General features: G+C 35.0%; 4 protein-coding genes across 4 annotated transcripts in view; 2 read left to right on the top strand and 2 right to left on the bottom strand.

The window, feature by feature from the left end:
• The first annotated feature begins 14,530 nt into the window (after window positions 1-14,530).
• On the top strand, window positions 14,531-15,323 carry LOC136799041 (C-type lectin domain family 4 member F-like). Its single transcript, XM_067055720.1, has 2 exons — window positions 14,531-15,145; window positions 15,318-15,323. Exons 1-2 carry the CDS (start codon window positions 14,531-14,533, stop codon window positions 15,321-15,323), a joined length of 621 nt encoding a protein of 206 aa, XP_066911821.1.
• Window positions 15,324-28,558: 13,235 nt separating this feature from the next.
• LOC136799089 (uncharacterized) lies at window positions 28,559-69,696 on the bottom strand. The gene is made up of 15 exons (XM_067055773.1): window positions 69,624-69,696; window positions 67,383-67,411; window positions 66,433-66,527; window positions 62,004-62,076; window positions 57,168-57,708; window positions 56,656-56,754; window positions 55,749-55,897; window positions 54,701-54,769; window positions 48,209-48,242; window positions 47,782-47,871; window positions 44,532-44,654; window positions 31,106-31,190; window positions 30,412-30,605; window positions 29,971-30,107; window positions 28,559-29,204 (listed from the first exon to the last, which is right to left on the bottom strand). Exons 1-15 carry the CDS (start codon window positions 69,662-69,664, stop codon window positions 28,579-28,581), a joined length of 2,385 nt encoding a protein of 794 aa, XP_066911874.1. The 5' UTR covers window positions 69,665-69,696; the 3' UTR covers window positions 28,559-28,578.
• A 2,697-nt stretch (window positions 69,697-72,393) lies between these two features.
• LOC136799042 (uncharacterized) lies at window positions 72,394-103,455 on the bottom strand. Its single transcript, XM_067055721.1, has 10 exons — window positions 103,388-103,455; window positions 94,695-94,745; window positions 92,718-92,768; window positions 89,509-89,559; window positions 87,970-88,029; window positions 87,254-87,322; window positions 86,675-86,740; window positions 75,151-75,281; window positions 73,818-73,863; window positions 72,394-72,405 (listed from the first exon to the last, which is right to left on the bottom strand). The coding sequence occupies exons 2-10, from the start codon at window positions 94,719-94,721 to the stop codon at window positions 72,394-72,396; spliced, it is 513 nt and encodes a 170-aa protein (XP_066911822.1). The 5' UTR covers window positions 94,722-94,745; window positions 103,388-103,455.
• A 2,289-nt stretch (window positions 103,456-105,744) lies between these two features.
• The window catches only part of LOC136799105 (uncharacterized), a 25,157-nt gene continuing 12,292 nt past the window's right edge, over window positions 105,745-118,609 (top strand). Inside the window, exon 1 of the mRNA XM_067055791.1 lies at window positions 105,745-105,914. Coding sequence (XP_066911892.1) covers window positions 105,858-105,914 — 57 coding nt within the window. The 5' untranslated portion in view covers window positions 105,745-105,857. The remainder of the gene's footprint in view (window positions 105,915-118,609) is intronic.

The following is a 118,609-nucleotide window of genomic DNA, read 5'->3' on the forward strand; positions in this document are numbered from 1 at the left end:
TCTAGGGAGACCAAGCTCTATAATTTTAGAACTTTGTATGTTGAGGTAAATTTTGTTTTTTCTAAAATTTTGAGCTTGGATATCCAGGCTATATTCTTTATAGCTTTTCCACTTTTTCCTAAAGAATTGTTATTTCTACATTTCATTCCTCTTTACCGTGACATTTTCTCAAATTGTCGAAAACTGGACGGCGTATTTAATGCGAGCAAAGCGAGTAAAAGATCTTCAGGGAAGGGTTAGAGTCAAACTTAGGCTGTTGGCATCCACTAACGGATTCGTGCTCCTTATAGAAGATGCTCAATAAGCGATATTTCCTTTGTCCAGACATTTGCCGCCTTTAGCCGATATACGGCTAAAGACATTTTTAGCTGGCAAGTGTCTACAAATATAACATTACGTAATGTTTAAATTTTCTGTGAGGCATCAAATCATAGATTGGAAAATATATTTGGATTTCGAAAAAAAAGTAAGCGGAAGGAAGTTTGCTTCTTCTTCTTCCTCCTTTCTTGTTTAATGTGGAGAAATAAGATTTATTGAATTTAAGTGCCCTGATGTATCTTCTGTGTAAACCAACAAAATTTTCCTTCATAACTACACTTTGATGCTTGAATTTGGACTTGTATGAGTGTATAATATTTTACCACACTGGATTCGTTGATCACTTTGGCTCCAGATATTTTTTTGTCAGTTCTACAGATATGTTGCAGATTATTTCAAGGTATTTTAGTTATGTAAAAGGGAGTGTTGTTATTCCCTTGTTAAATGTTAAAACAAACAAAACTTTTCTTCTGCTTTGGCACTTCACTTTACGGTACTGTGTGGCCTTTGTGTTTATCTTTTTCATGTACTTAGCTTCATATTCTTTTGAAGAGATTGGAGTGTTTTTAATTGTTTTCTTTCACTTTTTTGTTCATATTTGTATTTTTGAGTTTCAACCAAAGAGCTGAAAAAAAAGTTTTGATAAATTTACAGACCAGATATTTAATAAAAGTAAAAGTCAAAAATAAATTTACAGACTGTAGAAAATGCGCGCATTAGATTGTTTCTTATCTTTCTTTCTGTTTTGTCTTTCTGGTCTGGGATTAGAATTTCGAATGCATACATTCTATTGAAAACGTTCGAAACGATCGATTTTGCGCGCACATCAGTGTCAATCAAATTATTTACTCGCCAAGATTCTGTAAAATACATCGAATTAAAAAAGACCGAACCGGAAAGCGGTTGGTAGATCATTAAGCCTATACTACCTGGGGTTTTGTAGAGGTCTGCGATTCAGACTAAGTCAAACTTTGAAGATATCTTTTTATTTATTTGATCGTTTTTTTAAGCCAGCTTCAATATCCGAAGTCCAGATACAGCTTAACCGGCGTGCGACGCCGGGTACCGGCTAGTCAAAAATAATTAAACACTGTAGGGAAAAAATGAAATCATCAAAATCTACACACACTGTAGTTAGCAAATTGGCAAACAAGCCAAGAGAACGACATGCTAAAGCCTGGGAAAGTACCTTGAGAGGTTGTGGGGGGTTATAACAGAGGGTTTGGAGGGGTTTCTAAAGATGTGTGAGTTCTTAGACAACTTCAGTGTGCATGGTTTCAAATTACCATTGTATTCCTTCTTTCAGACCGCACAGGAAATACAATCACTAACGGAATGGGAAGTTTTGTTGCGGAAACATGTAGACTTAAAGGTGAAGGTGTGTCATTGATGCAACAACGGATCCATTCCTAATGATTGCTAATCAGGGGCGGATACAGGGTATGTGAACGTGGTGAATTCACACACTCAATTTTCTGAGATTTGAAAAAATAAAAACACTAAAATTGTTTTCTATAAATTTCTTGTAGAAAAAATATTTTGTTCTTTAAAGAAACATAAATGCTTTCTGTACACAATGTTCAAAAGGCACATCTGTTGATACGTTTCACTTTCTGTGTTCAAAATGACGTCAAAGAAGCTTTTGTTTGTGTGAGAGAAACTCTCCAGGATAATTACATAGTTTTGCATACTTTTCACGAATTTTCATTCCTTCAGACTGTGTGAAACCACTTTTCATACCCTTCACATTATCGCGATTTTCGTGTAAACAAATCACGAAGTTTTCTCTCTGATCCAAAGTTTTTTACAAGAACATAAACTAACATAAGGACATTTTGAAACTATGATTCTGTGCTCTTAAGTAGAGTGAATCAAAGATATTATATACATGTGTGTGGCATGTAGTGATGGGGTAGAGTATTCCTTCAATTATCGGATTCAAAAATCGGGATTATATTGGAAAATCGGGGTAAACCGGAATTTTCACACAGTGATAAAAATTCTTGTATCCGCCCCTGCTAATGAACCACTTCGTCCACCGCACGATATTTGAATCGGACGTAAAGAAAAGAGGAGGAAGTCTGGTGCAAATGCAAGCTTAACCAACTTAAATCCCTTTGTTCTGACAAATGTACATTATCACGCTAGACGCTCCTGCAATCATGTAAATCCAACTTCCTTAAAAATGTCGAAGGCTATAAAACTTGACCAGACCTATGAAACTCTTTTTGAAGGAAAATGATATTTTTGGCTAGTGTAGTTGTTAAATTGTTATCCAATCTCCTACATAATCAACGACCGACTCAAGAATTATTGCTTACTTTCTGGAGATTTAATCCCCAATTATTTCTGCGAACTATCATTTGATATTCTATCGCTCAGGACAATCTTATATCCACTGCGTATATTTTCTATGTGTGCTTTTAAAGAGGTTTACATATTTTTTAAAGTTTATATTATTATAGCTCGAGACAATATATTTTTTACGTGTGCTTTTTAAAGAGATTTACAGATTTTACTTTACTATTTTACTTTTATATATACCATGCTTAATATTTACAATGTATTTTTCTATGTAAGCTTTTGAACTTCCAGTTAAAAAATTTCTTTTGAATTTTAGATAGGCCATGCTTCATATATATCAAAGCATCTTTCTTTATTTACGGCGTTTTTTCAAAGCTCCTAAATACAACCAGAATTGGGGAACCATCTAAAAGAAATTTCGAAATATGGTGTCTTATAAACAAGAGGTGGCTTATTTCTAGGGGTTGGAAATTATACTCCTACAAAGTAAGCTTACATGCATTAACTAACTAAGAAAATTAACCAGTGTATGGCGCCTGTAGGCATCTGAGAGTAGGCTGACACGTGCACTTATCACCTCAGATTTATTTGCAGCGCAACATTACCCTCCTACGGGATTGATGCACTCCCTTACAAACTGTACTGTATTCTAAGCGTGGTTAAGGACTAGTTCAAATGTAATTCCCCAATTGATATAGTTAAAATGTGATCCAAAATATGATTTTCAAATTAGGATCATTTTTGGACCACATACCTCAAATTTTGATACAAGTCAAATGTAATCCAGAAACTGGATTACATTTGAACTACAAAATATCAGGAATTGGACAGAATATGTAATCTAATAGTAAAAACACTTTGAGCATGCCCAGTAGTGTCATCATGAATGACATCTGAATGGTATAAGATTCGATTTTCAAACACTTTAACAAATTTCTTGTGAAAGTAGGTCATGTTAGAAGGAAAATCTTAAGGCAATTTTGGATAAAGAAATGTTATCAATAATTTAATGGGGCCCCAGCGGTTTGCGTGATTGCGTGAATAGGCATTTTCGGTTGCGTGAATGCGTGAAAATTGAAAAAAAAATGCGTGAATGCGTGAATTAAAAAAACTTGCGTGAACGTGAAAATGTACTTTTTGATTGCGTGAATGCGTGAATCTGGGCTATTTTGTGCGTGAATACGTGAATATTCCCTTTTTTTCCACCGATTATGTGCAGTTTTCCCGATTTTCCAATGTTTCCCCGATTTTTCCCAAAAAAAATTCCGATTTCTGAGCAATCGGGTTATTGCGTGAAACTCGAGGAAAATTTGCGTGAATGCGTGAATTTCGAAAAAAAATTGCGTGATTGCGTGAATCGAGGGTCCGCTGGGGGGGGGGCCTCTTTAATGAAATGAGGGTACAGTTACTTCAAGAATAAATAAGAGTGAAGTTGCTCTTTCATTTCAATTTGGTGTTGCTTCAATTTTCTTCAAAGATTTTCCCCAGGAAAAGTGTAAGTTTCTCTAATTTAATGTGTGTTTGACTCTCGGTGGTTTCTTTAAACAACCAAAAACACAAGCATATGCTTCAAAATTTATGACTCTTCGGACATTAGAATTAACTGAAAAACTTTAGACCTATACTGCCCCTCATGATAGAATATATTTGTTGCGCACTGCTTTTTTCTGTTAATCAATGCATTTTAAGAAATAAAATATACCTGTAACTGCGTGAGCCGCTACTGTGAAAGTTTAGTATCATCTAGTTCTAAACTTAGAAGGAAACTAAGCAAATTACGCTTTAATAGGGTTGCTGTTCTGTAATGTGTATCCACTGTAGATTCAGAGCAGTCAGAAAATACCGAGTTCTTGGAGAAGGAGTCTGTGTTTACAAATCTGCCATTATGTTGTCCAGATATTGCATTCTGGGATTGTTTCTATTGTTTAATATTTTGTATTTCAAAGATAATCCAAGAACTGTAATCTAGATGTGATCAGAATAAGATCCAGGATTTCATTTGAATTACATATTCTAACTTACATTTGAATCATACATTGTGTTTTCTGAAAATGCAATCCAGATGTGATTCGAAAAGTGTAGTCCAAATGTGGGTAGTGGCCTACATTTGAATTACACGTCTGATTACAGTTGGATTATGGGTTATTACAGATTCTGACTTGCATTTGAACTACACATTGAGTTTTCTAAAAATGCAATCCAGATGTGATTCAAAAAGTGTAGTCCAAATGTAGGTAGTGACCTAAATTTAAATTACACATCTGATTACAGTTGGATTATGATGTGAATCACAGTTAGACTTTCCTTATTTGTATTCTAGCTTTATAAGGGCTAAGGACACTCTTTTCTATATATGTATTACGGCCTTAAAATCTTTGACTTTAAACAGTTTATTTGGGTTATTCTGCTTCTTTGTTTTTTGTGTCTCTTACGTCACAGTTGTTATTAAAAGTTTTTAAGTTGCAATACAAAATTCTACATTTACTGCAGCAGGTAAATATGTTGTCTTTTTACTTTTGAAAAGGTCTCAAGTCTCTGCCTCTCACACAAGTAGAATTTTTTAACAGTGTCTAATGTTTTGGAATGTTTAAAAGCCTGGGGCGGATTTAGGATATTTTCGGACCATGTGAAAGATCCTATTTTCCCAACTTGGATAACGAAAACCTCACGGGTCCAGGGCTAGCCCTGGAAGGGGTTAAACTAATATCTAAACTGTAATAAACACAGACTAAAAGGCTATAGATAATACCAATCTCAAATGCAAGATTTCTCACTTGAAAACTAATTAAATAATAAAGCATGATTAGATTAGAATCACCGAGTAGATTAATTTTGAAAACAAATCTTAAGAAAATAGGTTAAGTCGAAATGGATAAAGACGAGTAGCAACGAGTGAGTGATTCTCAACTAACTTTTATAGTTCATTAGATTACTTGTCTTGAGAAACGTTTAAAGCAAATCAAATTATTTTTCCAAGTTTCAACAGTTCAATCATAAGAAAAATCAAACTAGAGTTTTCGGAGCAAAACTCTAAATAGCAAAAAAATGTAAATCTTCAGCGTCAACAAGAATATCACGGAATTCCATCCAATGTCGATTGTTTTTTGCGAATTCAGCGACCACTTCCTCAGGGTCGAGTTCAATTCCACGATGAATTTACACAAGTGCAAGGGACGTTAATCTACCCTGTAGCATTCTAGAATGTAAGTAAGTTTTCAACAGTCTTAAGCGGGAAATCGAACGCTCACACGAGTTTGACTTCGCTGGAAAGCGACAGCTATCAAACAGAGAATGCGATAGATATTTGTAAACTTTTTGACAGGATCTATACTCTTTAACGTTGATACGATTGTGTCAGGGAGGCGTGTTTGTTAATTTCGCATAGCGAAAGTATTACAATCGTCTTTCGCGGTGTAATGAAAAATTTAGAAAACGAAAGTACTTGATACGGTGGACGAATTCACTAAATTCAATTTACAAATTACACGCTCGTATAACCACGAACAATAACTTTTGATAGCACGGTGATATACCTTTCGGTAATTAGTTTTTACAAAGTAAACAAGGGTTGGCGCACAATATGAGCATATTTATTTTTCTTATACGCATATACTTCATAAGAATCAAATCAATAACTCTTGATAGACGGTGATATACCTTTCGGTAACCAGTTCTTACAAAGTAAACAAGGAATGGCGCACAATATAAGCGTATTCATTTTCTTATAAGCATTTACTTTAAAAGAATCAAATCAATAACTCTCGATAGACGGTGACATACTTTTCGGTAATCAGTTCTTACAAAGTAAACAAGGGATGGCGCACAATATGAGCATATTCATTTTCTTATAAGCATTTACTTTATAAGAATAAAATCAATAACTCTCGATAGACGGTGATATACCTTTCGGTAATTAGTTGTTACAAAATAAACAAGAGATGGCGTGCAATATGAGCATATTCATTTTCTTATAAGCATTTACTTTATAAGAATCAAATCAATAACTCTTGATAGACGGTGATATACCTTTCGGTAATTAGTTGTTACAAAATAAACAAGGGATGGCGTGAAATATGAGCATATTTATCTTTTATAAATATATAAGAGTTCTTAAAAATTAAATAACAATTCTTCTTAAATCGGTTTTAATTTTTTAGCGATCTTAAGCCTCGTTGTTCTTGTAAAATTGTTTTATCAAGGCTCGATGTAAAGTAGATCTCAGATTAACTTCAATCTCTACTTCTTGTTTTTCCCATGTAGTTCAAATTCTAGGCGAAATTTTCGACTTCAAGTCGTCTTGTTCCTTTTTGTTCTGTTGCCAATAATGCTCCCATTGCTCCATTTCCAATTCAATGTTCATTTGTTCTGGTAGATCTTTTCGATATTTCATGGCGAAAGCACAAATCTTGGTTTTCCAAATATCACCTTTGAGATCCATCGTTGGGAGAATGTAATGACCTTCATAATGAATGTGATGCTCCTGACTGAAGCGGGATTCGAGCTCGGTGGAGACACGATCCAAGAGTGGGATTGTCAAGGAATTTCTGTAATATGTTTTGATATCATCGGTAGAGTAAGTTTCACGGAAAGTCGATTGTCCAGCCACTCTCTTCACAGAGGGGTGAACATCAAACTTAGCAGCAAATTCTACAGCTTCGTCATACCATTCAGAGTGCTTTTCCTGGACATTTTTTCGACAGTTTTTTAATATACCCAGAACAGTTTCTACAGCCTTGTAAACTTTGACAACATCCAGCTTTTTGTTTTGCAGCTCGTGCGTTAATGAATGAGTGTATGACATAACATATCTAACAACAATTAAGAAAAGAATAAAGTGAAATGATTTGAAAGTCAAGTATATATCTTGTGCGATGCTCCTGGCTTCTTTATTATAAGATCCATCATGATTGCCTGCAATCAGATCGATGGTTTCCAAAATCGGCACCATGATTTCATGAACACGTTCTAGTCCCATAGTGTGCACCCCCCACTCTGCAGGGGGGGTTTTGGATTTTTGGGTCCAAAACAGCCAGGTGGGAGTCTGAAATTTTGGACTTTCAGGTGGGGGAAATAGGTTGAGGTGGGACTAGAAATCTTTAGGTGGGACTCTTATGGAAATCTTGAAAGAAAAATTTTTACATATTTGTCTTTGAATCCTGTAATCTGTTTTTCATTGAAATTCCCCTAACTTTTTATTGGAATTTTCATTCTAAACTGCCCGAAGTGCCAACTGTTTGCCAATCAAATATGCAAAGAAATTTAGGTTGGACTTGGAAAGTCAACTATCAGGTGGGAGTTTCTCAAGTGCTGGGACCTGAAATTTTAGGTGGGACCTTGACCCCCCCCCTGCACACTATGAGTCCATCTATCCGCCTCAGCCATATGGTTTTGCAGACATCTATGAGAGTGTCTCTCTGATCTTCTGGCATCAACTCTTGTATTTTTTCCTTCAGCAATTCCGTCTTCTTGGGTGAGAAATGAGATACCTCACTACACTTTCTGATCGAATCCATCATATTCCTGACTCCACGAATATTAGTTGACGCAGCCACAGCGAGATTGAGCCTGTGAGAGGCGCAATGAAAGTATAACGCTAATGGATAGAGCGATTTAATTCTTGCACTGAAGCCAGACTTTGCAACAGACATGTTGCCAGCACCATCATATGCTTGACCACGTAAGCTGTTCATGTCGACATTTAGTCCTTTCAACGCTTCTGTAATTCGATCAGCAAGATACTCTGCTTTAGTGGAGGTGCAATCAAGAAAATCTATGAAGTCTTCCCTCACTTCACTTTGTTTATCAATGAAGCGAATTATGAGTGCCATTTGTTCTGTGTTGCTCGTGTCAGACGCTTCGTCTGACATCACTGCAAAGAAGGGGCATCCTTGATTTCTTCTGCGAGAGGTCTCCGGACAATGTTGCCTGCAGCCACAATAATTTGGTTTTGTATAGTTTTCGAGCGATTAGTTACATTTTTACGACAGATTTGAAAATGTGATTCAAGAACTTTATCCCCCTATCAATTCTGAACTTAAGAAGTTCTTGAAAGTTACCAGAATTTTTAGTTTTAACGTCTAGATGTTTTCCATCATCTCTGTGTCCTCTAAATGGTATATTTTGCCGAGCACATAACAATGCTGTTTTCACGATTGGAATTAACTTTTCCCTGTTTTCGGCGACTTGCTTAGAAACTTGCTGATTAAGGATGGATTCGATCGGTTGCTGTTGCTTTGACTGCTGGTTCAAGAGGTTCTGCATGACAGAGATAGCCGTTTTATGCACTGGGCTTTTTGATTGATGATCTCGGAACTTTGCAGCCATAGCATTCCACCGAGTAAGTGGCTCAGTAAGCAGTAATTTCATTTTTCTTTGGTCCATTCTTCCAAATAAAATACACGGTAAACAGTAAACACCATCATGATGAGCGGAATATGCAACCCAATTGAAATACTTTGAGGGAGGACTGAACTGGTTTGGAATCAGAGCTGGTAGGAGTGTGGGTTGTCGAAAGTGTGGACTGAACTGGTTTGGTAGCAGAGCTGGTTGGAGGGTGGGTTGTCAAAAGAGTGGTCTGAACTGGTTTGGTAGCAGAGCTGGTTGGAGTGTGGGTTGACGAAAGGGTGGATTGAACTGGTTTGGTAGAAGAGCTGGTTGGCAAAAGAGTGGACTGGACTGGTTTGGTGGCAGAGTTGGTCAAATGGCTGGATGATACTGGAAGCATCTTTTGCTTTTTCTCAGGAACAGAAAAGCTAATTGTTGATTGCTTTCTCCTTTTACGACATTCCATAGTATCAAACTTAATTGACTGACTAAGAGCGCTGATTGATGTCAGTGAGGTTAAGTAATTGATATCAGTAGTACAAAAGACAAAATGGTTTGGTTTTGTATATTCAGGTTTTGTGTTAGACCACAATAGTTGTATATTTTGTTAGGATGATGAGTGCCAACAACACGTGTATAGAGCGAAAATAAATTTGAATTTCTTGGAGTGTATACAGTTTTTATTTGACATCCTATCACATTACTGAGGGCAAATATAGCAGCCATGGAAGACAAGGCACCAGGTTTGGTGATAATTATTGCTTCTGCAGCAAATAAATTGATCATTTCGGTATCAATGTCTGCATCCTTAACAACAGAAAAGTGTAGCATCATGGCAATGAAATCAATATCGGTCTTAAATCTTTCTTTGAAATTGTTTGCCAAGGAACGAAAGGTTTTCAAGTATTCCTCAAAGTTAAAGAATATCTCAATTGCTGTGAGAAGACGCAAAACAAGATTCAAGGCTTCATCTCTATGCAAGCTCAGTGAAATTGCGTTGAATAAACAATTACCATCAGCAGTTGTCCTGAATTAAGAGAGAATAAAATTAGTAAATTAATGGTTAAAAATAGGAAAATCTTTCAAATAACAATTCCCTTTTGTTATGAATTTATAGAAAATAAAAGCTTAAAATAGAGCTGTTGAAATACTGTAAGATGCTCTAATGCTGCTGGATGAAAGCTTGTTGATAATTATTTTCTTATCATTATTTTGTAATTGCTCATATTTTGAAATTTCTACTTCATGCTTCGAATTTCAAAATATATATTATTTGTAAAAATTTACAAAAAATTATCATTCCATTCGTACCTTCAAGGTACTTTTAGGTCCCTTTTGAGGTATGAAAATAATACTTCCAAAAGAATTTCTAAGTCATCCAAAAGGTATATTTAACTCACTAACTAGCCGTATTGTATAAGGGTTGCGAAGCGATCCAGACTCCACCTCAATTCGCAAGTTGCTAGCAAAATAAGAAACACTCTAAAAATCCCTCTAATTAATAAAGCCGCTATAGAGACAGGGTCGTAAGAGCCTTAATGCCTCAAACACACCACATAATCCACGGCGGCACAACACCCGCCGCCGCCCGCCGCGCATCGTTCTTTTTTTTCCCTTCTAGTTATTCTAGTGTAAATGGTGCCTTAATAAAATCGAACGATATTCGTCGAACGATCGAACATTTTTATTCGAATCACGAATCGTCTGTCGAAATCATCAAAACATAAAAATAAAACAAAAACAAAAATGTACAAAGATATGGCTTGTTGGTTCTTGGGCAGTTTTGATTTATTTCTTGACAAATTCGACAAATTTGATTATCTCCGTACTTCTTTATCATAGAATATCCACTTGGTTTTGCAAGGTAAGTTTCGTTCACTACAAGAGCACTCCTCCCGCCCGCCCGTGCGAATTGCAAAAACCTCTCATTAATTTGACCTTATTTGATACTTGATACTTGCTGTTAAAAGACAAGGGATGACGAGGATCCTTTCTGTCACCGTTCAAACTATTTTTTTTTTCCATTTAAAAGCAAAATAAACATTTAAAACCGAGGAACCACTGCTTAGATTGTAGACTAGTAAACTAGTCGGTTGTTACTTATAATAAAACTGTCGATCAAATAATGTAAACACTAATTAAATATTCAGCGCGCGTGAGAGAAAAGGAAAATAACCGACTAGAAGCTACTTCCAACGCCTTTTTTTCTTCACCTAAAATCGTAAGGAGAGACATACAGATTTCTGTATGTCTGACCCGTGCGGGATTGCATTTATTTTTCTTTCTGTTTATCGCGTTCTTAGAAATGCTCATTTATTTATATGTTCCCATGTTCAATGTTACTATGAAATATCATTTAGTCAAAAAAATTAGATGGATTCTCAAAAACCTAAAAAAAGTTGTAAAATTAAACAACGTTTTTTGAGGGAAGTAGCTTCTAGTCGTTGAAATTCAGAAAAGAGACGCAACTTCACCCCTTCGATTCTTTTTATTTGGAGCTTGATTTTTTGTATATAGGTCTGTTTTCAACGACTAGTTTACTAGTCTACTTAGATGCATGCCGCCCGCGCGGCAATTTGATCAACTTCAGATTTTAAGTCCGTGTTTCGGCTTCCGGTAATTTTGTTACTGTTCACTGTTAGGGTACACCATTTTAAAACGGCATTTTTCGCAGTCCTAGCTACCAAACCGAGAAAGTTTTCGTGGCTTCAAGCCAAACTATTCAAGGTCATTTTGATAAAAACATCGGTTTGAAGATGAGATTTATATAGCAAATTTTATAGCAAATTTTTGCTTGGGATAGAAGTTAAAGGTACGTGCACAATATAGCAAAACTGCTTCGCTCATAAATTGGCTTCGCAAAAAGGTATATTTAAGTCACAAAAAAGGTAGTTTTCAAACAATACCGCAAAACGCCTCTTTTAGGGTAAAATTAGTCTGATATACCATTAACGTGCTTTAAAAACACCACCAAAAGGATTCAAAAGTGCCGAAAGTTTTTTTAGTTTTTACCCTCGGGGTTGTTTTTTATCACTTAGATGTGATGGTGCGAAAAAGGTATTCCTTTTACCCCCTAGGTATTTTAGATTTCCTATCATTTCTTCACTAGAATATAAGCGAATAATTATCGAAGGAAAAACTCAAAAAGTTGATTTGGGAGATCAAAGCTCCTATTTTTATTTTTGCAGATTGAATTTTACATAGAAGAAAGTTAAATAATTCAATAAATATTGACAAGGTTTGACAAAAACCGATTCTATATTACGTAATAACTATACACTATTTACTATTCAGTAAGATTATTCAATCTAAAAGCAGATTTTTTCTGTATAAAACTATTTCATAGGGCAATTAAATTCAACAAATTCCAAAAATTACAACTAGGAGCATTTGAAACAAAAACCTCAAGGAGTGCAGTTTTAGCGTTTCTAATTTTCATTTGGCAAAAGAACATTGACAAGAAAATATAGTGCTTTCAACATGGAAGGTACAATGCGGCCAGAGCTGACATCGAGAATTCCCATTTCCCGTTTCCGGTTTTTGGATAAGCGAGGCATTTAAAATCTTATTTTTGAGTTTTAAAAATTCGAAATTGGATGTTTTTTTCTCGGCTTTCTTTTTCCACAATCTGATGTGATTTCCCAGAATCTAAACATTGCATCATTTCAATCCAATAGGATCGTATTATGTTATGCGCAGGTGCAAACCAAGGCAGAAATTGAGGATCGACTCACATGTCAATTCTTTTTTGGATGGCAGCGGTTCAAAGCAACACAATGGAATTCGTCACAATTAAATATAATACCATGTCAGCGATGCTTCCTCGTTCATCTGTCACCATCCAAGACATGACTGGTCTTTTTTCAGTCAAGACTTCGGGTCAACATTTAAAAATCTCTACAGGAGATGGCACATCGACGTGGAAGAACATATGGCCATCTACGGATGGCTCATTCGGATTGCCTCAGAATGTCAAATATGCCTTTTTGGTATGCATTTTCATATCTTCCTCCTTTTTCTAGGGACAAAAACTTATCATCTATCCAAACAAGTGTCTTTTCAACTAATGGCAGTTTTCCAGGGGTACAAGTTTTGTAGAATAACAAAAGGTGGGTACGGTGACATGCTGCTGGACTTCTCAATCTTTTATAGATATCCTTCCAAAATACGAAACCAAACCCTTTAAGTGCCAGGGTTTACTTTTCAGGTTTCGGAATGACGAGTTATTAAGTCATCGGCACTTAAAGGGTTAAAGGGATAACCAGATAAAAAATGAAACTTGGCTAAAAGTTTCCTTCCATTGTCCCTAGTAAGACCTCAATATTTTTGCTGACAAACATTCCGAAGTTCAATATTACGAGCTGAAATCTCAAATCTCTGTACCTCACATTTACCTCACGTTGAAATTCTTTTGTTTTCGAGCAGAAATTGAAAATTACAAATCTAAATATCTCAGCTTTGAAAAATAACTAGCCTGTAAAAATTGGAGGTTTTAAATGGAAGGGATCTTTAGGCTGGGTTTCAATTTTCATATCTGGTTATCCCTTTAAGCTCTACAACTGGGTCAATTTTTCACTACACCCCATCATGTATCCCAGGGGATGTCAATCAAAAAATTCGATTGTCGAATCGATCAAAGTGATCGTTCGAATCAATCGAAGTCGATCGAAGTGATTGTCAAATCGATCCAAGTCGATCGAAGATTTACATTTTTTTCCTCTTTATGATTGATTTCGATCGACTTCAATTGACGTTATACCGTCGTAACCTGCTTGCGGCAAATAATTTCACCCTCCTTGTGTCTCCTTTGGTCGGTCTCCACTCACGCGCGTTGCGATAGCTCTTCTTTGAGCAAAGCTTCCACGCTATTGGTCATAAGAAAAATGAAGCAATTTCATTGGCGTGATCTGACGTAAAACGATCACTCGCTTGAAAAGCAAGCGCGCGCTGCAATTTTCTCAAAGCGAAAAATTGCGATTACAGCGCGCGCTAGTGGAGACCGACCTATAATATAAATGGAAGTCGATCAAAGTCAATCAAAGTCGATCGAAGATTTACATTTTTTTAAAGGTTTGATCAACTTCAATCGATTCAACAATCACTTCGATTGACTTCGATTGATTCGACCAATCTCTTCAATCGACTTCCATCGACTTCAATTGCTTCGGTCGCTTTGATTGACATCCCCTGGTGTATCTTAATTATTATTAAGGCCACATGTATACCTCACTTCATAGTGAACCCTCCTTCCTTCTGAATCACCGATAATGACTGGGGAAATATAACTTTAAGAGTCCCCTGTTAATATTGCTATGCGGAAACTCTATGGAATGTGGAAACCACTAAAATATTCATGGTGTGATCAAATTAAATAAATAGAGCTATTGATGCGTTAAATAAACATGATCGTCTGATACTTTTTTTTCCCTGTTCTCTCTGTCTTTTTAAATGCGTATGGTTTGAGCTCTTTTCACACGTGTACTTTATCTTTCTAATTCGAGTCCGAATGATTCTTAGTATCTATGCTCTCTCTCTAATTCGAATGAAGGTTTCCGCATTACAAAATAGTACACCAACATTTAAAATGAAGGTTTCTACGTTACAAAATAGCGTACAAGCACTTGGAAAGAAGGTTTCCGCATCACAAAATAGCGTACAAGCACTTGGAATGAGGGTTTCCGCGTTACAAAATAGCGTACAAGCACTTGGAAAGAAGGTTTCCACATTACAAAATAGCGTACAAGTACTTGGAAAGAAGGTTTCCGCATTACAAAATAGCGTACAAGCACTTGGAAAGAAGGTTTCCACATTACAAAATAGCGTACAAGCACTTGGAATGAGGGTTTCCGCATTACAAAATAGCGTACAAGCACTTGGAAAGAAGGTTTCCGCATCACAAAATAGCGTACAAGCACTTTTAATGAGGGTTTCCGCGTTACAAAATAGCGTACAAGCACTTGGAAAGAAGGTTTCCGCATTACAAAATAGCGTACAAGCACTTGGAAAGAAGGTTTCCGCATTAAAAAATAGCGTACAAGCACTTGGAATGAGGGTTTCCGCATTACAGAATAGCGTACAAGCACTTGGAATGAGGGTTTCCGCGTTACATAATAGCGTACAAGCACTTTTAATGAGGGTTTCCGCATTACAGAATAGCGTACAAGCACTTGGAAAGAGGGTTTCCGCATTACAGAATAGCGTACGAACACGACGCAAAATAGATTATATCCTTCTGATCAGTGGCGTTGTGGGAAAATTTTTCTGGAGGGGCCAAAGTCATTTTTTTTTAAATGGCGCCCCCCTTCCGCCAATTTTCCAAAGTGGTGCCAACACCCAGCAGTTTTTAAACTTTTACTAATTCATTTGCCTAGGCATAATGAGGAAGGAAATATTTTGTGGAGAAGAGTAGATATATCTTTGTTGAATGGAAAAAGGAAAAAAATAGAAAATTTTGAAAATCAACTGCTAAGATACTCTAAATCACTACTTAAAAAAAGATAATTTTGACACTTGCTAGAGTGAAAAGAAAGTTATAGAAACAATGTGTAATGCGAGCGAAGCGAGCGAAAAATTTGATGTTTCATGATTTCAATATTGTTGTCAGCAAATTGGCCTTGGGCGCCGTTAGATTTTCATTTATTAATACTATATTGTACACAAAAAAACTTGTAAATTAGCTAGATTGCAAAAAAGTTACCAATTAAACTGTATTGCGAGCGAAACGAGCGAAAAAAATTGCAAGTATTTTATAACTATCTCAGTAAAATTGATACTGGGGCGCAATTTAAGGTGCATAAAGTACGGTTTTTAAGATTAGGGCGTTAAAAATCCCCTTTGGCGCCCCTTGCTCTTCGGCGCCCCTTCAAAAAAGCTCCATGGAATTACACAAATGGCATATTTCTTGGTACATATTTCTGACCAGACGAGACTAATTGAACCGGTAACCAAAAATACAATTTTCCATCAATTTAGTAGAGTCCGATAAAAAATAATCCAATCATAACTGACACAGGTCACAGGTCATACAAACTACAAACCAGAAAACACTCTTGTACATACAATTTATAACGCAACATTAGTTCATAAAATTTGAAATTTTTAATGCAATGGAAATGTTACATTAAAAAAATGCAATTTAAAACAACTCAAAAAATATTGACAAAGTGACTCTTTAATTACGAAAATAATCAGACCATCACAAAATATGAGGTGAACACCATTACAACAAAATGTTTTTTCATGCTTAATAGGATGCTGACAGTGCAAGTGGATATAGATTGATATGTTTTGAAAATAATAAGTGCTCTAAGAGAGCTGTTTTAGAGACGAGAAGATAGTTACGTCATTTTTATAAAAAATACAAAGAAAGGGATAAAAATAGTCCAATATTTATAAAATATAATCCTTTAGTGCTATTTTGGTATATACGTCGTGGTAAGCAGATGGATATATTTTGATTTTAAAGTTCTAGAGCAATATATAAAACTAGCCGGTACCCGGCGTCGCACGCCGGTTTAGGTGTTTGCTGAACGCATTTAGAGTCCTTTGAGATGTTGGGAAGGTGGCTTAAACACGATGAAATCAAAATTAAAGGGAAGAATTCTCTTCAAAGTTTGACTCTATCCCTCCCGGGTGACGTATCTTTTAACCATATTTTGAAAAAGATTTTTGTGGCAAAAATGATCAGAAAACAGAAAGGGTGTCATTCCCAAATTACACCATACCGGCGACCAGCGACGTCCGAGACGGCTCTGCAATTAGATTTTTTTCTCGCTTCGCTCGCGTTATATTTGCCGTAGTTCTTGATGTTTAGGAAAACTTTGATGTCAAGATAAGCGGTGTGAAATAATAGACATGACACGCGATTCGTCGAAAAAAGGCAGCCCGGGGGAGGGGGTACTTAGGCAAGAGAAGGGTATGGGTATGGGTATGTGCCGGCCTTAAGGGTGCCTTTCTTGAAACATGGCAGTTTGAAAAATCGGAAAATCAAACTTCAGTCCCACTAAGAATTGGAAAAATAGGAAAATTTCAACTTTTTGCCCCCAGAAAGATAGAAATTTGGTCAAATTAGTTCCAAAAAGTGAATTAAAATTCACACAATTTCCCTTGTTTCTTCTCCTCTTTATTCTGCTAAGGGTCCGAGGGGCAGGGCCGAAAGTCAGCTCGCAACCATAGCCCCCCCCGGAAGGCAGCTAGGACACGCAGACAAAAAAGTGTGATAGATAGCGCAATTTTATGTTTCTTTTTATAAAATAACTTCGTCATAACTTCAATAATTTTTCAAATTCAACAATGACATAGATTTACAGCAAAATAATTATTGACATACATGTTTAAAGGTCCCTTTTTACGAAGAAAGAATTCTAGTTTTTACCGCATTTTGAATGTATTTTTAATGTTGCTGCGTTGTTCTAACAAACTTGTTACGTGATTCTTTTGTTTTATTTTATATTTGTTCTTTTCTTTAACAGATTCTGTTTAAAAGATTTCTTTTGTTTTGAAAAGAATTTGAATGTCTCAAATCAAATAAGGTCGTTAATTACATTCGAAAACATAAAACAAAAGAAAAGAAAGAAAAAAGAAAGAAAAAGTCTAATCTATCAATCAAAACAAAGTCTTTATAAAACGGCGCGAATCTGATTCAACACATTTGTGGAGCAAGAACTAAAAGTTATCTTTTGGAAGAACAAAAACATTGGGTGCGAAAACGAAATTATAACAGACATACAAACAAACAAACAAAACGACATACAGACTACGGCTATTAATATATAGATATACCTTCAGTATGATATTTTGACATTAAGATAAGTGTTTTTCAAACCATTTCTTTCATATTTTATAGCTGACCTGTGACCTGTGTTTTCTCTATAATTTGCGAATGTGTGCAAATAAATATAGAAATAGAATTGAACTATCCAATCAATTTTGTTTTTTTCCCATGTGTATTATACCTTATCGGAATTTCCACCTCCTTGCGATGTTGCCATGTAACACTTTTCAGGGGGTAATCAAAGCAAAAAATTAGTGGTTTTCAGTCAAAAGGCCTTACAAAACAGCCTTTGAAGACAACAGTGCCTTCAATTCACCTGATGATATAACTATCTTTCGCTGGTTAAAATTTTCACAGTTAGCTCCATTAGGTATAAATTATTTGTATAAAATGTTTAGAATGTATTATTTCAAATAAGAAGACATTTTTCTTTTTAAATAGATTGCTTTGGCCAGATGTCAGTGCCCCAGTTGCAGACCCATTGTCAGATATGCCATCATCGTCTTCAGGTTATTGACAAGAGCCATCGTCATCAAGTTATAGACAAGAGCCTTTGTCATCAGGTTATAGACAAGAGCCATCGTCCTCAGGTTATAGACAAGAGCCACCGTCCTCAGGTTATAGACAAGAGCCATCATCCTCAGGTTATAGACAAGAGCCATCATCCTCAGGTTACAGACAAGACAAAGACATTTTTAAGTTCGGTAAACTTGCTGGTAAAAGAGGAAATGCAGCCCTCAGTTCTCAGATTTCAGGATTGTATGGTGCCCGGCCAGTGCCTGGGGCTAAAAAACCTAAGAAACAAACAGAAGAAAGAAAGGGTAAGGTAAGAAAGGTTTTTTACTATCAGTATTATCAGTAAATCAAGTCTTTAATTTGTTGATGTTAGGGGAGCCTTTAGATGTTGAGATTATCAGTTAAATTCTTAAGATTTAGTTATGTTTCGGAGGTTATAAAATTTTAAATTATCAAACATGATATTGTTCCAAATTCATCCAAACTCTAAAACATGTCTAGAATATAATGGTCCAAAATTTTTTGTAATTAATAAATGCCATGTTTTTTAATGTTCCCTTTAAATTGATTTTTTACACTGTTAGTGCTCATAATATTCACAAAATGCCTGATAAATGTGACCCCAAGCGATTTGGAGTACATTAAAAATGAGACCGATCTAAGTGCAGACAGATCGATAAAATGTGTGGCCGAAAAGCGGTGAAACGATCTAATCAAAATAAAAAGTAATAATTTGGCATTTGCATTTCTTAAAAGCCACATTGAAGTCATATAATACCAGTCTTTAATCGAAATCGAGAAGCATTTGTCACTTTTGAACTATTTTCATTTTCCTCATTTTCGCGAAAGTAAATTTTGTGAATTTTCGACCTAGCGAAAGTTTCTGCTCACAAAAATTTGTACACCTAAAGTAATAGATGTATTGAATTTTTTTCTTTTTCCTTAGAGCAACTCCAATTCTCAAAACTTTTAGCGTGAGCGAAATTGGAGATGGAGGAAAATTGGAGACCATTGTCGAAATCAAAATTGATCTGGTCAAACTACAGAGACTAGACAGAGATTTTGACAACTACCATGTTCAATCAGAAGTTGCATATCAGCTAGGACACACAGGAACTTTTGTTATAACTTACAAAAATGGTACTCCAGTGAAGAACTCACCAAACACCAGAGGTAAAGTGGCTAGTTTGAAACGCATTTCACAACAAATGACAGCTTTAATTACTTTTTTAAAGGTCGAAATCTATACATGTGCTTTCGTATTCTGGATCGTGTAATACTTGTATTATATATTACACCTATATCACTCATGGTGTAAGAGTTTCTCTTAAACAGGATAAAATTAGGCTTAAGGCTATAATATACCTCACAATTACAGATTCTTTTGTACAAGATCTTTCTGAGGGTGATGAAAATTATCCTCGGATTATGAAAAGTTACCTCGAAGGAAGCAGTTAATATTTAAAAAAACTTCACATGGATCAAACTTCGCCAATGGCGCCATCCACATAGTACGTACGCACAAGGGGGGTGAAGCAGTTAGTACAAGACATCATGCCTAGTAACTGCTTTCTCGGAAGAAGTTAGTAACACCACCACCTTGGTACACTTAGTAGTACAGTTAGTACTAACTGAATTTAGCCTTGAAAAAGGCTTTTGACCTTCATAAATTCAATAAAATCAAATAAAATAAAATTTAATATCTTAAAAATGATTCAATTTTCCATAGCTTTCAATAGGAAAAAATATGGAAGCCGAGAAGAGACAACCCGAATTTTTGTAAGAAACCCAAAATCTTTTTAAAAAACCCGACATCTTTTTATAAAAAAACCCGAAATCTTTTTTTTTTAAACTCGAAATCTTTTTTTAAAAAATCGAAATCTTTTTATAAAAAAACCCGAAATCTTTTTATAAAAAAACCCGAAATGTTTTAAAAAAAAATCGAAATCTTTTTATAAATATTGAAATATTAAATAAAATTGATTTTTTATTCAAACCGCGTTGTCGTGACCTTATCAATGGGAGTGTCAAAATGGTTTATTGCACTCAGTGCGGGACTGCTGCTGAGGAAGATTCCTTCTTGTGTACTAATTGTGGAGTGACCTTCGCCACTGAAAACACCCCTGTTGTACCTGAATTGACTGATGAGCGGGCTATTATAGAACATTATTTTAATAAGCATTACAAATATGACTACATAGTTGTTTTTTTGAGAATTTATCATGGAATTGACATGAGTCTGAGAACATTGAAAAGACGTTTGAAAATCTATGGCTTGAAAAAACGAACAAGAAACATTTCAGTTGAGGCATTGTGCCGAATTATTGAAAATGAAATAAGGGGTCCTGGCTGTATAAAGGGTTATCGTGCACTTTGGAATAGACTAAAAGTCAGTTATGGGATAAGAGTTAAGAGGGATCTAGTCATGACACTGTTGAGAGATATTGACCCAGAGGGTACTGAACAACGGAGGGCAAGAAGACTTAATAGACGAAATTATTCATCGCTTGGTCCGAATCATTGTTGGCATGTAGATGGATACGATAAATTAAAGCCCTATGGTTTACCAATCCATGGATGTATTGATGGGTTTTCAAGAAGAATCCTCTGGATAAAAGTCGTGAAATCTAACAATGATCCCCTTGTTCCGGGAAGTCTTTTTTTACAAACTGTAATCAAATTAGGAGTTACTCCGGCGAAACTAAGAACTGATCTTGGAAATGAAAATGGTATCATGGCAGATTGCCAATGTTTTCTTACACATAATGTAAAATCTCATTCATACGGTTCTTCAGTGGCTAATCAACGAATTGAAAATTATTGGTCACACCTCAAGAGAATGTACATGGCATGGGTCATCGACTTTTTTAAAGAATTGGTCGAAAGAGAGTCGTTGGTTTTGGCAAATTACGTACATAAAGAGTGTGTTTGGTTTGTTTTTTCAGAATTTTTACAGATCGAATTGGACAGGCTGACGTTAGAGTGGAATTCACATTACATAAGGGGACAAACTAGAAATGATACCGTGCCAGGGATACCAGATATTTTATTTCATGCTCCAACCATTTCAGGATACGAAAATCAGGGGAATGAATTGATAAATGAAAGGGTGGAAAATTTGTTAGCCCAAAGGGATATTATTTCAGAAGGAAGAGAGATAATGAATACCATGGATGTAGAACTTGAAGATTATTTTAACTATGTAATCGAGACAGAAAATTTACCCTATCCACCTGCAAATTGGCAAGATGCTAAACAGATGTATTTGACAATAATAAACGCTTTCTAACACTTTCTGTATAAAGTATGCATATATTTTACACTAAAGGATTTCTTTAAAGTTCGGAATAAAAGTAAATCGAATGTTACCAAGAAAAGTTTGAATTATTATTCAGCTACAATTAAAATTTGATTCCTCTAATAGTGCTTTCAGATTTAGATACCTATCTTAAAAATAGACTGACAAAAAGATACTGATACAAGCTCTTCTTATTTCGATAAATTGATTCCTGGTGAAAATTAAACAAAAAGACGTTTCTATGGATTAGATCTAAAAGCTAATGACCATATATCAACAAAACTGTAAAGCAATATGAAATACCTGCAGAGTGTCCTATAAAAATTACCTTCTTCGCATCTTGGAGAAATATAATTTTGTTTGTATAAAAAGTGACAAAGACAGTCGTTCGTTTTACAAAAGCTTCTCTCTACCTCATACAATCCAATTAAGCGGTCGTTTATGAATAACAAAAATGTTTTTGATCATCACTTAAAATGCATTTGTTCAGATTGTTGTTCACTAATATTTCCTATCAAAAGATTAATTGTTTGTATGACAAATTCTGGATTTATATAAAAAAGAGGGAAGAGATGACACTTTCTAAAAAGAGTCGAAGGTGGTATTTTTTATGGGATACTTCGGCCAAAACAGAAATAAAACAGCTCCCATGTAAAACTTTCGTTTCTAGGAAATATCCAAACCAAGTATAAAACATAATGAAGCAAAAAGTAAATCTAGTATATACAAAGGTATACTAATTTCAAGCAAATTGAGGATGATAAAAAAATGCAACCTTAAATTTGTAAAAGTTTTCCAAAATTTGGAATAAGCTCAACAGGTGCCAACTTATAAGCATTCGAGTGAAGTTGTATGTAGAATATTGATAATGAAAATTCATATAGACTGTAGTACAATCATAACAAAGCCTTCATTTACTTGGCTATTCTAAAGTCTGTTCCAAAAAGATTGGCAGTCTGTACGTTTTCAAACATTCCTCTTGAGGGGGAAAGGTATAGATAAAAGTAATACCTTGTTGGAAAGATAACTTTATTTGCGGCTTTATGTAAGCTTTTCAAAATTCTCTAAAAATTTGTACAAATGAAGATGAAAAACTGAAGATCTCGAAAATCTCTTTTGGATCAAAAGCTCTCGAAAAATTCTAAAAATTCTCGAAATGGACCTAAAGCAAGGGGCTATAACTATGAATTTTCTGGAATTTCTAAAAATCTTGTATCAAGTTGCTCAAAATTATCTTTCCAACAAAGAATTACTTTTTTACTTTATATATTTTTCCCCTTAAGAGCAATGTTTAAAAAAGTACGGACTGCCATTTTTTTGGAACAGACTTTATAAAACAATTACCCTATTCATTTTCTGAACTAGAGAAATAAAAAACTATAAGTTTTAACTAATCAGCAGCTAGCAATAAATCAAAAGAAAATTTCCAACAAAAATGTCTACGTATATTTTTTAAATGAAGCCTAGAAAATAAAAAAAAGTTATCGTTTACCAAAGCCTGGAGAAGATAAAATATCCTCGCAGAAGCTCTCTATAAATGTTTGACTGTCAATATATATCTCTGATTGACTGGAATAACAATCATCAGGGCACATGTATATGCCTCGATGTGTCTCGCTTTTATCCTTTTCACTTGAAGGATAAACAAATTTAATGGTTCCTTTCCCTTTCATTGAGTCAAGAACAAATTTGGATCCTGAACAGAATCTAAAGACATCTGGAAATGTGATGATTTTATCTACTTCTTTGGCATCCTCAATCGAATAAACTTTTCTTTTGTACTGTTTAACATGATGAAAACTCTCAACAAAAATTTGTGAAATTATAAACAATGTCTTCCTCCACAGTTTTTCCTTTCAATGTCTTCACTGTATTTCTTCTCCTTGTATACCTCGAGTAAGTCTTCAGTGGACTGTTTTACTGGGCGAATAAGCTCATTGAAGCTATTTTCAAGATGCTGCTGCATTACTGTTCTGAATCCAAAGATTTGCATACCATCAGCTACTTGCTCTGTTTCTTCACTACATGTAGACATACAAAAATGAAAAGATATGTCCTTTATGAAATCATTCTTCTCAGCAAATTGAACTTTCGGTTTTGTAACTCCAGCAGCAAACCTTTCTGTGAAATTTTCAATTAGATTCTGAAAAGCTTCTTCGTTCTCACAATTTACTAAGGCTTCCAGTTTTGCTGCCACTTCAAAGTAAGGAATATCCGTGTAGTTTGGTAGTATAAACTCAACATTTAACAATCTACATGCTATTCCAGGCAAAAAGTATCTTGGACCAGCAAAACCATTTATCAAAGCCAAGCTTATCAAATTTCCAAAATAATGATATTCCTTCGACTTCATCTTCTCTGTAATGTGAAGGAAGGTGTGCAATTATCGGAACTACCAGTAGCAAGAATGTGGTTTCTTGCGTCATCAAAAAACAAGGAAAAAAACTCTCTCAAAACACCACTTCCATCAGCTTCTTCAGAATCACCAATAAACTTAACTTTAAAAGGCTTGATGTTTTCTGCCCAGTGTATTTTGAGTTTTTGCATTGTGTCAAGATATATCTTTCTCCTCCTGATAGTTAAAGTAAACAACTCTTCTGATGATTTGAGCAAATTCAAAATTGTTTCTCTTTTACTTTCGTAAGAGTCGACATATGGCAGAGTTTCTTCAAGATTGATAATTGTCGGTAAAGCTTGTGTTTCTGCTGTTGTGTTGTTAGCTGTAGAACGTTTGTCTGTAGTTGTTTTGATTTCCACATTTGGCATCAATCGAGATACATCTCCACTGGTATCAGGAGGATTAGCATCATCATCAGGGACATAGTAATGATGTTCCTCCACATTTGGCAAAAGTTCTTGATAAATTGGTTCAGGAGGTGGTACGTAATGATCATTATTGTTTATTTTATCATTTTTGCAAGGTTGATTTTCTGAATCACTTTCGGAGGATCTCTCACTTGAGGTATTATCCTTTTTCAAATTGTTAAATACATGATCAAAATCAGTTTTAAGACAAAGCAAAAAGATACACTTTGAATAAGGTTGGTTTAGCTCTACTTTGTAGTCTTTTACGGTAAAAGGCTTCCTGGACCCTCGCAACGAAAAAACACGGGTGAAATCAGGGTAGAGCAAGACATAATCCTCTAATCCACAAAAGTTCTGATCATGTTTACTGTATTTGTCGATGGCTGCATATTTTAAGTCAATTGCATTACATGAATCTTTGATTGTAACAGACATTCTTCCTCTACGTGGTTTTAATGTGCCAATAGATTCTTCATAACTAGCAAATCCAACGTTTACTGAAACATCCTTTGAGGAAGTCAATGTACTAGTCCAGACGGTAGTAATCGAAGTTCCGAACGTTCGATTGTAATCGATAATAATCGAATATAATGAACGTCACGATGATGACTTTCGTTCGCCGTTTGAATAATCGAATACTCCGTCAGAATATCTCTCTCTTCGATTACCGTTCGATTGTTGATGACCCCATGACTCTTCGTAATCGATTACTCTTCGATTAATTCGGATACTATGGTTTGTAAGATTTATTAGATTACTTCGATTACCATTCGATTACTTCGACTAGTCATCGAAGGCTTCGATCTCTTTATTCCCTCGTTTATTTCAACAGCAAAGTTTAATCGAACCAGGCCGTACATTGTACTGTGCACACGGAGAAGAGCCTGCTGGGTTAGGGTTAATAATTTTCGAAGCTCGTTTTTTTAACTACCCGGAGTTCTGGTCTTTCACCGGATCTTCTTCTTAGTGTGGGAACTGAAAGGAATATGCAACACGACGGTTTACGTATTATTCGAATAAACGCCCCCTTTGAATAAACGCTCCTCCTAAAATCGAAAAAGTTAAATAGACGCCGCGGGCGTTTGTTCGAAGTAATACGGTACAGTTGAATGTAGCATAAAAAAGATTGTCGAAGGGTCGTCAAACAGTCAGGCAAATATCCTTGCATTTGCACGGAGTCCGCTACGTTGCATTTGCAACGGGTCGAAATCGAAAGTCGCGCTAAAACCCGGTGCAAATACACTGGGTTTTTGGAACTTGTGCATTGCACGGGGTGGAAAAATTATAAAATTTAAGATTTNTATGTATGTTAATTTAGTCTCTTCTAGGGACAGTCTTGGAAAGATATTTCCAATTGAAAATTTCGTGTCACTATGAGCATTTTGCCTGAATTTCTTGTCTAATAATGTTTTTTCTCACATTACATTTCACAAATGTATCCAGCTCGGAATGCTAGCCTTACTTTAAAACTTTTTTTCTGCAAATGTACAAAAATAAAGAGCTAGAGAACTTTTAAAAAAAAAAGACTGATAAACATTTTTAAAAATTAGACATCTTCGAGCCGGCATGACAGTTGTCCTTTGCGGACAAAGCTAGAACATCAATTGTCTTCTGAAACAATGAAAATACAATGAAAGCTCTCCATCGTTTTAAGGAGTCGTTTATCCAGTGTATAATAAATCTTTGCTGCTACACACTTGGAGTGAGTACACTCTTTTGAGGGAATCGAATTTCAAAGATATTTCAAGTCTCGGAAAAATTGATAAAAATTAGATAGATGTTGATATAATCTGCTTAAGCTCAACATAAGGATACATACTCTCCATATTCATTTCTTTGGATATTAATGTGATTGAGACATGGGCGATAAAATTCTTACAGTCCGTCTCCACAGTTTAAATTTCAGAGAAAGCTAAGCTGTCGTGCTCACGGTAAATGATTCCAGGATAAAAAAATCTTCAAATAATCACCAAAGAACAAATTTCATCCAGTCTTACAACTGTTTTGTTCCATGGGAGTATCTTGTTTATAAGTATTTCAAATTTTAGCGTGGGGTTTTCTTTATGGCTCCTAGCACCGGTTTTCAGGGGTCTAATTCAGGCCTAGCCTGGAGATCCATATGCTATGATTTCTTATTCTATATACTGATGGTGAAATATATAGCATGGTATGGGCTGAGAGTTTGAATTTCTCAGATCCTAATTACGGTTGAAAACTTAGCCAATCAAATTTTGTTATTCTTTTACTGGTCACACTTTCTTAGAGAAAGCGCAACTTCCGAAATTTGGTTTTTATTTTAGGAAGTGAGGACAACGCTAAATTCGAATTTCCCACTGTAAATTTTTTGAGACAGTATCTGCCTCACAGGTCATACCCGTCCTGTATACATCAGATTATAAAAATACAGGACGGGTCTCCTATCTAATTTAGGCCTAGCCAGTACCTTCCCACAAACCAAATTTTTTCTTTGTTTTATTTTTTTATGTTCGGTTCGCCGCTTCAATTACATAATCACGCTGGGCTTGCTAAGAATTCTCCAGAGTTAATTTTTCATTCGCCAGGTTACCTAGGTTACCGACTACCTTTTGTTCTCACTTCTTTGTACTTTGAAATTCATTCTCTTAGTACTCTTAAAAATACGAATTTAACCTTAATTCATTTTTCCATTAATGACTGCGGATAATTCTTAAGGGCTCTGACCATAGTGAATTTTTCATAATTGCCATGTTTAAAATGTGTTTTCTGACTGATGTAACCAACAAAACTACGGTTATCATTTCTGTAACTATTCCTGAATCTTCAAAAATTCATTTTTGACGAAGAAGAAATGAAGACTTTTAATATTTCAACAAAGTTCGTTTTCGGCGAAGATTTTATTTTCGCACTAGATGGTGTATTTTACACACAATAAAAATTTTTGCGGAAAATTTTTGTATTTCTTTGGAACTCGAAATATTTTTGATCATTTTTTCACTGCTAAATAAACAGTCAAACTAAATCAGAAAAAACCTTCCGCAAATTTTCAAATGATTTTGCGGACAAAAGAATTGAAAAAAACGGTTTACCCATTAAACACTTAGCTATTAAAAATATGACTTATTCTTCAATTGTGCAAAAGGTTTTAAACATTTTAGATTAAACTATAATTTCTTAATGGATCATTGCATAAATTAATTTTATGATCATGAAGTAATAAATGATTCATTCTATTAGGGATTTACTTTTTTAATGGGAACACTGTTTTAACATTGAAATACAATTTGTAGCGATGAGCTATTTATAAACATTTTGCGTCTTGGCTTGGCTTGGCTTGTAATTATTCTGCCGTAATTAGCTTGATGCATACTTTATAGAGAGTTTTGATTTTAAAAGATGAGGTTTTAGATACACAAAGTTTGATACTAAATATCTGGCGAAGGAATTAATATTTCACAATTCTGTAAACGCAGTTTTTTGCTAGTTCCTAAAAGGAACCTTCAGCCAAAATATCGACATTAAACTGAAATACTAATTTTTGACTATGGTCAGATCCCTTAAATTGTTCTTATTTTCCGACATTTTTGAGCCTCTGAGTGAATGAAAGTATGAAAAATAAATGAATCAAAGGTTTGATGATTTGGCATCTATTTCATTTGCTCATTTACAAAAAATATACAATCGATATTTATTCTTTCTATCTATATAGTTTTGTTGACCTTCCTTTCAAAAAAATCGGAAAGATCCAGCAAAATTCAACAAAAAATTCAAAATTATTTAAAAATATTTTGTGAAAAATACAGAAATTTAATAATATAGAATATGTAAGTAAAGTCAACCCATTTAATTCGAGACATTTTCGTTTATAGCAAAAACTGGTCAGAATTATATAGAGATTCTACAGCTGTAGGTCTGTGGGGTCCTAAAAAAATACCTCTACCTCTACACGCAATCGAACTTAAAGGCTGCATTCAGATCATTTAAACAAAGCTGAAATTTATACAATTTGGAATGGAGTTTTTGACAATATTATATCATAAAGTAGAGAGCTTATCACTTCCTCCCAATTCTATGACATAATGCAAAGCACGGCAAAGTTCGTTTCCACACCCCTCTGAATCGGGCAAAAAATACAGAAAAAAGTCATTGGCTAAAAAAAAAAATCGAAAAAATAGCACAAAAAATAATATAAAAAATAGAAGACAATTACTGTATTAAGAAAACTAAACCAAAAAACAAAGGGCGTTATAAAAAGGGCGATTTATTACAGCTCCGCCACATCACCCTCTAAATGTTTCAAAGAGTGCATTGCCATTTTGTACGATTTCGGTCGATTCCGTCTGGGAGCTCGATCGAGGTTTTGAAAAACGGTTCCTCCGATGCTGGATCGAGAAGACGAACAATCGTCACTCGATTCACCGTCATCAAAATCGAATGAATCGAATTGTTCGTTCGAATAATCGAGTGCATATTCTCGAGTATAATTTGATATACTTTCCGATGAAGTGTCTACAATTCGTTTACGAGGTAAAGAACGATATTTATGTGCTGGCATACTGTCGCCACGTTTTAAGTTTTTAGGACAAACTCTTGGTAAGCTATTATGGTAGTCCATTTTGTCACAGTATAAACTTAACAATTCATCATCAGTCGTTTTAGAAACATTATTCCAATCTGATATTGAATAACCTGAAACATTATCGTTACAATTGAGTTCTTTTATTGAATCCAATACGCGAGATGAACGTTTATTGAATTTGCTTGTTCGGACGGTCAGTTCGTCCGATTGTGTCGATGAAATGGATGAGATTTCGGATTCTGTTGAAGTATGGAGAGATATTTCATCACCCTCCTCTGACTTAGGTGAGCCGCAAGGTTCGTATGTTATTACTGGAAGTAGAAAGATACGAATAATTTGTTTAAATATGTTGCTTTATAAGTAACTTTATTGAGAGCTTTTTAACGCTAAATAGTACACTACATTTATTCATGATATTCTAATACAATAATGACCGGTTGGCGAGGTCTGTACTGAGAATTACATTTATTACATCATTATGCTGACATTAAATCAGTCAATAACGTCACTTTCAACCCCGGGGGGGGGGGGGGGGTACTAGGTTTGCAAGACGGGTATGTCCGAGCCGAAAATCGAAAATCGACCCTTTGAGAGACAAAATTTTGGTGATTTTGAGACCCTTTGAGAGACTTTCCTAAATTTTGGTCAAATTTTTTCCAAATTTTGGTTTCATTTTTCACCAATTTTTGGTCAAAATTTTTGGAAATCGTGACCCTTTGAGAGAGAAATTTTTGATTTTCGTGATTTTGGGACCCTTTCAGAGACTAACTTTTGTATTTGTACCCCTTTGAGAGACTTTTGAGGAATGAGAAAAGGTACCCTTATGGCTCGCACATACCTGACACCCATTTTGCCCCCCCGGGCTTTCAACCAATCAGCGTGAAAGATATTGCAATGGTGCATATCATCATGAACTAGAAGCAACTTCACAAAAATCAAAGGGGATATAAAGAGAATGTAAGCATTTGCTAAGTGCCTATTCTAACCTTAAAAACATATCTCCCTGCCATACCAATTTTCATTTAAGAAAATTCAGCATGAGTTGAAGAGGACAGTGAAATGAGAAGGGTGACTTACTTCCGTTCAACAAATCGTACTCTTGTTGTTTAATGCGAATTAACTCTTCTTCTTTTGTCTTTAATTTTGTCTGCTTTTTCTTCAATCGGACAGCAAGCTCCACACGTCGGACAGCATCGATAAATTTCACCACCAATCTAAAAGGGCCAAACAAATCGTTACCGTAACCATGTCAACATAGATGTAGAAACGTTAAATTTAATTTTTCAGATAAGGATCACAGTGGATCCGCCAAAAATTATATTTTATGTGAAACATCCAAACATCAAAGTAGGTTAGAAAGTAAGTTGTCGTGAGGAATCTCATTTCACCAATATCAAGTCGTTTATAATTTACTTGTGGTGACAGATTACAGTACATTGGGAATTTCCCCAAGAACAAAAAAGTAAAACAAAAAGTGTTATAAAGTTTTAGAACTTTAGTTTTAATCCAACGAAGTACCTTAATTCAGTCTTCTCTTCAGTGATCAATTGAACGATTTTTATATGATCCATTTGTTCCACGTTTTGTTCTCCCACCTCCACGATGATGTCTCCTTCACGAAGACCTGCCATATAAGCTGCTCCCTCGTCTTCCACGTAGCGAACAAAAGTCCGTTTTTGAGCTTCTCCTCCATTCTTGGGGAAAGCATAAGTCTGAAAAGGGAAAATATCGAAATATAAAAAACGATTACTTGAAGTATTGGTCGGGGTACGGAGAACAATAGTAATAACACTTTTCTTATTAGCAGGATTTTTGACGCAGTTTCATTAGCACTAGGTGACTTCTTATTAAGATCAATATGAGAGTATTAAGAACTTAAAAATTAATGACATTATCCAGTCTTTTTTGCACATCCAATTAATAAGAACGGATTGAGAAAGACAGGCTAAACACAGCTTTATGTCATTGCTTTATCACCATAACAACAAAACAAAAAACACAGACTCAACATTGAAGTAAAACAAAAGTAAATTCATTCAAATCGATGAATGGAGCATCTATCGGCGCCTGTTGAAAATTCCGTTTCACATTCACGCAATTTATTAATATTCATGACCGAATTCATGCGTTAAAACAATCATGCAATGATTCATAAATTCATAATGGCCACCAAAAGATAAACATAAACATGGGTTGTCATGGGGACACTTACCTGTAACCAGAATCCAAATCCTTCATCTTCTGTTTTCTGAAGTTTCAACGTTCGACGTTCGTTACGCGGTGGTTTGACGTCCGGTCTGTAGAATACACGAAAATCGAAACTTAGTTAGATCAGGGTTTGTGTATGAAATGAGGGAAACTGACCAGGGAACCTTCAAATCGCGTTAGAACATTTAAAGAGCATAACATATTGTTAGATTGTTGAGAAATGATATAAGTGAAGCCTGAAAATTAGGAATAAAAGAAGTGAACCATTTTTTTTTTGAAATCATTACGCAAAATTCTTTCACGGTTTACAAATAGAGACAGACAAAAGAGATTGCGGTAACGCGGTTGTTTGATTATTTCATTGATCAATTAATGAACAGATCATAAATGTCTGATTTTCATTCTCTTTTTCGAACTAAAATCAATATATTCATGATGAGGCTAAAATAGTACGGTGATACTTTAGGCTCGTGTAATCCGATTTTTACAACAGATCCTTTTCTGCTTCAAATCCGGATTACGTAATTGAATACTATGAAGAATTTCTATTGGAGGAAAATGAAGAAAATTTTTTGATCAAAATTGCGTGTAAACGGTGTCTTTATGTTTGTCCTGCGCTGCGATTTTCGGAATAAGAACTGTTTTATTGCGTAAAAATTCTTCTTCTTACTCACAGTTTAATTAATGAAAATCTCGAAGCTCGGAAAAAAAAGAGCTAGAAACCCTTTGTTGAAAGAAACCCAACGCATGCGAAAAAGGAATGAAAAATCTTTCTAATTGAGCGAATATAAATATTTGAGAGTTCCCAACAGCGATTTCAAGCCATGACCTTTAGAGCGGCGCTTTTTGAACACGACATGAACAAAGTCTCGGCCTTCGAACGAGAAAGAGGGGTAAAAAGAAAAAAAGAAATCTTAGGTAATCTATGTTTCCTATTGCAAAGTAAAATAAAATATTCGGTTAAGATTTTGTTTCTTTTATAAAGAATCCTTCACTGATTTTGGCAGTGCTTTACACGCTTTTTTTTTTATAAGAAAGGTGTTTTTTCATTTCATCATGGATATTCTTAACTTTTTGGCGAAAATCATCCAAAAATATTCTTACGGTATTCTTAGGTTAAGATCGAAATTGGCAATCTACAGGTGACAATGCATTAAAAATGGCATTCTTAGGTTTAGTTGCTAAATTCCATGATGGTGATATTCTTACCATGTTCTTAATTTTTTGGCCATTTTCATCATGGACATTCTTATAAAGTGTATTCTTATAAAAAAAAAAGCGTGTATTGATTGTATGATTGATTATCAAAAACCAAGAACATGTCCCAGGCCATAATCTAGAAGGCCAAGGCGGCGTTCGCTGGCAGGCAAAATTTTTTCCATAAACAAGCCTTTAAAAGTTTTCACCATTGTAAAAACTAGGGGCAGCATCCAATAAGCAGACGTTTAAAAAGCATGAAAAATGACCTGTTTCTAGTAGGACCGAAAAACACAAAAAGCTTGCTCCTTAGTAACAAGTCAGTGTTCAATTAGCTCTACCATTTTGATTATTCTCCTGCATCACATATGCGCATGACGAGTGAGCTTCCACTCCCCTGGTCAATTGGTAAACAAATTTACAAAGCCAACCAATCAATCAAAACTCATAGCAAGGGGTAACGTCTTACTTACCCTCTAATGAACGGGAAATAAATATCCAATTTTCTAGAAGGTGTTCGTTTGAACGTGAACCCATGGTTAGATGATGAATTATTCCTCGTTGATGATTTACTGTTTCCATGTGTTGATTGATGGAAAATATTCCTCAATGAAAAAGTCCTTTTAAAATTGCTGACTCGGCTTCTCTCCATTACATTATTACAAACTGTGATTGCAGAGTTTGAAAATTTCCGACTCAAATTTTTCATTGATGTTGAAGTACTCCTCTGTTTTTCACCGATCATTTTTTGTTTTGTCTCGTTGATTCAAAATTTTTTAATACTTTTTTGATGTCTTATCTTGAAAATAATCGAGACAACTCAAATATATAAAATTATAAGGCGATGATGGAAAAATAAAACAAAACGCGAAAAAGGGATTTGTCCAGTCAATATTATGAGATAATTTCGTGTTCCCTATTTCTCTCAGTTTTCTCTTCTTTACTTTATCCCACATATATTTTCCAACTTTATTTTTGTATATAGAAGAATTTTTCACGATAAAATAACAACAAAATAACCTTCTTAGAAGAAACTAAACACGAAAAACCATTTATCAAACAAAAAACAGATGAAAGGGAAAATAAACGGGGACACGAAAAATGATTAAGATGGTCACACAAAGATTAAAATATACATTAAATCTTCTTAACGAGACGTCTATCCTAGTTCGTGTGAACAGGGACTTAATATATTTGAAAGAAAAGTAAATTTAACAGATGGATGTGTGTGTGGTCTACATACGGCAAAGAAGAACAATATTGAAAAAAGATGAAAAACTGAAGGGGAAAAATGAAAACAAGGAAAAAATGAAGATCAATGAATTGCAAAACTAATATTGAAAATTTCCAAGCAAACACATTTTTCACAAAAAAATCCGCATTTGAAACGATTTTTATCCAGCAATTCTTTAATATCTTCAAAATCTGATGACGTACATACATAATTCTCTTATCAAATCCGCCATGTTTTTTTTATCGGATGACCCAGGTAAAAAATACTACAACATCCAAATTCCTTAGTACATTTATCATCAACTCAAAAACTTGTTTTATAAACACCAAAGCTTTCGTTAGCACCCTTTCAAAACCTAACATTAACTTGTTACACAGCCCTAGCCAAAATTCTAAAATATAGTAAAATAAAATGAAAAAGAACGAAAAAAACATAGTGAACCTCAGAACGAAAAGAACCACACTTGAAATTAAATATGAAAAGATTTTTAAAAATTTAAATCAAAATCTTATAAATATGGAATAGACTCAAAAAATAACTTTTTCCCTTGATTGAATATTCTTGAATAACGAATCAATCAGATATTGAAATAATTAGCGGTTAATTATTCATGAAAATCAGCATAAATTAACATTTGATATTCCCCTACTATCCATGAGTCTCTTTGTTCAAATTTTCAGAAAAACGTTGCCACCCTTGCAACTCTATTCACCCAAACGCAAAAATATTATGATTTCAAAATTTTTTGAGCGAAATTTGAAAAGAAAAATAATCAAAAATTACTCTAAAATGTCGTTTCCCCACGCCAGGGGTTTATTTAAGATAAAAGATTTAATGAAAAGATTTTTGAATCTAAATAATAAAACTTTGGGTAGGGAACCAGCCTTTATCTTCAACCAAACAGCTGCCTGGAGACTTGAAATTCAACACTTGGTGGACCGTTATTAAGGGGAAATTTAAAATCTCTTAAAGCTCTCTTCTGATTTGTGAATCATAAACAACCCGAACAATAGATTCTTATTTAACAGCCAATCAGAAGTGAGGTGTAGACAAACTTCAACTCGAATGAAAATCGATTAAAAGTCGCTTAGAATCGGATTTCAATCCATTCCAAATAATCAAATAATAAAGAACACATGTCCATGAAGAAATGAAATCTTTTGTTAATCGACTACACTTTTCCTCTTCATTTTTTTATCTTCATTTTTGTTCTTCGTTTACTAGCCTCATCCTGCTCTTTCCAAACTCCCAAAAAACTAAGGAAACTGTTACAGGAGACAAAGAGGAAAAAATTTGAAGAGTTTTATACTTACACGTTTTTTTTTTTATAAGGAACCTTAACTTTGCTCTGAGCCTGGAGTTCCTTATTTTTACAGAGAATTTAAGCCTCAAAGTTCCTTATCGAGTTCCTTATTTACATAGCTGCTAAGTTTGGATAACCATCTCTTACTGTTCCTTAAAACTTGTTTTCTTATTCTCAGCCTGAGCAGTTCATAAACAATTCCTTATTTTTTGGACCATTTTCAGCCTCGAGTTCCTTATAAACGTGTTCCTTATATAAAAAAAACGTGTATTCACCTGAACAATTAAAAAGGTACAGATTCTTACTACTGTTCTTGATTAAGGAGTTATGTCGTGGCTTATCTGGAAAGCAATGTATGAAAAACCCAACCAGTATTTCACCAAAAACCGTGGTTTTCACTGCGTAAAAAAAGCCATAACGACTAGTATAGGCTAAAAAATACCAAACAAATCGAAAAATAATATTTTCCCAAATGAGGAGCCGACAGTAAGACTCGCTGACAAACTAGAACCATTTACCAGAACTTAGTGGTCAAAATTTCAAGTAAATTTACACAAACGACCCAGGAAACAACCCTAAAAATCCACAACAACCAAAACCTTTCAACGGTCGTGAAATAAACAACACTGTTTTAGTGTCTTTACAACGAATAGAATGTTGAGAATTTTTCGCCACGACCTCCTGCTGTGGTAAAATGTTCAAATTTCACACAAACTTCGCGTGTATTTATGAAATTTATAACAAAATGCTGAATGAGAGAAACGAAAATTCGCGTGTGAACAGAAAACCCGATTCCGTGTCTCACGAGAAAGACAAACGGGAGATTTTATCTATACCAAACACAGACATTAATTATATTAAAATCATTAGATACGACCTGAAGTTAATTAAATTAATTACCAGAAAACGTAGCTTGCTATATAAATGAGTCTGCTATATAAATATTAGCAGACTCAAAATTAGCGTCATTGATTGAAGTTTAAAGTTTATTCGATAACGAACGTCGTATTTTTATCGTACTCCGTGCAATGCATGTTGCAAAGAACTTGTCTATTGAACTCTAACCAGGAAACGAAACTATAAAATTGAAATGTTGGATTCTGAACTAAAATTCTTTTGAAATCAAAACAGATATTGTACAATTCAAACCACTCAAAGAATTTCGAGGAAAACAAACGACAAAGCAACATAGAAACAAACCATTCTTTTGACACCACACATGCATGTAGCAGCAACCAAGAACTTGTATTTTATAGTACATGCATCAATCAGGTTCTAAATATGATGTAATGATAAATCTACTGCAAAAGTGAAATCTTAGATATTGTGAACTAAAGTTCATTGGAATTCAAACGGCAGTTAGAGCTTCTGAGGGAAATCTATTCACAGAAGCAGCAAAAAAACGGACTAAAAACAGACCATATGCCCCTCAAGAAATGTCATAACAAAATCTTTAAACAGCGATATTTACCTTATGCATGGCAAACACGCACCTAAAAAATTCACACGAAGAAAGATTATCAATCCATGGTTTCATATCAGGTAGTGGAGATCCAGAAAAGACGAAACTGTATATATCTTTCTACAACACTTGAAAATATTCAACTCTTAGCTCCTAAGTATCCTGCGCCTGCACTGTACTTCTAAGGCACAAGACTATTCAAAGCCCGTTCGAAGCCCTTTAGAATCAATACAGTACTCCTGCCACAAACTTTCCTCGAAACAGAAGAACTAATGAATAAGAGCTTTTCCACTGTCAATATATTAAAGATCCTCTTTCCACACAGAGCGAAGCAGAAAACCGTTATCTCAACATGAAGTAAAATCAGTACCTTTATACAGTTTAGTACACATTTTTAAGTATTTAAAATGGATATACAGCCGAGAAAAAGGAAGGAAACAAAAAATTAAATGCATGATTCATTTAACTAGGATAAAAGAGAAGGCGCAAACACAAGTCATAAAAAGCGGAATCAAATTTCTGTTCTGTTAATTACACCAATATCCCCTCTTTCATTGAGATACAGAAGGAATGACTATAAATAAGTATGTACTAAATACTAAAGTCCTGTTTAGTGTTCCTTGTCAACAGCTTAGTGATGACAAATACAAATTCAGTTTGCCTAACAGTTTTTTTTGTAAGAACCACAAGATTTCTAATGAAAAAAAACTTTACAGAAGTTGTGTTCAGACCCCTAGATTTTCGCAAGAGCTTACATTATACAAAAGTTGTATTGTATAACATAAAGCTGGATCTGCACTCTAGAATCCCCCAATTTATATCTGAGACACTTCACATGGTCCCCTTTCCCCCACTGTCAGCGTTGAGTTCTTCTCATTTTCGGACTCAACACTGACAGTGGGGTCCGGGGGACGGATTTTTATCTTGCAAAAATGTTTAGAAATCTTCTGTCTCGAGATACTTGTTGGGGGATTATAGATTCTCCCAAAAACAAAAGTCTCCATCAAATCAAGGACACTGATACACCAACAAAATAATCTCGATAGTTTTCTTCAGATGCATTACAGCCTCGTTCCACACAACATCCAAACACTTAACCACCCAATTTAGTGGTATGACGAGATGGGACCCACGTGATCAAGAACAACCATCTCCACTTAACCAAAATTCTTCCATGTTCATTTCCATATTACAGATTCCAGCAAATGACCAAAACCTCTGAGTAACAACAAGAATGGGAACAGAAAAGCCCACAAAGACCGTCAAACTGACTTGACTAGGTCCACTAGACCTCTTTTTAACTTCAAATTGCTTTATAAAAGACTCTTAAAAACATTTTAAGAGACAAATTAATGAAGCAAATTAGGATTTCTTTTTAAAGCAAAAGATGGATTAAGATGGATTAATTTTCCATTTAACCCTCGTGTTAGAAGAGAATTCAAATTAAAAGTTTGGATGACGTAATGATTGAAAATTAAGAACCTAAAGCTCATTACATACACCTTTTTTCATTCATAAGAACAATCTTATAAGAAAAATGAGGCTCAAAATCGCCAAAAAGAAGAACAATTTAAGAACAATGCTGACACTGGAATTACTCAATTTCAGGGATCAAAGTAGTAAAAATTGGGTATCAAAACCTAAAATACCTCGATTTTACCCTGTAAATTAGAACAGGATAAGAACAATTTGAGGCTCAAAGTGCCAAGCCTAAGCCTCATCAAAAACCTTTTATATTAAGCTAAGGTACACGTTTTTTAAATAAGAACAAACTCTAAGAACATAAGGATTCGATGGTCTTAGATTAGGATCCGAATTCAATCGAAAATTAACACGTATATAATACGTTTAGTAGTGAAGCAAAAAAGAAATTGCATTTTTGTGAAAGCCTCGAGACTTACTGCGGGATAATTGCATAGGCGGTTTTAGACCATGTCGAACTTAACAAAGGAAGAAATTTATAAGGATAATCGTTGTAATTTCATTGTCTTTCAAAGTACTTGCTCTATTGTCTTAAACCCGCCAGTGATTGGCAATCTACATAAAAAATGGCATATCCAAGTTCTTCTATGGCCGAATTGCATGATGGTGATGTTCTTAGTATTTTCTTAATTTGTTGGACAATTTCATCCTGAACATTCTTATAGAGTATATTCTTATAAAAAACACGCGTTTCTCAGTCATAATTATTCGATTTTAATTTCTTTACAGTGGACCTTATAGAAGATCCGTCAAAAATTGCAAGACACATTATTTGGAGGTTAATCAAAACAGAATCACTTTACTTGTGGTTTAACATTTGAACAATGTGAGGGAACTGTTTAGATGATTTCAAAAAAAGTAAAAAAAGAAAAACTATTACACAGAAAGTAAAAGAAGAAAAAACCACTTCGTTTGAGTAACAAGACAAATTTAGCATACATATGTAACAATTCATCCATGTCAAGTGTTTTCTAAAACAATTTCCCAATCATAATCCTGTAATTATATAGATGCTTTTACTTCTGCCAAATTCATGGATGAAAGGAAGAAAGAGAAGAAGAAGTAGCTACCCTAGCTATATTATGATCATTCAAATTAAAATGCATAAACAGGTTGCTATTTGGACCAATATACATATCGTCGCATTACAACAATACGACAACCACAGTTCTTTTAAAAAAGGGGGAAATTTTTTTCAGAAAATGGGAAAAGGGTGGGCAAAATCGTTTTCATAATTCTAGTGGGGGGCAATCAAAAGGAGGGGGAGAAAAAATAGCTCCAAAAAGTCAAGGGTGGGGAGAAATAATCTGAGGAAAAAAATTTTCTGTTCTCTGGTGCCAAACATAAAACATAAAATATATCTGTTCAACTTCAAGCTAAAAACATGTAATAGTGTTTTATATTCGAGGTGGTGAACATTTTTTCTTTGTATATAGGGCGAGATAGGTAACATGAATAGAAGCAGTATTATGTTATGAGCAAAAAATCAAAAACATTTTCAAGGGGGGGGGGGTATTATTTTAAAAACCTTAGGGAGGGAAACTAAAAGGGGGGGGGGGCAGAGGGATTTTTTTCAATTTTCAAGGGAGGGGAACCAACCTACTAGGACACTATGGGCCAATATGGGGGGGGGGCAATATAACTTATCAAGTTTGCACTAATAAGTGAAAGGGTTTGGAATCGAGTTTACCAAGGTGAAGATGGTCAGATAGTCCAATGTTAAAAAGCCCAATCTCTATTTAGGTATGAAAGTATAAGAATGGTTTATACAACCTAAGAAGAAATCAGAAAATTTCCAAGATAAATACGCTACCATGCATGAACACGAATTTAGCTAGCCAAGTTTGCCAGCCTACTGTAGTCAAAAACAAAAACAACTATAGAATATCTTTACAACAACAACAACAACAAGATCTTCAAAAATATTAGATATCTCCAACAGCGAAAATTCTTCTTTCTCATAGAAACATAAGAGGAGAAACACAAAAATGACGTCATAAACAAGAAATTTTTCTCTTCGAAAAAATTTTGAAAAATTCTTCAAAAAAAAGAAGAACATAAAAGTTAGTTCACACGGCCATGTTAGAACAATTTTGAAGAAGAAGAAGAAGAATGCGCAAAAGAATGAAAAATCTTTGAATGAAAAGGCGCGAAATAATAAAAGAAAGAAAATATATGTTTAGTAAAATAATAGAGATAAGAAAGAAGAATAAAGAATCAAAATGATTTCATTTATTGTTTGCTATGTTTTGAACATCGGAGTTTTCTTTTCTTCACTTCAACTTCAAAAGAAAATGAAATCATCAGGGGGTTGGGAAATATTCAGGAAGAAAAACAAAACATTCCAGGCGTCTTTTGATGTTACTGAGAGTTCTGATTGGATAAATCTGTAGGTGGTCTTTATTGCTTTATTTTCAATCAATAATAGTTATTGACTGGAGAAATGGCTCCATGTCTACTCGGCTATACTCTACTAGCTATGTTTTGCAGATGAGATGGAGTTTTTGTAAGATACTTTAATAATTAGTCCTGTTTGAAGTAATAAAAATTACGCGTTCTTTAGAAAAAGTAACAAATTGTTTTATTACTGGTTAATGACCAACCAAATCAAATAAGAGCTTGTAAAAACTCCATCTCGTCCATGTTTTGCAGCTATAAAAGCAATCTATGTATTCCCAGTACCTTTTTTTCCATGATATGAACTTTCTTTTAACTTAAACATGCGTCTTGGCTTGGATCCCCCCCCAAAAAAAAGTTCTGTGCATGGACTGATTGATTGATTGATAGTCTTCCAGGTACAAGTAATGGATGGCTTCAAAGATTACAGAAAGTTGGTCCCAAGTCTACCACTAGCTGTCTGGTTACCAACGAGATTTCGATATAGATATGCAATGGCTTGACCGCCAATTTAGTGGAAGAGCTTGATTATGTCCACTCCTTTTAAAAAGTTAATACATTAAACGATTATCTCCATTTAATGTATAGTGAAAATAAAGCAATCCCTATATATCGCATTTTCTGGTCATGAATCTATCTACACATAGATTCCTCCCTTTTTTTACAAAGAATCTCATCTCTCCAATACACATTGCAGTCAAGTTGCATTGGTTTGCTGTATAAATTAAAACAAAAAGTCAAAGCTCCCAAAAGTGCCTCAAAAGAAGACAACAGTAAGCTCCCACACACAAACATCAATATTTTCCAAGTATGAAAAACCACACATCATTCCAAACAACGATGATGCATTGTTGTTACGGCAAACAGTAACAAATTCGATATAAAAAAAAAGATGAAAAGAAAAGTGTTTGCAAACAAATGAAAAGAAACAAATGCGTTTAAGCCACAAAAATGTGATTGCGGTAATTGCACTTAATGGGATCCGGCTAATGATATGTCTCCGGTTCGAATCTTTTAAAGAATTAAACCCGCATTCCAATACAAAGATGCACAGCTGAGCTCCTCTTGAAAACAACTAAAATACTTCACAGGCCAGCCAATGAGTATTTATAGCATAAACACAGTTTTGGCAAAAGGAGGTTTGCCGGTTATATTGTTACTTTTAAAAATAAGGCGAGACCAATTTAATTTGTTGTTCCACGGACAGATCGTTAGAAAAATATGGGTCGGTCGGTCGGCAAATAAGAATAAATTTTTCATTTATCAGGGTTGGTAAGGTACCGAGAAAATTTTCCAAAAGGTATCTGGATCAAAAATTCACTTTGTTTTTTTATCTTCGATTAAGATCATAGTAAAATTTTAGTGTATGGAATGTTTTTATGATTTTTCAATTTCTTGAATTAATTTTCAGCTTTATTCAAGTTTAATTCTTACAAATAACTAGTGTGTAAAATATATTGTAGTGGAAATTCGATATTATTATTTTTTTGATTTTAGCAAAAATAGGGTCGGTCGGGCCCTTAGAACAACAAATTAAATTGGTCTCGCCTAAGTTACTTAGTAAAAAATAGCTCACAATCAATCAATCAATCAATCAATCAATCAATCAATCAATCAATCAATCAATCAATCAATCAATCAATCAATCAATCAATCAATCAATCAATCAATCAATCAATCAATCAATCAATCAATCAATCAATCAATCAATCAATCAATCAATCAATCAATCAATCAATCAATCAATCAATCAATCAATCAATCAATCAATCAATCGTTTACATCTGGCCCAACATAAGGGTAGCGATAATAAGTTCAAAGCCAACAAAACACATACAGAAAACATCGACTTATGTATTCTATAATATTTGTAACAAACTCAAAAAAAAAAGCAACAAACCATCCAATCCAGACCACAAGAATTTTATCGGTGCAAACCATGTATAACATCGACAAAAAACTTTTTCCCGCACATTTTAATAGCTTAGTGAGTCAAGCTGTTACTCAAAACCACTCATTCGAATATATAAAACATCAAAATTTTCGAGAAAAAAAAATCTCGAATAGCATAGGAGGTCAAGCGCCCAGTAGATCAGGTGATAGATTTTAGAACTTGATCAAGTGATAAGATTCATAGTCTTGAACCTTTTGTAAAAAGGAAATTATAAACATCGCAGTCACTTTCCCAAGTTATTGTATTTGGCAAAAAGGATAACTCGGATACATCTTCATAAAGCAGTCATTTGCTATGCCTAACTAAGGTTTCATCCAGAGATTCGATTCAAAGTTATATTCAAAATAAGTTATGCATTCTTCATCCGGACATTGTAACAATGTGGCTCTCTTCGGGGAATTAAGAGTTGTTCGCTATTATGCAGAGAGAGAATCCCGAATTCTCCATACTCTACGATCGGCATCAAAATCTATTTCCCACAATGCATCACTGTATTGCACGTGCATTTCAAAACTCCTCAAATTATCACCAGTTATCAGCAGGAAACAACAACACAAGTGTGAGCGAACGAACGAGCAAAAAGTATGAGAAAAATGCAATGAAATCTCAACATAATACCCTAAATGATATTACAGCTTACGAATTTCCGTGATGAATGGCCTTATTTTCAATTTTTGTGAGATGATTAAAATATTATCAAGCTCCTTAGCGGGGTTTCATGCATAGAGCTCATTTTGTTATTGCAGCCATAGTATTTTGAGGTTTTTAATTTACGTGCGTTAGACCCTTTTTCTTATTTTTGTATCTTGGCACAGTTTCAAGTCTATTCAAAAAGAGTAAGTCAAAACAACAAAGCACTTATCTAAGTCAAAGAAGCATAGGTTGAGAGAATAAGTGACATTTCTGTAGGTCGATAAAAAGCACTGGAAAACTTGCATCCTACTCAGAAAGTCGCGAGAAAACAGACAAAAAGTTAGACAGGCACTATTCATTCGGTTTTCAAAATCGCTAGTAGAAAAAATTTTTTTTTATAAAAGCGTCAAATAATTATACCTTCTTAATACCAGAAGAACTATAAGAAAAAAAACTGTAAGAAAGTAAAAGACCACTCTATGGGGGAGCTCCCCTATCTTTACTTGATTCGTTTGTTATATATGATAGTAAGAAAGGATTAACGAAAGTTTATATTCATTATGAAATATTTTCGCACAAGCTGAGTGAGATGAGATGACCTACATTTGATAGTAAAAGTCATATATAACAATATTACAAAACATGGAAATAATACCATACAACAAAACCTTTCTTATGTTATCGTTGATATAATGTCAGCAGAAGTTATGAAATTAAGCCGTTTAAAAAGCTTTTAATTTAAAATGCAAATGACTGAAAATGACCAAAAAGAACGTGATCAAAGATCCGTAATTTGCTTGAAAACATCTAGAGATTGTCTTCGACACAACTTTCTACTGTAAGTATCCAAAGGTTACAAGAAAACAACCCTACAAATAAAAGTCAAACTTCAGAAAACGAAAAAATAGCAATACATATAATCACGAATCACTAAACAGCCGTCTGGTTTATTATACTCTCAACAACTAGTTATGATACCCCTAAAACATTCCATTCCAAAACACTATTTTCACCTTCTTTAGTTTTCACAAGATGTGACTTTTGTTTTTCAAGAGTGTTTGAGTAAGTAAACAAAAGGGAGCACTAACCACAAAAATTTCCTGCGTGCTTAGCAAAAGTGGTCAACTTTCTTGACGGATAATTTTACAAGTACATGACAGGCATAATGTTCAAGTTTATTACTGCTGGCATAAGCCTTTTCCTGAATCAGATTATAAAATATCCGTTAGGACCGTTACTACCTGTTTCTTAAACGTTGTAAATGATGAGATCTTATCCACCACCAGATTTCGTATTTTAAATTTGATTGATTAGTGAACTGGAGTTTCACAATCAAAACTGGAGAAAGTTGGTTTAGTGCATCAAGCCTCCTATCATGTTGTGTTCATAAATCGCGCTAGTCTAATCGCACGCACGACTTTTAGATACATAGTATGTATCTAAGGTTTCTATGAGATCATTCATAGATGATATTAGCCAGTACCTTTCCACAAACCAAATGTTTTCTTTGTTTTAAAACGCGATAGAAAAAAGCGGTTTTCGTTTAACAGGCTACCAACATATCGGCTTCAGTTCAATTCATTTCACTGTCGCAATGAACTATGGGAAATCAGGACCAATTCCATCCTTCTATTAGTCAAAGGTTTTCAAGATTCTGTTTCTGAACAACGAGTAGTTGGTATTAGAGCGTAACCATGATTACCTAAATTTCATTTCGACCGTGAAATGACCTTAAGACTGAAATAATGATAAGATATTCTTTTCTTACCCTTTTTCTGTTTCAAATAATTGGAGAACAGCTTTCGCTAGATCTTTATCGTGTTTCAAGTGGATTGACTTTTGACCGAACTGTCTCAATTTGTCTGTGTTCGTTGAAAAACTCCCGTCGTCACTGAAAAGAAGAAAATGTACAGCGTTCAGTTATCATGGCATCTTTAGTACACGTGTTTTTTATAAGAACATCCAAAATTTTGAAGCCTTGGAATGTTAACTTTTTGAGTTTTAAGCCTAAAAATGTTCTTAACATGTTCTTATCTTCGTTTTTTTTTCTTCGAGTATTTTTGTCCATTTACCTAAGAAATTGGGTGTTTTAAAGTCCGCGAAGCCACAAAATGTTCTTTAACTTGTTCTTAACATTTTAGTAAACGAAGCCTTGTGTTCTTATATAGTTTGTCCTTGTAAAAAAACGTGTAGTAGGATACTGTTATCTAATGAACCCATTAAATGTCCTTGGTATCATATGAAATGGCTCGATTTTTTCAGTCATGTACAGGTGGGTATGAACCCTAGGAGGAGCGGAGAGATTGGCATTTTTTATTAGATGGGGTGTGTACGCCCATTTGAATTCAAAAAAATATTTGAAAATTTGAAGTTACTATATTTTAGTAGTTAGCAAAAATGACGCTAGACTTAGATCAGTTTTTGGTTTTTGCAAAGCCTTAATTGTTGACTGCAGTCTGTTTTAGGCACTGACCTTTATAATCCCTGGACCAAGTTATATCCGCCAAGTTTTTTTTGAATTGGTACCCGTAAAGAATCCATTGCAGTGTTAAAAAAATTAACGTCTAACGGCGCTACATCATCAAAAGTTTTCGAGGTAAAGTAGATCTAGCGCCCTCGATGCATTTACACCGCTATTGAGAAGTGCCGCCATTAGGGTACCACTTTTCAAAAAACTCCGATCAAAGATTTTGCTTGGCCGAGATTGAGAAACTTGGTCCAGGGTATATAAAGGTCAGTGGTTTAAGGATTAGGATTTCATAGAATCAAAGGTGGTTATTTTTGGGAAGAAATTTACATTATAGAGAGGGAGAGAGAGTTCGTTTATCCAACATGTAAATATGACACCAAAGGAAGACTAACGTTTATTTTGTGGTTATGAGTGTGATTTTAATGAAGTTTTTACAGTTTGTCAAATACAAACGAGAGAGTCTTTAAAACCGTGAGAGAAAAGGTACTTTAAAAATGTTATCAGAGTGGTTTTAAGAGTAGGCGTTTTGACATTCTGACAGTCATATAAAATGACACGAAAAGTAAAATCACTTAAACTCGTTGAGAAATAGAGGATATTAGATTAGATTACCGTTACAGGCGCCAAGAAAAAATAAGCGTCAAATTTACTTCAGGAAAAAGAACCCTTCGAAGTAAAAAGATAATTTATCTAGCGAAGGTATAGCCTGTACCAAACACTTTTTCACTGACTGAAAAAAACGTCCGTGGGCAGGGTGGTACAGGCTAGCAAAGGTAAGTTTTATCTTAAAAAGTCAATCGCTAATCCAATAATTCAATTTAGGGAAATATCCTAGGGCTAGACTTAGGCAACCTTCATGGCGAGAAGGGGGTGGCCCGCCAAGACCGCCAGCAAAGTATCAGATAACAGGAAACTATGATGAATAGAGTACACTGTAAGCTCGTTAAATAAAACGAATAGCATGAAATAACACATAAAATTTGATATGCGACGAGAACGTGTTTATCTAAGCCCATGACTCAATGTTGACAATATGGTGTTTTTAGAACGTATCGGTGAAATTCAAACATTTCTTTTGCTACAGCTGAGTCTCTTTGTAAATGATTCATCAACGAGAAAACGAAAGTGAAATAAATTAAGTAAAACGTTTGAAGTTCAGAATTTTAAAATTTTGTGATTTTAAGATTTTTGTTGCAAACGAGGCTTCATTTGAAAAATATTTTTCACAGCGTTCTTCCAACCTTTGATCACGTAGGTAAAATCGAAGACTGAAACTTTGATAAACCTCCGAGGACCTCCTTCTAACACGCTAAACTCTACCATGTTTTAAGCTTGTGAAATCATGTTTAAGTTCAAGGGGTTTTAATCTATAAAGTCAACTTTAACTCCTTTTACACGTCACAATGACGTCTTCTGTGTGTACTCAATCAAAGAAAAAGCATAGTAATCCTTAAGTCAGTCGAGCTTGAAAATGAAACTCAAAATTCAAAAGCGACGAAAGGCACATAGAGGTATAAAGAAAACAGGAGTTGAATGTGTCGGTAATTGGTCGTTAAAGTCTTTTGATTTCTTTTATAAAATGAATCAAAAGAAATTCTAAGCTCGCCCGATGAAATAAGACTTTTTAGTAGAACTCAAGTTTGCTCTGAACATTCTAATAATCAGTATTGAAGATTCTAGCCTTTTAATATACGAAAATTAGATAAAACTTCGTCCACAAAACAAATTTATGTTCCATTTCGCTATCCGTTCAATTTTGTTTTGAAAAGATATTTTCTCAAGCCAGAAAATGAAAAGTTCTTTATAAGCACACACGATTTCAGACTCAATTTGTAGACATAAAGTCGCTGGAGAATTTTGGAGGAAAGTATCAATCAATAGAGTTCACCTGAAAGAAAACATTGATCGAAAAATCTTATCATTTGATGAAGGATTGCCAAGTTTACAGGCCTTTTTTTAGTCCAAATATTTTCTTACACTGATGTCAGAAACAATGAATCTCGTCTCATCTAATTTCTAAAGCTTAAAAATGAGCCAATAAGATTTAACCTATGGATAAAAGAGCTCATTAAAAATGCACGATATATGAGATTATGAGCATGCATACATCGTAACTTTTTTAATCGTAGAGCGAGCTTGGTTACAATAGCATACTTCTCCTGTCTTTCTTTATACCTCCATGGAAAGGCAATATTAAGAGATTTTAAAGGTCCAAGAAATGTGACGATTTCGCAATATGTTTGCAGGGGATAATTTAAAGTCTTGTTCCTGTGTACAAGTATGTTAACTGGCGAAGCCCTTTGAAAAGTCTAAAAAGGGACAAACAGTAATCATGAAAGACAAACGTCGTTGAAAGACGACCGCATGCATAATTTTTCGCACGCATTCTTTCACTGTCTCTCTTCATTACAATGGCAATGAACGGTAAACTGCTCTTGATTCCGTCGTGGTTAACTTTTACACATGGTAAGGGCGTCTACAAGAGATGGCTACCCGATCCGCAACAGTTCAAGAAACTGAAAAATCCCACAAATTAAACTCATGATACCTCTTTGATTGCTTGGTGTCTTTTCGTTTTCGGAATCGCATAAACGTTGATGAATCTTGCCGACCCCATACTTCGCCTTCTTTGGATGAGCTGAAAGGATAAATCGATCAAATTTTGTGTTTAGAGTTTGCACAACATGATCATAAGCAGCTTTTTTGAAGGTTAGTGAAACAAGAAGAATACTTTTAGTGAAAAAGCCATCATCAACGCGATGTCCTACACATTGAGAGAGCAACAGTTTTTTTGCAGTATTTTGGGATGCTAATGTAAGGAGCATTTCGTAAATCGAAAAAATGTTAGTAGTTGACGGGGATGTATTAGATGAATTGTGGTGGGGATGATTGTGGCGGGATGATCGAGGCGGGGATGATTTTGCGACGGGGAAACATGGGGATTAAAATTTCATAAAAGGAAGCGACTATAATACCTGGTGGACGAATGAAGCTTTCGGTAAACTGAATCTGAATAAAAAGGAAAACAGAATATGATTAGATAGCTGAAGGAGCGATTTGTCCAGAGAAAGTCTGGTGGATATTAAAATCACGTTTTCCTTTATCAAAGGTTTTCAAATTTCTAACTGCATTTTCTAAAACACTAGTAATATGCAAATCTGGCTTAGTTTCTATCATGGTTTCTATGCAATTCAAACTCTTAAACAGTTGTAGAAAGGTAACATCCAATGAGATTGATTCCCAATTTCCCAATAAATTTCTGAATCTAAATTACCAGCTCGTTCAATTATTCTCTCTTTCATCGAAACAGACCGTTGAACTGGTTTACGAGATTTGCGCGGTTTCTCGTCCCAATCCCCTCCTCGTTCGTAAAACGAAATTCTCGATTGGATACCATCTCCTAATTCGATCATCGATTTACATCGCCGATTGCGCGCCGATTCTTCAAAAACTTCATCATCCTCAATATCATTATTATTGTTTTTCGCCACATTTTTACGGAAACGGCGCTTTATACTACGCTCTTTTGTGACATGTTTTCGAGCCATTCGCTCGTCTTGTAATCGATGATTTTTCGATTTATCTCGATATTTAATATCAGCCGATGTTTGAAAATCCAATTCTTCTCGCGGAATGCATTCACTCGATTTTGCAGATTTGGGTGACGAAGTCCGAGATTTCACACGCCGTTTAACTTTATATTTCCACTCATGTAGCTGGTTGTAATAAGCGAATAAGTCAAGTACTGTCTTGTTTTCGGCTCCCATCGAATAACTCATTTCTTCCTTATCGCTTGATCTGACATCAAAACAATCCGAGGATTTCAAAATTCAGAATCAATTTTGATCCTCGAGAGACGAAAAAACAACGCGAAAATTGAAAAATAACAAATTCTACACACACACAGACGTATCTTTGAAGTCGAACAAGCTTTAAAGAACAAAAAAAATAGATTTTCTTTTTAACTTTTTTTTTGTGTCAGAAGGTTTAGTTATTGAAAATTCATTCTATTTTCTCGACTCCCAGTTGTTTATAACTCAAATAAGTGACAGTGTATGTTTGTAAAGATAATTTTGTAATTCGCTTGATTATCCGAATCACCATGTTTTTAAACCCTCGCGCGTTCACTGATAAACACGACGCGGCCCTGATACTACAAAGAATCAATAGTTCAATTCCATTACGTAATCTTTGAGCAGAGTATAAAAGATTTGATGGTTCGCCGAGTGCCAAGTATTTTTCACAAAGTACTTCTTCCGAGTGCCTTTTAGACAGCTATCCAAACCAAAAGATCTCACTAAGCTAGTGAAGTGCAATATCTGAGCTTCACATTTTTCTCTTATAAGATCAAACTATAAAAGTCCATAAGGCTTCGTTTGCCAAAAATTATGAACAAGTTAAGAACATTTTTAGACTTTGAACTCCAAAGAATTGAGAAAATTCTATCAGGTACGCGTGTGTGCGTGAGCAGCAAGAATAACCAACTTTAGGATAATAGATGGTAACACACAGTGAAAAGATTACATCATGGAGACTATGCTATGGTTTACAATATTATCAATAACATCAAATGTGTTATAAAAGCCCTCACTTTCTTTTTATAACATCATTTCGCATCTCTCAGAGGTCCGACATTGTATAACAAACAGACCGAATAGAAACTACGATAGAAAAAGGGTATAGCGGCTTGTGAATTTGAGAAGGCTAAGTGATAGTGGTTTTGATAGGCAATTTCATCCCCGGAGCAATTAAAAAAACCAAGTTTTTCAGATATTCTGTTTTTGGTTTTCAAATGATCTGATTGAGGAAGCACTGAAGTTTCAACCAATCAGCGCTTGGCACCGCGTTTGTAAAGTCGAATATTATTGGGCAGCGTTGTTTCCAATTTTATTTTATTTTGTAAAGCCTGGTATCTAGAGACAATTACACCAACAATTTTAAAGTACATTTAAGAGTCTGGTACCTAAGATCTACCAATTCTTAGTTGAATGTAATTTTTGAGTTACCCAAGTGCGCATGTGCTGAATCTTGCATTTTTGATGTGGAAGATCAAGGAATATCAGATTATACCACCGTCGTTTTGTATAAGATTCCCATGTCCGCACTAAGATTCTTGTAACTTTTCCGGAATCTTTTCACTATTTTTCTGGAATAACCGGCTTGAGATTGGAAAGGATTTGTTACTAAAGGTACGGAAAATGTTGTGTTTACTCACGAAACTGCCTAACTTTCCGAAGCTCATTATTAAACTCCCCGAAATCCTGGTTATTTTCCGCTAGAAAAGTTATGCAAAACGACGGTAAAGAAAATTATTTGAGGTCTGGATATCTATGGTAGATTTGGCCAGCAGTATGGAATAGTCCATCATGCAGTGCTCAGTGCTTTTGAAAAGAAAAAATGTATTTGAACCTGATAATTTTCTTCGTTTGTTATGACATGGTATCAAACATTCGATAAGATCCATATCTATCATACAACCAAAACAAAACACAAAAAAAAATTTCAAACACAAATTGAAAGATGTTAGTTGAAACGATGTTGTAAATCACTGTAAATTTCTACAAAAGGTGTTGGAATGTAGAACTGTGTGTTGCAAAAGCATTCAATAGTGTTTTTCTAATGACCCAAATTATTGTAAATTATTCATCCGTGCATATTTTATGACATTTAAGATTTCCTTTTGAAATTCCGATTCCCAAGGGAATTATGAGATCAGTATAACTTATTCCTTCAACTAGAAAGTTAAATCTTCAAAATATTGAAAAACAACTATATATTTGCTACAAATTGTTGAATCCCAATCGGGAGTTCTCGACTCTCAATACAACCGAGATCGAACAGTAACCATTATTTGTTCGGATTACAGACAGAGAGATTGGAATTACAATAGAAAACTTAATTTCTCCTTGACGAGGACATAATTTTATGGAAGAATTCGAATTAGAAAGATTATATCATATTGTCCAAAGACGAATCCGACTTTCGTGATACGCAGGAAAGATAAAAGCCTTTAGTTTGTAGCTTACTTTTCAGGTTCAATGATTTTGCCCGAAACAAGTTGACTTCACTTTTGACTCTTCGCATTAAGCCTTCGTCCAAAAGAGCAGAATCACTTTGCACTGAGCTGATTCGTCCACGACCTTTGCTTCTTGGTGTTGGTCGACCATTCATAGTTATTGATGATATGTTTTGCAAGCTTTTTATATTCGAGTGTATTTTCAAAAAAAAATCATTACAGCCAGGTTGAAATTTGGTTAAAATTTGAAGAGCAAATTCCAAGCAAACATCCGAGCCTTAGATTTCAAAATTCACAATGCGTTTAGAATATTCAAGCCCTGAAACTTTCGAGGATTTAAAATATGCCAAAACTCAGCAGGTTCTCCTCGTAAAAAGCGTTATATCTAAAAAAGCCTTTCCCTTAAAAACCGTCGACAACCAAAAGGATCTCCTCTACAGAAAAATTCACCAGTTCAAATAAAAAGAATCAATCAAAGACATCTAGTAGTCGAACAAATCTTTAAAATCTGCAACGATCGAAAATATGTTGGATGAAATGAAATTCAGATAACGAAAGCAATCATTCCATCAAATTACATTTCCACATTTATAAATCTCTGGACTTTTTCCAACATTAGCGATAATACCCTTGATCCAATTACCGATTAAGTTAAATTTCCTTGAACCAGACCTTACACCCATGTAGTAAAACTACCATAGACATAAAAAAAATCGATCAAAAATTTCTTTGAGAAAGTTCTATGATTTATTTCAAAAAGTTTTTTTTTAATTGAACCTTAAACTAAAACTTTTAAAAAGTTGTCAAGAGTGACAGTAGTTAAGGATCTTAATAAGGCTTATACTGATTGATTTCTCAAAAATGCTCTATTTTAAAGATCATTATAATACCCTTCCTTATACTTTGCACAGATTTTATTTTGTACACAAATTCAGAATAATATTATGGAAACACATATTGATTTGACAAGGCTTAATAAACACAATTTCTATTGAAAGTCAGATATAAAGAAGGTCTGATATGATTTCAATGAGGGTGGGTTTTTCAATACTATATTTCATTGTAAATGATTGCAATGCATTTTACCGTGATGCATTATATAGGGTAGCAATTAATAACCTAAAGACAACCAAAAGATAACCCCAACAACACGAACAAGATAAAGTGAAGTGAAGAAATTCGGCAAATGAGCACGTGAATGGTCTCAAAGGATACACAACTCTACTGTTCGGTACGCTCTATTATTCGATATTATTGAAAGTCACCGTCAACAAGAAACTCTCATAAACGATGCTCTACTATTCGAAACGCTCCCTTATTTGATGAAAATTCAACTCCCCTTTAAGATTGAATTAGAGAGAGACAACTGTATACACATATCAGACAGAATTTAACTGGCATTGGACGTCCAACGATCGTTATAGTGAGGTCAAGGACGTTAGATGGACGTGGCTTTAACGTTTTGCACCACATAAATACCTTACGTTTTTTAGGGGATGGTACCTCTATGTAAAAAAAAACTCTAAATTTCCTTTCCTACTTTCGTTTTACAATAAACGAGGTAAGGTTCTCAACCCTCTAAGGAATAATCTTGTTGATTCATAGGGACCGAAATGAGCTTTGATGATTTCAATTACGTAATCATTTCAGAATGTGACAAGATAACGACTACAAATCGCATTATCAGAAAAAAGTTGACAATTACGTAATCATTAACAAACTAAGTGATTTCAAAAAAAGCACTTCAAATGTCAGCTTAAAACGAAGAATTAAATGAAAAATGCTTTACATACAGTATAGCCTAAAACTGACAAACTTCTGAGGTTTTCAAGGTTTTGTCACAGTTATGTAACTTAAGGAAAATCCGCCATTATAGAATTAAACATTCGAATTCCTAGAGCTGATTACTGATCGAAAGTTTACTACTAAAATGGTGGTAATAACTAAGATAATTTTAAGAAACCTCTGTGACTATACTGTGAAATACATAGTGTGTAAGCGTGTAGAAAATCATCCTAGATCTACTCACATAAGAAGTAAGTGACAAGGTCAACTTTGGCTTCGTCAAAAACTTTCTTCAGTACAAAATTCTTTTTCGGGTTGGTGTATAGCAATCTCATATCCATTGTTCACAAAATCAATTCCCAAAATCCAATTTCAATGCAATGAAATAAAAACTCTAGGGTAATACAAGTACATAAGTTGTAGTTAAGTAAATATAACATAAAATCTCCCAAAGCTTGCAATAACCTCAGCTCACAATAACTCTTGAACTACCTTCCATTTTTTCAAACTCTCGACAAACAACATATTTGGAAATGTTTTGAATTTTAAGACGTGAACATAACAATACATCACTCCCAACAACTAAAATACCATGCCGTTGACAAAAGAAACACTGTCTAACAACTGTGTCATGACGTCACCAAACTGCTGCTAATAAATTATAATCTGATTGAACTTTAATGGTTTTAAACTGTTAATTTAATTACTCTGTATTGGTACTTAGACTTTCCCATCACAGTTAGTTGAAGTAGACAGGTGAGTTTGTGGGGACAGATTGAGAAATTTGTTGTTTTCTTTACTAACCAGGTAGGGTGATAAAAATGGTGTAGAAATAAATTTTGGCCTAAGTAATGTAACGATTAAAGTTTCCTTCCTTTGGTTACTATTTTATGCATGAAACCGGTAGGTTCAGTGGGGCACTATTTTAAACTATTTTAATCTAAAACAATCATAGCTCATCTTTTTCATCTATTCTTACTGTGTTTTTTTGATTGATTTTATGAACAATAACTTTTTTTTCTTCTTTCATATAGCCTTGTGCCTCTGGCGATATCCCTTATGGTGCCTAGAGGGTTTTCTTTATATTATTGAAGACCTTGGAAAACAAATCTTCGAACATTCCTGAAATTTCATCGTTTTTGAGCTGTAAAAAAGTTACTACATTAAGTTCAGCATCTCGAGTTTTCATTGGTAGACAGAACACTCATAGCTACCAGGCCGGGAATTGTGTTCTGGGAACTCACTTGAAGAACCAAGTGAAAATTTGAGGGATTCAAAATGCACAGTTTAAATAAGAATTGAATTCACGTCGCTAACTTTTAGCAAGAAAACCTATTTCGAGTTTTTTTTCTATCAATTCTTCATTCGTAGAAAAGTAACTCAAAATAGGTTCCCTTGATAAAGGTAAGCGGCGTGAATACCCTGTCACGGAAGGGTCACGCAGAAACGTAAAGATTATCACAAACATTTCCTCCAAGAAAACTCAAGGTGCTGCATTTTAGGGCGAAGTTACTTTTTCAGTTCAAAAACGATAGAATTTATGGAATGTTCGAGGATTTTTTTTCCAAGATCTTAAATAATGTTATAAAGAAAACTTTATTTGTTACCAAAATTTCTTTTCACACCTGAAAATATCATCAACTATCACAAAAACATGAATTCTTACCATTCGATGAGTTATTGTTGTTGTCATTGTTCAAATTATCCTCAATATCCGCCAAATCATCCCCTTCGTCTATTGGTTGAAAATACAATGGATTAAATACATGCATTGTTTTTCAATACAATGGCTATTGTTCTTTCTTTTGTTTGACTTGACACCTTTTTTAAATGGTTTTTATTACTAGAACGTTTGAAAGAGAAGGTATCAAAATTATAACACCCTTTGAAAAAAGGTGATATGGTGTATTTTTCTTGGTGATTATTTAAGGTCCTTTCTTTTGTCCGCAATGTGTGAAGAAGAGGAAATCTGAAAAGCATAAAGTGACGAGAAGCTACTCAAAAAACATCAATAAAAGTGAAAGCTTAATAATAAACATCGATGAAAAATGAGAAATATTTGGTGTCAGAAAAAAAAAAAGAAAATGAAGATCAGAAAAATAATTTATCAAACGCAGATGTTTTAAAAAAAATGTTTGCCCAGTTTCAAATTATTCCTTTTCCCTCTGTTTCACTCGGTTCATTTTTTCAAAATACAAAAATTATGGATGTTTTTCTTTGACTTTGTAAGACTTCTCTATGTCTACATAATAAATTCTTTTCCATGTCGAATCATTGCTGAGGGGGTTTTACTTTCTATTAAAACCTCTTTTAAATATGCTAATTGAGTCAACACAAAGGGATTTAAAAGTAATTTAGCCTCATACAATGCCCTAATCCGAAAGCTGAGACAAATAAGAATATATTCAAAGAAAGTAAAGACGATATTAGACTAAATTAATTAATGAGAGGGTTTTCAAGATGAGCAGATAGAAATCTTTAAAAAATAGAAATAGGGGAAAAACTGTTTCAATCAATCAATCAATCAATCAATCAATCAATCAATCAATCAATCAATCAATCAATCAATCAATCAATCAATCAATCAATCAATCATCAATCAATCAATCAATCAATCAATCAATCAATCAATCAATCAATCAATCAATCAATCAATCAATCAATCAATCAATCAATCAATCAATCAATCAATCAATCAATCAATCAATCAATACCTTCTGAACTCGATGATCCAACGATGATACTGATTCCCTTTTGTCTTAATTTCTTTCGAATAACGATCCCATCTCCGGAGTTTCCCCGCAAGAAATTGCGTCTCTCCACAACACCACTTTCGTTTTCTTCTGGTGCGACGTTATCATATCTAGAATGTGAAAAAGGGGGTACATGTTTTTCTTATAGCAACATCCAACATTTTTTGAAGCCTTCGGATGTTCTTAACCTTTTTGAATTTTAAGCCTAAGAATACTCTTAAAATATTCTTATTTTCGCCATTTTGTGAGTGAAGCCTTAAAATGTTCTCAACTTATTCCTAATGTTTTGGCCATCAAAACTTTATGTTCTTATATTTTCAGTTCTTATAACAAAAAGACGTATTGGATTGAAATGATAACCTGGTGCCTCTCTGGTAAAATTATAGCTTTTTAGTTTAGAATGAGCGGTAGTAAACTAACCAAACAGCTCTAAAGGGACGAGAGACAATAAATATATATCAAGCAGATCAGAAAAACGGTGTGGTCAAGCAACAATTATAAATCTGTATCGCAGTCCCAAGCTCCTACTCTAAGTTACATAGCGCTAGACGCAATAGAAATACCATGCACTTAGAGAGAAAGACTTTCTTAGACGTTTTAAAGGAAATGGTGTCCTCCGCGAATCAACTAGCGTATCCTCGTGGTTGAAAGCGGCGCATGTATGACTGACCTGCCTTTGTTGAGATTTCAGGACTGACGTAAAAACTACTTTATTTTCTAAGCTACATTTTCCAGTAAGGTAAATTTCACATAACTAAAATACATGACACCCAAGTCAAGAAAAAGTTTGTAGACTGGGCTCGTGTCAAGTCATCATAAAGATCTTACTTCTAAGCTTCGGACTCAACCCTAAACAAATGAAACTTACAAGCTTTCATTATCAGACTCCTCTTCATCTTCAGCATCACCCATTGTGGCAACGTCTTCGAAATTACTTTCTTCCGTTATGCTTGATGAATCTCTTGATCTGTATGTGAGAAGTTAAGGAATCGTATTCATTTCAAAGATTTGAGAAAGATATAGGCTGATACTAGCTAGCATGAAAAAAAAGACAATTATGATAAGATTATCAAACTCATTTTCCTTGAGATCAAGACACGTCAAAACAGGGAAATGTTGCAAATATTTTCATCATAAAGGCTTCACTTGTCCATGTAGAAATACCATTGTATTGGAAAATTAGAGACAATTATGTCGGGCTTTCGCTATTTGCGTTTTTGAGACTGATTTTTAATTTTAGAAAATTGTTAAAAATGGTACCCTAAGTAATAACTCTATTAGTTTCATCTTAGCTACATTCAACCTCGCAACATAAACAAAGCGTTGTCAGAATTTTTCAGCGAAAACAAAAATTTTGATTTTAGAACAAAAAGTAAATACCTGGTTTGAACCTGGTCATCCATATCATCTAATTCAAGATCAATGATCTTTATATCGTCATCAAAGATGGGTTTCAGAGGCGTCCGTCTGTTTTCTCTTTTGTGGGAAGAATAAGGGGACTGGACACTAACGGAAGGCTCCTCATCAACAAAAGGATCATCTGTTCCCTGTGTCTCCTCTACAGGGGTGTGCTCTAAGATGCTGGTAGGTAGGCTGCCTATCAGTGGATAGGAGGGTGTATTATTCCTACGTTGCTCTAAAGATGATTTAGTTCTAGACACAATAAATTTCGTGTTATCATTTGGAGGTGTTGATAAATTCAACGTGTTTCGTTTCTGTGTTTGATTATCAAGGTCCTCAACAAGAGAGTTCATTTTCGCAATCAATTCGTCCATTTCAATTAAACATCTCCAACGACGATTTGGCAGCTGTCCGAAAATAGTGACTTCAGTTCCGGACGGTATGTAAGTTTCCATTCTTGTTGGTACTAAGTAATAATCTTGTGTTGTATGCGTTTTGAACTCCTTTTTAATGAAATCACCTAGAAAGTATAAAAATGAAATTCATTCAAAGTTTTATACAACAGATTGAGACTTATCAACTTCATCATCAAAATCAAGATATATTTAAGGGGAAAATTACTCAGGGAAAGTGACGAAGTTTTCTCTGGATAACTTCAATGGAGTTATGGAAAAGATTTCCCCTTTTAATGGACCATAAATTGCACATCTCGAAGAACCAAACAATCTTCGACCGGAGATGCTACCCATTGTATTGAGAGAAAAATTCTTTTTATCGATAGATTAAAAATCCACACAAAAATATTGCTATTTGAGCTCAAAAATAAGTCCGACAGTTATAAAACAGCAAAGCTATGATAATTATGATAGATTTTATGTATTCGAGATTGGTTCGTAAGACCAAAAGCATCAATAGCAAAGATATAACAAAAAGCAGGCAGTACAGATCCTTAATCTTGTCATTAAAGGATATCAAAGATCTCAATGAGGTCATCAAAACCCGATTACATTATGCCTATAGATACAAAAGCACGTGTTTAACGAGGACAATGTGAATAGTTTACTAATTAATCATTAATACGTGATAAACGAGAAATTGATGATTAAAACTGCCGTTAGAAAAAATGGAGGAAAAACGCGGGGAAAGAAATCGTAACAGCAGTCTGTGTGCCACAGTTCCCTTCTTCCCAGTAGCGTAGCCAAGAGGGGCGCAAGGTATATGTAGGAGAGCAGATTTTTATGACACTGTAATTATCTATTTATAATATAAAAAGATAATTACAGTGTAATAAAAATCTGCTCTCCTGCACAAATTTTACGCCTCTCCTGTCTACGCTACTTAGTGATCAAGAAAGATTTTACAGTATGGTATGGAAAAATGTTGAATTACAAAATCGCACGAAAACTGAGCCAAGAGAGGGAGGTATACTGAGCTCACGTCAGGTCATGCTGTGTTTACTTCTATGAAGTTAAAGAGAATCTTTTGAGAGGTTGTTTTTAAAGAATAGACTGTGAGCATAATACAGAAATTAATCCTATTATGGGGATAAACTCAACTGTTACTAATGGTATGCAATCTCAGGTATTTTTCTAGCTCTAGATGGGTTGAACAAGAAAGTCGCGCAATTATTTTTTTCAATTATTCCAGTAAAAGAAATGTGATCTGTTGGTTTAGTTTCTAAAAGCATCACTCCATTAAATGGCTTAACACTTTTTTGCATGCACTGGATCTCAGAGAAGATTCAAAATTCCATTCAAGAAAGTCCAACTGCGCTAACATGATTTCATATCAAAATGTACAACAGCAAAACCACACTACCAATGCGATATCACGAGACCTTTGAGACACGGTATTTGGGAAAGAATTTTGGATTTCTCAGATAGGTCAAATTTCTGCCAATCATCAATTAATTTCTCTTAAAACATTTCTTTCGCATACCAAAAAAGTAATTTAAACCGAGAATACTACGGTGGCCGAGAAAGCTCAACCAAGATTTAAATTTTCAAAATACGAATTTAAATATTCAAAATACAGATTTAAATATTAGAATATGAATTTAAATATCAAAATACAGATTTAAATATTAGAATATGAATTTAAATATCAAAATACAGATTTAAATATTAGAATATGAATTTAAATATCAAAATACAGATTTAAATATTAGAATACGAATTTAAATATTAGAATATGAATTTAAATATCAAAACACGAATTTAAATACTAGAATATGAATTTAAATATTAAAAATACAGATTTAAATATTAAAAATACAGATTTAAATATTCAAAATACAGATTTAAATATTCGAATATTAATTTAAATATCCAAAATACGAATTTAAGTATTCAAAATACAGATTTAAATATTAGAGTATGAATTTAAATATCGGAATACGAATTTAAATATTAGAGTACGAATTTAGATATTAGAATACGAATTTAAATCTTCTAAACACGGATTTAAATATTCAAATATGAATTTAAATATTTTCTATCAGACTTTAATATTGGAATCCGATTTTAGCGGACCTTAATATTTTAATCCGGGTTTCAACAAAAGCTGGCTCGGGCCATTTGGCCTACTATATGGCCCACCTTTTGGCTCGCTGATTTTGCTGAATAATCAGTTTTTAAAAAAGCGAGTAAGAGTCGACCGTTGATATGAGGGGAAATTACGAAATTTATAGACCCGTGCGGCCCGGCAATCGTCCTTACGCGAAGGTCTTGCGCTGTACTAATTGTACCGATTTAAGGCAAAATCTAATCGGGCGCTGTGTCTTCAATTTTGGTACTGCGTCTTAGATATTTTGCAGGCTTGTTTTCCATTCGGTAGAGATGCCTCACGGAAAGTTTGATCGACTAAAAACACCGTACGGCCCGGCAATCGTCCTTACGGGGACGTCCTGCAGCGTACCTTTCGCGACCCGTAGCCTTGTGACCGGTGACGGTGGAGTGATGAAATTTGGGATGCTTTCCCCCTTCGATATGCTTGACGTCTCCAGAAAGTTTCAAGTCGTGAGCCCGCCCAGTCCGGCGCTAGGAGAGGGGGTCATTTACGGTCCCGTACGGGTCCTGGTCCTTTACGGTCCCGTAGCGCCCTTCTGTTAACTTTTCAGGACTTTGGACCTATTTTTTCGGAATCTACACTCAAAAAAACATGAAATAAAAGATTTTAAAGATGCCCCTGTCACGCTCCGAACTGGGGATTGCTAGTGTGTGAACCGAACGCCTTATGCCACTGGGCCAACTTCAAGCCGTTTCAACTTTTCAGGGATGTCATTCGTTCGCTAGCTTGACTTGGCCCAGAGCTCAATAGGGACCCCTCAAACTATTTTTTAGACCTGGCTGAATGGTAATTTTCCCCTTACATCGACGATCGACTCTTACTCGTTTTTTTTTAAACTGCTGTACGCCAAATGGCCTGGGCCAACTAGGCGAGCCAGCTTTTGTTGAAACCCGGATTACAATATTAAGGTCCGCTAAAATCAGATTCCAATATTTAAGTCCGATAGAAAATATTTAAATTAATATTTGAATATTTAAATCCGTGTTTAGAAGATTTAAATTCGTATTCTAATATCTAAATTCGTACTCTAATATTTAAATTCGTATTCCAATATTTAAATTCATATTCTAATATATAAATCTGTATTTTGAATACTTAAATTCGTATTTTGGATATTTAAATTCATATTCGAATATTTAAATCTGTATTTTGAATATTTAAATTCGTATTTTGGATATTTAAATTCATGTTCGAATATTTAAATCTGTATTTTTAATATTTAAATTCATATTCTAGTATTTAAATTCGTGTTTTGATATTTAAATTCATATTCTAATATTTAAATTCGTATTCTAATATTTAAATCTGTATTTTGATATTTAAATTCATATTCTAATATTTAAATCTGTATTTTGAGATTTAAATTCATATTCTAATATTTAAATCTGTATTTTGATATTTAAATTCATATTCTAATATTTAAATCTGTATTTTGAATATTTAAATTCGTATTTTGAAAATTTAAATCTTGGTTGAGCTTTCTCGGCCACCGTAGAATACAAACAGTTTCAGATGATATAAAATTTCTTTTCCAAAATAAGTTTTAGTTAAAAACAACATTATTTCAAGAATTCTCCTCAATAGATTAAAACATGAAAAACCTTAAGCTTCCAGAAAAGTAAAAAAGTGAACAACAAATCACTGCTGAAGACTTTACACTGCAAATAACTTTTTATCAACAAATTGCAAATCGCTATGATAACTAACGAACCCGGAAATATCACTTTTTTTAACAACCGCAAGTGGATTTTTATTAAGAGGTCTTGACCCCAAACTTCTGGACGGTTTCTCTATAGAATAAAACGCTAAGAAGGATAAGAACATCCTTTTAAAAACAGAAACCAGGTCAGTTCATAATAGAAGCTTATTATGCACACTGTTCTTACTTATAAGAACAATTGGGTTCAAAAAATGGGGCAACTCCCCCCCCCCCAAGCGTCCGATTTTTTTGGAGGGTTTGATTGCTAATTTCAGCGCCCCTTTATTATTTTACACCGTAAAATCAGCAGTTTTCAGCCAAAAAAAGAACAATATCCAAAAATTTTCATGTTCCCTTTCGATCGTCTAATTTTTCCTAAGATATTTTCTTTAATAAACTTTTGAAAATCGCCTCCTCAGTTTTGGCTGACCAACCAAGCAAAAGCTCAACAAAGTATCCCAGAACTAAAAAGAATGCAAGCTGATAAGGATAATAGTAAGATGAATGACCGATGACTTTACCAGAGTCAAAAGCAAAACAAGGCTCACCTTTGTTTCCCAAGAAATCAATGATCTGAGTCTCCAATTGCCATAACAAATCTTTCTTTTCTGCTAAATCAATCTGGAAAAAAAACAAAAAGATGGTGAAGTGATCGAAAAAGTTACAGTTTTAACAAAAACTACTACAAAATCATGTAGTAAGAAGTGTGAACTTTTGAAGAAGGGAAAAATTTATGTCAAGAAGAAAACGAAGTTCTTTCATTCTTATTTCAAGTCCATTTTCTTTCTTCATCAAAAACAGTATAACACTTATCGCAATAAAAATTGATAAAAATTGGGGATCAGAAAACAGTTAGCCTGTGTGTGTTTTCTCGATTCCTCTTTCTCGCAATGTACAAAAAAGAAAAAAAACTAACGGAGTTAATTCTTGAATAAACATATAGAAACTTTTATAGCATTCAATAGTTAATAAGTTAACTTTATATGAATACTAATTTGTCCCATTTAAAAAGAAAGCTGACACTTTCTTGTTGTTAGAACTGTCAACACATTAAACATATCTTTTGAGGAACCCAGCTCAAATTGCAGATTACGACCCTCGGAAAAGCGAGTCGGCTACTCATTGTTTGACTCCATCCGATCGGGCAATCGTTTTGAAACAGCCCTGGTCTTAGACAGTACTGGTCTTAGACTTTATTCACTTGTGAGGATCTTCAAAGTACATCTTCCAACCCTTTTGGTGTAGCTTTTATAAGAATAAACTATATAAGAACATAAGGCTTCGGTGGTCAAAATCTTAGGAACAAGTTAAAAACATTTCTAAGGCTTAGGGGGCTCTAAAACACCTGTTTTCTCAGGAAAATGGACAAAATTACTCAAAAAATGCTAAAAATAAGAACATGTTAAGAACATTCTTAGGCTTGAAACCCGAAAAGTTAAGAACATCTAAAGGCGTCAAAAATTGTGTATGTTCATATTAAAAACGTATATTAGGCACCTGGTAGTACTAATCCCTTACAAAGCCCTCTTGGCAACTTCTCTATGAAAAGGCTGATAGGTATCGACATAAACTTTTTAAGCAATGTAACATGTTTGTTTATGTAGCAGGGGGGGGGGGGTGAAGCAGTTAGTACAAGACATCATGCCTACTAACTGCTTTCTCGGAAGAAGTTAGTAACACCACCACCTTGGTACACTTAGTACAGTTAGTACTAACTGAATTTAGCCTTGAAAAAGGCTTTTGACCTTCATAAATTCAATAAAATCAAATAAAATAAAATTTAATATCTTAAAAATGATTCAATTTTCCATAGCTTTCAATAAGAAAAAACAACATTTTAGAAAATCAAATTTCTATTGCAACCAGCAAATTGTTTTTAAGATTTAAAAAAAAAATTTCGAAAATTTGAAAAAAAAATCTACTTCCCAAAAATTTTTTTTGGTAAAATATGGTCTTTTTTTTAAAATTTTCTCACAAAATCCTATTTTTTACACAATTAGTACCAAAATTTGGCAAATTTTTAGCAGGGGACCACCCTTTTTTGCAGTTAGTACATCTGAGTACTAAGTGATTTTATCCAATTCATATGGCACACCACCACGGTACTAACCGGCATGATGTCTTGTACTAACTGCTTCACCCCCCCCCCTGTATGTAGGATTATCAGAGTAATACGAATAGACGAGAAACAAATAAAAGGAAAAAGAAAATATTTAAATGACTATTTCATGGTCACGTACGCAGTAGTCCAAAGTAGCAAAGTAAAGAAAACCCTGCGAGTCTAATTCACCGTGTTTGTGGTTGAATTTGACGGGACCAAAAGTTTTAAATCCAAAGACCTACCAACCGATCCGTAACTATAAGTGCAAGAGCTAAAACCTTTTTTTGCTTTCCTGTTTAAAATAAAAAGAGCAACAACAAAACCAATGAGTCAATCGCTTTGCACTTTAACTCGAAAATAAGATTTGAAACGTTTTTAATTGTTACAAGCCTTATAAAGAAATAATAACGGTTTAAAGTGTAAATTGGTAGATTTTTCCTTTTAAATCTTATAACCGTACCGTGAAATTGAACTGTGAGAATAAGCACTTCCTTCTAAAAATCATTCCAGCTCTAATGTAAGAATTGATTGAAAAGTCGACCCTACTTAAACCTCTGGTTGTCACAAGACTTAAAATATCGGCGTCATGAAAAAAATGCTAAATTATCTTTCCTGCTCAAGCCTTACAATTCGATTTGTTAAATAATACAAATTTCGACATCTTCTCTGACGGCAGTATCAGATCTTATCTTATCTTAATATACCAAGTTGAAGCCAAATATATACCAAGTTTTGCAATGAGCTAAACTGGCATACTTTTAAAATTTCACGCGAGACTAAATACAACAGAGGGCAGGTGAAATACCAAAAACAAAAAATCTTTCTAGTCTTTTATTTGGTTAAGTTGATGGATATACATTTTTGAGCTGATAAAATTCAAACTTTCCTAGAATAAATTACCAACTCACAAAGATAATTATATACTCGAAGGTTTATCATCTTTCCGATATCGTCAACAATAATTTTAAAACGAAATTCATATAAAAGTCTATACCTTGTGTCGCGTATTCTAATACAAATGAACATTTAGCAATATTCAAAAACTGTTACAGTTAGAAAGAAGGAAACACACTGCGTGCTGCACTGTGAGAGAAGGATATACTAGCCTGTGAACAGAGGATGTTGTGTTTTATAAGAAAGTAATCCAATGATACAACATTTCACTTAAGCCGTAGTGAAAAAGAAAACATGCCGCTAAAAAAAACTCATTACAAATGTATTTTAAATAGTAGTATATTGATAAACTGATCAAGATTTTCGGGACCTCAAAATTGGAATATTACTTCTTATATTTATAAGAATAACTTACTTAGTCATGCTTAAACGATGTTGTCGTCCGTTACAGTGATAGTAAAGGCGGGAAAATATACATGCGCGGAGTTTACAGCCGATATGACGGTATACGGGAAAAGAATCTACGGTAGAGTTTTGAAGAATCGACTGAAACTGACAAACTCTATCGGCTGTAAATTCTTTTGGGCAGAAAACACACTTGCGGATTTTCTTCGGCTTTTCGCTTTTTTTCTTATGTAGTGATTTGTCTTAGACTATAGCAAAGGTTAAGTCATGCTAGACGACTGATTCAGACAATAATGGACGAAACAAAAGTTGTAGCTAATACAAAAGTTTAAACAAACAGATATTAACCAGTAACCAGTATCGTATTATCATATAACACCCATATTACTGTATTACACGGATACTAAACTACTCCAGTGTATAACTTCCTTAAAACCATTCTCATGATTGTTCTTATAAGAAAAGATTGACTGACAGCGTTCCTATACGACAATGGAACTCAAATTAACGAATGAACGAAAGAAAAAAAAGGTAGATTGGATACACGGAATCAGAGGAGAGGTATCTTTTTTTTTTCTTGTAATCTATTAATTTGATTTCCGTGAATAAAAACTATTGCTTCGTGTGAACTTTATAACTACGTGACACGATAGTTTTGTAGCAAAAAAGCGGTTTCGACTAAGTAAAGCAAAGTAATACCCCTTAACAAGACCCGAGTACGATATTCTTGAGCTAATCACTACCCTTTACAATTAAACGCTATAAGCCTTTGGATTGACTACGCTACAGTCTTTCTAAGACTTTATCACAATCTAAGAAATAATATTTCCTTGTCGAACAGAAATTCGACAGCCTTGTATGGTGCTATGGTTCGCAAGCAATAGGTCCAAACCTAAGAAAACTCTTACGAAAGAAAATGGTGCATAAATCTCTCTGTTTTGTTTTCAATAATACAAGAAAGTAATAAAGAATAATTGGGAATTTCCAGGGAAAAAGAACAGAGCTCTGACCATGTAGACAGCTACCGAAAAGGGAGCCTTTGGGTCACCTCTCGACAGATCAAACTTTACTTACACGATCGAATTTCAAGAAATAAAAGTATATGCAGATTCTCGGAAGAAAACAAGGTGTTAAGCTCTAGTTTAGACGGCCCACTTTTCGCCCTGCCTATTCTAATTGTTAATTAAGGTGAGCATAAAGTGGGCTGTCTAAACTGGAGCTAATACTGACAGAATCGGCATAAAAGGATAAAAGTAAAAAGTTCTACCATTGAAAATTTTGATCCGTTTATACTTGAACCCAACCCCCTCACAATTAGCTCATTGAGGTTGGTAAAGTATAGTCTAATATACGAAATTTAAAATGTATATCAAATTACTTTCAACTGAGGTAGGTCAGGGGGCTTTGAGAAGTTTAATATCCAAATATCTGTCGCCAAAAAAAATTTCTCACAGAATGAGAAAAAGATCTTCATAAATTGTAAAATGTTAAAAATGATTATTTCATAGAGGTCGATAGACCTGAGAAATATATTACTGTAAATAAGTAAAAAATATAAAATGTTGAAATATGAATACCTTCAACTGAGTGAGTCTAGGGTGCAAATCTTCAGTTTCGATTGGTTCGGTAGAAAGACTTTCCACATCTATCCCATCAATGATATCGAATGATTCTAAAAAATATAAAATTCAAATGATAATTCAAAAAATTTATGGTCCAATCATGAATGTGCATCTCGGAAATTAAGAACAATTAATTTAAATTAAATAATAAATTTACATCGAGAGTTTCTCAAGACATAACAAGAGTGTAATTTAAGAGAATTTCCACGCCCAAATAGAAACCCCAAATAAAAAAAAACCTCATAAAAGACACCATAGAATGATCCTCTTTGCTTTAACTTCAAAAAGATAACCTTCTTAAAGTGTTCTACAACTAACAATAGCCGTTTGGCAGCAATGTATCAAATAATGAAGAAATGCATGTATATAATTGTAGTGATTATCTTTTCATGCATGAAAATATCTTTAAACATAATTAATGTTTTACTCGTAAAAGAGTGGATAATATCGACAAGGAAATCCTTAGCCGGTACCTCACTCCATCCTCCATGGAAATAATTATCTTTTATCCTTGTGTCACAGAATTCTTTTTGAGCGAAATAAACTGATGCTGCCAATAATTCTCTACAAAGCGAGGGCCACGAGTGTGCCTTTGAAACAGACATAATTATTTTTGTGTTAAAAAGGAACTTTTTTGAGCAAAATAAACCGCCTGCCAGCCAATAATAATTCTCTACGAATCGAGGACGCCTTTTTTTAAATAGCCAGTATTTTTTAACAACTGAGAGGCGCTTGCCTCCACAGTTCACTACATGTTAGTTTCTCATAAAAAAGCAAACAGTTCTGGTGCTGGCTGGGATTTCCTGAGAATCTCATTAAATATCTTGGTGTGAGGCAATTCCTTTATGGACCAATCAAAACGGAGGAATTTTGTCTCGAATTACGAACTTGATGAAATAAATTACCTTCAACTTGTTGGACAGCTTCTTGTTGCCTGTAATTAATCAAAGACAAAAGTAATGGTGAAGCAAGTATTGATAAACTACACTATTGCACTAATATTTCATGATAGAAAAGTTTGAAAAGTATAGCCTAGTATGCTATGAATTGTAGAAAATGAGCAAAAAATAATGGAAGGAGAATATATTGTTGTTTTGTACAAACTGATATTACCCTGTAACAGTTATGGTATTATCATATAACACCTATATTATTGTATTACAAGAATTACAAACGACTCCAGTCTATTTAAAGTATGTTTCAAGAATTGTTGTGTATAATTCAGGAACAGCGCACATAGTTCAGTCAAAGCATCACTTTACCTTCTCCCGTACTGTCAAGATAGAAACAGTTAATAAGAGTCAGGGAATTTATTATCCACAAAATCTTGATTTGCGATCTTATGGTATTTCAATCAACATTTTCTGAGAGAGATATCACTATAGTGACCACACAAATTCGATTAGGAGTCATGAAGAAAAAAACTGACAACAGAAGTTGACAGAAATGACTGAATCTGCCTGAAATTTATTGATGATGTCATTAGAAAAGAATTTTTAGCATTACAAAATCATCTCAAACTCAAAGATAGAACTATTCATCGCCAAGATCCCAGACAAAGATTATCTTAAAACCTGGAACAAAGAAATACCAACGCAAAAAGTGCAAAGCATTTTTACTTTTACATCGTTTACTGTAAACAAAATGCAAGAATCGATCTCAACTTGTCCAACCACCTTGGGCGTAATAACTGAAATATTGCTTCTTGAGATCGGCTAGGTCGAAATCATCGATATTTAATTGACGTTAAAAAGTGGCAACAAAAAGAGAAATTTCCGTCTTGATCGACCCCTGATATTGCAAATGTTCTTTCTCTGCAATTTGAGAAATTTGCTAAATAAGTACTTTTGATGGTTTCTTAATAAGAGTGGGTGATTAAACGGGTAGTCTTGAATTATAGACAATTATTGTTACCTGATTTACTCATTATTAAACAGGATAAGACAAAATTAGTAAAAAACCTTCATAATTGATTGGCGCAGGTATGCAAGTAGAACAACAATCACGCAAACATCTTGATAACATTTTTAAAAATTGCGGAAAATGCGCAGGAAACTGAGACCTATTGTAAATCATTCATCCAATTTTATTCCAGGCAAAATAGCTAGCAAATTTTTTTTCAAGTGGTGCGAAACAAAAAAATACAACAAAGTTTACATTTTGTTAAAAATGAAAATTGTGTGGCAGCGCAATAAAAATGTTAAGGAAAATCTAGAAATCCTGAATTTTAGAAAAACACCCTTTAGGCACAAAAACGCTATACAAGAACTAGTTAAGAACAAAATCGACACTTAAAATGTGAAAATGAAGTATCCCAGCTGGCACACGACGTTGTTTCAACGTTCATTTGACAACTTTGTCATCAAGATAAGAAAATGATAACAACAATTTGAGGCTCAAACTGGCAAAAATGACAGCTGAAAACAAAGCTTTATCGCTTCTTATAAAGTGTAGCCGTCAGCAAACAATAACACAAATTTAGAGTTATGGAGTAAGGTGTTTACTGGAGGGACAAGAAAACTTGTTCGAGTTAAGGAGACATTCGAGTTATAGAGGTTCGAGTTAAGGAGACATTCGAGTTATAGAGGTTCGAGTTAAAGAGACATTCGAGTTATAGAGGTTCGAGTTAAAGAGACATTCGAGTTATAGAGGTTCGAGTTAAAGAGACATTCGAGTTATAGAGGTTCGAGTTAAAGAGACTTTGGAGTTATAGAGGTTCGAGTTAAAGAGACTTTCGAGTTATTGAGGTTCGAGTTAAAGAGACTTTCGAGTTATAGAGGTTCGAGTTAAAGAGACTTTCGAGTTAAGGTTCGAGTTACAGGACTTTCGAGTTTATAGAGGTTCGAGTTAAAGAGAGACTTTTCGAGTTATAGAGGTTCGAGTTAAAGAGACTTTCGAGTTCGAGTTAAAGTTTTCGAGTTAAGAGGTTCGAGTTAAAGAACTTTGAATATAGAGGTTCGAGTTAAAGAGACTTTCGAGTTATAGAGGTTCGAGTTAAAGAGACTTTCGAGTTATAGAGGTTCGAGTTAAAGAGACTTTCGAGTTATAGAGGTTCGAGTTAAAGAGACTTTCGAGTTATAGAGGTTCGAGTTAAAGAGAGATTCGAGTTATAGAGGTTCGAGTTATAGAGACTTTAATGTACTCACTCTTGTTCTTCCAATTCTTTCCTCAATTTCTTCTCCATCATGTATTGAGCAAGTTCTAAACGTTCCTCTGCCACTAACAAAAATAAAGAAAATATTTCCAATAAGGGCCAACAATTTTTAAGGAGGATAAAAAAATGCATTTGCTGGAAAAGTGAAATTTAAGAGCCTGAACCTTTGGTGGGATAGGATTTGATTGAATATTCGAAAACGTCTGCAATATAGTGGGGTATGGGGGTACAGGTATGACATTCTTGCTGTCGACGGTATTCCAGTGACAAAAGTATTGCACTTACTGTTAACTATCCAAAAGTCCGATCAAAAATTCAATCTGATTTGTTGAATCACAAAACTATGTAATTGAGCCAAATGAATGAATCAGTGTTCAACAAGCAATATGCTGAATGGACCTACCTGATGATGAAACTTAGATAGCAATAAGGAGAAAAACAATCATTTAGAAAATATAGCAGTTAGCAAAAATGCATTAAATTTTATCATTGATATTTGATGGGGGGGAGGGGTTTAGGGAAAAAAGAAATAGAAAGTTCCGGTTGCAAATTTGCAAAGGTTTTGTTGACAATTGAATCATGCTTGATGGTGTCATTGTTATCAATAATTTTTTTAAGTGAAAAAACAAAGAAATATATGGAAAAAGCCCAATTCAAATCTGCAAAAACGGCGATTTCCGGCACACTTCCGGCATGACAAGATTCTCAAAAATCCGAATCGGCCACACTTAGGGCATTGCTGATACACATCTTCATGCAAAAATCGGGAAAAACGATTAATGAAATCTCGAGAAAATGGCAACAAACCGGTTTTGACGGCATATTATCGGCATTTTTGGCCGAAATTGTTTTACTTCAAAAATCAGGCTCCGTCACATTTTAGGTATTGCCATTTTTCATCAGTCTGCAAAATTTCATGAAAAAATATAAAGTACAGCTCGAGAAATTCAAGAAAAATCGTTTTTCCGGCGATATTCGGCTGTTCCGGCGATTTTTAGAAAGTCCGGCATCAAAAATCAGTTTTATTGACAATTGAACCATGCTTGATGGTTGGCATTGTTATCAATAATAATTTTGCGTGAAAAAAACAAAGAAATAATAGGAAAAAGTCCAATGAAAATCTGCAAAAACGGCGATTTCCGGTATATTTCTGGCATTTTCGGCAAGAATAGAACTTTTCTCAAAAATCGAACTCAGCCATGTTTTGGGCATTGCTATTACGCATCTATGTGCAAAAAATCAGAAAAAACTAATGATGAAATCTCGAGAAATTGCCAAAAAAACGGTTTTTCCGGCATATTTCCGGCATTTTCGGCCGGAAAAAAATGTTTTTCGAAAATCAGGCTCCGTCATATTTTAGGTATTGTCATTTTGCATCAATGTGCAAAATTTCATAAAAAAATATAAAGTACAGCTCGAGAAATTCAAGAAATACTGTATTTCCGGCGAAAATAGGTTGTTCCGGCGATTTTTAAATAGTTCCGGCTTCAAAAATCAATTTTATTGAAAATTAAAACATGCTTGATGGTGGGCATTGCTATTAATAATGCTTTTGAATGAAAAAACAATCAATTATAAGGAAAAAGGCCAATGAAAATCTGCAAAAACAGCGATTTCCGGCATATTTCCGGCATTTTAAGCCGGAAAAAAATTTTTCTCAAAAATCGGACTCGGCCATGTTTTGGGCATTGTTAATACGTATCTTTGAGCAAAAAATCAGAAAAAACTAATGATAAAATCTCGAGAAAATGCCAAAAAACCAGTTTTTCTGGCATATTTCCGGCATTTTTGGCCGGAGAAAATTTTTTTCCCAAAATCGGGCTCCGTCACATTTTGGGCATTGCCATTTTGCATCATTGTGCAAAAAATCAGAAAAAACTAATGAGCCAATCCTGAGAAAAGCTGGCAACAGACGAACGAACGGACGAACGAACGGACGAACGAACGAACGGACAAGGGTTAATTTAAAGGACTACCTTAGGTAGGTCCAAAAAGTGTTTGTTGTTGAGCGAACTTTTGGATGGTAAGCAAGTAAGCCGTCAGTGTCTCAACACGACAAATTAACCAAACAAATTCACAAATTTAACGACAAATTCAGTATTTTGATGAATTTTTCTAAATCCCAAGGGTGGAAAAGTCACTTTTGAGACTTTGCTGAGACAAAATCCGTCTGAGACGGTAGAACCCAGCTGGCATACAACGTTGTTTCAAAGTTCACCTAACGTTATATGGACGTCGTGAACGTTAGATAAACGATGAAAAGACGTTGTTTGCCAGCTGGGAACTGTGAGTACTGCGTAAGTACGGCACCAAACGGTGACCTAATAAAGATCTTAGCAATTTTTTCTATCGGAAACATAAACAGAAACATAAGTTACTTACAAAACGAGATCTATCCATGGTGAAGAAAAACATCAAATTGCAGATGATATGAAAAATAAAAACATGTTAGTAAAGGTACGAAATTCATGAAAAATGTAATCAAGAGGGAACGAACATAAATGTATGAAAAAGGGTGCTAAAAAGTGAAGAATTATTTATTAACGGTAAAAATTGGAGTTTTTTTTTCGAAAGATGAGGGAGGATGACAGTAAAAAGAAAAGATTTCGAAAGAAAAGAAATTGCTACTTCCAATCTCATCTTTCATCTCCATCAAAATATCAAACAAAGAGCAAAAATTTTCTTAGTTGTTGTAAGAAGAATTTTTCGGTTAGAATAAACATTAATAATAATATGAGAATAGCCTAGAAGGAGAATCTAGCTCAAAACGAGATCTATATAAATTCGACATTCTCCGAGATAACTTCCAGATATTTTTTCTGAAAATTATGCTAGCATACAATAGAGAAAAAAAACCCTTCTAAATAAAAAAGACAAAGAAATGGAAAAAAGATCAGTTTCAGAAAATCCGTAACAAGAAGATAAAGAGGAAGTTGGTTAGGATTACGATGAAAACAAATTCAAAATAGAAGATGAATGTTGGAGAGGATTTAGAGGAAAAAACAATAATAGTATTATCTCTTTATTTGGGGAATAAAAAGTTTCAAATTTTTAAAAAAGTGTCATAATATTATCCACTTGTTTGGAAATTTCTATTTCCTTATTTAGGGGTGAAAGTCTTTTTTAATTGCATTATTGAAGTTACCCAGTGACTATAGATCTATATGACAAGGGGGTTTGCAACCACTAATACAGGGGTCTGTCGCCAATATCGGATGGTAGGACCATTGAGTTTCAAGCCCGAAGGGCTAGAGGTCAATCTCTTTGGTAGGATTTGAAGCCTACAAATCCTACCAAAGTTGCGCGGCCTTGAGCGACCCGCCTGGTTTTTACAGAAATGACAGATTGAAACTAAAATTTACCGCTTAATTTCGAAAAATATATCACTCGAAAACAAAGGAATTGCTAGATTCAATCCGTCATAAAAAATACGGCGCATATTTTAAGGCTTCAATTTTTCTTGCCTGAGAAAGGTTAGAGATTGACCTCTAGCCCTTCGGGCTTGAAACTCAATGGGTAGGACATCTAAAAATGTTAATCGTACTTCCTCTCACAAATTTTACCGATTTGAAATAAGATTTTAACACATCGCATGAAAAATAATTTTCAAAAAAAACAGATCACTCCATCTCTCTAAAAGTAAAATCAATGAGACGCAAAATTTGCTGAACCTGAACACCATAAAAGAATAACAAATTGCAAGAATTAGGAAATAACATCAAACAAAGATGACATTAAATCAAAATGTCAGCACAAATATCATATTCCATCGCACACTAGATAGAGGTTCACTGCTTATATATTTTCCATGATAGTACGCCCAGTCTTTGAACGAAACTAGTTGTGTTTACGTCAATTTTTAATTTCAAAACATTCGAACCCCGCAGTTGTTAACCAGATATAAAATCAACATGGTTGGCTCTAAAGGCTAGCCTCCACTTTCACGCAAAATGAGCAAAAAAATTTTTGTCAATCGTTTTGCCTGCAGAAAAGATTACGTCATTAAAAAAGTTTTGAGCCAAAAAATCAAAAGACCAATGACCTTACAAAAACGTCAAAAGGTTTTCGCCCATTTCGCGCGAAATGGAGACCGGTCTTAAAACTATAAACAAAAAATTCCGTTCTCAAAACGGTCATAACAAGCCTGATCCAGTCAAGTTAGTAGAGATCATAATATCATACATACCTCGTTATTTTCAATTGCATCAATGCTTTCTTGAAGTTTTGAAATCCTAAAAATTCAAACAAATAAAATATGAGGAAAAATCTCTCTCTTTCACTGTAAAAGAATCTTTAATCAGCAAATAATATAGTAAAACAAACATGGTTCAAATCATTTTTAAGATAAGAAATTTGAGATACAAAACCTTGAAGTTGGCACACAGTAACATTCATATATAGCTTGTACAAGCGAATAATGCAAAATTGAGCCTTATGGAACGATGGCGAGGTATAGTCAAAAGCGTCAGCGTCACACAGGGGTTCACGGTTCAATGTGAACGGATTCAGTTAATAGATAGCCGATCCGTAGTAGTCCGTGAAAAAAAATAATCGAATAACTGCCTGAAAGTCCTAGATTGACTATCCACGCAAAAAACCTCTCACAATAAAATGCAAAAAAATTCTACAGTTCTACAGTTAGGAGATAAATTCATAAAACTTTAGAAATAACAATTTGACCTGGCTACCTGGCATTAAAAAAGCTCTTAAAGCTGGCAGATTATCAACAGTTTAAAGACAGATAAGAAGGAAACTATATTATCAGAGTAAAAAAGCCGTGGAGATAAATTTTCAAAAGAAAGTAGAAGTTATGTCATGCTAAAATACACGTGAGCCTGGTAGTGCTTGTGATGTTTTGATTGATTTCATAATAAAACCTAGTTTCTTTAATTTTTGGGACTCCAAATCGTAGATTTATAAAGCCCAAAGGGCTAGATGTCGTGCTTTGGCTTAAAAGTGTGCCGAGGTTAGGTAGGAAATCCTACCTAGGTCACATGACGTTACAATAGAATTTCAGCACTTGACCAATAAGAAGCTTCGCAGGTTTTCGAAAACAATAGCAGCAATATTTTTTGCGATATTCACTTTTTTTTGCTTGGAAGAGGTTAAAGCACGACATCTAGGACGGGCTTTACAGAAATCTGTGATCCAAATATTCAAATACAAATTCAAAAATATGATACATATAAATGTTGAGAGAGGGAAGGGTATTTAGAGTTAAACGAGGTCGACTTAGTTATATCTGCTCTTTGTAACTGAAACTCGGTATCTATTCTTCTTTAGTTTGTAGGTGTGCATCGTGGTAATGGACCACTTTGAGGTAGAAACGAATCATGAATGTTCAAGATTGATATTCACTCTTATAACGGCTTTCCATTTTCTAGAAGCAAAGACTGCAAGATTATAGACAAAAAGGAAGACGTTATCAGAGCGCGTCGGACCCGATTACCCATGATAAATTTCAACCGTGAAAAGTTAAAACATTCTTTGCAGAAAAGGCTCACAAACAATATACTTACCACGTGAATAAGGAAGACTGGGACGAGGCTTGGAAAGCGTACGTAGAATGGATTTTATTTAGTTTCACTTGAAATAAATGCTGTCGGTAAATTTTCGAGTACACAGATTTCCGCAAGCGTCTTCTGAAAACCTTGAGAAAGAAAGTTCAAAATAATATAAAATGAGTTTTTTTTAAAGTTGGAATGCTGAAGAAAGTCTGACTAAGCATTACACTAAAGACGACTTCGAGACAACGCAATCTAAAACATCAATAGCCATAGCAAATCGTACACTTATATCGAAATCAAGAATTCGGATAAAATGATACCTTATCGGCTCTTTAAAGACTGGTTAGACGCCGCGTCCCCTTTTAAACTGGCCCTTAATCCGCCACTGTTCAATGTTGCTTGTAAGGACGGTAAAAAGTACCGAAACCTGCAAAGACCACTACATAATAATTGACTTGAGAAAGGATTAGAGATGTCATACTTCGGTTGGTAAATTAAGAAGTTATAACTTTCTTCTCCTAATCACATTTCTTTTTTATGATTGCGAACAAAAATCATAAAAAAGAAATAAGTTTATACCTAAACTACTAATCACAGTCCAATCCAATCATCTTATACACAGAGTAAAAGAGGTCAAAAACATCACTTTTAGGTTAAAACCTTCAAAGTGCACTACGAATTCCACCACAGGTTGAAAGATAATGCCAACGAAAAGGGCCAATGAAAAGGGTCAATGAAGTATCTAACCAATACTGTTCTCCTCAGTCACCTTCAACTCCAACTCCAACTTTTTACCCTTGAAAACTGATAACAATTCGACTGAGAAATTCAGTCCAGGACAAATCAAAAGTTGACTTTCAATGACAAACATACACTAGTTTACATTTTGTTCTCATCAAAAGTTTCGTTTCTTTTCGTGTTGTAATGTTATCATTTTTGTGGTAAGACTATATTACCAATGTTTCTATACTAGTTGTGTTTTAATTCACTTATCGTTTGGTTTCAAAGTTTCTCACGGGAAGATGTACAATAATACTGTCGTTTTAATTAGATATATCATAACAGTACGCTTTAATAGACTTTCAGCTTCCTAGAAAGATACATTTCTAATGCGCATCCAAGCACTTAACATTTATTGTCTCAATAATATAAGCTCTAGTTTAGGTCGACTTTCTGTCCGGACTATTCTAATTGTTGATATGATACTCACAATTTTTTAGCACTCAATTAAATTATCATCATAGATCAATAATATTGATTAGTGTTAATAATTGATAATATCGATTAAATATACAAATATACAATTGATATAATCGATATCTTATATCTGATCGATATAATCGATACTCACAATTTTTTAGGCGCCGATTATTTATCGATTATCGTTTTTAATCGATATTTAATCAATCGATTAAATATCGATTAGCTACCGATTTTAATCGATAATCGGTTTTATCGATAAGTAACGTCTGGATTGTTAGAGTAGACAAGAAGTGGGCGGAAAGTTCGTCATTTAATTGACGTCAAAAGAGAGCACTGCGTTGACTTTGGACAACCAACTTTCTGCCCACTTTAATTCAAAATAAACCAGCCGAGGCTGGAAGGTCAGCCAATAGAGCTTAGCTAGATAGCTTTAATAAGTGGGTTAACAGATGTAAGAGATGTACTGAGTAGACTAAAAATGTTGAATACAAATGTACAAAATGTGAAACATTTGATAACAAGCCTGAGAGCTCCTTCACACCCCCCCCCCCCAACGAGAAACTCAAAGTATACTTCTCTTTAGCATTGTAGCACTGTTTTTATGACATCAAACAATTAAGCTATAGTTCATTCCCAGTTCATTACTATAAAATAAACAGAAAAACGTCAGAAACTGTACTTTTTGTTTTACTTGATAAAACTCCAATTTCACTTTAAACTAACAAGCTACAAACTTTAAGTCACAAAGCGCAAACTCCAGAAAAACACAATTTGCATCAAAAACTTTACAAAACGTAGTTCATATTTATAACATTTCAACAGGAACTGTATTTTGGTAGACTTGGTCAAATTACAGAAACCATTTATCAGTTGTCTGCAAGGGCAATGAGGTACGTAAAAACTGACTGCTATTCAGTCAAAGCCAAAATTTGGCAAGGTCAGAAAAACATAATTTGCATCCAGTCTGCGTAAATAAATTTTGTAGTTTAGTCGCAAATGATAATCGAAAGCAAAACTTAAAATTCATAACTATGCGGGGAAGCTCATTTTTCCCCCGTTTTGCTTTAAACTCCCTTTTGATTGGTCTATGAATTTGGGCGATCGCCTTGAGCTATGTCCAGTACACAGGCGAAAATGCGGTGGTCAACCAGAATTATACTTTGAGTTTGACAAGATTTATCTCCTAAATATTGGAAATCGATTTTGAAAAAATATTAGGGAGATAAAATTCAAAAAAATATGACTATTTTTTCCATAAGTCTATTCTCCCTAATAAAAACACGAAATAAATATGCAAGACATTAAGGACACACGGACACACCAGATTTTGGTTTACCGTTGCTCGGGAGTCCAAAATAAGTAATATCTCTAGGAAAACTCGTAAGTCAGAAATCAGGCCAAATCTCAAGGAAAATGCGGTGGTAAAATTGAAAAGAGATATTTAAGACATTCTTACCAAATTTTAGTTGACCGTGGCTCGGCCGTCGAGAATTCTTGATTTGTCTCTGGGGAAATTCGCTAGTCCAAAATCAGACCAAATCTCCGGGAAAATGCGGTGGTAAAATTAAAAGGAGATATTTAAGACATTCTTACCAAATTTTAGTTGATCGTGGCTCGGCCGTCCAGAATTATTGATGGTCTCTGGGGAAATTCGCTAGTCCAAAATCAGACCAAATCTCCGGGAAAATGCGGTGGTAAAATTAAAAGGAGATATTTAAGACATTCTTACCAAAATTTAGTTGACTGTGGCTCGGCCGTCCAGAATAATTGATTTGTCTCTGGGGAAATTCGCTCGTCCAAAATCAGATCAAATCTCCAGGACAATGCGGTGGTAAAATTGAAAGGAGATATTTAAGACATTCTTACCATATTTTAGTTGACCGTGGCTCGGCCGTCGAGAATTCTCGATTTGTCTCTAGGGGAATTTGCTAGTCCAAAATCAGACCAAATCTTCGGGAAAATGCGTTGGTAGAATTGAAAGGAGATATCTAAGACATTCTTACCAAATTTTAGTTGACCGTGGCTCGGCCGTCGAGAATTATTGATTTTTCTCTGGGGAAATTTGCTAGTCCAAAATCAGACCAAATCTTCGGGAAAACTCGGTGGTAAAATTGAAAGGAGATATCTAAGACATTCTTACCAAAATTTAGTTGACCGTGGCTCGGCCGTCGAGAATTATTGATTTTTCTCTGGGGAAATTTGCTAGTCCAAAATCAGACCAAATCTTCGGGAAAATTCGGTGGTAAAATTAAAAGGAGATATCTAAGACATTCTTACCAAATTTTAGTTGACCGTAGCTCGGCCGTCCAGAATAATTGATTTGTCTCTGGGGAATTTTGCTAGTCCAAAATCAGACCAAATCTCTGCAAAAATGCAGTGGTAAAATTGAAAGGAGATATTTAAGACTTTCTTACCAAATTTTAGTTGACCGTGGCTCGGCCGTCGAGAATTATTGATTTTTCTCTGGGGAAATTTGCTAGTCCAAAATCAGACCAAATCTTCGGGAAAATGCGGTGGTAAAATTGAAAGGAGATATTTAAGACATTCTTACCAAATTTTAGTTGACCGTGGCTCGGCCATCGAGAAATATTGATTTGTCTCTGGGGAAATTCGCTAGTCCAAAATCAGACCAAATCTCCGCAAAAATGCAGTGGTAAAATTGAAAGGAGATATTTAAGACTTTCTTACCAAATTTTAGTTGACCGTGGCTCGGCCGTCGAGAATTATTGATTTTTCTCTGGGGAAATTTGCTAGTCCAAAATCAGACCAAATCTTCGGGAAAATGCGGTGGTAAAATTGAAAGGAGATATTTAAGACATTCTTACCAAATTTTAGTTGACCGTGGCTCGGCCATCGAGAAATATTGATTTGTCTCTGGGGAAATTCGCTAGTCCAAAATCAGACCAAATCTCCGGGAAAATGCGGTGGTAAAATTGAAAGGAGATATTTAAGACTTTCTTACCAAATTTTAGTTGACCGTGGCTCGGCCGTCCAGAATAATTTATTTGTCTCTGGGGAATTTCGCTAGTCCAAAATCAGATCAAATCTCCGGGAAAATGCGGTGGTAAAATTGAAAGGAGATATTTAAGACATTCTTACCAAATTTTAGTTGACCGTGGCTCGGCCGTCGAGAATTATTGATTTGTCTCTGGAGAAAGTCGCTAGTCCAAAATCAGACCAAATCTTCGGGAAAAAGCGGTGGTAAAATTGAAAGGAGATATCTAAGGCATTCTTACCAAAATTTAGTTGTCTGTGGCTCGGCCGTCCAGAATAATTGATTTGTCTCTGGGGAAATTTGCTAGTCCAAAATCAGACCAAATCTTCGGGAAAATGCGGTGGTAAAATTGAAAGGAGATATTTAAGACATTCTTACCAAATTTTAGTTGACCGTGGCTCGGCCATCGAGAAATATTGATTTGTCTCTGGGGAAATTCGCTAGTCCAAAATCAGACCAAATCTCCGCAAAAATGCAGTGGTAAAATTGAAAGGAGATATTTAAGACTTTCTTACCAAATTTTAGTTGACCGTGGCTCGGCCGTCGAGAATTATTGATTTTTCTCTGGGGAAATTTGCTAGTCCAAAATCAGACCAAATCTTCGGGAAAATGCGGTGGTAAAATTGAAAGGAGATATTTAAGACATTCTTACCAAATTTTAGTTGACCGTGGCTCGGCCATCGAGAAATATTGATTTGTCTCTGGGGAAATTCGCTAGTCCAAAATCAGACCAAATCTCCGCAAAAATGCAGTGGTAAAATTGAAAGGAGATATTTAAGACTTTCTTACCAAATTTTAGTTGACCGTGGCTCGGCCGTCGAGAATTATTGATTTTTCTCTGGGGAAATTTGCTAGTCCAAAATCAGACCAAATCTTCGGGAAAATGCGGTGGTAAAATTGAAAGGAGATATTTAAGACATTCTTACCAAATTTTAGTTGACCGTGGCTCGGCCATCGAGAAATATTGATTTGTCTCTGGGGAAATTCGCTAGTCCAAAATCAGACCAAATCTCCGGGAAAATGCGGTGGTAAAATTGAAAGGAGATATTTAAGACTTTCTTACCAAATTTTAGTTGACCGTGGCTCGGCCGTCCAGAATAATTTATTTGTCTCTGGGGAATTTCGCTAGTCCAAAATCAGATCAAATCTCCGGGAAAATGCGGTGGTAAAATTGAAAGGAGATATTTAAGACATTCTTACCAAATTTTAGTTGACCGTGGCTCGGCCGTCGAGAATTATTGATTTGTCTCTGGAGAAAGTCGCTAGTCCAAAATCAGACCAAATCTTCGGGAAAAAGCGGTGGTAAAATTGAAAGGAGATATCTAAGGCATTCTTACCAAAATTTAGTTGTCTGTGGCTCGGCCGTCCAGAATAATTGATTTGTCTCTGGGGAAATTCGCTCGTCCAAAATCAGATCAAATCGCCAGGAAAAAGTGGTGGTAAAATTGAAAGGAGATATCTAAGGCATTCTTACCAAAATTTAGTTGACTGTGGCTCGGCCGTCCAGAATAATTGATTTGTCTCTGGGGAAATTCACTCGTCCAAAATCAGATCAAATCGCCAGGAAAATGCGGTGGTAAAATTGAAAGGAGATATCTAAGACATTCTTACCAAAATTTAGTTGACCGTGGCTCGGCCGTCCAGAATAATTGATTTGTCTCTGGGGAAATTCGCTCGTCCAAAATCAGATCAAATCTCCAGGAAAATGCGGTGGTAAAATTGAAAGGAGATATCTAAGACATTCTTACCAAATTTTAGTTGACCGTGGCTCGGCCGTCCAGAATTATTGATTTGTCTCTGGAGAAAGTCGCTAGTCCAAAATCAGACCAAATCTTCGGGAAAAAGCGGTGGTAAAATTGAAAGGAGATATCTAAGGCATTCTTACCAAAATTTAGTTGTCTGTGGCTCGGCCGTCCAGAATAATTGATTTGTCTCTGGGGAAATTCGCTCGTCCAAAATCAGATCAAATCGCCAGGAAAAAGCGGTGGTAAAATTGAAAGGAGATATCTAAGCCATTCTTACCAAAATTTAGTTGACTGTGGCTCGGCCGTCCAGAATAATTGATTTGTCTCTGGGGAAATTCGCTCGTCCAAAATCAGATCAAATCGCCAGGAAAATGCGGTGGTAAAATTGAAAGGAGATACCACCGTCAACAAAGATATGGTGTGAGTGTTTCCAATACCTTCTCAAAATTTGACCACTGCATTATCCCAGAGAAATTAGATGGTTTTGCACCACCGAATTTTCCCGGAGACAAATTACTTATTCTGGACGCCCGAGCCACCGTCAACCAATATTTGGTGTGTTTGTTTCAAATATTTCCTTCTAATTTGACCACCAAGCCGTCGTTTTGGTGTGTGTAGGCTAGAAACTGATTAAAATTCGAGCCGTTACTAGCAACCCTGCGGGTTCTAGGGCGCCAAGTATACACCCGGCACAGTGACAAGCGGTCGTTTTGGTGTGTGTACCTTATCCAATTAGCATTTAGCTATTGAATAAGTATAAAAACTTTAGAAAAGAACGTTGATTTGCAGGTTTCTACACAAAGGGTTAAACCTGATTGAAATTCGAGCCGTTACTAGCAACCCTGCGGGGCCTAGGGCGCCGAGTATACACCCGGCACAGTGACAAGCCGTCGTTTTGGTGTGTGTACCTTATCCAATTAGCATTTAGCTATTGAATAAGTATAAAAACTTTAGAAAAGAACGTTGATTTGCAGGTTTCTACACAAAGGGTTAAACCTGATTGAAATTCGAGCCGTTACTAGCAACCCTGCGGGGCCTAGGGCGCCGAGTATACACCCGGCACAGTGACAAGCCGTCGTTTTGGTGTGTGTACCTTATCCAATTAGCATTTAGCTATTGAATAAGTATAAAAACTTTAGAAAAGAACGTTGATTTGCAGGTTTCTACACAAAGGGTTAAACCTGATTGAAATTCGAGCCGTTACTAGCAACCCTGCTGGGCCTAGGGCGCCGAGTATACACCCGGCACAGTGACAAGCCGTCGTTTTGGTGTGTGTAGGCTAGAACCTGATTGAAATTCGAACCATTGCTAGTAACCCTGTGGAAGCCAGAATTTTGTAATAGCTGATTACTGAACAGTAAATCACTTAATCCAAAAGTTAGTGATCAGTTTCCTATAAAGAACATGCTTATAAGAAAAATACTTACCTTGTGCACCACCCCTTTGTTACTTTGTAATAACTGATTTCCGAAAAGTAAAATTACCTTCAATCAAGAATTATATATTTGTTCCGAAAAGTAAAATTACCTTCAATCAAGAATTATATGTTTGATCCTATAAAGAAAATGCTTATCTTGTGATCATTTCTTATTTATTCTTTGTTTACTTTGTAAAAACTAATTACCGAAAAGTATATGGCTGTCTGTCAAGAGTTATTAATTTGATTCTTATAAAGTAGATGCTTATAAGAAATATAAACATGCTCATATTGTGCAATGTTCCTTGTTTACTTTGTAGAAACTAATTACCGAAAGGTATATGGCTGTTGACCAGGAGTTATTGATTTGATTCTTATAAAGAAGGTGCTTATAGGAAAAATAAATAAGCTGGTACTATGCGCCGTCCCTTGTTTACTTTGTAAGACTAATTACCGAAAAGTTTATGAATGTCTATGAAGAGTTACTGATTTGAATCTTATAAAGTAGATGCTTATAAGAAAAAGAAACATGCCCATATTGTGATAAAGAAGGTGCTTATAGGAAAAATAAATAAGCTGGTACTATGCGCCGTCCCTTGTTTACTTTGTAAGACTAATTACCAAAAAGTTTATGGATGTCTATGAAGAGTTACTGATTTGAATCTTATAAAGTAGATGCTTATAAGAAAAATAAACATGCTCATATTGTGCAATGTCCCTTGTTTACTTTGTAAAAGCTAATTACCGAAAGATATATGGCTGTTATCAAGAGTTATTGATTTGATTCTTATAAAGAAGGAGCTTATAAGAAAAATAAATAGATCATATTGTCCCTGTTTAGGACCACCGAATTTCCCCAGAGGAAAAGTACTAATTCTGGACGCCCGAGCCACCGTCAACCAATATTTGGTGTGTGTGTTTCAAATATTTCCTTCTAATTTGACCACCGTATTTTCCCGGAGATTTTATTTGATTTTGGACCACCGAATTTCCCCGGAGATAAACTACTTATTCTGGACGCCCGAGCCACCGTCAACCAATATTTGGTGTGTGTGTTTCAAATATTTCCTTCTAATTTGACCACCACATTTTCCCGGAAATTTTATGTGATTTTAGACCACCGAACTTCCCCGGAGACAAATTACTTATTTTGGACGCCCGAGCCACCGTCAACCAATATTTGGTGTGTGTTTCAAATATTTCCTTCTAATTTGACCACCACATTTTCCCGGAGATTTTATGTGATTTTGGACCACCGAATTTCCCCGGAGACAAATTACTTATTCTGGACGCCCGAGCCATCGTCAACCAAGATATGGTGTGTGTGTGTGTGTTTCAAATATCTCCTACAAATTCATCCAACGCATTTTCCCGAAGATTTTAAGTGATTTTAGACCACCGAATTTCCCTGGAGACAAAATACTTATTCTGGACGCCTGAGCCAGCGTCAACCAAGATATGGTGTGTGTGTTTCAAATATCTCTTTCTAATTTGACCACCGCATTCTCCCGAAGATTTTGACTGATTTCGGACCACCGAATTTCCCCGGAGACAAACTACTTATTCTGGACGCCCGAGCCACCGTCAATCAATATTTGGTGTGTGTTTCAAATATTTCCTTCTAATTTGACCACCGCATTTTCCTGGAGATTTTATGTGATTTTGGACCACCGAATTTCCCCGGAGACAAACTACTTATTCTGGACGCCCGAGCCACCGTCAATCAATATTTGGTGTGTGTTTCAAATATCTCTTTCTAATTTGACCACCGCATTCTCCCGAAGATTTTGACTGATTTCGGACCACCGAATTTCCCCGGAGACAAACTACTTATTCTGGACGCCCGAGCCACCGTCAACCAAGATATGGTGTGTGTGTGTTTCAAATATCTCCTTCTAATTTGACCACCACATTCTCCCGGAGATTTTGACTGATTTTGGACCACCGAATTTCCCCGGAGACAAACTACTTATTCTGGACGCCCGAGCCACCGTCAATCAATATTTGGTGTGTGTTTCAAATATTTCCTTCTAATTTGACCACCGCATTTTCCCGGAGATTTTATGTGATTTTGGACCACCGAATTTCCCCGGAGACAAACTACTTATTCTGGACGCCCGAGCCACCGTCAATCAATATTTGGTGTGTGTTTCAAATATTCCCTTCTAATTTGACCACCGCATTTTCCCGGAGATTTTATGTGATTTTGGACCACCGAATTTCCCCGGAGACAAATTACTTATTCTGGACGCCCGAGCCACCGTCAACCAATATTTGGTGTGTGTGTTTCAAATATCTCCTTCTAATTTGACCACCGCATTTTCCCGGAGATTTTGACTGATTTTGGACCACCGAATTTCCCCGGAGACAAATTACTTATTCTGGACGCCCGAGCCACCACCAAATCATCTCGGAAAATGTAGTCGGAACTTTACATTATTTATTTGCCTTTTGACCACCGCGTTTCGCCGGAGAGAAACTGATGATATTGAACCACTGCATTACTCCTGGGAATGGCTACTAAAATTCGACCACCACATTATCCCGGAAACTTTAGTCGAAAATGGTATATTAGGGAGATAATGATATAAATCTTTTGCGAAGGTCTTTCGCCGTAGACCAGGGCAAATTTTCCTCAGTACTGGACATGAGTGATCGCCTTACCGCCTTAGCGGAATAAACACACGACCAAAATAAATAAATTCAACAAGGCAGCGAAGTAGCAATTAATTTCAACTGGGAGTCCTCTCTTCTGTGCCAAGCACTGGCAGTGTTTTTTAAACTTTAAAACAATGTTAAATGAAGACCAGATGGATCTGTTGTTGTGTAACTTGGCGATATAATTCATTAAATTCTAGAAACCATTTTTCATAACTTTCTGCAGTCCGCTTTCTGAAAGTCTGATAAGAGATATGTATAAACTGTTATCGCCATTCATTCAATTCCATTATTCGGTCAAAAGGTGCGCCAAAGTTAGGAAAGGTTAGAAAAACACAATCTGCGTCCGGAACTGCATGAAAAATAGTTTGATCAATTTCAACAAGAACTGTATATATTAATATTAATATAATTGATCAAATTCCAAAGACCATTTGTCATAATTTTGCAAGTCCAATAATATAATAGGAGATGTGATGTCATCATTTGGTTCCCGTCATCTGACCGACCCTGATTTACGGTCAGCAGGTAGAGTTGGAGAGTCGGAAAGCTTTTCCGCTGCTTTGCTGGATTTCCACTGTCGACCTCTGCACGCTCTGTGTTTACAAGTTTTCAAATCGAAATAGCGAGCCACATGCTAATGGAGAGTAAACCGAAAACCAGTTTATCCACGGTTTCTCAATTTCTTAATTCGGATCAGTCCACACGACGGATTCCCTTTCAACAAGATGTAGCTGCTTCTTAAAAGAAAAATATTTTCAACCGAATGACCGAACGACCCCCACTTTTTAAAGTAGAAATGACGGGAACCAAACAATTTTTTGCGATTCGCCTTTTAGTCCAAAAAAGCACAATTGCATCCAGTCTTTATCAAATTTAGACAGTAGCTGTACTTTTGTAAACTTTATCAAATTCCAATAACATTATAACACCATCAATCCCACCTAGAGGCAAACAAGAAAAATATGTTTTTATTGCAAAAACTAATAAAAAGCAGCAATAAAAAGTATCAGAAAATTCAACATAAACAAAAACTTGAGCAAACGGCTTTAAAGCTTCAAAAGATATAGAAAAAGAGTCCCCTTGATGAAAATCATGTGTTTGATTTGCCGAGTTAAAAAATAAATGACAGAAATTGAAGCTTGCAACAGATTTATACTGGAAATACTTTGGTACAACACTGACTTTTATCACATCTGACTATCGCTTGAGCCGCCATCTTGAAACACCACATTATGATCTGTTAAAACAACGTACGCTAAAAGTACCCAAAAAGTTAACCCGATCGGAAGAAAGTTGAGAAATCAAAGTGAGCACATTATGATCTGTAAAAACAACGTACGCTAAAAGTACCCAAAAAGTTAACCCGATCGGAAGAAAGTTTAGAAATCAAAGTGAGATCGGAAAATCGGATTTTTTTTTTGCCGTCTTATGATGATGATGGAACTGGAAAATTTTACCTATTTGAATGCTCAGCTTAGGCTGACCAAAAACTAAGACCAACAAAAATCCTTTTACCTTTCCATCGTCCAGCATGTCGAGTTCAGCTCCATCCAATTCAAAGAATGCAACCTTGTGTTGATTCTAAAAACGGAAAATCAGATTAAACCATTAAGCGTCAGTGATTTACCCTTTTGGCCCCTCCGGACAACGGGTTTTACCCCCGGACAAACATCAGTTGACCCCCCCCCCCCGGACAACCCAAATTACCCCCGGACAGAGCAAATTCATCCCCCCCCCCCCGGACAAGGCAAATCTTGATGATTTTTCGCTATCCCCCGGACAATACATCCTCCACCCACATGTACGGACGTTTTCTGGAAGAGTCCAATGCATAACCATATGAGATGATCAAAGTAGTTACATTTTACACATTATTTAGGGTATCAATAGTTAACCAATACTTTCCTTATTTGAGAGCAGTTTATTTTTAAGTTGTAACTATAACTAAACATCATTGTATTTCGCACAAGTATTTATGCAGTATGTATCTTTTCAAACTGATTGTGGAATCTGTTTTCCTTGTTTAACACCAAATAATCAAAAGGCTCCTTCCAAATAAGTTGTAATTATAACTAAACATCATTTAAAACCTACTTCTTGTAAAGGTCCAAAGGGAGAGGACGGTGGTGCATGAAAGACTGAATCTGGGTGCATCGCTGCATCCTGAAAAAGAAAATAAAGGAATCAATTACAGTTATTTTTGTAAGCAAGGAGTAACTTTCATAGCTTAGCTGACTCTTCTGGTCTGTAATTTATAAATTATATTACGTTAGAATAGGATGTAAACAAATCATGTTCTGACTTCTTTACTTGTAAGGGTATAAAAGTTACCCCAAACTTATATGAGTGACCCCAAACGATGGTACTTCAAATGAAAGCTCCTAAGAGTCTAAGTGATCAAAATTACAGAAATCTTGGTTAGGTTCAAGAGAGTCTCTAGAAACTCAATAACCCTTTATCACTTTACGAAATAGAATATTGGCATATTTCAACAAAGGCTCCTTATCTTGAGATTTTTTTTAAGTACAAAATTTACAAAAGGTTCTTTAAAGCCCGCTAAACTCGTTTAACACTTAGGGGTTGTTCATTTCGAGGCGGACTGGCCCAGTTAGTCGAGGTGGGATGGATTTTCGAACGTCACGTGATCCATTTCTAGCCATTTAATTCGTCAAAAACTGTGACGTAACGTTCGAAAATCCATCCCACCTCACCTAACCAAGGCAACCCGCCTTCATGTTAACAGCCCCTTAAACCCAATAAAAACAGCAGGCTAAAAAGTGATAACATTACAATCAGAACCATGATCTTACCAAGTAGAATCTTAGCGTAGTTCCACAAAGAGTGACCCAATAAGTATTCCATACTTCGTGCTGGAACGAAAAAATGATGAAATTTGCTGGATTGATTTTTTTACTACAGTTGACGCTCACAATTCCAATTTATTCAAGGGGAATTATTTTAAAGGGATAAAATTTCGCGGGGATTAAATTTCGCGGTTGGCACTATTGGGTGGCAATATTTTCACGATTTTGTATCTTTATACTGTCAAACCATACATATTGGTTGTTGAAATACACATTATTTGCGCTTTTTTGATGCAAGTACAATTCAAAAAGTATTTATTTGACATATTCTGAGTTTTAATTAGAAATATTTCGCGGATGGGGCCCTTCCAAATTTCCATTGGGATTTAAATTCGCGGATTTTCGTGGATGACACCCAAATCCGCGAAATCCGTGAAATTTAATCCCCGCGAAAGTTTATCCCATTAAAGCAATGAGGAAGCGTATCGAATATTAGAGCGTCGTTTATAAGAGTTCCTTGTTGACGGTGAATTTAAACATTATCGAATAATGGAGCGTATCGAACAGAAGAAAGTCGAATTAGAGAGCGTCAACTGTACTTTAATTAATAATAATCCAATTCTATCAAGCTTTTAAAAGATAGAGATTATTTGGTATTTTTCTCTCGATTGATTCTGGATAAAATCAGAGCTATTAGAACAGAAAGAGTGATACTATGAATCAAGTTGGCACCGGGTGTAAATCCCCCTCTTTGAAGTAAAATTTCTCGAGCTCTATAAAGTTTTAAAGAACCAATTCTTTTGCATTGGAAAGAGAAAGGATAAACATAAATTTTAATGGGTCATTTGTTAAATTCGTCATCTAGATCAAAATGTTATGGCCTAAATGCTAAAATATTACTTTTCAAAAGTCAAGGGCTATGATGCTTTTTCGAGCCCTAAAAATTTCAAAATTTTACCAACATTTGTGTCTTTGTCTTATAATCAATTTGATATCCTCATTTTTCGCCTTTTTAGACTTTTTTGAAAACTAATGTTTTTAGACTAATTTGATTTATTTGCATTTAGACCATAACTTTTTATATCTAGATGACCAAATTTGACTGATAAAACCTCAAAATTAAAGTTTATAATTGGATAAATCCTTCCTCTTTCCAATGCAAAAGAATTGATTCCTTTGAAGTTCATAGAACTCGAGAAAATTCACTTCAAAAAGGGGAATTTTTTGGGACACCCAGTATATATGGTAGAGTCCTTCATTATATTTTGCTTTGAATTTGCATCATTATTTATAACCAACATCCAAATAAACATAAAAACCACAAGATTAGTGTATCATGTTACATCTGAATGTTATCTTACTCAAGATGTCACATTAAATACCAATACTCTAGCTCGCATGACAGAAATGCAAATATTTATCATACAGTCAGCTACATTATAAATTCTCTTCAACCATCTTCATTACAAATCCAAAGAGGTTTTGTCATTTTTAAAAGGAAAGTTAATAAATAAAAGAGCAAAGGCCATTTTTCAAGATAGTTACCTTTGCTTTGCGACCTTTATACAATGTTTGACAACAATTCAAATATCCCCACTGAAAGAAAGAAACAACATTCTTCAGAAACTATAAACCAGAGAGAGTTAGAGAAACTTAGAAAGAATCTAATGGTATCATCATATCATAGCAAAATAAGACCTAATATTCTAATAACCAAAGGAAACCCCAATGAAAAACTTGTGTTATTTATCAGTCAATATTCAAGCCTATGCATAGTTTCTACCCCCCTACATTTAGGGGGGGTCTTGGGTTTTGATGAACCAAAAGCAAGGGGGGTGTTAAAAGTATGACTTTCCTAAGGGGGGGTTGCCAGTTAAGGAGAGTCTTCTTACCTAAGGGGGGGGTCTTCTTAGATAAGAGGGATCCTCCTTGAACAAAAATCATCTAACCTAATTATGACTCTTGTACAATCGTTTCATTTATACTGATTTTCTAAGGGGGGTGTGAAATTTTAAATGAATTTCCTAAGGGGGGGTTAGCACTTAAGAGCCATTTTTTTTAAAAATCTTCAGAATAAAGAAAGTGTGATACCTCACCCTCTTAGATTTTGATCAAATTTTGACCAAATGATCCATCACACAAGAAAATAAGACCATGAAAATTTCACCTTGATATCTCAAGTAGTTTTGAAGATACAGAGTCTCAAAGATAGGCTACTAAGCGGAAATTGACCCCTAAAAATCATGAACTCTGGTGGGGAGCAGATTTTGAAAGCCAATGAATTTTTATTCAAGTACATTAGAAAGCTGATTTACAGTGGATTTCAAGAACTTTTTGTAGGGAATCAGAAAAAATCAAATTGAGTCTCCAAAATTTTCCCCGAAAATCTCTAGCACCTCCTGTAGAGGGCTTCAAACTTTGTGTAATCTGGGTTTGGAAACACTTTTAGCTGTCTGCTGATGGTCCTTGGAGACTTTTTTGAAGCAAACTTTTGACCTGGAGTGGTTTACTGGTGGGTTTTGGCCACAAAAATAACATTTTCAGGATTTCTATTTTTGCGTAAGCGTCAAAAATGGCCGAAAAAATTGCTATTTTGGCTGATCTGGAGCAAAATTCAAGATGGCGTATCTTTTTGAACCCCCTACAAATTTTTTTGAAACTTTCAGTAATGCTTCCTTAGTAGGTCTAGTTTATAACCTCAAAAAATCTCAGTGGGGCCTTGAAGTTTCTTAAAGATATGATCAATTGAAAATTAGCTTAACTTCGTTGTTTTTTCCCTCCTAAAATGCTAAATCAGGCCCACTTAAGGCATCTAAAGGTAAATTCTTGTCAAAATATTGGTTGATCTTCTCTAGCCAACTAATCATTGGCATTAAGGGAACAACTGTAAAAAAATTCAGGTCATTTCCATTAACAGATGACATTTTATGACTGTTTCTTTATTTTTAATTATAGAATATGTAAAAAAATGAGATTGACATCTGGCCTTTCCTACCATTCCAGGGCCTATATTTTCAGAAAAAGCCTCAACCTTTTACAGTTTGGTGAATATTATTCTTAAATATAAGCAGGTTACTTCAACTAAATGGGTTTAACAGTACTTAATTCCTATTCAAAAACTTTTTAGACTCATTCAGAAATCCTACTTTGACAATAATTTGCGCTTTACCGCAAAATTTCTAAGTCCAAGTGTCGTGATTAACTTTAGACTGTCCAATATCTCTATATTTGTGTACACTGACAGCCTTACTTGTTGATTCTTAAATAACTAAGCAACATTACTAGGGTGATATTTTATGAGATACTGCAAACAATGATGTTTAAATCTTCTGGACAAGAAATATTGGACAGTCCAAAGTTAATCACGACACTTGGACTTTAGAAATTTTGCGGTAAAGCGCAAAATTATTGTCAAAGTAGGATTTCTGAATGAGTCTAAAAAGTTTTTGAATAGGAATTAAGTACTGTTAAACCCATTTAGTTGAAGTAACCTGCTTATATTTAGGAGTAATATTTACCAAACTGTGAAAGGTTGAGGCTTTTCCTGAAAACATAGGCCCTGGAATGGTAGGAAAGGCCAGATGTCAGTCCCATTTTTTTACATATTCTATACTTAAAAATAAAGAAACAGTCATAAAATGTCATCTGTTAATGGAAATGACCTGAATTTTTTTACAGTTGTTCCCTTAATGCCAGTGATTAGTTGGCTAGAGAAGATCAACCAATATTTTGACAAGAATTTACCTTTAGAGGCCTTAAGTGGGCCTGATTTAGCATTTTAGGAGGGAAAAAACAACGAAGTTAAGCAAATTTTCAATTGATCATATCTTTAAGAGACTTCAAGGCCCCACTGAGATTTTTTGAGGTTACAAACTAGACCTACTAAGGAAGCATTACTGAAAGTTTCAAAATAATTTGTAGGGGGTTCAAAAAGATACGCCATCTTGAATTTTGCTCCAGATCAGCCAAAATAGCAATTTTTTCGGCCATTTTTGACGCTTACGCAAAAATAGAAATCCTGAAAATGTTATTTTTGTGGCCAAAACCCACCAGTAAACCACTCCAGGTCAAAAGTTTGCTTCAAAAAAGTCTCCAAGGACCATCAGCAGACAGCTAAAAGTGCTTCCAAACCCAGATTACACAAAGTTTGAAGCCCTCTACAGGAGGTGCTAGAGATTTTTGGGGAAAATTTTGGAGACTCAATTTGATTTTTTCTGATTCCCTACAAAAAGTTCTTGAAATCCACTGTAAATCAGCTTTCTAACGTACTTGAATAAAAATTCATTGGCTTTCAAAATCTGCTCCCCACCAGAGTTCATGATTTTTAGGGGTCAATTTCCGCTTAGTAGCCTATCTTTGAAACGCTGTATCTTCAAAAGTACTTGAGATATCAAGGTGAAATTTTCAGGGTCTTATTTTCTTGTGTGATGGATCATTTGGTCAAAATTTCATCAAAATCCAAGAGGATGAGGTATCACACCCTGAAGACTCTTAAAAAAAATGGCTCTTAAGGGGGGGTCTTGGGGCCTCTTACCTAAGGGGGGGTCTTGACCCCTCTAGAAACTATGCTATGTGCTTTAGTCTGCTTTTGAAAGCATAAGACCAATGTTTTATGACTACGCTCCCAACAAAAAGTCTGCCTCTTTCACATGTTTTTTAAATTCAATCTCATAAAAAGACTTGTGCTCATCTCAAAAACCTGATTTTTCAGTACAAGATTTAAAAATTTTCAAAGTAAAAGACAAGCAACAAACATGAATATATTTCAAGTCCACCAAATTGTCATCTTCTTCGGGTAGAGGTAACTGAAAAATATGAAAAATGAAAATGAAGAAGTGGAGATGCAATTTTAAAAGTTATTTTAAAAATGTTCACTCAACTTTTAACTCAAAAGGGACGTTACATAAATTTTTTATTGGAACCTATAGTTTATAAGAACATTTAAGCTACATTTTGGAAAAGAATAAGAACATCCTAAGAACATGTCTGGGAATTGGTGAAATTTCCGAAATTTGTTCAAAGTCATCTGAATTCATAAGAAAATTCCGTAATTGCAATAATTCTTTTACTTCCCAACTTTAAATTAGAGTTTAATTTGATTATTTGTTCAACTCGAAGGCCAATTTGTATAACTCAAGAACGCTGATAAGAACGTTTTAGGCGCAAAACTGTCAAAAATTTGCCATCCCGGTTCATCCAAAACAAAGTCTAATAAAAAGTATGTGCAATTCTAAGATTTCAAAAACATATTTCATATACCATCCTACAACAAACTTTCGATGATTTTATTGACCAGATCTTTATTCCCATAAAGATATATTCCCATATAAAGATCTACAACTAGATAAACGTTTGTATCTAAAAGAATGTTCATAATCTCAAGGACAGAATGATATCAATGATTGTAAACCCACTCTCTTGTAAAACTTTCTACCCAATGTTGCTGTCTTCTCAATCACTTCTTTCTTATCCATAGAAATGGAAAATGTCTTCTTCATTTTTCTTCAAATAGTTGAAGTCCAAGTGTCTACTGGTAAACTAGTATTCAAAATACAACTATATGTTATTGCACTATTAAAATTGACATTCAAAAGTGTTATTATAGAGTAGAAGTTAATCAAAATGATATGATATATGTGTATTTTAAGATCACTCAAAATGTAAACAAAGTAACGCGAAAATGATATTTGACACCCATTCTAAGATGATTCTCATAGCACTATGATGAGTTTGAAGTGTACAAATTGACTAATCCAATTTTGCACAATTTCAAAACAAAACAATCTCTAATTCTTACTAATAATCATCAGCATAGGTGAGTCTGTTAATAAAGGATCTGACATTAAATTACATCTCATGTTAATCTATAATCAAATTATAACTAGTCTGACAAACTAATCATTGACTTTATAATTTTACGATTGATCTTAGCTGTGAACTTTTGTAAGACTACATGTTTTTTTATAAGAACATACTTTTTTTTTGAAGCCTTTGAAGTCTTAAGTCTAAAAACTTTCTTGAATCAATCTTATTTTCACCGTTTTAAGAGTGCTTAAATACCTCAAATATTCTAAGACTGTTCTTAAAATCTGGGCTTGAGGCCTTATGTTCTTATATAATTTGTTCTTATCAAATAAGTTGAAAATGATTGTCAACAACAACAATTACAAACGACAACAACTAATTTATTCTTATAAAAAAATTCTGATAAAACCAACTTCCTAAAGTTTCTAGATTGATTGATTGTCACAAACAATCATAAAGTTCAATAATTCTTATTAAGTTTGGTTGATGACAAGCACTATTTTTACAGATGAGAAACAATTTACATGTATACAGAGTATCTACCAATGGAAAGTTTCAAAATACGTTTGTCAGGCCATTTTTCAAACCCTCTTAGAAACAGGTTATTAGACGCTGCTCTCCTAAAATCACTAAAATTTTGGTAAAAACAGCGTTTTCATTTTTGGATGAGCAATACCAACTCAGATTTTTGTTATTAATAAGCTTTGAGCCAGCTAGGTAAATTGTACAACTTATCAGCTTGAACCATTGATCAAAAAATTAAAAATAAATAATAAAACTGCCATCATTAGCTTTATAAAATTTTAGCTATCTACAGTAGGTTACTAACGAGTTAATGATGAACTGTTGGAAACTGGTCGACTAACAATAGAGCTGTTAACTGATTTTTTTACTAGATTCTTAAGATTTAAAAATGCAATTTATACCTCTTCCTCCATCATAGTCTCGTCCATCTTTCATTAAGCCTCAGTGTTAATCTAAAAAAAATCAACAGTAAATCTGAAATAGTTGGTCCACTCAGACAATTTTTGAAGTTTCTGGCCTATTCTGAAATTTTTGCCTTGCTTTGGCGCTAAAAATCGCCTTTAGGCCACCAAACTGAAGATTAAAAAAAAACTAAGAGACAGGGTTAAAAGTCGCATAATTTCGAAATTCTGCAATCATTTGGCTTGCATAATGCCTTTACATTTAGAGCTCAGGCTTACTTATTGTAAGTATAGTATTGTAGATGTGGATATCCCTCATCTAATTCCAACAACCTTATTTTTAAAGAGCTAGAGGATTAAAAGAAGGTCAAAATTGTTGATTATGAAATTATATATTATCTTTTATCATATATTTCTTTGCTAAGCGATCAGAAAAAAAAAAACTTTTTTCAGTCGTTGCTTTGGACCTTCCTGTTATTCCTATCTCTAAAAAAGGGTGTCGGAATTAGATGAGGGATGTCGACATTAGATTAACTTGTTTTTTGTAATCAGTTGTTGATCAGTTAGCCACACTAGTGCTACATCAAAATGTGTACGAAAGTCCTTTATCATTTTGCCAGACACTAAGCACTCAAAAATGTTTTGAATGTCTAAAGAGTAGACTTGGTGGGTGAGTAACAAGGCACCAAGCCTCTTCAAATGAGTGTGACCATATTTATTCAGCGAAAACCAAAGGAAAGGTAAATTACAGACCAATTTTAAAAAGAGAACTAATTTGAATTTTATTGGGAAAACGGGCTTAACAAAAAATCTAAGTGGGCGCTGTGTCAACCAGTTTTGTGCTATCTCTTAGATATTATGCAGGCTTGTTCTCTAGTAGAGATGAAACCGAAAGGACTGGCAATTGTCTAAGCAAGACCATCCTGTATTGTTCTTGGCCCATTCCCTGCCAACCAGGGATGGGGTGATGAAATTAGACATGCTTTCTCTTCTGAATATGCTTAAAGTCTCAAGGAAATGTCAAGTCGTGAGACCTCCACACTCCAGCATTGTGGGTGCAGTCTTTAGTCCTGACCACTCCCTTGGATGCTCTGTTGCCCCTTTTCACAACTTTTCAGAGGTTCAGACCATTTTTTTCGGATTCTACACCCAAAAAATCATATTTGACCCAAGCGTGATTCCAACTCGCATCCTCAGTGGTAAGCACCAGAGCTCCTGGTAGGTCCTAACTGCCCCACCCTTAGGTACTTTGTAGGACCCTTTCATTAACTTTTCAGCCAGGCTAGCTCTAAAGCTCTAAAACAGCATCTAGTGACATGAAAACCAGAATTATGATTCTTCAATGAGAATCAAAACTATAAAGTGCACTCACAAACATCAATTTGTCAGATCTAACAAAATTGATAATGGCAACAGTGCCAACATCAATCGACAATCAAACAAAGAATTTTCTGTCAAGTACCTTGTAAATATTCTAACAACTTCCATTGAAATGACTCAAAACAAAATGAAAACAAAGTTTAGAAAGAAATGGTGACTTGAAGAAAATTCTGGAAAAACATGCTGAAGGGAAATGAAAATGGGCTATTACAAAACAAAAGAATGAGTGAAAAGAAATTTAATACAAGAATGCTTATGAGTTTCTTTATCATTATGAACAATCCATATGACACAAGTCAGTGTAGGTGGAACTTTGATATCCTCATTAGCAAAAGTACCTGTTTTCTTTTCTCCTTATACAGAATTAGCAAGCTATCAATATCAACAAATTCCACACACTTCCTCATCAGCAACTTTTGAATTATCTGCCATTATGACTTTCTTAAAGCCATTCCGAAATTAACCAATTGGGCTAGGTATCGGAATTCCTATGGGAGTTCTTTTTTTAGATTTGTAAAATAGCTAAGTCGGCAAAAAAACTTTTCCCAGGGGTTTGAGGAAAACAAAATTGCCATAATTTGCTTTTTATTAAGCCACATATTTAAATTTGTGCTCAAAAATACTTAGATAAATAAGTTAATAATTTGACATCAAATAAAATCTGTACGGTTGTGCTCCTGACAATGCAACAAAATGGTGAAAAATTCTGAAAATATTAACACTGAAATTTCATCAAAATATGGATCCTGCATCCCAAATAAATGCTTTATAAATGAAATATTAGGGGATAACGGTGTCTTGCAATATAGGAAGTGCCAAAGATTCGTTCATTATGCCTGTTCGGAGCTTCCAGCCTACCAAATACAGATTTGCCTTCAGTACAAAGCAAGGAGATTCGAATGTGCGAAATGCATCACAGTCACGCCAATATTATTAGAGAAGATCAAAACAAGTAAACAAAGAACGATCGATAACAATGCAACAAATACTGAAGGTAAGGAGAAAGGTCAAGATGAGCAATCTGGATAGACTGGAGAAGAAGATCGACGAGATGATGTTGTTAAAGGATCCAAACAACAACAAATGTTCAAAACAAAAAGATGGCTGTCCTTGAAAGTCGTGCTAAAGATCGAAGAAGAGAAACGTCAAATTCTGGCATCAGTCCACAAATTAGACAAAGACGAATTTAGAGTAACCGACAATTTTTCGAAGAAAGAACGCGAAACTATCAAAGAATGGCATAGAAAGGCAAAGGAGAAAACAAAATTACAAAAGGATGGCAGCTGGATATATAAGGTTAGAGGAAGTCCTCGGACAAAACTCTACTTTAAGAAGATCTGTAACAAACCCGTGAGCAGCGTGTGTGTGATTAACTTGTTGATTAACTTCCTTGAATTATGTACTTTTAAAATGCTTTAAAAATACATTTGGTTGTGATTATGGAATGGTGAAAGTTTGATTGATAAACTTAGTTGAATTATCAAAACAAACTTGTTGTCGAAGAGATTTGGAAATTGGAAATTGGAAATTTAATTAGTCGTGTTCGGAGAACTGTTCAGTGAATTGAAGATGTATTGATTGAACAGGTATGGGTGTTCAAACTGAAATATAAAATTTGAATAAAAACTAAGTCTTATGAAAAATGAAAACAAATGGCTCACAAAGTAAATGAACTAAGTATCAAAGGAAGTGAATGTAAATGCTAAGTATAATTGATAACTAGAAAAATAATTGAGTGTTAGAAAAATATGTATATAATGAAAACTTAATTTAAAAGCCACTGTAGAACAAAAGCAAAAGAAAGGAAACTCACTAGCTAGCCTGAGATTAGAAGCTGTAAGCAGGCAGCAGTACACAGGGGTGTATAGACTAACACCAAAGTGTATGAAGATGTAATGCCTGTGCATGTGATTGAAAAAAATGATTGAGGCATGAATTGACTTGACTTATGACTTGACTCCTTGAATGTCTCTGTTGAATTGAGGTGCCAAACTGAAAGTGGCTTATTTATACATTCTGCAGAATAGAAATGTATAAATTGCAGACCAAAAATAATTTAAGAAAAAATAATATAAATTATGACAAAAAGTGAATTACCTTTTGAATTGACATATATTGATAAAAAAAATACTGAACAAAATGTAAATTTAACTGAAAATATGAAATATATTCATAATGGTAGAAAATATGAGTAAAATATTGACCAAACTGAAAAAGGTAAACAAACATGCAGAAAAAAAAAGGAAACACAAAAATGACAAACTACAAAATGGTGAGAGTGGGACTTGAGACTCATTCAATTAAGATTAACTGCCTTAACAGCAAGTGAAAACACAGTCCAAAAATCAACCATCCCAAGATTTGACCAATCGTTCCAAGTAAGAGCCGTTGATGGTACTATTTGTATGTCTCAGAACAAAAACACTTATAATTAAAATGAGATAGTTCAGTTACTCACACTAGGAAATTAAGCTTTCAGAAAAAAACAACATCAGTCATCTACAGGATGTGTTTGCAACAACAAGGATGAGAGTTACCTGAATCAAGTTCAACTTCCCAAGACAATGATTAAAACTTGAAAACTTAAAATGAGACAAAATGACCGATTGCAAACGCAGCGTAAACCAACCAAATTTTGTCATTCAATTCCTGAGACAGCGCTTCAATTTTTTAAGGCCTTGTTTATATGCTAAAGTAAAATGATTCCGCACATGTAATGGGTCAGTGTTGTTCCGTCTCCCCGTAGATCTTTTTCTTGGGAAGTTGATCTTCAAATTAGTTTTCAAGATTGGCTTGGCTCAAATTATTTCATCTATGGCCAGGTTGTTTTTCATGAACATCCCTTTAGAAGTTTTGCGGCACATATTTTTGCTTGCGATTCAAGTAAATAATATAAGGCAGAATTTAAGTAGCACCCTCAAAGCAAGATTGTGATTACCTCCTCATCTTTATTAGCCCACACGAAAAAACGCAAGCTATTCATTTTTTTTCCTGTGTGCTGAAAGGGAAAACGAAAGTGATCAATATTCTTTGAAAGAAGAACGTTAGAAAAAACCCATTCACCAAAAGATGTTGCTGAAAATTGATCCTGTGAAGATGAAAAAATTTCAGCAATGCGTTTTTTTCAAAACGCTGAAAAAATCGTTAAACAGTTGGTAAAATTGTAATCCTCAAATATGGAAGTTCTAGCTGCACTGCAAAGGTAGGGCACTGATTTTCGAAAAATGTAAAGGGACCTGTTTCAGGACCCTCCTAGCGCTCTGGAAAGGTCCTGAGCAAAAAGTGCTGTTTTTTCGTGCATTGGGACACTGGAAGATTCCAGAGCACTTCCGGTGTTCCGGAGCAAGATTTTCGGCGATCGGTCTGCATCGGAAATCTGGAACGTTTCAGTGCATTTCTGATGTTCTGGAGCAAGATATCCGTGATATAATTACGATACCGCTTGCTGTGCTAATGTGAAAACTAACGTAACTGCCGGATGAAATTGAACCAGAAGGGGAACCAAATGAAGACGTACAGATTTGGAAACGAATAGTAAACAGAGCTATCACTTCAAGCACCGGATCCCCAGATCAAATCTTGTCTTCAATCATACAACCCAGAGAAACCTACAAAATCCATTATCGCTACACTGACCAAAAGTTTCAAAAAAGACACAATTCACAACACACTTAACTTCCTGTCAAAGCAGGAAGTTGAATCTGCTAACAAGAATGAACTTGTCCAAAAGCTTTGCCTCAAAGTCAAATGCTTTCTTCCAGATGTATGCCAGGTCTGCAACATGTCCTATGTTATCAAACTCAATGATGAACCCTTTCTCTAGTGTGCATCATGTGGTCAAGAAGTACACCGAGAGTGCTACCTGAATCTTTTGAAAGATATGAACCTAGTTGATCATAATGAGACAATACGCAATACACTTTTCAAAATTCTAGGCATGATCTTCCTATGTCAATCCTGCCAAGATAACACTGTGTCTTTCACCCATGATAGTAACACACTGAATCCACCAAACAAAACACCAAGATCAACTGAATCCCAGGACAAATCTACTTGGAGTGTAGTAGATGAGGATGATGAGATCAATGCACCAATGACAGAAGACGATACTTCCAACATAATAAACCAAACAGCTCGCGGACCACCAAATGAAATCAACTTGAACAACAGCAACAACGATCAGGCCCAATATCCTGGATCAAGATCTCAGACCAAATCAAAGACAAATGATCAAATATGTCGCTTTTACATAAAAGGAAAATGTGAATATGGACTGAAAGGCAGAGACTGTCAATTTATCCATCCTAAAGCCTGTACAAAATTGCTCAAATATGGCAACAAACAACCAAGAGGCTGCAACCTAGGTACCAAGTGCCAAAGCTTCCACCCGAGGATGTGCTCATCATAAAGCTTTACATTACAGGTTTGCAGGGCACCGTGAAGACACATGGGCCTCTATAAACTGCTCGTACTTTTTACAATGATCTTTTTGAAATAGAGTTTTTTTTGCGGGCTCCCCCGGACTTTCCATTTTGTGTTGTCTTCCTTGATTTTAGCATTCATTTTTTCGGCTTCCTTACACCATTCTTTAATTATCTGTCTTTCATTTTTGGTCAAATCCTCTGTCACTCGGTAAGGAAAGCCTTTTTCTTTTGTTATTGCTTGCAACACTGTGTTCTTGTCCTCTTCGTTTAACATTGACGTCTTGTGCTTTCAAATGGTTTATTTCTTCGTCCTGCCTTTTCATTATATTCTCACAGGCTTTGATTTCGTTTTTGAATCCTTCAATTTTTGATTTTTCATTTGCATTATACCTTTTCATTACCTGCGGTGCTATTTTGGTACAGTTTTGACACTGGAAACTTCTTGATTTGTATGACAAGCATATCTGGATCTGGTAAAGTGGCAGTTCTGTACAAAGATAATGGAGTAAACGGTGGCACTTCCTGCATTGTAGGGTATCTTTTAGTGCGTTTTCTTCATTTATGATGCACTTTGACGGGCTGCAAAAGTCGTTTATTCATGGTGATTTTTATTATTTTCTTGAATTTTTTCCGCCATCTTTGTGCATTTTTCAGACGACAACCGTTCAGTTTTGTATTTGACGTCAATTGTATTTTTCAATTTTATTTTATCATCTATTACAAGAGGGGAATGCCTTAACCTTGACTGCAAATTCACGCATGTTAAGGGAACCAAACGACATCAGAAAAAGCAAAACAATCGTAATGATGAACCTCAGATTTTCTCGCAATCCTGGACAACTTTCGCACAGAATTATAATCTCTCTTGAGAACAATTATTTCAGCAACCAAAACCAACAAATACAATTCAGGAACCACAATTTGTCCTGGTTAACAGACAATCACAAAAAAGGAGAACTTGAGATTGAAAATTTATACTTTTTTTCAAGAAAAACAGAGACAGAGTAAAATCGAAACCAGGCAGAGCAATTGAAACATTGCACCATTCTTCGAGCCCATTTTCGAATTCTTGAACAGAGTAAATGAAGCATTGATGCTTTTATCAAAAAAAATTTAATATTCTTCTCTGTGTTATCTACAGACAACCCAACAATCCAGACCACAAATCTGAAGCACCTGAATTACAAGAACTCTTTTCTGCAATGATAGCAAAAATTGATAGTATTACTGATTGTACACCTGACACATGCATCCTTGGGGATTTTAACATACCACACAAACCTCTTAATGAAGAGACTTCAACCCCAACACGAAATTGCAATAAACAGCTTCTGGACGTTTTAAATGTTTTTAAAGCAGACTTGCACATTAACCAACTGATACACAAATCAACACACCGTGATGGTAATATTTTAGAATTTTTATTCACAAACAACACAGACACTATATTTAATTACACATGCTCACCTACTATTTATTCAGATCATCTTGTTGTAGATGTTACAACACATTTGAATTTAGATACTCAATTCGGAGAAACTGGAGAATGTAACTTAATAAGCAAATTTGACCTTGGTCGTGAGTGGTCCTAAATCCAACAGCCCTGCCTAAATCCGATGGGGAATTACAAACTAAAATAAAAACAAACCTTTCGCTGTGACGCAATGAAGATACCAAAGTGTCAACTAAACTGAGAGATTTTATACACTGAACCAATTGAACCAAATTACAATAATTGCTTCTTATACAAAACATAATTTTTCATTACATAAACCAGGCGGTGTCAACCAAACCCTATCGAACCGATTTTCGTTATCGAACCATCGAACTTTATCGAACAAAATCAAACGATAGCTGTTCGATTACCGAACTTGATCGAACAGCTATCGAACTTTACCAAAGGCACCGTATAATTCACTCATTATTGCTCATTTGAAATAATAGAGATGACACTTTCTTTAAAGAAAGTCATAAAAATTAAAATCTTTTTCTTTTACAAATTACCGTGAGTGGTCCTAAATCCGACAGCCCTGCCTAAATCCGATGGGGTCCTTCAAAGATACAAACTAAAATAAAAACAAACCTTTCGCTGTGACGCAATAAAGATACCAAAGTGTCATCAGCTAAACTGAGAGATTTGTTACACATTGATTTGAACCAAATTACAATAATTGCTTCTTGTACAAAACATAATTTTTTATTACAAAATTGTTAACGTTTTAAACATGAGCAACAGATCCAGAATAATAGTAGAGGTAATTATATTTACAACTCGCACTTTTTTGATCACATTAATTGACATCTTGACATTATAAAGTCCTTGCAATAGTTTATCGTTCAACTTGGAGAAGGAATGTTTGTAAACATATAATTTTTTTTCATAACAGTTATTTGGGGTGTCGGAATTAGGCAGGGCTGTCGGATTTAGGACCACTCACGGTAAGGACCAAAGAGCTTGTAAAAGCTCCAGCTTGTCCCATCCGATGGGATAGATATAGGATGGTGAGCGAGAATGGCCAGTGGGCGGCCGCCAATACGCCCTCGGAATATAAATAAAAAATTCAGCGGCAAGGTATAAATCGATTTAATTGAACCAATCGACTTCATCGATCTTAATTGAACCTCAATCGTATTCATCGAACTGCGATCAAACTATAATCGTATAATCGAACAGTCATCGAACTTTACGAAAGTTTTCCCGGTTCGATAGGTGTTTGATTGGGTTTGATAATCGAACAGCTATCGTTCGATAAGGTTCGATTAAGTTTGATAAGTTCGATTAGTTCAATAATCGAGCAGTTCGATTGACACCGCCTGGCATTAATTGTTAACCTTTTAAACACGAGCAACGGATTCAGAATAATAGAGGTAATTATTTTTACAACTCACACTTTTTTGATCACATTAATTGGCATCTTGACATTATAGTTATCTTGTTAGATGTTTTGTTTCGAGAGTCCTTGCAATAGTTTATTGTTCAACTTGGAGAGGGAATGTTTGTAAACATAGAATTTTTTTTCATAGCAGTTATTTGGGGGGTCGGATTTTTAGGCAAGGCTGTCGGATTTAGAGGACCATTCACGGTACTTAAAAACAAATATTAAGAACCTGAAAGCAGAGACTCACAGCTGTATTCCTTTAAGCAAACGCTGCGAACGCTTTAATCTCCAACTAGAATAGAAGTTAACTTTTTGTAAACATGTTTTAAACGATTTTTTACATTTTAGAATGTGTTAAAAATCACTTTGCAAATTGGAGGCATACTTGACTGCATAATGTAGTTTAATACATTCCTGATGAAAAAATTTTGGACTGAGCTGATACATTATTAGATTAAACAATCTTTACTTACCAATGAAAAAGAACAGTCAAGTCAAGTTGCAGCGTCAGAAAGAAATTACATGATTTTTTGCTCCTCCGAATTTCTGCTCCTTCATGATCCGCCATCTTTGAAAATTGTTTACATTCCGAAAGATTACGTAATAATGTGAATTGTTGTGAATCCCGTATTACGGATTTAATCCACAAGGAGTAGGTACAGTAGGTATACCGCAACCTCGTCCCCATATCCCCAGGCTTTATTTACACGTTACTGTTTGACGCCAACAGCGTTATCAGTAAGCAATCAAAAAGTTGACAATACGCAGGAACGAGGTTGGGTATACCGTTCTTTCCAAAAAGTGTGTCATCCAAGTAATTCATTCCAGAAAAAAGATTTGAATGTTGAGCATACTTTTTGAATTTGAAGATAGTCATAAAAGTATACAGTAAAAAGCATTATCATTATCCTGCATCAGTGAAATTCTAGCGATTTCATTGGCAAAGCCCTTCTAAGAAAGGTTTAAAAGCCGAAATTTGCCAAAAAAGTGACCCTGAATGGGACTGAATGAAATTCCAAAATTTTCTTTCTCAAATTGTCTACTTTTTCCTTAAATTTTCCAAAAAAAGCACCCTACGAGGGACTGATTTTTCTATTTTGGTGTTTTTGCGAACCTACCTGAATCTCGTGGAGGTTAAAAAAGGTAACCTTACCAGTGGCATATCCCGTAACCCATTTGCCCCCCGGTTAGAAAGCAACAAAAAGTTAAAATAGTTTCTCTGAGGCCAATATAAATTTTACTGACCCAACATACACCGTATCCCAGCCCATCAACGAAGCGTATTAATGAGTGAGAGGACATATAAACCACTGGATTGTCCCTTTGAAGCGAGCTTCGTTAAAGAAGCTTTTACAAAAGTTTTCCGACAATATATTTTTTCGATGAAAGATACACCATCTACCGCAAAAAGAATTTTCAATATGTTTTTTCTTCCCCGTAAATAAGTTACTCGAAGTTGAAATACTCTTCTTTGCAAAAGTCTGCATTTTCTTATTCATCAATTTTTTCATTGCAATATGATTATTGAATAAGATTAGAATATTTTTCATGATGTGCTATTTGATCAAACAAATCCCTGAACGAATTTTCAACCCTCCACGCTTAGTTTATTGTAGACAATTCATAGTCCAAACACACCCCTGTGTTACAGACCCAATGGGACCCAAACCTCACTGGAAAATTTGGCCAAAATTTCATCCCCGATGATAAAAATACCCCTAAATTTCAGGCCAATTGGGAAATTGATACTTTGTTAAGCTGTTAGCCCTTATTTAAGCATGGTGTATATTTTGCTAAAGTGAGCTTGTTATTGCCTAACATCTCAAATGACGTGAATATTGGTCAAAACGAATGAGGGGCAATTTTCCGAGCTCCCCTCCCCAAAAAATATCCAGAGACATTTTTCAGGGGGGGGGTGTGGGGCAGAAATTCAGGGGTCAAATTCCATAAATCGATAGAAAGATATGTAAGATCATAAAATAACTTTATAAAATACATTTCAATTGTTTACTTCTAAGAAGTGCAAGAAGACTCTTGAATGCGAATGTTGACAAAAAGATTACGCAAACGGTATAATATAAAACAACATTTTGATCACAAGATATTTAATACAGTCATATGATTTCATTTGTTATGTATGTTACATAGGCGGTTTTAGACCATGTCGAACTTATCAGAGGAAGATTTATGATTGTTGTAATTTCATTGTCTTTTAAGACTTTTAACGAGTCTTGCTCTCCTTCGTATGTTTCCGATGTACTTGCTCTATTGTCTTAAATCCGCGAATGTGTTACCTTATGAACGGAACGAGTCCGAAGCATGTAGGGAAACATCAAAGTATAATAGATGCATTCTTTTTCACCGTTCAACACTTTTGTTATCTATAGAAATATCAAAGTACAGAGCAACATTTACAATTTGAAATCACCGAATTTTTTTTTATTATGGGAGAGTTTAGATAAATAACTTGTTCCAGCATCATGAGGGGTGTTCTAATCATCCAATTACTTTTGTATTTCGTCGTAACCGCTAAAAAGGTAAGCTTTAGAGTCAGTAGCGTGGTGGGTCGACTAAAATTCGGGTTAACTGGGGAGGAAATGCTAGAAGATTTTGCTTCTGGCGCACGCTATGAAAAGTAAATATCTTTTTAAAATACCGTGAGTGAAGCGAGCACGAAAATTATGGGGTATTTTCTCTCTTTTTGGCCGAAAACTGCTATATCTAAGCGTGTAACAGAGCAAAGGGGCCCCAAAATTAGTAATCAGAGGCGTCTTTTTGCGCCCTTTGTATTTAAGGACTCCCCTTTGAAAAACCTCCACTGGGGGGAAATTTTGGGTTAACTGGGGAGGAAATGCTAGAAGATTTTGCTTCTGGCTTCTGGCGCTCGCTATGAAAAGTAAATATCTTTTTAAAATAACGCGAGTGAAGCGAGCACGAAAATTATGGGGTATTTTCTCTCGGGGGGCGTACGGTTTCACGGTATCCGGGATAAGGCTTTTTTAAACACGGGATAACGGTATTTGTGAAAAAAAACTACGGGATGACGGGATTTCAGATGACCCACGGTGACGGTATTTGTCAGATTTCAATCTCGGGATACGGTATTTTGAGTAAAATAAAAAAATACGGTATTTCGGTGAAAATCATAGAAGGACGGTACAGCCGGTACGCTGAGACATGAAACCCGTGTATTCTCACCACAACCAGAGAGTTAAAGTGTAAACGGGGCTTTATATATTCGAATACTTGTTTGACAATGTTCTTTAAATTGTGGACTACAAACGTCTTGTATAAAGATAGCATCAACAATGGTCCACACAGCAACGTTTTTGGAGGCAATTGGCAAAATGTCTATCTCTATTCACGAGAAGAAAGGTATGACGTGTTTGTTTGTGCCATCTTAAACCTCCTCTTTTAAATCTTCAGTGTGAACTACCCTATTAGAAAGGGGGAGGGGTAAAGCTTTCCCAAAAATGTAACCCAGCTGGCACATAACGTTGTTTCAACCCGGGGGGCACTCCAGGTAAGTGACCTACCGAACGTGCGGCCCTTAAGGGTAGTTTTTTTGGACTTTGGAAAGTGCACTGTAAGGGTTGATTTGTGAGCAAGTGGGAAAAAGTGCACTCTAAGGGTGTAAAATTTGAGAAAATACCAAATTTTGAGGTAAAATTTGAAAAATTTCAAAAAATTTTGCCCTGAAAAGTGCAAAAAATTTCGAAAAATTGCACTGTAAGGGTCGATTTTCAGCCAAATTTTTCCTGCACTGTAAGGGTCCGATTTTAGAGACCTGATTTTTGGCCGAAAGTACGGTCGTTTTCAAAATCGAGTGCCCCCCCTGGGTGTTTCAACGTCCATCTAACGTTCATAACGTCCATATAAAACGTTAGACAAACGTAGAAACAACGTTGTGTGCCAGTTTGGAAGGTATAAATAATAAGGCAAGGTAGATTTTCATAAAGAGGCGGGGTAAAGGGTTTTTAAAGGGAAATTTGTAACGATTGGAGACAGAACTTGTAATTTGGTAAGTATTTAAAACATTACCCGAATTAGGGAATAACTTGCATCATTATATGTACAAAATTTGTTTTGGCGAAAGTTCTTGAAAAAAGGCATTTTTCTTGTACATCTGTACATTTTAAGCAAAGGGGATTGGCGTAACGGATTGACCCATTGAAGGGGGAGTGATCCTTCTGTTACTATGATTTACCATTCCATGCACGTATCGTTTCGTCGAATATTTTTAAAGTATTTTTTTTTTCTAAGAAGTATAATCGTTTAATGCTGAAAACACCACATATTCTAGGTGATTACGAACTCAAAGCTCTTCCGAATGGATTAAAAATGATTTCACAGTCACTTAATATCATTTCTGGATTCGAGCAAGATATTCGGACCAGCGGAAACAATGTTCCAGCAGTATTAACTGGTGCTCAAGTGTTCGTGTCTACAAAGTATTTCGTGTCATTGCAGCTGACGGAATGGTCCATTACGAGACTGATTGAGAATCTTTTGTCGTTTAAATTCAACAACGCCAACTTTCTGAGCATGATGACCCTGCCTTTGGAGCATTTTCATTCCACCACGCACGTGAAACATGTTCTAATGAGTCAGCTTCAATGTGCAAGAGAATTCATGCGTGCAATAAAAGAATCTCTCAAGCGAACAAACCCTTGGTCGGCTCATTATAAAACCAGTAGAAAGGGGAGTTGGTTTCAACTTAAAAACGTTGGCAGCGCTCCTTCCGAAAAAGAAATCTTCTATCCCAATGGATAAACAGAAAGTTGAAAAATTACAAACTTGGGCTAACAATTATACGAAAGCAGTTCGACAAAGAACGGTACGTCAAGAAACAACCATGGCGAAAATGGGGACATTACCACACTACATTTACACGACAAAACTGAATGAAGTGATTGAGTCAACAAAAGCTTATCAAAGAGTCGAAAAAGATCAAACAATTGAGCGTAACCAAGACGATCAACAGAAGGAGACATCATCAGTAGAAGCAGAGGAACCAGAAAAACCAGTGGAATCAGAAAAACCAATTAAAACAACGCGACAAGAAAAACCAGAGGAACCAGAAGAACCTGATAAGTTTGATGAATCAGGCGATGAGGACGAAGTGATGAACGAACCCATCAACATGGACAATGCTCTTGACGAGGGATCTTTCTTCCTTGTTGGTCGCTCCTCGAGATTTGGTCGATCAATCAAAATTAACTCTAAATTGTTGTCTTAGGATATTGTCTTATAAGATACTGTCTGTATATATGTATTCGTCTATGGTCCGGAAAAACCTCTAAATTTTTTGGTACAGTCCAACAATTTTGAAAAGTCGAGATACCTTAAGGGAACTAATTTTGCCGGGAACTAATTTTCACTTTTTTCGTTGTTTTTCGGCAAAATCACAATCATACGGTTGATGAGTGAGCTAAACGTCTTTTGCCAAATAAGGGTCATGATATAAATCTTTGGAGTTCACATTACCAAACTATCAAGTTTAACCAAGGAACTTTCTTGGTTTTACGAAAATTCTTCACGGGATCGGTATTTTCGGAAAAAAACCACGGGATGACGGGATTTCCTCGAAAAATTTATGGGATGACGGGATTCCAGATTGCCGTACGCCCCCCCCCCCTCTTTTTGGCCGAAAACTGCCATATCTAAGCGTGTAACAGAGCAAAGGGGCCCCAAAATTAGTAATCAGAGGCGTCTTTTTGCGCCCTTTGTATTTCAGGACTCCCCTTTGAAAAACCTCCACTGGGGGGAGGGGCATTTGCCCCCTGCCTCCCTGACACCCTGTCACCACGTCACTGATTAGAGTATGTCTAAACTAGCCATAACTTTCATTAAGGTGCCACCGCAGCAAAACGAACACATATAGTTGAATTTGCGTTCAAAAGGAATGATCTTAGCCCTGCAGTAATTTTTGTTAAGAGTGACCTCTCATCGGAGACAAAATTCTTTCAAATGCTAACAAATGTGTCAAGGGAGTGATTTACAGTCTACTTAGAGTGACATCCGTGCCTTGTCTTACACGTTTTTTATAAGAAAAATTTCATAAGAATACGAGGCTGAAATTTGGCCAAAACCTAAGAATAAATTAAGAAGAATCTGAACCTCAGATTTCAGAAATTACTGAGAAGTACATGTTTCCATTTTAATTAATATTGACATTTAAAGCTGAAAAACCCATATAAATTTAAGAGCAGCCCAGCCAGAATCATATGACTTACTGGTTTTTCCTATAAAAAGCGTATATTAAGCAGATATTCGACAAGAAAAATCGGATATCGAAAATTATTCAGTCGAATATCATTAAAGGAAGACTGAATAATTTAGATATCCGATTTTTCACGTTGAATATATGGTTTATCATCGTTCACCAATTAGCAGGAAAGCATTTTCATTTTCCCTATTGCATAATTTGCATTCCCTTTGCATTCAGTCTTTCTCTCGTTTTATGGCATTTTCGAACGTTTTACTATCTTATTTAAGGATGTCAATTTCATTGTTTTTTCTCTTCAATTACAAAACGTTCGAATTTCCTTTCTCTTTTGTTAGAAATAACTTTCTTATTATCTGTTTTTATATATGTGACATTTAAATAATTATTTGATCAAAAAACTATTTTCTTTATCCTCGCCGATGCTCGCTGCTACAGAAGAGATATTTTGCTATCGGATATCTAAAAATATTCGCCAGTGCGTTTTGCCTAGAGTTGGACGATAAATCTGAAGATACTGCTCTTCATATGTTATTTTACTAATAGCGAGGTTAAGCAAGAAGCTATCTATTACGTACGGAATCTATTACGTGAGTTTTTCACGGGCTAGAGCCCAAATCTCAAGGCTAACTCTGTCCTGTGAAATTTGACCTGTACGTCGTATTTTGGGGAGTGGATCTATTGCGCGAAATTCTCCAATCTCACGTAATAGTAGACTTGTAAACTAGTCGGTTATTACTTATAACCTTTTAACAAAACTGTCAATCAAATAATGTAAACACTAATTAAATATTCAGCGCGCGTGAGAGAAAAGGAAAATAACCGACTAGAAGCTACTTCCAACGCCTTTTTTTCTTCACCTAAAATCGTAAGGAGAGACATACAGATTTCTGTATGTCTGACCCGTGCGGGATTGCATTTATTTTTCTTTCTGTTTATTGTGTTTTTGGAAATACTCATTTATTTATATGTTCCCATGCTTAATATTACTAAGAAATATCATTTAGTCAAAAAAGTTGGATGGATTCTCAAAAACCTAAAAAAGGGTTATAAAATTAAACAACGTTTTTTGAGGGAAGAAGCTTCTAGTCGTTGAAATTCAGAAAAGACCTCACCTCTTCGATACTTTTTTTTTTTTGGCGCTTGATTTTTTGTATATGGGTCTGTTTTCAACGACTAGTTTACTAGTCTAACGTAATAGATATCGATTAGGATATAAGCATGATCCACGGGAAATTTGCCTTCTCGGGTGAAAAGGCATGTCCCAAATATATTTTGCGTGACGCACACCGCTTCCCATTATTCATTAACTTTCATATATAGCTCAAAAGAATCTTATCAACAAGAGGATTTCGAAAAGTGCTGGGTCAAAAATTTACATCAAGCCAATCTCAAGATATCGGCCAAAAACTGATTTTGACGTTATAAAATACATCGAAAAAACACGTCAAAAAGACAATTTAATTGACGTCATTATTGAAAAAAGCCGATAATTCCGATTAACTTACTACAATGACATGCCTTGTTTCAGTTATCTGATATTCCGATGGCGTATTGGCGGCCGCCCACGCTAAAGCTCTAAAGGAGCGGGCCAATATACCATCGGAGAGAAATAGTAGTCATCCATTGATGTGCCGACATAAGTTTAGCCCTCATTTTCGGGGCCGTGCTGAACGCTCAAAAATTGTTTTTTTGAGATCTGGCGCCTCAAAAAGACCGTCAAATCACTGTCGTTAGTTACCACGTCATGAGTATGTCGGCAAAAATTACAAACAACATGGCTGATGTAATTTTCAAAAAATGTGTGCTGTTATGGTTGTTTATGGTTTCTTTTGATGGATTTTTTGTAGTTTAACTGTACTTATCACTCCCTGAATATTAGTTTTGGTATCCAGTGTAATTTCTGTATGTGCACCAACCCAAAAAATGTGTTTCTACCACAGAAAAGTTGATAATCATAACTTTTGTTTTTGTTTGTTTTGATGGCTGATTTTTTATCAAATTTTATACCATTCAAAGACCAAAGAAACTAAAGCAGGTATGTTCCTATGGGCTTAGGCTTTTATCAGTAACTTCCATGTTGTTATCTATCTTAGACCGTCCTCTAAATATAACTGTTGTCCACCACCGGCCGACAACCGACAAACCGACTTCAGTGTTCCAGAACTGAAGTTTTTTGGATAAAATCTTTATTAAGCTTAGTTTCCACTGTGTGATAACATGTGATAATGTGTGACAGACAGCCTGTCTGGAACACACTATCACAAAATAAAATTCTATCTCATAGTGGAAACGTTTAAAAAGAGTTTTTATCACGCGTTATCACACTGTGACAACGTGTGATAGTGTGTTCTTGGATTGAAATGAATTTCAATCCAAGAACACGAAAATTGTGTGAGATAACGTGTGACAAGAAAGTTCAAAAGGTGCCCCGACACACCTGGTGTATTCTACGTCACATTTCTTTGTTATTTCAATTTTCCTTTGTTAAAAATATAATAGAAAGCAAATTCCATAGTTTGCTATCACAAATTTTCCCTCTTTCTACGAGCGGATATGACAGATGCGTTTCCACTAAACAAAATTTTATCTCAAGTTTTTTGTCACACACTATCACACACTATCACAAGTTATCACACAGTGGAGACCAAGCTTTAAACTTCACAAAAGTGTTCATTGAGGGTTAGTATTCATTTTCTATAGCTTTAGTTTTTCTTTTAAGCTTGGTTTCCACTGTGTGATAACATGTGATAATGTGTGACAGACAGCCTGTCTGGAACACACTATCACAAAATAAAATTCTATCTCATAGTGGAAACGTTTAAAAAGAGTTTTTATCACGCGTTATCACACTGTGACAACGTGTGATAGTGTGTTCTTGGATTGAAATGAATTTCAATCCAAGAACACGAAAATTGTGTGAGATAACGTGTGACAAGAAAGTTCAAAAGGCGCCCCGACACACCTGGTGTATTCTACGTCACATTTCTTTGTTATTTCAATTTTCCTTTGTTAAAAATATAATAGAAAGCAAATTCCATAGTTTGCTATCACAAATTTTCCCTCTTTCTACGAGCGGATATGACAGATGCGTTTCCACTAAACAAAATTTTATCTCAAGTTTTTTGTCACACACTATCACACACTATCACAAGTTATCACACAGTGGAAACCAAGCTTTAGTGTTATTTATAGATGCTGATTATGACTTTTCTCTTCTTTCAGGCTTTTTTGTGTACAATGTTATTTCTATTTTGTTTTTGCTTCTGTGATCAGTTTAAAGAAGGAAAAATACTTATTTGAGTATTTCTGCATGTCCTCCTTGTGAAAAGAATGATAATATTTTGCACGATTCCTTCTCCAAAAAGTTTTGTATTTGAATTTATTTCGTGAAAAGTTTTTCCTGACCCAAATTTTGTCGGCCATGACACCTTCCCTGTCCAAATTGCACTCGGGCCCATCTTTCTAAAAAATTACGCGGTCAGGCGAAATTCCGTAATATATTTCTTCCAGATGTAGTCTAGCAAGCTAGACGACTAATTCAGACATATTAGAAATAAAGCAAAAAAGTAAATTTTAGTCGTCTAGAAACCTTTGTGCACTAACTCCAAACAAAAAAAAAAGTGTCAATATCGCAATTAAAATTTTTTCCCGCTCAAAAAAAGTTCTTGAAAATAAAATGTGTGTGGATTTGTGTGTTAAAAATGTTTCATTTGAGTTGATTTTATTTTGAGAGTTTGTTGTTGCTTGATAAATTGTTTTTTCGCTACGCAAGTTTCTGCGTAGCTAGGCCCGGTATCTTTAAGGCTGGAACACCGGATTCTTCCAGTCGTTTATACAAACTAAATCCCGTATCATTATTTGTGTTTATTATTAGTATTACATGCATTATAAACGACTCCAGTCTATTCCAGATGTTGAAAATTTTCCGACCTTCAGAGCTTTAGCGTGTCGGAAGAAAATTTCTACATCGGGTGCCAGATAATGTTGGGAGAGGATAATTACAAGGTCTCAAAAGAAGGTTGTCTACTGCTCATTCCGACATCGACTTTTAACCTGACTGAAATTCGAGCCGTTACTAGCAACCCTGCGGGGCCCAAGGCGCCGAGTATGCACCCGGCACAGTGACAAGCCGTTACTAGCAACCCTGACCCTACCTAACTGTTAGTTAATCAATTCCCAACAACAAAACCCCCGGAAAATTTAAAATGTCGGAATGAGCAATAGACAACCTTCTTTTGAGACCTTGTAATTATCCTTTTCCGATAATGTTTCAGCCGAGTTACGGATATTGGGCTGAATCGTTTAGGATCAAAAATCATCCGAACTAGTGTATATGTATAAGAATTGCGAAGCGATCCAGGCAAGTCACTCGATTCGCAAGTTGCAAGCAAAATATTTATAGGGTCACACAGTAGAAATTGTAAGTTAAAATAGATTCATATCATAATCAATTCGTAAATGTAAACCCCGTGAAACCCCGACAACTGCTCAGGTTCAGGAAGACCGAGCCTCTTTAGAGATACACTCAAACGCTTCAGGTGTACAAACTTACGACGTTTACTTCTACCGATTTGAGGAAAATTATATGATTTTTTTTCATGAATCGTTGTGAAAAGTTCAATAATCATTTGTCCGCCCTGAGCCTTGAGTATTTTTATTTCTTAGTTTTTGTTTTAGACTCGTTTTACTTCCGGTTTCCAACTCTTTGCGTTCAAAATCGAACTTTCGAATCTTTCTAATTTTAAATTTCGAACGTTCTAATAAAAATAACATTCGAAAACTTTTTTCCTAACATAAACACCCCTGTGTCATAGACCCGCTGGAAAACTTGGCAAAAATTTCGTCCCGGGAGGGAAAATACCTCTCTAGCTTCTTCAAAAGGTCTTCCTTGCAAAGAGCCCAGAGAAACTAAAAAAGTTTGAGATTGAGACAGGGATGTGAAATACAGAGGATTTCAAGACTAGAATTTAATAGAAATAAGTTGACTTATGTCTGGTTATGTAGTTTCAAAATTCAATAACCATATTAATTAGGAGTATTGTATCATTGCATCGTAAATTCTGAAAAATTTAACAAAGTTCTAAAATTATATCTAAATTATTAGCGCTGTTAAATCCCGAGATCAAAATAAAGAAAAACCAGATAAAGAAAACTGAGATATAGAAAAGTATTCTTCAACGATTCTACTAAGTAAAACCTCTAAATTTTACTGGCTGTGATTTTTTTTCAAAGTTGGGAAACTCTTATCTTAAGTTTGCTGGAGGCAAGTACTTGGCAGTCTTTTACCCTCTTACTCGAGTTGTTGACAAACAGGAGCAAACTCTTCACATAAAAAGTAAAAAAGTAAAAAATCTGTGACTTTTTTCTCGGCTGTAGCACAGGAATTTAAAACAGTTAAAATGCATCCATAAATATAATGTCATGTTTTGTTGTTGTATTTCAACATTTTACAAGTTATTTCCATTAATTACCATTACCAACAATAAAATCCTTTATAATACAGTCACATGTCAATGTATGTTCTATCTGACCATCGATGCAAACAAGCAACCAAAGATCCCACATCATCGAGGGTCGGTCAAGCCAAAATTTCATAAACAACGACAAACAAACATTTCTCCTTCCACTGAATGAGGAATAAATTCTTCCAGGTTAGCCATATCCAAAAGCGCAAAATATTTTTGTTCCCATCAATTCAAAACATACAAAAAGTCCAGTGATGCTCACCCTCGCGAGCCAGGGCCGATAAACGATTCTGCGACTTAAAGAGGCCAGTACCGTAGGAATTGGAGGAATCGTTTAGGGCCCTGGTACTTTAGAAGAGAAAATATCAAGAATCTTGATATTTTTCGACCTTTGGACTCTGGCAGCTTGAGTGTGGGCAATATGTTGCGAAGACAAGTACAGCCGAGCTGCGAGCACACTTACTAAAATAATTTATATCAAAATGCTGTAAATAGTTCTTCTCCGTATGACCATTTGGCATAGGAGAAAAGAAAATAATGTTGATTTGGACATTTGGAAGGGAAATGCAAGTAGAAAATGACTGTGTTTGTTGTTTGGAATAGAGAATGGCTTTCCTCTGTCTTTTAATGGTTTTTTACTGGCTCAAAATAAATTAGTAGCCTTGCAATAAGTCTCAACTTCCAATTACTGTTTTTTAAATTTGGCTCTCTGATATGGATATTTTTTTGTGGTGAAGTTTTAGGGTTGGTGCAGAAAACTGCTGTGAACTGGTCTTAAACAGTTAAAGCTATAAATTAACTGGCTTTAAACACACTCAGCAAATCTAAAGAAATTTCAACCTTGAAATTATTGCTTTCTTTCTCACTTTTAGACTATGTGAAAAATAAATAAAACATTTTCAACAGCTCTAATGCTTTGCTGCTGACTCTGCTGATGCTGCTCATCCAAAAAGTAGCCGATAGAATTTTTATATCCAGCCTCAAGAACGTAAACTCCAATTGTCCACCCATATCATGTCACCACAGCTGGGAACGATGAACGACAGTGACAGTAGCAGTAGGATGAATTCAATCAGATTTTTGTACAACAACATAATGTTTTTGTGTGTAAAAACATGAAAAGTATCATGTCCTCAACATCATCATTGCATCTTGCTTTTGTGACTAATTGGCTGATTGGAATAAGCATGAGCTATAAAAACTCTGAGAGATTGCACTATTTGTTAGCCCTGGTTTTCCAGGATGCTAAATAACTAAATGCATTGCTCAGTCATCAGTGTCAGTTGAAGTTAATTTTAAACATTTGGCCACTATTATGATGTTTAACTGGTTTAAATAATAAGAAAGAAAAGATTGATGGACACTTTATGGACTGTGTAACAATTAAGAGTGAAAATGCTTGATCTCTGTTACTTTCACTTCACTGAAAAACAATTATTTAATGAAAAGGGACAATTGGAGATAAAATGGTGAAATCAGCAAGAGGCAAAAATTGCGAAAAATAAGAATTTGGGGAATACAATTACTTTGGAGAGAAATTATTTTGGCAAGGAGCTAAATAAAATAGAATTTTTTATAAATGTGGTTTTGAAGAGAAATCCAATTTTTAATTTTGGCAAAAACTAATTTGGGCAAATAGCACAGTATATAAAGTGGTTCTTTTATGCTAAAAAATTAGTGTTTCAAATAGAACTTTGTTGTTACTTAGGGGCCGTCCATATTGTACGTACCCACTAAAATGTCAAAAATTGAGTATATATATACCCCTCCCCCTATAGGCAAGCAGATGCAAATAGCTATACCCCCTGGTGAGTACGTACTTTTTTCATTCACACCCCCCCCCTGGCTGAAAAAAAATCAAATTCAAAAGGCTTGGGTTTTCCCCTTTTCCTATGAGAGATAAACAGCTGATATTTTGTAAGGAACAAGCAAATAATAATTCTCTTTTTATTCTCTTTCAACCAATTTTACAAGCAAAAAAAGGGCTGTGAATTTTTTTTTCCGCGTACTTACTTTTTCTTTCGAAACCCCTCCCCTTCCCCTTCCCCTCTGTACGCAAGCATATGCTTTTGAGAAGACACCCCCTCTCCCCCTTAGTGCGTACGTACTATGTGGACGGCCCCTTAGGAAAATCACTGGAAATTTTAATTCTGGCAAGAACTTATTAGGGGACCTTATTATGGTGAGGCAGGGTGAGGAAGCAATTCTTTCAATTTTGGCGATAACTAATTTTGGTGAATTTTGTTCTGTTACTACATCATCATTCATTAAGAATTTATTTATTTATTTAGAGAACACATTGAATTATGTAAAATACCCATTTGAAATTTTATGAACATTTTAACGCTAGCTATGAATCATTGTATAGAGTTTGGAATTAAATTCTAATTAATAAGAGTTTTCTGACTAGTAAAATGAATTTGATATTCTTGTGTGAATCTTTATACGTGCCATTTTTAAGATTTTTCTTGTGAATCTTTAAACGATTTTCAACTCAGGGGTTTTGATGATAAAAACATGGCGTAATAAGTTTTTTAGAGATTTGGCAGATGATCAAAAGAAATCTGCAGGAATACATTTTACATGAAACTTTAATAAACTTGGAACATTTCGTTTTATTCAATTAACAAAAAAAGTTAGAAATATTTACTGGTCCTATGAAAAATGTTCATGGGAAATGAAAAATAATATTAGATTTGTTGAAATTTCAATATTAAAAAGCGGGTCGATTGTAATCAAAGACTACCTTAAAGGAATAAATTATGACGGAAATAAATTTGGCGGATTTACCAGGAATTCCGCCATACGTCTCAATTAAATTCCCGCCAAATTTAATTTATCTCGTGTATTCTCCCAATTTGTGCTATTTCAGGCCTAAAAACAGGTTTTTGCTTATTTGGTAACAATTTTTGGCCAAAAATTTCCTTCAACCGCCAAATTAAATTCTCGCCTAATTTCTTTTTTCTAGCAATCTGCCCAATTAAATTCCCCTCTGAAAAAACTTTTTCAACACCCGCCAAATTAAATTCCTGCCAAAATTTCTTCCTTCAAGGTATTATTATCAATTTTGTCAAGTCTCGAGAACAGTGAAGGTAAAGTACAATAATTCCAAATTTTATTTTTGCCTTTAATGGTTCTTAATTTTTGATTGAAAAAAGTTCCAAAAATTAATCTTGTTTTATCAGTCCTTTCAGCTTCAAAGTATCAGATGCTTTAAAATGAAACAGCTTTGCTCCAAAGAAAATGTGACATTTCAAAAAGAAAAGCAAGATAATGTATTCAATTTTTTGTAGTAAATTCTCAATCATTTTGTATCAAAATAACAGAACTGAACTGAAAAGACTATATAATCTTAAAGTTCTATTCTGGAATTTTGACCAAAATGTATTGATTGCTATCTTTTGAAACATGTCCAGAAATATTCATCTATAAAATAATAAATTTGACACTTAATACAGCTTATGAAAAAAAATCTGTCATGTACTTAGACTGTATTCCTATTTGATTTTATCCTCAAAATAGGTTAAAAACTGAAGAC

Source organism: Clytia hemisphaerica, unplaced genomic scaffold (assembly GCF_902728285.1).
Source record: "Clytia hemisphaerica strain Z4C2 unplaced genomic scaffold, Clytia hemisphaerica genome assembly, whole genome shotgun sequence".
Classification (NCBI taxonomy): Eukaryota; Metazoa; Cnidaria; class Hydrozoa; order Leptothecata; family Clytiidae; genus Clytia; species Clytia hemisphaerica.

Coding starts and splice junctions, on each gene's coding strand:
- LOC136799041 (XM_067055720.1), top strand. CDS start 14,531: ATGAAGGTTTCTACGTTACAAAATAGCGTACAAGCACTTGGAAAGAAG.
- LOC136799089 (XM_067055773.1), bottom strand. CDS start 69,664: ATGATGGAGAAGAAATTGAGGAAAGAATTGGAAGAACAAGA. Junction 47,872..48,208: donor AAGCTTCATTCGTCCACCAG/GTATTATAGTCG, acceptor TTATCCTTTCAG/CTCATCCAAAGAAGGCGAAG. Junction 44,655..47,781: donor GACACCAAGCAATCAAAGAG/GTATCATGAGTT, acceptor TCTTCTTTTCAG/TGACGACGGGAGTTTTTCAA.
- LOC136799042 (XM_067055721.1), bottom strand. CDS start 94,721: ATGGACGAGACTATGATGGAGGAAGAG. Junction 92,769..94,694: donor AGACTATGATGGAGGAAGAG/GTATAAATTGCA, acceptor CATATTTTTCAG/TTACCTCTACCCGAAGAAGA. Junction 88,030..89,508: donor ATAAAGGTCGCAAAGCAAAG/GTAACTATCTTG, acceptor TTTTCGTTCCAG/CACGAAGTATGGAATACTTA.